General features: G+C 35.7%; 3 protein-coding genes and 3 long non-coding RNA genes across 8 annotated transcripts; 3 read left to right on the forward strand and 3 right to left on the reverse strand.

Annotated features, from left to right (window-relative positions):
* Positions 1–10,926: 10,926 nt before the first annotated feature.
* Positions 10,927–17,008, forward strand: LOC131653393 (probable leucine-rich repeat receptor-like serine/threonine-protein kinase At3g14840). 2 transcript variants are annotated; one of them, XM_058923527.1, is made up of 19 exons: positions 10,930–11,488; positions 11,589–11,763; positions 13,158–13,229; positions 13,352–13,423; positions 13,578–13,649; positions 13,765–13,836; positions 13,966–14,037; positions 14,127–14,198; positions 14,300–14,371; positions 14,465–14,539; positions 14,637–14,708; positions 14,808–14,879; positions 14,978–15,037; positions 15,204–15,266; positions 15,349–15,384; positions 15,532–15,569; positions 15,750–16,129; positions 16,258–16,459; positions 16,548–17,008. In XM_058923527.1, exons 1-19 carry the CDS (start codon positions 11,395–11,397, stop codon positions 16,625–16,627), a joined length of 1,851 nt encoding a protein of 616 aa, XP_058779510.1. In that variant the 5' UTR covers positions 10,930–11,394; the 3' UTR covers positions 16,628–17,008. The 2 variants fall into 2 exon arrangements, with proteins under 2 accessions (XP_058779511.1, XP_058779510.1); XM_058923528.1 differs by lacking the exon at positions 15,349–15,384 and having other exon boundaries at positions 10,927–11,488.
* A 17,117-nt stretch (positions 17,009–34,125) lies between these two features.
* Positions 34,126–43,403, forward strand: LOC131653392 (probable LRR receptor-like serine/threonine-protein kinase At1g53430). The gene is made up of 24 exons (XM_058923526.1): positions 34,126–34,455; positions 37,272–37,446; positions 37,579–37,650; positions 37,761–37,829; positions 38,081–38,152; positions 38,235–38,306; positions 38,558–38,629; positions 38,723–38,794; positions 38,890–38,961; positions 39,048–39,122; positions 39,215–39,286; positions 39,367–39,438; positions 39,537–39,602; positions 39,745–39,804; positions 39,889–39,927; positions 40,016–40,062; positions 40,186–40,556; positions 41,086–41,281; positions 41,384–41,521; positions 41,623–41,735; positions 41,831–42,041; positions 42,127–42,364; positions 42,545–42,695; positions 42,790–43,403. Exons 1-24 carry the CDS (start codon positions 34,353–34,355, stop codon positions 43,180–43,182), a joined length of 3,021 nt encoding a protein of 1,006 aa, XP_058779509.1. The 5' UTR covers positions 34,126–34,352; the 3' UTR covers positions 43,183–43,403.
* Positions 43,404–50,663: 7,260 nt separating this feature from the next.
* On the forward strand, positions 50,664–54,637 carry LOC131653395 (uncharacterized). Of its 2 annotated transcripts, none has more exons than XR_009299065.1 (2): positions 50,664–52,368; positions 54,343–54,637. It is a non-coding gene; the product is annotated as an uncharacterized LOC131653395 (long non-coding RNA). The 2 variants fall into 2 exon arrangements; XR_009299064.1 differs by having other exon boundaries at positions 50,664–51,430.
* Positions 54,638–56,408: 1,771 nt separating this feature from the next.
* On the reverse strand, positions 56,409–57,277 carry LOC131653394 (uncharacterized). Its single transcript, XR_009299063.1, has 2 exons — positions 57,139–57,277; positions 56,409–57,038 (listed from the first exon to the last, which is right to left on the reverse strand). It is a non-coding gene; the product is annotated as an uncharacterized LOC131653394 (long non-coding RNA).
* A 13,525-nt stretch (positions 57,278–70,802) lies between these two features.
* On the reverse strand, positions 70,803–76,027 carry LOC131650967 (uncharacterized). Its single transcript, XM_058920664.1, has 4 exons — positions 74,837–76,027; positions 73,927–74,743; positions 71,912–73,836; positions 70,803–71,132 (listed from the first exon to the last, which is right to left on the reverse strand). Exons 1-4 carry the CDS (start codon positions 76,025–76,027, stop codon positions 70,803–70,805), a joined length of 4,263 nt encoding a protein of 1,420 aa, XP_058776647.1.
* A 66,630-nt stretch (positions 76,028–142,657) lies between these two features.
* Positions 142,658–143,321, reverse strand: LOC131647759 (uncharacterized). Its single transcript, XR_009297937.1, has 2 exons — positions 143,115–143,321; positions 142,658–143,012 (listed from the first exon to the last, which is right to left on the reverse strand). It is a non-coding gene; the product is annotated as an uncharacterized LOC131647759 (long non-coding RNA).
* Positions 143,322–144,179: the final 858 nt, after the last annotated feature.

Consider the following 144,179-nt stretch of genomic DNA (forward strand, 5'->3'; position numbering starts at 1 on the left):
TTAAAACTATATTAATTATTTTAAAACTAGTTTAATTAAAATAGTTAAATTAAAACTAGTTAAACTCATTTAAATTAAAACTAAATTAATTTAGTTTATAATAACGTTTTATTATAAACTAAGGCAACTAAATTAAACTTATATAATTTAGTTTATAATAACGTTTTATTATTATAAGCTAAGGCAACTAAATTAAACTTAGTTTATAATAACGTTTTATTATAAGCTAAACTAAATTAAACTTATTTAAAAGTTTTCAGTAACTATTATATTAGCTAAGGCAACTACATGCCAAAAACAAAGCTGCAGCTTAGTGGTAAGAGAGTTTAACTCAAAAAATTGGGTAAAGTTACCTCTTTTGTAAAATGCTTTGAAAACAACAAACATTTGTAGTATTTTAATAATTAATTTAATCTATTAAATTAGATGGAATCATGTGATTAGTTGGAGGTACACTACCCAACTTTTTGTGACGGGTAGAGAAGTTGTCCCCAATAATAATAAAAATTGCCACATGGAATTAAAATAAATAAATAATAATAAAAATACCACGTAGGTCAGCCACGTCATTAAAAATAATAATAATAATAAATAAAAAATTAATTAAAAAAAATGACCACGTCAATAATTTTGATGACTGGATTTCTTGAGGGGACAAAATAGGGGAATCTTCATATGTTAGGGGACGAATTACAACTTTTTTTTTGCAGGGGAATTTTTCAACTACACTCCATATGGCAGGGGGCAAAATAGGTATTAACCCTAATAATTCTGGATCCTTTGGATCATTGTACTTCATGCCTATTTTGGATTAATAAAGTATCTTTATTCCAAAAAAAAAATAATTATATATTTCTATTCTGATTCATATTTTAAAATTTAAAAATAATTTTAATTACAAAAAAAATCAAAATAATTCCAATTATTAAAATGTAGTTATATATAATTCCAATTCATGTTTCTACGGTTGATAATAATAATGAAATAGATCAAGTAATAATAATAATAATAATAATAATAATAATAATAATAATAATAATAATAATAATAATAAAATCATTTTTCATAATTAATTATGATAAAAAAAATCATTTTTCATTTAGTTAAAAAAATTAAAAGAAAATTTTGTCTTAATTTTATTTAGTGAATAAATTTTATATTTAATTTTATATAATTCAAAATTTACTTTTAATTTATATAAGTTAGTAAAATAATTTTTAACTTTAAAATTGTTTAGGAAAATTTGTTTATAAAATGATTTTTTATAACTATAAAATTATTTTTGAAAGTTAATTTATAAAATTATTTATCATAAGAAAAATAGAAAATAAATATATTTATTAATATTATTATTAATTTTTTATATAAAAATAAAATGTTAATTTAAATATTTATTAGGTTAATATTATTATTACATATTGATTATAATGATATATATTTAATAATATATTTTAATGAATACAATTAATTATACTATTAATTGTATTGATTCACCATGATTTTGATTTTTTAATAATTATTGAACTTTTCCGGAAATGCATATTCGAAACATTTTAAGACTAAAAATTGGAATATTTCGGATATGCATCTTCGAAGACACCCACTCTCCAAAAAAAAATGTGATTTCGGAAATACATCTCCGAAAAACACCTTTTTTTTGTGTTTTCGAAAGTACATTTCCGAAATCAACTTTTTTCAAAAAAAAATTATTTCGAAAATGCATTTCCAAAATAAAGGAACATTTTGGGGTTTTCAGCGCGGGTGACCAAGAAGATTAGGGGGTCCATAAAGAAATTCTCATAGAATAATAATTGAATGATATAATTGAAAAAATAGCAATCATACATTGAAGTGAAAATGACATTCATTTTGAAACAAAATTTTTATTTGTTAAAACGACACTAATTGTGAAACAGATGGAGTATATATGAAATTTTTTGAAATTATTTTATTTAGTTATTTGTAATGTAATTTTATTTTGGAAAAAAAATATTTAAAATAAACAAATTGATTTCTCTAAATAGATGGTGGTGGGGTGAGGATACTCAAATTTAACTCGAGCCCGTTTGGATGGGTTTGGGTTTTAATTTTTCATCCTTATTCGATATCAGAGCGGGAAATGGTGATTGTTTGGGGATTCAAGTTTGGGTTTCAGGAGGCAAAAACCGTCCCCGACACGCAGTATTGTCATGTATATTCATGATGCAACAGATAAAGGGTACGCAACAACCTTAACCTTCTTAGCAAGATCACATATGATATTCATATGGATAATCAAGACTCCTTCTCGAGTCCACATGAAATGTAGGTTGAGGTCTTGAAATCTTTCATAAAGTCCATCAACCTTCTTTGACGCATAGTTAGCTTTATTTAATCAAATAAGTTCTTCAGGCTCCTATGGCCACTGAACATCTCAAAGTGTATCCTATAAAGGTATTGTCGCCATACCTTTAATGTAAATATGATTGCATCTAATTCTAGATCATGCGTCAGGTAATTCTCTTCATGTGTCTTCAACTGTCGGGACATATAGGCTACCACCTAGCCATTCTACATTAAGATATACCCTAAACATTTCTTTGAGGCGTCACATAAAAATTCATATTTTAGCGTAGGATCTAGAATAATCAAGTCTGGAGCAGTGGTCAACTTCTTCATCAACTTTGAAAGCTTTTCTCATATTCGACATCCTATTGGAATTGAATCTCCTAATGAGTGAGTCGAGTCAAGGGTAGGGCTATTTAACGAAATATCATGATGAATCTCTAGTAATAACCTATTACGTTCAAGAAACTCCTCACACCAGAAGCATTCTTAGGTCTCTCACAATTCAACATCACTTCCACTTTTGAGGGATTGTCTGTTATTCCCCCTTGAGATATCACGTGCCCATGGAATTTCACTTTAGACATCCAAAACCCATACATGCTAAACTTTGCAAAGAGTTTCTTTTCTCCCAAAACCGAAAGTATAATCCTTGCATGTTCTACGTGCTCTCGTGGAGTTCAAAAGTAAATGAGGATGTCATCAATGAAAATCACCACATATTTGTCAAGGTACAACTGAAACACCTGGTTCATGTAATCCATGAAAACTGCGAGGGCATTACAAGGAAGTCGTAGTGTCTATATAGAGTCAGGAAGACAATCTTCGGTGGGTCTGAACTCTTCACTCAGATTTGGTGGAATCCCAAGCGTAAGTCAGTCTTCGAAAACATTGTGGTTCATTTTAATTGATCAAGGAGGTCATCAATTCGAGGTAACAAATACTTGTTCTTGATGGTGACTTTATTAAGTTGGTGATAGTCAATGCGCAACCTCATACCTTCATCCTTCTTATTCACTAATAACACTAGAGCACCTAATGGAGACACACTCGGTCGAATGAAGTGTTTCTCTAACAATTCTTTCAATTGATACTTAAATTCCTTAAATTACACCAGGGAAATTCTATACAGTGCAATGGAAACCGGCCATGTACGAAGGACCAAATCTATAGAAAATTCCACTTATCTTTTGGGTGGTAGAGAAGTGACATCTTTCGGGAACACATTTGTAAACTCTCTCACTATCGAGATAAAATGATATTTCTTTCCCTATATTTTCATCCATTGTAAGTATCATAAGGAAAACCTTATTTTATTCAAAGAGGCAATGGATCATATAGACAATGCCTTCTAGAAGCATAAAAATCACTTCACCCGTTGACGCTGCTTCTTTGGGTGTGAAAATGGTCTTCTCTTTACAACCAAAGTATATTGAATTGGCCGAGATTCAATCCATTCCCAATACTTATATATTTTTGAAAGGTAGACATATGAGATAAATAAAAAGGCCTGGTCGCTCACGATTATCGGACAATCATGAACTCTTATTGTTGCTGATGTGTTTGCAAATGATGTTGTTGTTGTCGATGGTACATCATTTGTGTCCTACAATCCTCATCATTTCCTACTCCTTGATTGACTCTACATTCTGAGCGCCCCTCTCGACTTTCAGCGTCCTCGTGGCGGCTCAGCCATAATCTTTCCTATTCTCACATATCCAATTAATTTCTACACTACTATATATTGTTATGGTTGTCATACCCTAATTTTACCCCTCTCCTTATGCATATTATCTGGCTATGCTTGAGCTTCATCTAAGGATAGAATGATAACCTCCAGGTCATGGCCATTTACCATTTTTTACCACAAGCAGACATCATTCATTTAGTCATTATTTCCCATATGCATTCATCATTCAAAACCAAAATTTGCATTAATGCTTTGAGACCAAAAAGAGAAATTCAATAGTTTGACTCATTCATATGGTATGTGTATTGTGTCATCTTTAGACATCTCTTGCATTCATAATTAGAGTTCCTTTGTTTTATTCTTGCACTAGAAGTTGTCCTTTTAGAATATTAGTAAAAGGTTAACTTTTGGCTTTAAAGTTTTTTTGTTCATTCATCATTGAAGGTAGAGGTTTATGATACATGATAAGGTATAAAACCATAGTTTGATCATTTGTTTCTCTTTAACTTCTTACTAATCGGTCGCCAATTAATATTCCAATCCCAAATAACCTAATTGCACTACTAATCTCCTTTCATCATGATTCTTATTGCATTCAACACTAACTCAATAACATTGCATTTTCACAAGTCCTTTCTTCGTTATCCTTACATGGAATTGCACTCATGTCATCATTTTTAAGTCGATTGGATTTAGTGTACCTCAATTTTTCCTTTTGAAATTCATCTAGTTACAAGTTCATGATTAGTCCCCTAGATTTTAGATCATATTGAATCAAAGTTAGTAGTTTATATTATCTTTCTACCAAAGTAAGCTTTAACTCATAAATTTTAACTTAAAAAAAAAAACAAAAGAAGTCCTCTTAAATCCAAATCCACGATTTATCACCAAATTTCATCCCATTAACCAAATCCATTCACCTTCAATTAATATTCAACAAAAATCTCAAAAATCCAATTAACCAAATTCACGATTTAATAACTAGAAAATAACGAACAATATAAGTTAACTTTCTTTCATAAAATTAACTAAATGGATCTCGTTTAACATAACATATGTGAGAGATGTTAATACATTTCCCTTGTATAACCGGCTCCCAGACTCGTTCTTGGTTGCAACGACCATTTTATTTTCTTTCGTGAATTTTATCGATATTTTTCCTTTCCTTTTGGAATACATAAAGTTCGATGGTGACTCTGTTGTATTTCGAGTGTTCCTTACGCTCAAGTATTTTTTGTGCCGAGACAATAAGATTTTATCTATTCCACCTCTATAGTATCCATTGTTGATCAAGAATCTGTTAATATTTCATACCAAGCTCTTGGAGCTTGCTTTAATCCATTAAGAGCTTTCTTCAACTTGTACACATGATTTAGAAATCAAGGATCAATGAATACCTTTGGTTGCTTTACATAGACTTCCTTATTAAGATACCCATTCAAGAATGTACTTTTAACATCCATTTGGTATAGTTTGAATTTAAACATGCATGAGACCCCTAGTAACAATCTAATATACTCAAGACAAGCAAGTGGAGCAAATGTCTCATCAAAGTCCACTACTTTTGTTTGTGTGTACCCTTGAGCATCAAAACGGTCCAAGTTTCTTGTTACATTATCACTTTCATCAAATTTGTTCTTGTAAATTCATTTGGTATCAATGACGTTCACATCTTTAGGTCTTGGGACTAATTTCTATACTTTGTTTCTTTTGAATTCACACAGTTTCTCTTGAATAGCATTTATCCATTATTAGTCAAGGATTCCTTGATATTCTAGGGTTTAATCTTGGGAATGAAACAAGAGTTAAAGAACATATCTCTAGATCTGGTGGTAACTCCTTCATTAAAATTTCCTATGATATTTTTAAAAGGGTGATCTTTCTGAATTCTAATAGATGGTCCCTTGTTGGTTTGAGAGTTTTCAACATTTAAGCTTCCAGATTTAATGTTAGACTCCTTGTGTGGGACATTTGTTGGGACATAAGTCCGTTGAGGAGATACATCATCTTCATCTTCAACTTATTTCTTATCTTCAGGAGTATCATCACTTATAATATTTATTGATTCCATAATTATCTTGGTATATTTTTTTATATACTTTGTAAGATCTACTATTGATTGAGTAATATAAGAATACTCCTACATCAATATTGGGATCCATCTTTCTTCTTTGTTCACGGTCGACCAAGACGTAACACCTACTACCAAACACATGAAAGTACTTGACATTGGGTTTTCTCCCTTTCCATAAATAATACTGAGTTGCTATTATTCCATATCTTATGGTCACATGATTGTAAATGTGACAGACTGTGTTCATGCCTTCCGCCCAAAAATAGTAAGGCATATTGGGGTATTAGAGATAGGAAAACAATTAGTGCTTGGGATGACAATTGGTTAAGGCATGAATACTGCTTGGAGAATTTAGAAGTTCAGATTCAAGATAATTTTAAGGGAGCCAAAGTGTGCGAGTTACTCCATGAGAGCGGTGATTGGAACATGCAAATTCTCCAAGAATGGCTACCTGAGCAGTGGTTGGATAGACTGCGGTCTTGTGTGCCCCCTCACATGGAGGATATTCCTGACGTTTTTTATTTTGCAGGTACAAGTTCTGGAAAATTCTCGATGAAAGCTATGGTCCATGAGGTTGAAGGCTTTAATTTTGAAACCGAAGATATGGATTTGAAGCTGATTTGGAAGGCAATGATTCCGGAGCGGTGTAAAACTTTCATGTGGCTTCTCAAACATGATAGAATTCTTACTGATCGTACCTGATCAGGAGAATCGTCAAGGCGGCAGAATCTGGCTTGAAGAGCAAGATGGGGGGGTACCTGCAAGGTCCTCCGATGCTAAAGTCAGTAGCTATCAGAGAATGAAGGTTTAGAGAGTGAAGAATGTGATACCTGACCCTCTAGTGAAAGAGGGTATTTATAGCCCCCAGCGCTGGGCCAAGGTTTCCTAATTGGGCCAAATCCAGTTGGAGGCTCACGTGCTAGGAAACTGCCAGAACACCCTTGTGCTAGGGCTGAGTTAGAAGGTGACCCACGTCCTGGATGAGCGTGGCGCAAGATTCGGAGGAGGTTGACCGGATCCTTCGCTGTAGCGTGACGCGCGGTCTTCGTGCTTGGGCAATCCGTAACGGCTAATAAGTAAATGGGCCCAAATGCTTTGGGCCTGCTCGGCTAGAAGGAAGAGCTGGGCCTGCTCGGCCCAGTCCAGAACACTTACTAACTTGAGTAAGAATAAGAAGGGTCTTGGCAATGCATGATGTAAGTTATGCAGGCACGTATGCGAAACAACCATGCATGCGATATATGTGACTGTAGTAAGTGTTCGTAAGTGTGGAAGAGCATAGTGTCCAGCGACATGATGGCAGAATTTTTTCTGCAAATCTCCAGTAGTGGATTAGTCTTAATCTCAAGTATTGTGGTGTTGGAAGTAAGGGGTGGAGGAATGTATGAGCCATAGCTTGTCATGAGTTATGGAACTGGCGGAATTTGGAAGAACATGATGCTGAGTATTCTAGACCGCATGAACTGCTGCTGCATATTTTGAAACAAAGAGAGGAATATGATAACGCACTAAGGCTTTGTCAAAACGTGAGAGGAGTAGAAAATGATGCTTCTTGTATGGGATGGAAGCCTCCTGTGCCGAGCATGTTTAAACTCAACACGGACGGCGCGAGCAAAGCGAATAATACGACAGGGTGTGGAGGAATTATTAGAGACTTTCAAGGGAGATGGAGAGGTGGCCTCTCAAAATTCTTGGGTAATTGCAGTGAACTTCTAGCTAAATTCTGGGGCATTTTGGAGGGTTTGAAATTTACTGATACTTTGGGCATTAAAAGGGTGGAACTTAATGTTGATTCCTTGATGGTGGTGAAAGCTTTAGAAGAGGGAAAGATTGGGAATATGGGAGTGTACATCCATTCTAAGGAAGGTGAAGGAAATCGTTGAAAAACATGAGGTTGTTATCGTGTCTCATGTTTATAGAGACTCGAATTGGTGTGCGGATAAGCTAGCTAAGCATGGGTGCACGACAAGGGATTTCGTTATGTATGAGGAGGCGCCTGACTTTATGCAACCGTTATTGGATGTAGATACTAACGGGATTATTATCCATATGACTGATATCTTGTAGTTTGTTTTTCTGTTTTCGGGCTTAGGCCCTCCCTAAGAGCAAAAAAATAAAATAAAATAAAATAATAGAACATGCATACAAATTACCAATAATAAATATCTTTCATTTTAAATTCTTTAACACTTGCAAAAAATTAAAATTGTAAAAACATAGGGTCTGTTTGAAATAGTTTTTGTTTTTAGTTTTTAAAAACTGAAAAGTAAAAATCAAAACACAATTTAGTCATTTCAGTTTTTTGCTTTTAAAAACTGAAAAATTGTGAAGAGTTTTTAAAAACACATTTGTAAAATATTATATTCAAACAAGTTTTTAGTTTTTAAATTTTCAAAAACTAAAATAGAGTTTTTAAAAAGCCTTTCAAACAGGCCCATAATCTCTCAATTAATTGATCACACTTCAACTAAATGCTACCAATGTCAAGCTTATATTTGATATTTTTTAACTTTCATTTTTTTTCTTCACTTATCAGTATTTCACTGACCATTTTATTTTATAATTTTTTTCTTTTCTACCTAATTATTTTATCTCCTCCTAATTATTTTAATAAATATTAAAATGTTTAATTGTAATATATGATTATCACTGACCATTTTATTTTATTATTTTTTCTTTTCTACCTAATTATTTTATCTCCTCCTAATTATTTTTAAAAATATTAAAATGTTTAATTGTAGTATATGATTATCGTATTAAATATTTATTTGTGTATGAATGTATACAATATTGACATTTAGTTTTTTTTTTACAATAAATTTAATAAGTTTTATTTATTTATTATTGCTAAAAAATATTAATTAATCTATTTTTCAAATTTATTAAAATTATGAAATTGAATAATACTTAGGCTTATCAAGCAATTGACAAATTTAAGGGGTAAAAATCAAGCAATTGATAAATTTGAGGGGTCAAAATTAAACAATAAAAATTTATGAGATCAAAATTAAACAATTAAAAAACATGGGACCAAAATCAAACAATTGCAATTTGGGGAAAAAAGTATAACAATTAAAAAACTTAAGGGATCAAAATTACATTTAAGAATAAGTAGTGTTTGACCTAACTTTTTATCTATTTTTCTTCTCCTTATAAGGAGATGGAGGGCCAAACACATTTTTTATAAAGCTCTTATGAAAAAAAGTAGCTTTATTTTCAAGGCAAAAAATTAAATAAAAGGAGCTTGTAAAAAAGGCGTTGAAACCAACTTTTTCAGAGCTTAAAACACGTGGCCGCGGTTCGAATCCCAACGAAAACATTTTCTTTAAAAAAATTGCGCTAGTGCAGCAAACGACAATTTTTCAATTTTTTCTACGGTTCATAACATCTAGAGTTATGTTTTATTTTATTTTTTTCTTCTTCTGTTTACATCATCATTTTGTAGATACTAGTTTTGTCCAACTTTTTATTCATTTTGTATATTATATCCTAATTTATTGTATAATGATTTTCAATAATAATATTATTAATTTCTTATACTATACACTATATTATAGATGTTAATACAACAATTAATCAATACGCATTTTATATTTATATATATATATATATACATATATATATATATATATATATATATATATACATATATATATATATATATATATATACATATATATATATATACATATATATATATATACATATATATATATATATATATATATATATATATATATACATATATATATATATATATATATACATATATATATATATACATATATATATATATATATATACATATATATATATATACATATATATATACATATATATATATATATATATATATATATATATATATATATATATATATAACTTTAATGAAAAAAATAAAATTAAAAATAACTCTAAAGTTTAAAAAATAATCATAACCAAACAACTTTAACTTAATTTTAAAAGCTCTTATTTTTAACTTTAACTTTAAAGTAGCTTTTAAGACTTAAAAAAGTCGGGCCAAACGAGCTCTTACTTAAACAACTATAACTTTTCATTTAATAGATCACTATAAAAAATATCTATTGTATTTTAATTAATAATATTTTTTATTTGAAATAAAAAATTTTTATTTTCAAATGTCAATATTTTTTTACATATTACTATCAACAAAATACCTATTTTATTTTAATTAACTGAAATATAAAATTTTTATTTTTAATTGTCAAAATTTTATTTTAGACACAAGTTCTTATTTTTCATATCTCAAAATTCTTTTTTCTCATTGTTCACTATCAATAAAATATATATTTTATTTTAGTTAACAAATATTTTTATTTGAGTTAACAAATATTTTCTCACAGACCACTATTAATAAAATACTTATTTTATTTTGTTTAACAATTAACTTTATTTGAGACACAAAATTTTTATTTTCAAATGTCAATATTTTTTTTCTCCATTTCACAAGCCGTCTTTTTCATTTTTGTATGATTATTTAACACAATTGAATTTATACTATTATTATTCGTTTTATAATTAAAAAACTTGTTTCAAATTTACATGTATATCTAATAAAATATATATCATTTTAAATAAACATACATGTGCGGACACACAAGTATTTTGTTAACAAGAATAGAAAAAATAATATTACTTGGAATAAAAAAAATTTGATTTTTAACTTTGAAACAAAGACACCATTTTTCAGTTTTGAAAAAAGAAAATGCGAACCGTTTTTAAAACTCTAAATTAATGGTTTATTTTCATAAACTTAAAAAAAAAAAAATCAAAAACCATTGTTTTTGAAAAGAAAATCAAACAGCTCCAATCCTCCAATTCTCTCTTTCCACTTCTCCATTCTCATTGAAAACGCAATCGATTGCAACTCCAACTTTGAGTTCTCCTTTTCGTAGTTAGCTCTAGAACAAAATAAAAATCGGACCAATGAAAGCTCCAACGACGAACCATGTACAGCAAACACGTCAACATGGCCGAACCACTATAAACCACCGAACCGCTGGTTCTACCCGGTTTCATAGGATATCTGGACCGGTCCCACCGGTTGAACCACGCAAAACGCTTCAATTTGTATGTTTTTGAAAAATGGTTATTTTTGTGCTGTTTACATGTTTGTTATAATGCGTGGCTGGGCCATACCACCTATTACTGAGATCGTTGACTCAATTTGTTTTTGTCTTTCGAGGATTCTACTTTATCAATTTGTATTCACTCTTATCTTAGTTTCTGAAATTCATCAATTATTCACATATCTCAACTTCACTTTTTCCTTGTTAACATTAACATGAACACTTTCTCTCAATTTCTCTTACTTTCACTCACATTCATTTGGTTCATATCTCTAACAGCTGCTGCTACTACTATCCACCCTGATGAAAGTATGATTTGTATTCATAGTATCATTGTTCCCTTTTATCATGTATTTTTTTGCTTATTTAGAAATTATGTATATTTAAGCTCTCTGAATTGTATATATAGAGAAAGCTCTTGAAGATATAGGTAAATCACTTGGTAAGAAGGATTGGAACTTTGATATTGATCCCTGCAGCAACAAACCTAATTGGGTTACGCCTCCTATACCCCATGTTTATGAGAATAATGTCACCTGTGATTGCTCTATTGGCGGTGATAACTTCTGCCATGTTATTTGGATGTAAGTCCCTTTGCTATCTATTTCGTTTTTAATCTTTAATTTTGTTTACAGTGGTAGTCAGGTATTCATATTGATACAGATTTAGGAATTGACATTGTTTATGTGTGTATACGTGAGTTTGATGGGTTACTTACTACCATGTAACAAAATAGTTAATTGGGTTAAATGGGAGTGGCCTTGTATGGCAATAGAGGTTGATGGATTAGACAAGAAAAAACTTGTAGGTTGGTGCTTTTAGTCAATGGCTCATCATATTGGGGATGGGGGAGAGTCTTGTTTTTGGGGTGATTGTTGAGTGGGTGGAGTCGAGCTTAAAATGAGGTTTGTTAGACTTTTTTTATTTATTTATGAGTAAAGATAATAGATTCGAGAGAGGTCGTTGATAGTAGGTGGGAGTGAGAGTTTAGATGGAGGTTGACTATGTTTCAGTGGAAAGAGGATTTGTCTTCTCAATTAATGGTAGAAATCGAGCCCGTTGGGGTCAGAGTAGGAGTTAGTGATAGAGTTGTGTGGAAGGAGGATAGTTTTGGAGGTGTACTCAATGAGATTGGTGTAATGAGAAGTTGATTGATGATGGCGCGTAATGAGGGAGAGGATGCTTTCAACATTTAAGTTTGACATAAACTAGCTCCACTCAAGGCCAAGGTATTTACTGGATCATTTGCTGCATCGTGGGATCATTGGAAGTAATGACATATTATGTATAGTTGGGTGCATTCATGCTGAGTCTGTGAGTTGTGTATTTTTTGAATGTCCAGTATTTTCAAAAGTTGCGTCATAAAATAACAAAGTGGTTGGGGACTGGGGTTGTCTGTGGTCTTTAAAAACTGTGGAAGCCGACATCTTTATTCTTTTTCTAGTTTAATTCACGGTGGGAGAGTCATGGAATTGAAATTCTGTACACTTTAGTTTGCATGCATTTGGTCATTTATAGAAAGCAAGAAATGTCAGCATTTTTCAAAGCAAAGAAATTTCAAAGGAGGCTATCATTAATCAATATAAAATTCTGTATTGGAATTGGCTTAAAACAAATCAAAGTGGTTATAGGCATTCCATTAGTCGGTGGGTTTCGATTCCTCTCGAGTGTTCAGGTATCATATGAATGAATGTTACTGTTGTCTGTTAAAATGGTATTAACAGGGACTATAATGTGTCCTTTGGGAATTGGTTTAGAGCTGCTTGTATTCTTCGGGTCTGCTATTATAGTTTGAGTCTGGAGCTGGTTTTGTGCAATGGTGGTTTTGGCTCCGCGTCACAATTACTTTCATCATGTTATTCAGCCGCGTGCTGCAACTTTTCCTCTCAAATCTATGAGCAAAGAGATACATTAGAATTTTTACTTTGTTTTGCTTATTATTTATGTTTAACTTTTTTATGGAAAAATGAACTCACAGAAGTTTAAAAGGGCAAAATCTCCAAGGTACTCTCTCACCGGAACTGAAGAGGTTGCGTCACCTCCAAATGATGTATGTAATTCCTAAAGTTCCTTCACATTCAAAATAACAATATTGTACTTGTTTTATATTTTCAGTCACTTGTATCTATTTATTATTTTGCATGACAAACTCTTTCTCTCCCCCTATTGCAGTGACCTTGCTCGCAATAACTTGAATGGTACAATTCCTAAAGAATGGGGCTCCTTGACGAATATTCGTAAAATGTACGATTTGTCTCTTCATTGATTGTTTGATATATTAGGAGATCTCAACAAATGGTCTTATTTTACATTCCTTATAGGACTTCACATTCATTTTCTTGTAGTAACTACGTGCAACAATAAGCTAATAAAAATATGTTTCATGATCATCATATAGGGGTCTCCTCTCAAATCGATTAACCGGTTCAATACCAGTGGAGATTGCTAACATATCTCATCTCCAAGAATTGTGAGTTTCTCATTACCCAACTTATCAGGGAAAAAAGCCATTTATAAGTACGTAAACATGTATGTGTTCAACTCAAAGAGTTTAGTAGACCTTAACTTTAACTTGAAATGGATAGGGAGTTATACAACAATCAATTTTCTGGAAATCTTCCTCCTGGACTTGGGCATCTAACCCAAATTCGAACATTGTAAGCATTTCATTTATATTCCCTTAATTGATGTTCCCCCTGAAATATGAAAGCTCAATGTTTAAAATCCACTTTGATTACCATTGCATTGAATCATAATTTACTGTTTTGTTTTACCCTTACTTACAGGCGACTTTCCTCTAACAATTTTACTGGAGAACTACCTGTGACATTCGCTAAGCTCACTACATTGACAGAATTGTAAGCTTCAAATTTTTGTAGTGGGTGTTTATTGATTACTAAATTCTTTTTCACAACACTTCAAATTATCATATCCTCTCTCAATGCAGCCGAATTGAGGACAACCAATTCTCTGGAAAGATACCCGATTATATTCAGAACTGGACAAGTATTAATAAGATGTACGCACTTAATTTTATTATAATATTTTCCTCAATCTTAGATGTTTTTGTATTGCTTGGCTTTTTAAAAGAATGATCAATGTTTACTTTACTTTTGAAAGACTGATTCAAGGAAGTGGATTAAGTGGGCCTATTCCTTCTGGAATTTCACGTTTGAGAAACTTAACAGACTTGTAAGTTGTATGTATGATAAAGCAAGGGTTGAAATTTAACTTTCATTTTAATTATGTTTATTTGCTTAGCTCTAATTTCAATATGATATTCAGGAGAATCAGTGATCTGAATGGATCTGAATATGCACCTTTGCCTCAACTTAGTAATCTGACACTGTTAAACAACCTGTGAGTTGATTCCTCTGCCTCTTTCAGAAATAGATAAGAAACACAGCAGCAAGAAAGACACTCATGATATATCTTTGTCTATCTTATTGTTTCACAGGATTCTGAGGAATTGCAACATCACTGGAACTCTACCTGAAAATCTCAAGACTATGAAATCTTTAAAAATCTTGTAATGCTTGCTTGCTATAATATGTTATAGGAATGTTTTTTCTAAGATAATTTTTCTCTGTATTTTTTTAACTCCTTTTCAATATGATATCTCTTTCAGAGACCTTAGCTTTAACAACTTAAGTGGAACAATTCCGAGGACTTATGCTGACATGAACAGTGTGAAATATATGTATGAAATTTTTCATATTTTCTTAAAGCAATTTGTTTTGGGGGTAAATATTAAGCTTTGTATAATAATTATAATATCTTGATATTCTTTCATGACAGATTTTTAACTGGAAATCTTTTGACTGGACCAGTGCCGGCTTGGAAAAAGAACGTTAGCGTGTGAGTTATCTTTCTAATACTACTTGTACTTTAAGTACAGACACATCTAAACAAAGGTGTGTCCGGTGTCCGAACGTGTCAGTGTCCGTCACCGACACATATGATTATGTTTCTGACTTTCACAATATTGTCATACTCTGAATAAAATTTTATGACTTATATATAGAGATCTTTCATACAATAACTTCAACATCAGCCAAGGGAATCAGATATGTCGAGATGAAAATGTGTAAGAATCCTTGCATTGTGTGCATTTGTTTGCAAACTTTAGAACCTTCCTGAGACACCATCTTCTATAATATATATCTCAGGAACTTGTTTTCGACCTCATGGGCACGCAATGGCACGTAAGTTTGGTATTATGAATACTAAAACATGCATGTATATACACAGCCTTTCCATTTCCCTCTTATGATGTGATGACGTGATGAATCTTATCTTATTTTACTATTCAATCATGCTAACTTATTCTATTTCTTCCATAATTTTCTCAGAGGAACAACTTCGTGTTTGAGCTTTCAGTGTCCCAAACGTAAGTTTCTTTATGGTGAATTTACGACAACAAAGATTCAACTAATGTTTTTCATTTTTTTCTTTCTTTTAAAAACTGATACAAGAGAGGGGACCGAAGTGAACCAAACTTATTAGCAAAAGCTTGTTCTAATATTCTTAAAGTACTTGTCTAATGAGTTTGTTCTAATATTCAACCCAGCCTCAAACTCACTCTATATAAATTGTGGCGGAAATCAAACACGAGTCAACGGAAAAAGTTATGACGGTGATTCAGATTCACCTGGACCAGCTAGATTTCATGCCAGTCCAACTGGAAACTGGGCATTTAGCACCACTGGTATATTCATTGAAAGTGGTGATCTTGGAGAAACTTATTCCCCACAAAACATCTCTAAACTTACTATGGAAGATGCTGAATTGTACACCAATGCACGTGTTTCTCCTATTTCTTTGACTTATTATGGATTTTGCCTGGCAAATGGAAGCTACACAGTAAATCTACATTTTGCTGAAATAATGATCCCAGACGATCAAACTTACGGAAGTAATGGAAGGCGTATATTTGATATATACCTTCAGGTACATGGTTTACCACTTTTCTTTCAATTGTCACCTAGTGTTTCATAAAAAAGAAATTATGACAGTTAAAATATTTGTATATTGTAATCATATCACAAAGCATAAATGGTGTGATTGATATGTTACAGGGAAATGCAGTGCAAAAGGACTTCAATATTGCCAAAGAAGCAGGAGGAGTTGGTAAGAAAATCATAAAACAGTTCAATGATGTTGTTGTTTCTAGTAATACTTTGGAGATCCGTTTGTATTGGGCTGGAAAAGGAACACAATCTCTCCCAAATAAATCAGTATACGGTCCTCTTATATCCGCTATATCAGTGGAATCATCTGGTGAGTTATACTTTGAACGCTCCTAATCTTATCTTGCTCCACGTTATTTTGATCTGATATTTAAAACTCTCGTTTAATCATCAAGCAGACTCTGCAGCTGGAATCATATCTGCAGGAGCTGTAGTTGGAATTGTGGTTGCAGCAACGATTATCATGTTATCATTCTAGTATTTATAAAATAACATAAAACGATGACGATCATGTTCATAGACATGAATATCAAAGGTGGTGTTTCGCATAGTATTGGCAAATGCCATTAACAAAAGTAGCATCCCTCAAAGGGGCATTACATACTGAAGCAGAAAATAAACAACATAGTTATAACGAAAGAGGGGTGCTATCTTTACACAAAAAATCCAACTTCTATGGTTTGCATGCTCTATTATCTGGTTTATATTTCTGTCTCGGTGCAGTCCGAAGATTGGAATCCGAAATAACATGTTATTTGATTTTTGGTTTGACTTGTTTATGTTTTTATGTTATGACATCTCTCTGATGTACTTATTTGATTGTGGAAAAAATGTCGAACAACAAAGAAAGATTGAGACATGGTAGAATGTCCCAACACACTTCTTTTATCGCTGAGGGATCATCTTTACAGGTTCATGTGTCTCTGACATTGTCTTTATGAATTCCCGTGTCCGTTGCTATCCTAGAAGCCCCTAATGTATGAGCACCACCTAGTTACAAATGTGGATGGTGATAGTGATGATGCAAAGGTTGCATACCACAAATCACGTGCATTGAGGTCATACCCATTGGTTTTGGCTGGAAATGTTCATTTTTGTGGACATAAGTATGACCTATGTCGATGTTAACTACCTCAAATATTTCATTGACTTGGACAGACTTCACGAGTATAACTAGGGGTTTCTTGTTTGGTGTACCTCTACTCCAAATAATCTAAGGATAGTATATGGAAGACTCAACAGTTTATTGGAAACAACTATCTATTTACGATAATGTTTTTGCACCTTTACTGGTATTAACATCATAATAGCTATACTACACTATTCTATTACTAATATTACATTTGAGCCATTTTCATCCATGAATCCACTAGTATTTTTCATGTCTCTTCGGTTGGGCATATGTATATGACTACTCTGAGGTTTTGCCACGTGTGTACTTGATCATCCTATTTAGAGGGAATCAGCGATTAATCTGTTCCAAGTTGCTCTTGACCGCATCGTGCCAGATGATATAACTTGATGTCGTACGCCGATCATCGTGAGACACGACCCTTGGAGGAGATAGCATTGTACTCTACATGACTAGCATATAGGTCTCGACTTATGTAGCTATATCTACATGAGTGAGTCCCACAATAGAAGTAGAGGAAGATCCCCCGTGGCCAACTCATCAGGAGATCTTAGAGGAGGAGAATGCAAGGACGGACCATGTTGTTGATATGTTACCGATATGCCATCACATTGTGGCTATTGGGAGAGATGCCATAGCTAGGATCGAATTGGAGGAAGAAACTCTTCATGTGGCCATCTTAGCAAAGGAGGAACATGAGCGTTAGATATGCACAGTAGTGAGGTTTTATTTATTGTATTTTGGCATTTTGTATTATGGTTTGTACTTGGATTGATGATGACATTTATGACCTTCATATATATATATATATATATATATATATATATATATATATATATATATATATATATATATATATATATATATATATATATATATATATATATATATATATATATATATATATATATATATATATATATATATATATATATATATATATATATATATATATATAATCTATTTTCATCTTATTATTGAATGAAAAATGCGTATCATTTAGTGTGATATTGATTTATAAATGACTTATAATAAAATTTAACTAAAAAAATGTCAAATTCCATCTAACTTATTGTCAAAGGGTGTAAAATATTATCATGGGTTTATTCCAGAGATTGAAATCAAAACCGTAATTTCAAGTAAACACAGAAAATACCCATGAAATGTTAATTCATAGATTGGAACCCGGAGCAAATTTTGTCAAATACGGGGTTCCCCAGTCATAAAGTGATTTTTTTTAGAATGGATGCGTCTGAATTTTGAAATCCTAAGTATACAAATGGCATTTTGGGGTTTCTATAGAATATGTGATTTACTATATTAGGTGTAGTCAACAACACCCATTTTAAATTGCTTTTAGATATACAATAACATTATAACACAATTCTATCTATATACACATCAGATTAACCTGTGAGGTTTTAACTTCCATCTATATATACGGGTGACTCAGAGTCACGCCCAAGTAATATACACATTCGCACTTGCATGATTTATGAACACACCGCATTGAAAAATTAAGAGAAATAATACTACAAGGTTGCGCCAATATACTAAAGTATCTTCACCCCATGAAAGAATTATGATAGATAAGCCAAAATTCTACATATTCCAAGAAAGGCACAGGCACAATACTGACAAGTGCCTTCATCTAAATGATGCGATTGAGGATTTAATTAAAATGGAGAGACTAGACAGATACGGAAAGTACAACGTAAGGAAGGATGATTATAAGGGATATAATGAGCCCCCTGAAAACCTAGAAGACAAAGTACGTTCCTCATGAAGAAAAAGGAGTGGCGAAGAAAGGCTAAAGTGCATAAGAAGATTAATGTGTCTATTCCCTCCAAGATTCATCTTCTCCCGGTTATGTCCCTCATCTCTGAACTTCTTTAGGGTGGTCCATCCATAAAGGTACTTTTGTCCGTCCTTTTCTTATTATATTTTTTGCTAACTGTCCTAGTGGATTCATTGTTGAATTGCATTTAAGGATCAGAATATCCTTCATTCCAATTTCTCAATTCCTCCCACCTCCGAGATTCCCCTGCAAGACAATTGTTGCGTGTTCCATAACACAAGAAACTTCTTCAGAACAAACCAATCTCTCTTTCTTTATTATCTCCTCTACAGGCTGTACTGTAGGGATGATGAATGGGGAAGGTGTTGTAAGAACAAGATTTGGTTATGTATCTGGCCTTATGTTTTAATGATAACATTACATGATATCTTTGAGAATAATTTAGTACACTAATAGTTTCTGTCTAATGTGTAGCTTTTGCTAACAGGCTCTCACTCTGAAGATAAGGCGTGTGACGTCATCAGGTTTTGGACTCAACACACTCTGACTCTGGAAGAAACCAGTAGTGTTTACAAATACCCAGTCAAGTTCCAAAATGCTTATATAATAACAGTTTTGATGAACTTTAGTGATATAACTTCTGATCGTGACTCTTGTGGAAGAGCTTCCGAAGACTTCTTTAGCTTAGTGACCCTGTTGTCCAAGTTCTGAAGATTCCGAAGACAAAGATTCTGAATACCAAGTGGTGAAGACTCTGAAGACAAGATTCTTGACGAACAAGTTATGAAGTCTCTGATGACTTCGGTTTTGGAGATTCAAGTTTTGGCCCTTCTAAGCTTGCTTCATCAACAACTATTAAAAGCCTCTGAAGATTAGAAGAAAACATCAAAATTGGTTTGAATGAGGAAATAATACGAGGTACATATGTTTCCACTACCCTGATAGGGTTTCGCATGGACTATACTGAGATATTATGCTATCGACCACTCCTTCACTAACTATTGTGAACAAAACAACTAGAATTAAGTATTCTTATTCTACCTTCAACGAAATTTTTTTGGCTATAAAAGGAAGAATTGGAAGATAAGAAGAATTCATGTGAACGAATCTCTAGTAAACTTATGCTAAAACGCTGCTTAATTCTCTCTGATATATTCTTTGTAAAGTTTTGTAAAAGCAAATGAACTTTTGTTCTTAAACTTGCAGCAAGTGAGCATTTGTTCATATACTTGTCACTAGCACTGTTGTGTTATTTGATTGTATTTAAACTTGTGTAATCTGCTTTCAAGAAACATCCTCGTAAACACAATTTATTGTATTTTAACTTGTAAGTTGATAGTTCCTTGAGAGACTAGGGCATAGTCATAATTTCTCAAGAATATATTGACGGGTACTCTTAGTGGTTTGCAACATTGACAGTTGGTATTTGTTGTGGTTCTATAAACAGTTCGATTATAGTGGATTAAGTCCTTGTTTGAGAAGGAAAAATCTGGATTAACTTCGTTAACAGTGAACCATGATAAAAATAATTGTGTAATTTATTTTTGTTCATGTGTTCTTGGATTTTGACTTGGGAAAAAATTTATTTTAAACCTTGAAACCCAATTCAAACCTCCTCTTTATTAGTTTCTCACACCTTTAATTGACATCAGAGCTCCGATTTTGGTATTGATTGTTTATCAAACCCTTAACCATGTCAAATAAAGATCTAGAATTTTCTGTGAAACACAATGGCCATTCCACCACCGCCGCCACTACTTATCAATGAAAGAGATCATTATAACGCCAAACCTCCAATATTTGATGGAGAAAGATTCAATTACTAGAAGGAAAAAATAGAAAGTTTCTTTCTTGGTCACAATGTTGATCTATGAGATATGGTAGTAGATGGCTACGAACATCCTATGGATGCTAGTGGAAACAAGATCGAAAGAAGAAGTATGAACGATCATCAAAAGAAAGAGTATAAGAAGCATCATGAAGCTAGAACCATTATGTTGATTGTGATTCCTTATACTGAGTATAAAAAGATAGAAAATAGAGACTCTGCTAAGTCTATATTTGATTCTTTGAGAATGACTCACGAGGGCAACACTCAAGTAAATGAGACTAATGCGCTTGCCTTGATTCAGAAATACGAAGCCTTCAATATGGAAGAAGATGAGATTATTAAGAACATGTTCTCAAGATTTCATACTCTTGTTGCATGACTAAAGGTTCTAAACAAAGGGTATTCGACTTTAGATCATGCAAAGAAGATTATCATAAGCTTGCCAACAAGATGATGACTAATGGTAACTGCACTTAAGCTTACCAAAGATCTGAATAACACTTCTCTTGAGGAACTTGTTAGTTCTTTAAGAAGTCATGAAATAATGCTGGAACAAGATGAACCTTAAAAGTGAGGAAAATTAGTTGCTTTAAAGTGTGCAAGAAAGTATGAAAAGACTAAAACTCTTCAAGCTAAAGAAGATAAAGAATAAGAAGGATATTTTAATGATAAAGAAGAAGAGTTGTCACTTTTTTCTAGAAGGTTCAACTAACTCTGGAAAAGGAAGCAAGGCAACAATTTTAGCGGAGCAAGAAGGACATATGGTCTCTTCGAGTATACTTCTGGACTAAAGAAGTCTGGTAGTAACACATATGTCACTTGCTACGAGTGTGTTGAAGCGGTAAAGCGACAAGTAAAAAGTAATAGGTATATTATTACTGGGTGATATAAGTTATATTGTATCGTCTCCACAGGGATTAGTGGGAGGGAAAAACCAATGTTCAACAGTTTCAATCCTTCTAAGTTTGGTTTTGGGTGCAGAAAATAAAATGCGGGAAAAGTAAACAAAAACAAATAAACAATCTATTGCAGCTCAAGAGAATTCATTCTAGAATCGTATTTCATTCAACCCGTCAAATACTTAAATATGAAGATCTATCGCACTACACCTACGATACACATCAAATTCACCAAGCATCGCTCAAGACGTACCACAACAGAGGTTATGTCTAACACAAAGTTGCGGACAACCATATCACTCACGTCAGCGATTTCCCAACCGAAACAAACAACACAAAGGCATTAAGCTCCGATATGTCACTTGCTACGAGTGTGTTGAAGCGATAAAGCGACAAGTAAAAAGTAATAGGTATATTATTACTGGGTGATATAAGTTATATTGTATCGTCTCCACAGAGATTAGTGGGAGGGAAAAACCAACGTTCAACAGTTTCAATCCTTCTAAGTTTGGTTTTGGGTGCAGAAAATAAAATGCAGGAAAAGTAAACAAAAGCAAATAAACAATCTATTGCAGCTCAAGAGAATTCATTCTAGAATCGTATTTCATTCAACCCGTCAAATACTTAAATATGAAGATCTATCGCACTACACCTACGATACACATCAAATTCACCAAGCATCGCTCAAGACGTACCACAACAGAGGTTATGTCTAACACAAAGTTACGGACAACCATATCACTCATGTCAGCAATCTCCCAACCGAAACAAACAACACAAAGGCATTAAGCTCCGATATGTCACTTGCTACGAGTGTATTGAAGCGGTAAAGCGACAAGTAAAAAGTAATAGGTATATTATTACTAGGTGATATAAGTTATATTGTATCGTCTCCACAGAGATTAATGGGAGGGAAAAACCAACGTTCAACAGTTTCAATCCTTCTAAGTTTGGTTTTGGGTGCAGAAAATAAAATGCGGGAAAAGTAAACAAAAGCAAATAAACAATCTATTGCAGCTCAAGAGAATTCATTCTAGAATCGTATTTCATGCAACCCGTCAAATACTTAAATATGAATATCTATCGCACTACACCTACGATACACATCAAATTCACCAAGCATCGCTCAAGACGTACCACAACAGAGGTTATGTCTAACACAAAGTTGCGGACAACCATATCACTCACGTCAACGATTTCCCAACCGAAACAAACAACACAAAGGCATTAAGCTCTGATACCCATAAAGATTATTAGCTCTAAATCTATGTCTAGAGTTTAAAAACTAATTGATATCATCCATAATCAAGATTTATGATGTCTATTTCTACAACAACACAAATCCGACGCATTTAAGCAAAAAGATCAAGAACAACATCAATAATAATTTGTAGGGTTAAATATACAAAACCCCCTGTAAGATAGGCAAAATTTGTTTTTTCCCCTTTAATTTTTTTCCAAACACCCCCTTGAAATATAAAAATACTATGTCTTTTGCCCCTTAAGTGTAAAGTTGACCCCCCCTGTAATATTTTTTTGTTTGATTTCTCTCCCCCCCCCCCCCCAAATTTGGTGTTTAAATTGCACGCTTAGGGGGGTCATCCAAACAAAAAAAATATTAGAGGGAGGAAACTAAAAAAAATATTACCAGGGGGTAAAGCGAATTTCGCCTATATTACAAGAGTGAAAAGTGGTATTAATCCTAATTTGTTAAGCAAATATATATACGATCCCAAGATCGAAAAATGTACATACAAGAAGAGAAAAATATACATACAACACCCACCATTGGAATGGGTCACAGGAAAGAAGGAAAACAAGCGGAAACTTCTCACGTTGTCGGAGCAATCAGAGACAACTCGCAAACAATCGACATGATGAGCCACCTAATGATGTTGCTTGAACCTCTAAACTACAAAGAATGGATCAGAGCTCAACTTTGTCCAAGAAGGGATGATAAAAAACCTAAAAAATTTGCTCTAAGCTATTTATACAAAATCTGAAAATGCAGAGCGCGCGATGCGCCCTCTTACTTATGTACCAAATCGCCATAGCGCGTGATGCATCCTCTAGACCACGCGACGCGCCCTGTGGAGTGCAAAAAAAAATTCTTTTGCTCATAGGACGCGTGACGTGCCCTGTGTGTGTGTGCGACGCGCCCACATCAAAACTTATTTTCATCCAAAAACGCCTGTTTGAAGCTGTGTCTTCGACACTTTATTGCCCATGCTCCAAATATGTAACAATACCTACAAAAAGACATTAAAACTATCAAACGATACGCCATTACATGAAAAACGTAACAATACATAAAATATACATATTTACACGCAAAGCGGAGAATTATTCAAATGATATTAAAAAAAATTATCGATAAGTGCCACAATTTACATACACAAAATAACGACATTTTGGCAGTTATCAGAGTGCAATGACCCAGGTCACTACAAGAACGAGTGTCATAACCTAAAAAAGGACAAGCCCAAGAAGAGAGCTTTCAAAGGCAAGAAGAAAAGGCTTATGGAAACTTGAGATGATTCTAACTTGTCAGAAGATGACTTTGAAGAAAAGCAAGCTAATGTGACGCTGATGGCCATCATTAGAGGATCTGATGAGAAGATCCAATCAAAGGCTGAATCAAAATCTGACTCATACATTTCTGACATATCTCGTTATGATTTAACTTATTTTTTATTTGAGGTTCTGGAAAAACATCAGGAACTTCAGATCAAATTCAAGGAACTGAGAAATGTCCATAAATCTATTTCTGAGTAGCATAGTAAGCTTAAGGAAGAATTCTCCATCTTGAATTAAGATTTTTTCTTAAGGATGAAAAATTTGCTCTTAAAAGTATGAGTTCTAATTTTTAGAAGGAAATTTCTTCAGAAGCTTATGAGAGTACTGACGATGTCATAAAGAAATATGACAAGTTTTCCCCAAAATTTATAGCTAGAAGCCTAGGGAGAAGAATTATGGTTTCAAATATTTATGGCGTTAGTAGAAACAGGACGAGAGACATTGGTTATGATTTAGATGAAGAATATGATTATGAAAAATAAGATAAGTCAAATGTGCTCCATTGTCATTTTGTTTCTGCTTGTTTTGTGCCTTAGGAAAAACCCCATCCTAATCCCAAGGCAAAACCAATAGCTACAACATGTCGTTTTAATTCTTGCACATATGTTTATTCTCTTCCTAAATCCAAATTTGTCAAAAACTCTAGGAATACTAACAAGAAAGGACCCATGAAGTTATGGGTACATAAGAAAAAGATAAACTATGTTGTAGATATTCTTAGCACCAAAGTTAAGACACCAATCACGGTACATGGACTATGGCTGCTCGTGACACATGACGGGAAGAAGGCATATGTTCCAAAGCCTGGAACTTAAGCCTGGAGACGTTGTAGGTTTCAGAGGTAATCAGAAAGGTAAAAACATAGGCTCTGAAACAACTGGTAATGGTTCTCTCCCCTATATTACTAATGTTTTTCTTGTTGATGGATTAATGCATAACTTATTGTCCATAAATCAATTAAGTGACAATGATTATGATATTAACTTTAATCAAAACTCCTGTAAAGCTGTTAGTCAGAAGGATGGCTTTATCCTATTCAATGGAAAGAGGAAGAAAAACATCTATAAGATTAGACTTTCTGATCTTAAAGAGAAAAATGTGAAATGTCTTATATCTTTTAATGATGAGCAATGGACGTGACATAAACGATTGTGCCATGTTAGAATGAGAAGGATTTATCAGCTGAACAAGCTTAATTTCGTCAGAGGCCTTCCTAATATGAAGTTCTCTTTAGAGGCTCTTTGTGAAGCATGTCAGAAAGGTAAGTTTTCAAAAACTTCTTTTAAAGCAAAAAATGTTGTTTCTACCTCTAGGCATTTGAAGCTTCTGCACTTTGATTTGTTTGGACCAGTGAAAACTGCTTCTATCAATGGTAAGAAGTATGAATTAGTCATTGTTGATGAATGCGGTAGATGAATTTGAGTTAAATTTCTAAAACACAAGGATGAGTCACATTCTGTGTTCACTACCTTCTGTACTCAAGTGAAAAATGAGAAGAACTTTAGAATTGTCAAAGTTAGAAGTGATGATGGTGGCGATTTCGAAAACAAACCGTTTGATAAGTTGTTTGATGAGAATATCATTTTCCGTGATTTCTCCTGCCCTAGAACTTCATAGAAAAATGGAGTTGTTGAGAGGAAGAATAGGACTCTATAAGAGATGGCTATAACCATGATAAATGAGACTAACATGGAAAATTACTTTTGGGCAGTGGCATTTAACACAACTTGTTATATTCAGAACAAAGTCTCTATCAGACCTATTCGGGGTAAGACTCCTTATGAATTGTGGAAGAATAATAAACCTAACATTTGATATTTTCATCCTTTCGGATGTAATTGTTTTATTTTGAACACTAAGAAGAATGTTAATAAGTTTGATTCTAAAGCACAGAAATGTATCTTGTTAGGATACTCTGAACGCTCAAAAGACTATAGAGTATATAACACTGAAACACGTATTGTTGAAGAATCAATTCATGTTAGATTCAATAATAAGCTTGACCCTGGAAAGTCAAAGCTAGTTAAAAAGTTTGCAGATCTGAAGATTACCTATTTAGGTTCTAAAGGTAATAAAGTTGTTGCAGAAAAGCAAAAGATAAATGACTCTGGAGATGCTCAACCAGAATCAGTTAAAGCTCATACTCCTCTTAAGAAGCACAAACAAAGATCTTCACATAGTGAGGAACTAATTATGGGTGACAGGACTGAACCAGTCAAAACTAGATCCTCCTTCAAATCTTTTGAAGAGACTCTTCTGGGTTTGGTGTCCCTCTTAGAACATACATCTGTAGACGAAGCGCTTTTGAACATAGAGTAGATTCTGGAAATGCAAGAAGAAATCAATTAATTCTCAATTAATGACGTGTGGGATCTTGTGCCCAGACTCAAGGAAATCATGTGATTGGAACCAAATGGGTCTTCAGAAACAAGCTCAACGAAAAAGGAGAAGTGGTAAGAAACAAGGCTCGACTGATTGCACAAGGCTATAGTTAGAGAAAATGGATTGGCTATACTAAAACCTTTTCACCAGTTTCCAGTTTAGAGTTTATTTGTCTCTTAATTTATTTTGCTATTAATCATAACATCACTTTGTATTAGATGGATATTAATAATGCATTTTTGAATGATTACATTGCAGAGGAAGTACATGTTCACCAACCTCCTGGTTTGGAAAATATTAAAAAAACCAGATTATGTTTTTAAACTCAAGAAATTATTGTATGGTCTGAAACAAGCTCTCAAAGCTTGGTATGAAAGATTACGCAATTTTCTTTTAGAAAATGATTTCACTAGAGGGAAGGTTGATACCACTTTGTTCTGTAAGTCCTTCAAAAATGACATTCTAGTAGTTCAAATATATGTTGATGATATTATATTTGGTTATGCTAATGCTAGTTTGTGCAAGAAATTCTCTAAGTCTACGCATGTAGAATTTAAGATGAGTCTGATGGGAGAACTCAAGTTCTTTTTGGGAATTCTTATCAATCAAGGCCCATAAGATACTTTCGTTCATCAGAGCAAGTACACCAAGGAACTTCTGAAGAAGTTTAACTTATCAGAGTGTAAGACGACAAAGACCCCTATGGACCCTACCTGTATTCGTGAGAAAGACAAGATAATCATAGTGTCTCAATTGATTGGCTGGTTTGAAATGTTTTGCCAATCGATTGACACATTTTTCCAATCGTTTAGATATTTTAATACATAGTTTGGATAACTTTTTAATCACCCATTTTTTGGCTAGAAAATCATTTTTAAAGATGTTTTAAGTGTGTGTGTGTCTGAGTTGTCTTAGTTCTCTTAAGCTACTACCTTACTTTTACGGTATTCAGTTCACTCAAACAGAGAAACAAACATGACATGGCGGATTTTCACACCTTTCTCCAAAAAACTTCAAGACTTTTGCTAGATAGTTTCTGATTGTACATGTACTTAGATCTTGAATTCTTTTGTTGATGAGTCATAAGGTACTTTGGTTATTCTATCATCAAGATTGAAAACTATTGCCATGCATTATCGTTATCAAAACTTCAAACGTGAGTCTTTATACCTTCAAGCACAAAAATCCACAAAAATAACCATCAAGAAAGTACATCTTTCAAACAATTCCTATGCTCATCATTCAAAATCAAAGATCTAGGACAACTCACACACCTATTGGGACTTGAAGGGGCATGGTCACATAAAAGGATTCACTTATGGCAAAGAAAACATGCACTATACCTCCTTTCAGAAACAAGACTCCTTTATGCCAAATCATGCAACACCCATCATCTAAAGGTACTCAACTTAGCAAATCAAAGGGCTACCCTATATTTGACCCAACTCCATAAAAATAGCTCATTTGGAAAATAAATATACTTAACAATTACAATACCAAACATAACACATGCAGCTAACAATTGAGTCAAGACATGCATACACCAACTGACTCTCATTATGCAGCTACCATCCGATCTATGTTCTTTAGTACATCAGGTTGCACATGCTCTTGGCATATATAGTTTCATACTCTCCTATACAGCTCAAAGCATTCCCCGATAGTGACTGGGCTACCAATCCTGATACAAGAAAGTCAGTCACATTTTTTTTTTCATTTACATGAGCAATTCTCTCAATTAATGGAAGTCAAAGAAGCAGGAAACCAGACAGCTCATCAGAAACTGAATATCTTGCCATGGTGTATGTGAAATTCAATGGATCACATACATGTTGCAAGACCTGCAACTGCTAACTAATTCACTTGCATTGCTAAACTGTGACAACTAGTCAACATGACACATTATGTGTTGATTCATCATGTTTGGTTCAAGATTCAAGTGTGAATCCATGTGTTATCTAATAAGATCAGGTCCAATAAATTGAGATCCTAAGAGAAACTAAGATTCCTAAAGTTACTATTAAATTTTCTAGTGAAATTGGGGAATTAACAATTAAACATGTTTTTAGATACTCAACTAAATTAAGATAACTTATTTCGTGGTGAAGGATTATAATTAAACGCGTTCATTGAAAAAGAGAATAATTATTATACACTGTCAGGGTAAAATATTTTATCCGATCATATGTATCACAATTATTGACAAGTAATATTTTATATATGATTAAAGAAAAATAAAAAATATACAAAAATTTAGTAGTTATGATTCACTGACAGTGTAAAACTTCTTTACACCGTCGGTGTATTTCAATTAAATTCTTAAAAAAAAATATTTTCTTGATATTCAATATTAAGACCGAATTTTGTGTATCATTGCAAATTATTTTTCATGATCAGTTTCTAGGTTTGCATAGATGGAATCTAAGAGTTTTACATGTATCATATAAGTAGTGATGGTTAAAATGGGTACTAATGGATTAGAGTTTTACAATTAGAAAGAAAAAGTTAATCATTGATTAATTTAGTACAACTAGAAGAAAACATTAAACAAATTGAACAAATAAGAGAGGGAGAAAATAGAAAAATAATTTTAATGTGATGAACTGAACATTTATAAGTGTGAGAACCCGCTTAAATATTTGGGGTAAATAAGTGATACATATATTTATGGGATTTTATTTAAAATTATTTGATGGAGGAGAGGTTAGACCTTTGATTAAAAAACAAAAGAGAGGTTAGACCTTTGATTAAAAAACAAAATCAGAACATGAAAATCAATACTAACCCCTTGATCAAAGAACCACCAGTGATTAATGTTGTTGCAAGAAGACCTGCTAACATAGGACCTATTTTATTTTTTGTCAACACACAAACAGATCCTATTCCAATTTCACGATAGGGAGAATAAAGAACGTTGACTAATTGCGTGGTGTCTTTATCGGCAATATTTCACGAATTACAAGGGGAATTCAAGCAAATGCACACGAACTAACACTCAAAGATTGGTCAATATTCCATATGATAAATTCCATAACATCAAAGAAACTCATAAAAAAAAAAAAATCAAAATAGGCTAAACTAGATTAGATTTAAGAAGGCCTTATTTTAGGAGTTAATTTGTCACTCCCTCACTTAATTTGGCCTCTGTCCATATTATATGTTTTTATCATTATATTTTTGTCTAAAGTTATTAATTTTTAACAAGTATGAATTTTTAGCGGAAATTTTAAAACTATATCAGAAATTTCGAATAAAAAATCATAGTTTTCATAACTTTTTACAAGAAATTTAGAAACTATACTGAAAATTTCGAAATTTCTGATAAAAACTTATGAAATTTTTAACAGCAATTTCGAAATATATGTGTTTTTACCAAAAATTTCAAATTTTTTGGTAAAAACTCATGAAATTTTTTACCAACAATTTTGAAATGGATGCGTTTTTATTGGAAATTTTAAAATTTCTGGGAAAAACACTTGTATTTTTTACAAAATTTTTTGAAATATATGTTTTCAAAATTTTTGAATGAACTATCGAAAATTTCGTTCGCACTTTTTAACTCAAATTTGTCCATGGACAGTTTGAGAATTATCAAAGTATAGGGGGGTGTGTGTGGGGGTTGTCAAGTTCTAGAAGGATCTCCGAGCTCTTGTTTTCTTTTTTCTTGAATCATTATCTTTTTTAGTTTATCATATCCTCCATGAGACAATCTATGTGGATAAATATTTCTTGCTCAATTCTCCTTTTTTTTGGCTCTTAGCAAGAATTCAAGAGTGTTGTGAGACTTGACAAACTCCTCCCAAACGACCTTACAAATCCATTTCTTTTTCAACATATCAAACTTTGGAATAATAAACACTTCATTCATTTACATAATAGATATGATTTTTTTATTCAAACACCACATGTATTAAGAAAGCGGAAAAATTACCGAATTATTACATGAAGGAACAGATTCCAACTGAGGAATGCTACCGATCCAGGTTTTGTTTCCATGGACTCTACCAACACCCACCATATGATGAGCATCAACATTGAAGTTTTTACCAATAAAACAGTCAATAACATTCTTAAAACTACCTAACAGATGCCTATAATCAACCACTAACGACTCAATATCCGCAATTATAGAAAAATCAGAAATGCAATCAACGACATTCAAAGCATTAGATTGAACCACCACATTGTCAAGATGAAGGGAAGAAATCATTTAGAGTGCCCATTTAATAGCCAAAGCCTCCGCCATGCACGGAGGAACATGTAACCTCTCCCACCTTCAAACAGTCACAAAAACGCCCTTAATATCCTCTTTTATCACACACCCCATCGCAACCATCCCTTCATCAAAGCAGCCAACGTCTACCTGAACCAATTTCAAACCAACACCTGATTTTTGCACTTGACTACCAACCAAACCGTTGCACTTTAATAGGACTTCAGGATTTGCAGAGTTAAAATCCCTAACCACTTCAGCCGCTTCAAAAGCTACATGAGAAGGATCAGAATGCTTGTTATTGAACACACAAATATTCCTAGCATGCCAGATTTTCCAAAGTGAGGAGCATTGAAGTTGGATAATCTGCATTTCCTTACCATTAAGAATTTCAGACAACCAATCGATAATGTCAAGATGTTGCGGAAGTGTGAATCCCAAAGGTGGGGAAAAATAGACTCTTCGAGCGAAATCGTACCCGCGGAAAAGGTGACGCGCATCTTCAACACAAGAATGACATAAAGGGCATGAACGATCAAGCATAATACCTTTCTTCTCCAAATTTCGTTGGGTTGGAAGAATGTTCTTTGCGAGCCTCCACACAAAATTATGCACTTTAGCTGATAACATAATCTTTCAAAGCTTTTTCCATAAATTGCCTAAGCTGTCATCCGAGGGACCAACTTTCTTAGACCTCCTCTCACTCCCCAATACATGATTTGCACTCTTGACAGAATAATTACCATCAACTTTGAAGTGCCAGATTATTTTATCCTCAGGAGTTCTTCTAGATAAAGGGATACTAACAATCTTTTCAACATCTTAAGGATCAAACAAAACAGAAAGAGCTTGTCTATCTCAACATCTAAGATCCTGGTCAATTAAAGAAGAAACTTTGAGGCTTTCCTCTGCATTCTCATTTTGAATGAGAGGTTTAAAACATGGACCAGAAGGGATCCATTTATCCTTCTAAACTTTCACCTTTGTACCATCTCCAATCCTCCATCTGGATCCTTTTGCCACAAAATCCTTTGCACTGAAAATACTTCTCCACGCGTAACTTAGGGAGAAACCCAGCTTGGCATTCACCACATCACTTTTTGGGAATTAATTTCCTTTAAAAACTTTCACAAAGAGAGAGTCCCTCCCTGCATAAGTCTCTAGCACTGCTTCCCCATAAGACTCAAATTAAAATCACTCATACCACGAAACCCCATACCCCTAGAACCTTTCGCCACTGACTTCCTGTCCCAACTCATCCAATGAACCTTCCTAGTGTCACTGTTGGATCCCCAACAGAACTTTGCCATCATTGATTCAATCTCATTGCATATTCCTTCTGATAATTTGAGATAACTCATAATATGTGTAGGAATCGCTTGAGCCACCGCTTTGATCAGAACTTCTTTTCCCTCTCTAGAGAGGAATTTTTCCTTCCATACTTTTAATTTCTTCCAAACACGCTCCACTTCAAGAGAAAACACTTCTTTCTTGGATCTTCAGAAGACAACCGGTAGACCCAGGTACTTAGAATGACTATCCACACCTTGGAAACCCAGTCTGTTGCTGACCATACTTCTCACCTCTTGACTAACATTCCATATAAACGATACTTCAGATTTATGAAAATTCACAACCTGACATGAGGCTTGCTGATACTTCTGGAGAAGTTAAAGAATGCGATCAACTTCATTCAAATTTTCTCTGACAAAGAGGAGGCTATCATTGGCGAAAAAAAGTTTTGATGAAGATGAAAATCACCTAATTTTTTTAAGAGAATGAAACGAGGAATGTTGATAGGTAAATGAAAAGTTAGATTATAGTTGTATGAAGTATTAATGGAAAAGAACTCATACGCCGGATATAGGGGATAACCGAGGGAAAAAATTAATTTAAAATAAAAAATTAGAAAAATACCATATTCTTGAAATCACATGCAAATGATATTCCTCCTTGGTTGGGCAAAGAAATTAAAGGATAATACAAATTTAAAAATAAAAAGTAAGGGTATTTGAAAATATTAGTTACATAATTCAAAATAAATAAATGAATAAAGGAAAAAGTGAAAGACGCAAACTCAGAAAATGTAACACTTGGTTCCTAAGTCAATTAAAAAATAGATTAAAAAAAACAAAAAAAAATGATAATAACAAAGATTTAAAGCGAGGTCCTTGGTAGATCTATTCTCTCGGATTTTCTCTAAATTGAGGAAATATATTGCATTTTTTTTATAAAAATAATCATCACACTCCCAGGACATATACCTCAGTTATTTGTCGGACGAGGTGGAAACTTTGTCATGTAATGTATTATTTACAATATTGAGTTCCGCACAGTTGCCAACAAATCTTTGATGAGACTGTTGGTTTTTCAATCTTCAACAATTGGTGAAATTCATTGAACTTCTCGGACAAGAGGGGAGACTTTTTGGTTCCATGGTAGATTCAAAATGATTTATGGGGGAGGACAATCGCGTAGTAACAGTAGTAACACCATTGACCTAGTGGTGTATACCGACGATGGGGTTGCTAAATGGAGTCTTGTGAGGCCATTGATCTTAGTATGAAAGAGTGGTGAAAATTATTGAAGTACATTCATAAACAACATCACGAATCCTTAACGACCCTAAAATTTCCGAGTTAAGGATTGGTTGGGTTAAGTTGCATGATGATTAGTCATCATTATATTGATAATGATGTATTTGTAAGATTCTTACACATATCAATTAGACTTTACAGTAAGATGATTAGGATTTTAGTGCTGAATATCCTAATGAAACATCTAACCCCTTGGAAAAGCTATGAACAGATTATGATATGATCTCAATTGTACCGTCTTTGGTTGATCATTGACCAAGTTTCAGTGTAAATAATTTTAAGGCACAATCTTAGTATGTACCACTTTTAGATCAATAATTTGGGATGACTTGGTCTATTAATGGATTGAGTTTCACCTAATTCAAAACCTTTTTTTTTTTAATTTAAATTTAAATTATATTTCTTTAACAAAATAGTTTTTATAAACTAAAAATATATAAAATTTAATTAAAAAATATCACAATTTTGTTGAATTTTATTTTGACTAGAATTTTTGTTGAATGTTATTAAGAGTTAATAGATTCTATGTTTGCACTTTCCATTTCATTTTCATAAAGCAAGACAAAGTAAAAACCATTACTACTTAAGCCCTCCAGCAAACAAACAAACAACTCCTTACCAAATCTTTTCTGCGTTTCGATTTGTTTAATCCTCTCTCAACTTTTCTCTCTGTCGTTTATCATTCCAATTCTAAAAAAGCCTCTTCTCAACACAACACAGAAAATATATTATTATTCCTTAAACGACATAGATCAAAGCGTGTTGTCTTCTCTAATGTCAAGCTTCAAACATGTATCCATGTTCTTCTTTTTGTTTCTGGCTTTCAATTGTTTCTCTTTGCTTGGATCCAACGCTAAAGTCCTACCACAAGATGAAGGTACTTTTCATTTCATTTTCTTAGTTTCAATTTTGTTTATGTTTTGGAAATTGGAACATTAGTTATTAATCAGTAACTTCCGAAACTGTTTTGTTTTGTTTTTCTGTTCGGAACTATGAGAATTGAAACCGACTTTGAATTTTACGGTGAAACCAACTTTAACGTTCTAGCCTTTTTTCTTTGTAACTTGTATAAAGTGTCTTCATGTTTTCATTTCCAGGATTTTGTTCATGATTGCTGCAATTAACTTGTTCAAAATCATTTCCTTTCAGTTTCTTTGAAAAAAAATTTGATTCTATAATGAGAAGAATTGAGTTTTGTATGTTTAATTGTTCTTAAATATACTTGATTTTATTTAAAAAGTGAATATATATTTTTATTTTGAAATTAATTCACTTCTTTTGGTATCAGTTTCATTGAATTCATTTACTACATTTGTTTTAGTAAAATAAATTCAATAAGAGTGATTTGAATTAAAAGTGAATATTGTTTTCTTTTTTCAGTGATAATTTATATTTGCATATTTTTGTAAATATAATTTTAATTTGAGAGTGTTTTGTTAATAGGTAATTGATTGATATCCTACTATGATGTGATGATAACCACGTCTATGATAGACATAGGTGGACCCTTAGTCTTGTCTTTTTTATATATTAGGTAAACAAAAAGATTAGTTTTATTAATAAGACTGTAGTTTAGCTGCATTAAGATTAGCCATTAGGATTAGGACCCCCCTTTCCATCCATTTGCTTAAATACAAGTTGTTTAGATAAAAATATATTTATATTTAATTAATTATAGAATTACTTTTTTATCAATGTTGAATTTATATAGGTTATACACTTATAGTAATCATTATACTAAACTAACATACAATAAATGACATTCAATAACAAGAAACAACAATAACATACAATAATGCCATTCAATAACAAAGAAACAACAATCAAATCTTATTTTATTAAATGGATTTAACATCGACAATCAAACTTTATTTCATTTATATTGGTTAAATAGATTATATTATAAAATGACGAGTGTTACCTACCTAAACTCTTTAAATGATCGATGTTTGGGACATAAAATCTTTTCAAAATTCCAGTCACGTTTAGTATTTTTTTTTTTTTGAATTTAGTGCGTGAATATTAAGTAAACGACCTATAGTTTGATCGATACGCTATGATATTATGTTAGAGTTTAGTTTAACTCATGTTTACAAAACCAACTCGTAAAATAAAAGATGACACTCTATATTAACATTAGAGGTTCTATGTCTTAACAATGTGTAACTTGAAATTTTTTCAATAAATTATGACATAATATTCTATTAAAAATATTTGTTTAAGAAATATTATTTTTGTTGTTCCATATGTTATTTTAAACCGTAGACGAATTAACGATATAGTTTCTACATAAGATTTAAGGAAGGCGTTCAATATACTTTAATTATGTGAAAAAGATAATATTATATATTTTTAATAATATATTTAGAAATAGTGGGTGAAGCTAACATGTTGAAAGTTAAGAGGTGGGGGACAAATCAAGTTGTGTACGTGATGTGCAGGCGATTGGTGTATTATTAATACGTGTGCATTGTATTAGTCAAATACTTTGTTCGCCTCAATTTTCTCTTTTAGGAACATTTACTTATTCCTATATGAGTTTCATGATGTTAATTTTACTTGGATTATTATCATTTTAAATTCAACAAAGATGTTGCTATAAAGGATGTATTTTAAATTATTATCTCTTTTAATGATTGTCGCATTTAAAAGATACTAATCACACATCAACATCCCACAACATTTAATTAATATGCTTAAAAATATAATTAATCTAAATCACAACCAAGAAGACAGATATTTGTCACCGTGATTGTTTTTAACTTTAACTCTAAATTAACAAGTTATTTTACTTAGTAGTTTATGATTTTTAATTCATATGACAGTCAATACAAATCTAACGAAGTATTATTAATAATTTAATAGGATTGAAACGCTGAGTTGATTTAGCGTGGTGAAAAAAATTGATTTTAAGTGAATTAATTATATAAAATTGATTTTGGATAAAAGTGAATTAAAGGTAAAGTGATTTATGTTTGAAAAAATTCTTACAAAAATGAGTTGAATAATAAATTCCAATGTAAAAATTACGTTTTATCAAAAACTATAAATCCTAGCTTTAAGTAAAATCAATTCTTGAAAACATAATCAATTTTGCTCGAAATCAACTAAACACGTCAAAATCAATTCTAATTCTAAACATCTAAAAAGATAGACTTATTCTTCGAGGAGCTTTCAGAATTAGAAAGTTGAAAAAAGGTGTACACATAATTCTTTTGCATGAAAAGTTCTATTTCTTCTTTTATTATTATGTCATTATTTTATTACCTGCCATGCATGACTTGCTGGTCACACCAACTAAAAAGTGACATAATAGTTTGAATGACAAATATGTAATTTATTTATTAAGTCTTTTGACCATGAGAGCTACAAATTATGGGCTAAGTTTTTGACAACCACAGTTTGCAAAAGCATGTGATGATTATTGAAATATGATAAATAGTTGGATTTAAATTTTTTAATGAATTTCAATAAAATATAAATTGTTTGAAAGAATCCAAACTCCAATTATGAATTAAAAAATAAATAAGTTATACTTTAATTACATTTCAGATTATTAAAGTAAAAACATTTAGAAAATAATAATACACACTTGTTTTTCTAATTTTGTAGACATCAATGTTTTTCTTTAATTTTAGAACAAAGATGAGACTAATGTAAGATAAATTTGATTTGATTTGTGTTGTATTGCAGTGAAATTGCTCCAAACAATATCAGACAAGTTAGAAAACTTAAATTGGAAGGTTACACAAGGTTCTTGCAATGATGATAATGGATTTGGTAACAAGAATATTTCAAAGGATATTTTAAGCAGTGTCACATGTGATTGTACTTTCAACTCTAGCACTGTCTGCCATGTCACAAACATGTAAGTTTCTAAAATCACTCCCTAAAAATTAAATTAAAGCTAGTAAAAAATATCAGAGTTTTGAAATTTTATTAATACTCACAAAAATATTTGCAATATTTTAAATTAAAATTCTATATTTTGTTATGGTAGCTTGCTCAAGGGTCTGAATATATCTGGAGTTATTCCAAATGAATTTGGAAATCTCACTCAACTCAAAGTACTGTAAGTGATTACATCATTTTTTCATTTTCTTCATTCATAAAAATAAGTCATTAGTTATTAGTATTATTTATTTTGCTAAAAAAAACTAACTGAATTTTTTTATTGAGCAGTGATCTCTCTAGGAATTACTTAAATGGTTCAATTCCAAAGAGTCTTGGAGTCCTCTCACTTGTGACATTGTAAGTTCACTTTAGACATTATATTTAAACACCTTAACCACATTTTTTCTATTTCTTTCAACTATATCCTCCGTAGCATCGTTATCTCTCTGAAAAAGTTGTGTCTGTGTCAGTGTTTGAAATTGGGACATATTTGTGATTAAATTTAATTTATTCATTTTTTCAATTTATTATTGATATCGACGTATCAATGTCGGTGTCATGTTTCCGGTGTCCATGCTTCATTGATTATATTTATATCTAATTTTCAGGGCATTTTTGGGAAATCAGCTTAGTGGTCCAATTCCCTCAGAACTTGGTAACATTGCAACACTACAAGAACTGTAAGTGTTTCAGAGAATAATTGGATGTCATATTGATTGCATTGAAATTGGAATAATCATGTTTATGATCCAATTTTTGCAGGACCTTAGAGGATAATCTACTTGAAGGACCTCTTCCTTCTAGCCTTGGAAATTTGAAACACTTGGAGGATTTGTGAGATTTGTTTCTTTTAGCCTTTTTATTTTATGTGTTTTCGTGTCCGTTCGACACGACACTGTCACTTGAGATTATGTTCAATTTATTGATTTTTTCAAATTATTACTGATGTCGGCGTGTCAGTGTCATGTCCATTGTTTTTTTTAAATAAGCGTGTCATGTCCATTGTCCGTGTCTGTGTGCGTGTCCGTGCTTCATATGGTTTTAAATTTCTAATTTTTTTCTGTATACTGCAAATGAATCTGCAGAAAGCTTTCTGCAAATAATTTTACAGGGAGGATACCAGAATCATATGGAAATCTGAAGAATCTCACTGATTTGTGAGTGGCATTATATGTTATGATATGATACGACTTTTCTCAGTTATTATTTTATGTATTTGCTAAATTCTGAAATTACTCAATATTCTGCAGTAGGCTAGACGGAAGCAGTTTATCTGGGAAAATTCCGAGTTTTATTGGAAACTGGACGAAACTTGAAAGATTGTGAGTATACTTTGGTTTATACGTGGACTTTTATTTGTTGAAGAATTAAATAAGGATATATCATGCTTAAGTCTGATTAAGATTTTGTTTTGTAGGGATTTGCAAGGCACGTCGATGGAAGGTCCAATTCCTCCTGCTATATCTCTCTTGAAAAGTTTGAAGGAATTGTGAGTACTTTCTCTGTCCTGGTTATGGAATGCAATGTTAACCAGATGAAGATTTTCTTTTGATTGATGAAATGTTTATATAACAGGAGAATATCTGATTTGAAGGGGAACACAACCATGGCATTTCCTGATCTGAAAAATTTGACACGCATGACGAAACTGTGAGTTGAAACCGTTCCTTCCATGCTTTATGTGAAGAACTTCATAACTCTTTTAGGATTTTAGTAACCGGTTTTTTGTTTCCGCAACTCAGGGAATTGAGAAATTGCTTAATCAGTGGTCCTATTTTAGACTCCATTGGTGAATTGGAAAATTTAAAAACTCTGTAAGTTGGATCAATGGTGTACTTTTAAGAATATGTTCTATAATTTCTTTATCATAATAAACCTCATCTTTTTCTTTCAGAGATTTGAGCTCCAATAGATTGACCGGTCCAATTCCAGATTCATTTGAGAACTTGGAAGCTATCAATTTCATGTAAGTGAACAAAAATGTTTTTCTTTTCTTTTATCAATTGTTGTTTGCTTTCGGTGAGACGGTGACTTAAACAAGGCACATATTAATGGTGGATGCAGGTTTCTGACCAACAACTCTCTAAATGGAACAACTCCCGGATGGATATTGACCAACAAACATAACTTGTCAGCACATTTTCTTGATATCTTTTACCCCTAGTTTCTTACCTTTTACTTGTTGAAATTTCGGTGTTACACAAGCACAATTAGTTTCGAGCGCACTCGTTGAGTTATGAAGTAATTAAAATATACATGCTTTATGTTTCAGTGATTTATCTTTCAACAATTTTTCCGAGTCTTCTGCAACTACTTGCCAGCCCTTGGACGTGTAAGCTTCATCTTTTTTTCTCAAGAATTTTACAATTATTTCGTGTATGTCTATACTAAGCAGCATAGTACTGTTGATGAACAGGAACTTAGCCTCGAGCGTCTCTTCTTCAGCAAACACTTCGTAAGTTCGTGTGATCATACTTATGTTCTAGTTTCAATTATGTATCATCTTTGGAATAATCTTCTGAATTTAACTTCTTATTTTTTAGACTGTCTTGTTTGAAGGCGAACCTACCTTGTTCGGGAAAATCTCAGTGTGAGTGTTAAGATATGTTAGATCAATCGCGTTTTCATTAACTACAATGATTCATAAATGAAATTGTGATAGCTTCTTTTTTAACATGTGATGAAAATTTTTTTTGTTAATATTTCTCTGCAGATCACTCATTGTATATAAATTGTGGAGGACCCGCAATAGAGGTTGATGACAAAGAATATGAAGCCGACGAACATTTACGTGGAATTTCGAACTTTGTTGAAAGTCCTGATGGAAAATGGGCTTATAGCAGCACAGGAGTATTTCTAGGAAATGAAAAAGCTGATTATGTGGCAACAAATGTTTTCTCTTTGGATATTAATGGCTCTGGATACTACCAAACAGCCCGCATTGCGCCGATATCTCTTAACTACTTTGGATTTTGTATGATGAAGGGAAACTATAATGTGAAACTTCATTTTGCTGAGATAATGTTTTCTAATGACCGGACATTTAGCAGCCTTGGAAGGCGCATATTCGATGTTTCAATTCAAGTAAGTAATGAATCCATAACTACTTCTTTCTTAGGCTCTGTTTAGTAAGTATCTTAATTGAGCACTTATAGCATAACCGTAACCATTTAAGTGCTTATGTATAATCTATTTATGCAACAAAAGATACCATAAAGTCAAACTATTCTCATGTATATATAAGCTATTTCATAAGCTATCTTCTATAAGCTATTTTCATGAGCTATCTTAGAGCTTATGGAATTTAGTTGAAAACTCTTTTCATAAGCTATTTTCTATAAGCTATTTTCATAAGCTATATTCAATAAACTATTTTCATAAGCTATCTTATAGAGCTCATGTAGTTTAGTTGTAAACAGCTTACGGACACGTCTTAAGCTGTTCCTATAAGCTCTTATAAACAGTTCTGCTTGTACCTTTGTCAGTACATAAACTCAAATAAACCAATCCCGATCGGCGCTTAGTTTTTACTTTGTACTAAAGTGTTGCTCATGTTTTGTATCTGGTTTCTAATTAATAAAAAGTTCTGAATTCCAAAACTATATAATGACAGGGTCATAAATATTTAAAAGACTTTAACATTATGGAAGAAGCCGGCGGAGTTGGCAAGGGAATTACTAAGGACTTTAATGTTGATGTTAATGAAAGCACCTTGCAAATCCACTTATCTTGGGCAGGAAAAGGAACTAATGCAATTCCTATGCGAGGTGTATATGGACCACTTATATCTGCTATCACCGTGACCCCAAGTAAGTACTAGTTTTCGTTTTGATTTCATAACCTTCTGTCAAATTTACCGATTAGACTACATTGTATTTCATATTCTTAAAAAAATTTATACTTTGCTTTAGACTTTAAAATTCCTTCGAATGGTTTGTCTGCTGGAGCAATTGCTGGAATTGTGATTGGATCATTGGCATTTGTTTTGCTGATACTCTTTGTCCTTTGGAAGATGGGTTACATTTTTCGGAAAGATCAAACAGACAAAGGTAAGATTTTAGTTCTAAATAAATAAAACATTTTCATGATTGAGCCATGGACCTCTTTATTTTCACTCTTGTTCCTGAGTAAAACACTTATCTTATTGCAGAACTCCTAGAATTGAAAACGGGCTATTTCAGTTTGAGACAAATTAAAGCTGCTACTAATAACTTTGATCTAGTAAATAAGATAGGTGAAGGAGGATTTGGGCCTGTTTACAAGGTAAATTTAGATAAACTATATATATGTATTCGGGAAATATAAAGCTTTGAATGATTATTCTCAACTATGATACTGAATGCATTGCATATTCACAGGGTATACTGTCAGATGGTGCTGTGATTGCGGTTAAACAGCTCTCGTCGAAATCAAAGCAAGGGAACCGTGAATTCGTAAACGAAATAGGCATGATATCTGCTTTGCAGCATCCCAATCTTGTGAAACTTTATGGATGTTGCATTGAAGGAAACCAATTGCTGCTTGTATATGAATACATGGAGAACAATAGTCTTGCTCGCGCTATTTTCGGTAAGGGCTTCATGTAACAGATTTTGGTTGTCTATATGTTTCTAATAAGTTGAAATCAAACTTTAAAAGACAATTTTTCTTCTAGGTAAGCCAGAACAAAAGTTGAACTTGGACTGGCGCACGAGGATGAAGATTTGTGTAGGGATAGCAAGAGGGTTAGCCTATCTTCATGAGGAATCAAGGCTGAAAATAGTACACAGAGATATTAAGGCAACTAATGTCTTACTCGATAAGCATCTGAATGCCAAGATCTCTGATTTCGGTTTAGCCAAGCTTGATGAAGAAGAAAACACTCATATCAGCACGCGAATAGCTGGGACAATGTTAGTATTATCCCATATTCAAAAGTTTTAAATCATAAAGACTTTACTTATCGTTCGTTGGTTTGCACGGATGTGTTTTTCTTACCGCTATAATCATTTACATAATAGTCTTATCTAGAAATTGTTTCACTTTGTTTTTTAACATTACTAACATAAAGCTACTAAATGTTCTCTTACCAGAGGCTACATGGCTCCTGAGTATGCTATGCGGGGTTACTTGACCGACAAAGCAGATGTATATAGTTTTGGAGTTGTAGCCTTAGAGATTGTAAGTGGAATGAGCAACACGAATTATAGGCCAAAAGAGGAATTTGTTTATCTTCTGGATTGGGTAAGCTACACCTGGTATTTCTTTTCCCTTGTTTCTAAATTTATAATTATGGTTTGGTTAAATTTCTAATTCTATATCTTGCATGTCATTTAAGGCTTATGTTCTCCAAGAACAAGGAAACCTTCTGGAATTGGTGGATCCAAGTCTCGGTTCAAAGTACTCATCAGAGGAGGCCATGAGAATGCTGCAATTGGCACTCCTTTGCACCAATCCATCTCCAACTCTTAGACCACCAATGTCATCTGTAGTAAGCATGCTTGAAGGAAACACTCCAATTCAAGCGCCGATCATCAAGCGAAGCGATAGTACAAGTGGTGCAAGATTTAAAGCCTTTGAGCTTCTATCACATGATAGCCAAACTAATGTTTCTTCAACATCCTTACAAGATAGTAGAGAGCTAAGAGGCAAATCAATGGATGGACCATGGGTTGATTCTTCCATATCTTATCCAAGTAAAGATTATTCTTCATCTGATAGGCTTATTTGAGATTTGATGATGTGTTATTTGTAAGATAGAGAGAGGGAGAGAGAGCAATGCATATATATTAATTCTTTTGTAAAGTATATCTGGACAACAATTTAGAGTGAGCATATTTGCTAAAATGTAGTGTTGGAATCAAACATGTGGTTTTGAAATGTATGGAAGATTTTCATTGGTTCTTCCTATATATTTGAAGGAATTTAATGTGTTAAACATACTTATTCAAAGTTTTAACTATGTGTATTTCTTAGGCATTGAATGATGTTGTCCATCCATACTGCTTATAGCAATGGCGGATTATGTTACATCATATACAAAGCAGTAGGATATATTTTAGAATTTTGTGGCCAATTCCTTTTGGGTAAGGGTTTTTGTAGAAAGAAATAAGTGTAGGATTTTTTAAAATAAGGCAAGGTAGATAATATTTACTACCTCCATTTCAATATGATAAAACTATAGAGGAGGATAGAAAAGTAGGGGTCTACAAAGTGTATAAAGGACGGGCTAGGACGTGTCGTATGTAATCCGAATCCGACTTTAATATTTGTTCAGACTAATTTTAGACCCTGAGTCCAATCTTAAACTTGATAAAATCTAATGACACGCGAGTCAAATAAGGAGTAAACAATAAAAAAACAAGACCGAATTGGTTTTAAGACAACTCACAGAAAAATACATTAACATTTTTTTTTATAAAATTGTTAAATTTTTATTTATTATTAGACAAAAATAACATAAATTTTTGTATCTACTAATCACTTACATGTTGGAAAGAAATTAATCACTATGCAATTTCAACGTATAATTGTAACTAACACTGTATTTTATGAATTAATCATCAAACCATTGACATGCAAAATCTCATTGTCTTAGAAACTAATGGATAGTAAAAAAAACATTATCTTGCAAATTAACCCTAATAAGCAGCGGCGGAGCTAGGAATTTTAGACAGTCTAGACAAAAGATTTACCCTACTAAAATTCACCTGTTTTAATTTTTACACCATATTTTTTATTAATTTTGCCCATAGTTTTGTCTAAAAATTGCCTATTAAGTTTAGAGGAGTACAAATAAGGTATATTTTAACACTGGTAGTATATACATATCAATTTTCGTTATTGGACCTTGACAATATTACAAGTCTATTAACCTTTATATTAAAACTAGTTAACCATGAGAGAGAAACAAGAGAGAGAGAGTGTGAGAGCCAAGATCTGACTTTTTTGGATGTTCTTTTCAAACCAAGCTAACATGGAGGAAGGGTGGATTCAAGTGAAGGAGAGGAACAACAGGAGGTTTGGAGGTAGTTCAAAATGGGACATACTCAAAAAGGAACATGGTGTAAAGAGGAAGATGTCCACAACAATTTTTATCACAGATTTTGGAGATAAGTGGAAGGCCAGAGATTTGTTCATGGAGTTCAAGGAAATAGGGATGATAGAGGAGATTGTTATACCTCCTAAGAGAGATTGGAGAGGTAACCGTTTTGGATTCGTTCGCTTTATCAACGCTGAGGATGAGAAAAATCTGGAGACTAAAATGGATAACATTTGGTTAGAAGGTGTCAAACTTAAAGCTAACATTTCCAAGATCAAAAGGAAAGAAGAACTTTTGTACCAAAGGAATAACAACAGAAAAAGTATTGACAATGGCATAGGTAGCAGACTTGATCATTCTAAGGAGAACAGGTCCTTTAACATTACGACTTCCGGGCCTTCTCGATCCTACGCGGAGGCAATCACAGGAAACATTCTGAAGAAACCTGAAGATAACAAAGAATCGAGTAAGACTTTTTACTACACTTCTTCTGAGACTGAATATAACAGGTTTAGCAAGGCCAAAATAGGAGTAGTGCACAATCCAGGACTTACCTATGGAGTAGCTCAGAGTCTTCTTGAAGAGGGGTTTTTCTCAATCACTGCGACGGCGTTGGGCCCAAATTTATGCCTTTTGGAGGAAGAAACTGAAGGTGTTTTGGAGACCTTGCTAGAGGAAGAATCTGAGTGGAGGAATATGTGGTTCAAAGAAATCAGAAATTGGAAGAAATCCGATGCGGAATGCGCGAGAGTGGCGTGGATCTCCATCTTCGGAATTCCTTGCTTTGTCAGAAACGAAAGCTTTATCAACCTCCTCCTGGCTGACATTGGGAGAGTGGTTAACCCTGAAATCATTAACAACAAACCTAACAGATTGGACAGTCTTAATATCATGATCTACACAGATTCAGTGGAATTAATCAGAAGCAGAGTCAAATCGTGCATTGATGGAATCTGGTTCAACTTACTGATCATTGAAGATGTTACTCTTCACCATGAGAAGAACGCTCCGTCGTCACAAGGAGGCAGCTTGAACTCAGACGAAGATACTTCATTCTCTTCCCCAGATTCTTCGGTCAAGGATGAGTTGTCGGTGTTTGCTGGTTCGCACAATGGTTCACCGTTGATCTTAACCAAGGACCGGCCACCGCGATCCGCCGCCGACGAAGCAGAGAGAGAGACGAGATCCAGCACGTCGCATCGGGAAACGAGAAAAAGTAATGAAATTGACGGTGACAGAAAATCAGAAACACAGAAAGGTGAAGGCGATAGATCAAGAAAAGGGGGATTTTTTTGTACAACCTTTAATGGTTCTGAACTTATAGCAGACAATCTTGATCCTCTTTTAGGGAAGATTTCTTCAGACCCTATTTCTATGAATTCTGGCAGCGAGGATACAGAGGTAGCGGTTACCAATTTTACGCCTTTGAGGAGAAAGAGAAATATAGGGATTTCTCAAGTGGGCCCAGCAGGATTAATAATAAATGATTTAAATGGTGATTTAAATGGTGATATTATAATTCATGATTTGGAGAACGTGGGGGCAAAGAGTGGGGGCCATTTGGAAAGTGTTTATTCAATTGAAACAGTCAAACCCCACCCTTTTGAACGCAAAGTTAATGCTGACGTGGACAAAAGTGGGCCCAATCAGGTTCCTCTTTTCAGTTATTCAAAGGTGGAAAAGGTCTCACCAACGCACACAAAAAGCACCCATGTGTCTTCTACTGAAATCTCTACTAATTCTAACAAAAAATATCTCTCTTTTCCATTGAAGAGTACGAATTTAATCAGGAAGAGGAAAGGAATCAGTAGTCGAAAATCCAAAATTTTGAGCTTTGATGATCAATGTCGAATTGTGAAGAATTCGAAACACTCTAGAAAAAAAATAAGGGAGGTGCTAGACTTAGGGGAGAAAGTTCTTGATTTTATTCATCCAATCCAGGGCGGGGCTCAACAAAGGAAGACAATTCAACAGGAACCAATACTTCATCTCAACAAACAGAAAAAAAATAATTTCCTTTCTTATGGAGTTCCTTTGTCTTGTGATTCCATCACAAGCACTGACATTAGAAACTGCAATAGAAGAGGAAATAACAGTACGAGCAATAATGCTTCAGAGGGCCTTTGGAACTCCATGTCTAAACTAGGAATCATCAATATATCAAATAATTTTGATCCAATCAAAAGCTTGAAGGAAATGGAGTTAAGGGATCATAAAGGTGTGCATGTGGAAAAGGGGACCCAAAATGGTGTGCACCCATGATTGTTCTTTCGTACAATATTCGTGGTGGTGGGAATCGGGCTAAGCGTAAGCGAGTCGGATTCCTAATTCAAAAGGGAGATGTTGATCTATGCTTCATTCAAGAAACAAAACTTAGTGGAATAGGTGTGGATGTGGTTAGAGAGTTGTGGGGAGGTGTGGATGTTGAATGGTCTTACTCGGATGCTATCGGAGCCTCCGGTGGAATATTAACTATGTGGAAGAAGAACTTCTTTTCTCTTATTTATAGCTTTAGGGGAGAAGGCTTTCTTGGTCTTTGTGTAGAGAAAGATGGAAAACTTATTTATTATGTCAATGTTTATGCTTCATGTGACAAAGTTGTTAGGAGAAAAACTTGGAAGAATCTTTGTGAGTTCAAGCATAATAACACTATTGGATCTTGGTGCATTGGGGGTGACTTCAACTCTATATCTACTATTGATGAAAGAATTGGTGTTACTATTAGTGATTATAGTAGGGATTCAAGATCTTTCAATGAATTCATAGAGGAAATGGAGTTGGTGGATCTTCCCACCATAGGTGGCAAGTTTACTTGGTTCAAAAGTAACGGGAAGGCGATGAGTAGACTTGATAGATTTTTATTATCGGAATGCTACATAGAAGATAGTAAGGTGGATGGTCAATTTATAGGAGAGAGAGATGTGTCGGATCATGCACCCATTTGGTTGAAAAACAATAGAAAGGATTGGGGACCAAAACCTTTCAAGTTTAACAACTTATGGCTAAAGCATGAGAAGTTTGATAATTTTGTTAAAGAGGAGTGGAATAAAATTGTAGTCAAAGGGAGAGGGGACTATTGCTTGGTGGAAAAATTGAAAATCCTTAAAAGTCGGATCTCTTGGTGGAATAAAACGGTTTATGGTTGGATTGACCTCAAGATTGACAAAGACGTGAGAGAGATGCATTCTTTAGATAACTTGTTTGTTCATTTTGCAGGTAATGTTCCGGAAGAGGTTGTTGAGAAAAGATTGAAATTGGTGGAGGACTTTTGGAGTAATCTTAACAAAAAAGAAGGGTTTCTTAGATTAAAGTCGAGGCAACTTTGGCTCACCGAGGGGGATGATAACACTCGCTTTTTTCATAATTCATTAAAAGATAGAAGAAGAAGGAACTCTTTATGCACCGTGGAGACTAGGGGGGGTAGAATGGAAGAGGTCAAGGATATCAAAGACTTTGTTTTCAAGCATTTTGAAGATTTTTTTAAAGAAGAGGTGTGTACTAGACCGGAACCACATGGGATTGATTTGAAAGTGTTATCTATAGGGGATTCATTGGATCTCGAAAAACCTTTTTCCGAGAACGAGATCAAGGATGCTATTTGGTCGTGTGACGGGAATAAAAGCCCGGGGCCGGACGGATTCTCCATGGAGTTTTTCAAAACTTTTTGGCATATCCTTAAAGAAGATTTGATGAAGCTTTGCAATGATTTTTTCTTAAAAGGCACACTTGTTAAAGCTATTTCTTCTTCTTTTCTTGCGCTAATTCCTAAAAAGAAGAACCCTCAAGAGTTGTCCGAATATCGCCCTATTTGTTTAGTGGGGAGTATCTACAAGATCCTTTCAAAGGTTTTGGCGGCAAGAATGAGGGGTGTTTTGAATTCTTTGATCTCTACCAATCAAACCGCCTTTGTTCCGGGTAGAAGTATGATGGATGGAGTTTTATTGGTTAATGAGATTCTTGATTGGGCTAAAAGAAAAAAGAGGGGGTGTCTATTACTTAAAGTGGACTTTGAAAAGGCTTATGACTCTATTTCTTGGAACTATCTTAGATGGATAATGAGAAGAATGGGGTTTGGGAATAGATGGATGAATTGGATGGAATCTTGCATCTTCACTAGTCACATGTCCGTTTTGGTGAATGGAAGTGCTACCAAAGAGTTTAAAGTTCATCGTGGTCTTCGTCAAGGTGATCCGATTTCGCCTTTTCTATTTGTTATAGCTATGGAAGGACTTAGTGCTCTCATGAGGAAATCGGTAGAGGTGGGGGATTTCCAACCTTTCAAAATAGGTGAACATGATTTTGTGGATATCCTTCAATTTGCGGACGACACCGTAATTTTAGGAGAACCTACAAGTAACAACCTTTGGAGCATGAAAGTGATTTTGAGAGGTTTTGAGCTTGTTTCCGGATTGAAAATTAATTTCCACAAAAGTAATATCTTTGGTACTAATATTGGAGATTGGTTACTTCATTCGGCCACTTCTTTCTTATCTTGTAAAAAAGGATCTTTTCCTTTTAAATTCCTTGGTATTTGGGTTGGAGAAAGAGCTAACAAGTCGAAGGTGTGGAAGGATGTGGTTAATAATATCAAGGCAAGATTGTCGAGGTGGAAGGGGCGAAACATTTCAATAGGTGGAAGGGTGACTCTTATTGGGTCGGAGCTTAACGCAATCCCAATTTTTACCCTTTCTTTTTATAAAGCTCCGAGCAAGATTATCAAAGAGATTAGAGGTCTTCTTAGTAATTTTTTGTGGAACGGGAATGCAAATAAAAAAGGTATTCATTGGGTGAAGTGGGAGAATGTTTGCAAACCTAAGGAGAAAGGTGGTCTAGGCATTAGAGATGTTGGTGATATGAATAGAGCTCTTCTTCTCAAATGGAAGTGGAGAATTTTGAAGGAGGATAATGCTATTTGGAGTAGATTTCTACTCTTGAGATACGGCAATCCGAAATTCAAAGTGCTTGCTTCGTGTGGGGATGTTCTAAATCCGGACGATTCTAGTTGGTGGAGAGATATCATTCTTAATGATTTCAATGAGGCGGATAGTGTAGAAGGATTTTCCGATTGGATTAATTGTGAGTGCAAGAATGGAAACAACATTCTTTTTTGGCATAGTTGTTGGTTGGGCGATCAAACTCTCCGTGAATCCTTTCCACATTTGTTCGATCTTTCAACCAACAAACTTTGCAAGGTGAGTGATATCATATCTTGGAATAGTGGTGCTTTTACTTGGAATTTTAACGACCTTTTCGATATCATCGGAATGACTACCTTGAATTTGTCTCCCCTTTTTCCTAACCATAATGGCACCGTCTCGGATTTGTGTACTCAATTGAGGGATTTAAAAGACTCATTGGAGAGCATCATTCCGATCATGTCGGACAACGATGTTTTTCATTGGAAATTAAATTCTTCCGGTGATTTCTCGGTTGCAAGTGTGAATAGCTTGGTTTCTAATGCCAAAGAGAACGCTTGGACAATCGACATTATCAAGTTGTTGGAAATTATGTGGAAGGCTAAGGCTCCGAAAAAGGTTCATATTTTTTCTTGGAGATTTTTTATTGACCGACTTCCTTTAAAAGATCTATTGCTTCATAGGGGGGTCTCTAATTTAACCTCTCCCGATTGTGTTCTTTGTTCTAATCATCCGGAAACTTCGCAACACCTTTTCTTTCGTTGTTCCGTTACGAAGGCGGTGTGGGACAAAGTTCATAATTGGTTGGGAGATGAAGTGGAGGTAAATTTGGAAGAGTTCAAGAGTTTTGGTTGCTTACAAGAAAAGGTGAAGACTCCCAACAATAGAATTAAATTAAATTCCATTTGGTTGGCAATTATTTGGTGTATTTGGTTGATGAGAAACGCTATTATCTTTGAGAACGCTACCTATAGCTTCGAAACGATAATCTCCAACATTTTGTTTTACTCTTGGAGATGGTTAGGTGGTAGTGAGTATACCTCTAGGACATCCTTTTATGATTGGTATAAATTACCTTTAAACTGTTTCAACTCTTTATAGAGTTTCTTTGTAAGGGTTGCACCCCTAGTGCGATATCTTATAAAATTGCTTATTAAAAAAAAAGTCTATTAACCTTTCTGCATTCAGTTATACTGGTTCTTAAATATATAGTTGGGCGATTGACTAAATCGGGTAACTAATGACTAATGTACATTTTCCATTTTTGGATCCAATATAATGAAAATCACTTTCCGTCACACTCTTTTTTGCTTCCTCTGCAATAATGAGTTCAACCTCACTTGAAAACAATGATCATCACCAAAACCAGAATAATGATACATCAAAAGTCACCCACAATTTTCAAAGACCCCTCTCAAGACCCAAGAAGAACGTATTTCCTCCATCCATGTGATAATCCCAGCGCCGTTTTGGTTGCAAATGCGCTCACCGACAACAATCATCATAATTGAAGCCGATGGATGAGACGAGCACTTTCCTCCAAGAACAAGAACAAGATCGCGTTCATCAATGGAACTCTTCAGAAACCCCTCTCTACGAATCCCAATTTTGATCTTTGGGAGAGATGCAACAACATGGTAATTTCATGGATCACTCGAACCCTTTCCCAACATATCTTTCACAGTACAATCTGCATCGAATCTACTTTTGATCTTTGGACAGATATTGAAGATTGATTCACTAAATGCAATTACTTTAGGGTTTCTGATCTTCTCAGTGACCTCCACTCAACTCAGCAAGGAGAACGATCTCTTTCAAGTTTCAACCTAGTTCATTGATATGAAGATTTTACGGGATGAATTAGAGGATCTTCGACCTACACGTACTTGTGCGCTCTCCAGCCCGGTCAAAAATTTTCAAGAACATAGTACATCATTTGCTTCCTCAAAGGGCTCAATGGAAACGACACCAACATTCGCACTCAAATTCTTCTTATGGATCATCTCTCCTCCATTTCCAAGGTATATTCCCTAGTATCTCAATAGGACCCTCCCCTAATTGAAAAATCCATTGACTCCATTGTTCTTGCTGTTAACACAAACAATTCCAAAAACCCTTATTATCCATCTAAGGACCGAGGAAGAGGATCCAAAACCCCTATGCTTTACACCCATTGCAGAAAAACTAACCATACCGTGGACCATTGTTATTTTAAACATGGTTACCGACCCATACCAACATATAAAACCCTAAACAAGCCAACCATATCATGCTAATTCCAGAAACCCCAACCCATCATCCAACACCAACACTGATAACCATAATTCGAGTGACAAAAACCTTGCCCTATCCAAAGAAGACTACCAATACCTAGTGAATCTTTTGGAGTCCTCAAGATCATAGTCTTTCAACAATAACAAGCATCACGATGAATCTAACACCCCCATTTATTTGTGACTTTCATGTGATTTTTTGATTATTGTGTTGTTGTAATTAAATTATTAGGAAGTTTGGGTGTGTGTTTGTGTGTCTTTGAGGTGGGAGAGTGGCGGCAGAGTTAGAGGTTGATAAAATTAATTTAATAATTAAAATAATAGTAGTTTATTTGATTTCTTTAATTAAAATGAGAAAATAGAGAATTAGGGCTAGATATATTTAATTAAAAGTGGAAAATAAGAGAAATAAAAGGGAGGAGTGAGAGAGGATTAATTGAGGGGAGAAATCACAATTTTAAATAGATTAATATCCTAACTATTTAAGGTTAAGCATAGTCTAGATTTCAGGGTATTTGTCGTGAAAAAATTGGATTAGAGAGGCAAGAGACTAGAGAAAGAGTTTAGAGAATAGAAGGCTAGAAGTGGAGAAAGAGACATCAATCAAACCGAGAAAATTATCAATTGCTGCTAGGAGAACCAAGTATAGGGGAGACCTGCTTCTCTAATGGGTATATGCATGACAGGTAGAATGAGAAGTCCTTAACCTCCAATAGAATTGTTGGGTTTTGAATGATTTTTTGAAATTGATGTTTGTTATGTTGATGTATGCTGTTTGTGATGATTATTTTCGTGTGCCAATTTGTGTATAAATTCTGTTTAGGGATTGTTAATGTTGGGAAGCCATTGATGAGTTTTGAAGGTTTTAGGTGTAATTATATAGTCATGAAATTCGTCGAGTAAATGTGTTAGATTGATGAATTGATACGTTATAATTGTTGCATAATATGTGGGACAATTATTTTAGACTGTTTTAATTTGTTGGGATAAAAAATCGGAGCTTCCATAGAGATCCTATGACAAAAAACCGTGTTTCTGCTTTCTGTTACAGGGTGACGACTGTCACCACCGTGATGACTAGAGTAACGAGCTGAGTGTGTAGGGGATGACGAGTTAGGTGACGACCATGTCGTCAAGCTGCCAAGAAGGGCGATGTTTTCCCGTTTATGTGTTTTGAGCTTCCGGTTCGACTTTTTGGGTCTGATTTCGCATGTAGACGACATTGACTATTGTTTGGGAGTAATTGATGAGAAAATATTTGTCATTGATGTTGTTAATTTGATAATTGCACAATTAATTGATGAATTATGTTGTATGTGTGATATGTGCATATTATAATCGTGGCTGAATTTTTGTGATGTTAAATTATTAAAATGTGTGCATATTATCTGTTGTGGTGATATTGTTGTTTATTGGTTACATGGAATGCATACTATTATGCTTTCTGGGTAATTATGTGGACGTACATAATTTTTGTTGTTTATGATTCGAAGGGGGTTTATAAATATGTTGTTGTTGTTGCATCAATTTATGTCATGCATCATTTATGTTGTTGTTGAAAGAGGCAGATTGCAAGTCTAGAAGGGTGGACTAGTAATTTGTCTTGAACTTAGAAGGGTGGGTTCGGGGTCTAGAAGAATGGACCCGGTTCGTATTAAGAACCTTCTTTGATTTGTACCACATGCATATGAGTTGAGTTGTTGTCATGAGTCACATTGCATAAATGAGTTGTATGCGTGATTGTGAATGTGTAGGGTGATGAGTTGAGTGTAAAATATGATTATGCGATTGATTTGGAATATGTATAGATGCTTGTATTCTACCTTGTAGCTTATACCATTTAATTTATTGAAGTGAATTCTCACCCTTTTTGTTTGTTCTGGTGTTTGTGCTCCTGTGGAGTACAAACGAGAAGGTAAATTAGTAGTTTCTTAGAAGCTCAAGGACGGCGTTAAGGTTGTAACAATGGGCAGACGAACGATTATGTTTTTTTGTTATTTACTTTGATTTTGATGTTGCGATAGTTAAACTTGTTATGTCATGCATTGCTTGAGTTAGAAGGCATTTTTCCATTACTAAGTTTTATTTTTAAAAGAAAGTATTATGAGACTTAATTGTTGGTTGAGCTATTTAATTTGAATAATTTCGCTACGATGAGTCTAAATAAAGGCGAGCATGTGATGATATGTGTTAAATTATTGCATGATGCTTGTTTACCCGTGTTACATAGTAGTTTTTTTTGTTGTGTCGAGTGACACCCTATGTGTGTTGTTAAGTTCGTGCATTTTACGTGTGGGGTTATTTGGGTGTTAAATTAAAGACACTAAAATCACATTGTTTCAAGAATCAATAAACCGGGTAATATCTTTCATTTACCTCACATTTGGGTTTTAGATTCTGGTGCTGGTGCTAGTGATCATGTTTGTCATCAGTTATGTTCCTTTAAAACTATATTCAAAATCAAACCTATTTCAGTTTGTTTTCCAAATGGTAACATTTTACTTGCGTATTACAGTGGCACCATTCAATTTTCAAACTCATTTACTATACATAATGTGCTATTCCTTCCCCAATTTCATTTAAATTTACTGTCTTTTTCTCAACTTACAAAATAATTAAATTGTCAACTTACCTCTGCTCCTGCCTTGTGTTACATTCAGGACTTGCTTACCCAAAGGACGATTGAACATGTTAATCTCTTCAACAATTCTCTATATCTTTCAACAGTCTCCAAAGGGTCATAACCTATCTGCATTACCTGCTCTACCTTATATAGATACAAGAGATACTACCTTTGATGAAACCCAGTTTATCAACAATACTGTAAGATTTATACCTTCACAAATTTTTGATAAGTGGCACTTCAGGTTAGGCCACCCACCCAACCTTTTCTATTTTACAACTATGTATTACATTTTCCTACATTTCTATTAATGAAAACATGGGTTGTGATCATTGTCACATGGAAAAACAAACTAAACTCCCTTGTCCCCATAGTGATACTACATCCCTTCAATGCTTTGATCTTTTACAAATGGACATATGGGTTTACAAATGGAAAAACAAACAAAATCCCCTTTTGAAAATGTTTTTCCTTATAAAAATTCCACATCTAAACTTGTTCGAGAATATTACTACTAATGATGATGATTATGCCTCATTTGATGATACTTTTTTTGCTTCCCACATACCTTCCCCATCCCTATTAATAATATTCCTGTAGCTACTCCTCCCACATCTGACACTGATTCCATTTATAGTCATGTGATCGAATCGACACCCCTTATAAAACAACCTTTAAGAAAATCCTCTCGAGTTTCTAAACCTCTTGCTTACTTACAAGATTTCCACTATTTAGAAGTAATCACTAATATTTCATATCCTTTATCTAACTAATCTCTTATAGAAATCTAGCTAGTTCTCATTTGTCTTATATTTCCGCTATCACTATTAATCAAGAGCCCTGTACCTATAAGTAGGCTGATTTCCCATTGACAGTCTGCTATGAGCAATGAGCTTCAAGCACTACAGATTAATAAAAAATGGATTATAACTGACCTACCTCCAGGTTAGAAACCCATTGAATGTAAGTGGGTATACAAGATTAAATACCACGCCCATGGGACTATAGAATGCTATAATGCTCGCCTAGTCGCCAAAGGTTATACTCAAGCCGAAGGTATTGATGTCTTTGACACTTATTATCTAGTTGCAAAATTAAGAACTATTAGATTGCATTTAGCCATAGCTTCTTCTCAAAACTGATATTTGCACCAACTTGACGTTCATAACACTTTTTTACATGGTAATATGGAAGAAGAAGTCTACAAGCTTTTACCTCCAGTACTTTCTTCTTCCAAACCAAACCAAGTGTGCAAATTAACCAAATCCATCTATGGCTTAAAACAATCTACTGAACAATGGTTCTCCAAATTAACCACTACCTTAAACAATAAGAAATACATTCAGTCTTCTTCCAATCCTTTTCTTTTCATCAAACATTCTTCACATTCTTTTACTGCCCTACTTGTTTATGTCTATGATCTTGTTGAATCCAATACAATGAAAACCACATTCACCTAAATTGTTGTAATATTAATTAACTATTTATAGCTATTACCAAAATAAAAGTGTATAGATTCAAAAGTATACTAGTAATTTTTAAAATAAAGAGTATAATTGTTAAAGTGCTCATGTTACTTATCATATTGGATATGGTGAAAAATAACATTAAAAAATAAATTTATTTTCAATTTCATTTAAGATGAGACTTAAGGAACTAAGTTGACTTTGGAAGACAAAAAAAAATGAAAAATAAAAAGTGTGTATCACAAACTATGCAGCGGGTTGTAAAACCGTCTCACAGTTGAAATAAGGGCGGGTGTAAAGTATGAAACTGCCGCAGTCGTTTTGTCTTTACGAGAATTTAGAGAATTCACAGGTTGAATAAAACGGTCATGAACTAAATTTTTTTCTGAACTTATGAAAATTATAAAATTTTCAAGACCGATCTAGGGAGGTCAACCATGTGATATGGCTCATCCTTCCTCCCCTCCACACATGATTATATGTAATGGTTGTACCTTAATTGTGCATTTAGTGCAAGAATAACAATTTTAACATAATTAAATTAATAGCTTTTTTCAATAGCTATGTAAATACATACTAATATTTATTCAGTTTATATCTATCAACAATGTTATGAAAAATATAGAAGAATAAATAATTCATTAACACAATCATATATTTTATTTATTTATTGAAGTATTATACATACGTTCTCCATTTATTCTATAAGAACATGAAGTAAAATAGTTGCTTAATGTAACAATAGACATTTGACCTGAAAGGTCAAAGAAACATAAATAAAACTATTAGGGAAATTATAAGAGTACAAATATTGACTTACAAATATAATTATATGATTGAAAATAAGAAAAATTACACGCACCCCCCTCTTCTGAGATTTATTAAAATGACATAAGCACCCTTTTTAATTTTAAAATATATACATATACTAATGAGAATTTTTAGTGATAAATAAAGTCGTAGGTTAAAGGCATCTATACTTACGATTTTTTATTATCACTAAAAACAAAAAAGAAATATTTTCGTATCATTTTAGTAGATTTCAAAGGAAATCGCTGCATATTTTAAAATTTGTGGGAGATGTTATTGCCAATTTAATAGATATCAATTGATGAGTGTAATTTCTCCTTAGAAATAACATATTTTTAATCCCAATCCTTATCTTCCTTATCAAAATGGCATTGACAAGAGAGATTAATGCACTTTGGAATATATTTAATGGGACACATATCTTTTGGACACTCAAGGCTCCAGAGGCAGGGAATACCTGCAATATTAATAAAAACAAAATAAATGTTACTAAAAGGTAATGTAATCTTCTATACAAAATAAATTAGACTTTAAAAATGATATGAAAAATTACTCACGTTCTTCAGCGCTAGCTAGAATTAAGAAAACAAACATGATCAAAGCATAAAATGAACTTAGGATTCGAGCCATATTTTTTTTCTTCTTAAGATTTAACAAATTGAAAATGATCAGATCACTTTATAAGAATAAAATAAAATGAAAACTTCAATGAAATAGTTTTTGCCTTTAGAAGTTGGAAGAAGCCGTTCTATTTAATTATTTTTCTCTTAACTTTTAGTTTATCGAAAAGGTGCAACACATTTACATAGAGATTAAAAATACCACAGGATAATTCTTTTTTATTGATAAAATTATTGAAACTCTCGTACATATTTTAACTAAGACTGCGCCCAACACTTGTATGTTAATTAGTAACTATATGTTGGGTAGAATGGAATTTCGAACTTAGAAGTGTTGAATCACTAGTAGAAAAATACCTGTTAGGTCGGTTAAATGTGTCTTGTTAAATCGGTTATGAGTCCGATCTAAAAATTGTCGACATAAATTTTTTTGACTTCTTAAATCAAATTTGCACTTGACTTAAGAAAATGTTATTAGGTCTATTAAACAGCGTCCGACTTAATAAATCTAAGCTGGTAGAAATCGCTATGCCATTAATACCCGACTTAAGAATTTCATTTCATAAATCAAATATATTTAACCAACCTAACATGTTGGATTATATTTTGAACTTTTTTTTACGCACATAATGTAACTCACTAACATTCGCAATTTTCGTCCAATAAATGCTTACCAACATAATATACCTTAGAATTTTTGATCGTACTGCCACCCCTTTGAAAAAAAATTCTGCAAATGCCACTCCCCCAAAATTATGTCCCAAAATGCCACCATTTTTTCAATTTTCAGAATTTTTGCAGGTTTTTTTTCCAGAACGCAGCAGGTGGCCGCCGTTTGAAACAGAGGCCTTATAAAGGGCTTCATGTGGTCGCCATTTCAAAGGGAGGCCACCTATTATTTTATTTTTTTTCGTTTTTTGTATTTTCTTTAATTTTAAATGTTTTTTAAATAATAGTTAATATAAATAATTATTAAATAATTATAATTTAATTATTTAGATTATTAAAAAAATAAAAAATTAAATTTGTCAATAAAAATTAATTTATTTTCATACATGAACTGTGTTGGTTATTGTGGTGTTTGGAAAGGGTAATTGGTTTGTTGCGATGGGGTGTACTGAGTTTGGTGTTGGGTCGGATTGTATGAGGATTGTTGTTGTTGTTTTTGTGTTTGGTAATTTTGGGATGGTTGGTCGTATATGTTGGACGAGGAGGGTTATGCGAATGGTGGGTTGTTGAATGTTTGTGGTTGGGTAGGTGGCATTTGGGAAGAGGAAGGTTGAGTGCGTGGATCAACAAGCCATTGATTTCCAGAAGCGTACGTATACGGTAATGATCTATACCAAGTCATATAGTCGTTAGTTGGCATAGAATGTGGGTCAACCGTAGGTCCAGTCAGGCAATATCTGGCCAAGTTTCTCCATTTTTGATGCTCATTGCGGTACAATTGAGTATACGGAGTTCTCCATGATTCTTTCATCGTTATTTCATGGTGTTCTTTTAGGCAACGTGGTTGGGGCGGTACTTCTTAATAGAACCCAAATTGCAACATCACCCTATCAGACTGATGCCATTCGACAATCCAAAAGCATATGATCGACACGGTTGTGTAATACGGTGAACTGACTTTTTATCGATCAAAATGTCGCGGTTAAGCATGAGTCGCCACCGACTTTTATTTTATCCAAACTAAATCAGAAAGGCAAAAAGAAACAAAAAAAAACCTTTTAAAGAAATCTAAGTTCGGGGGGTAATTTATGCAAAGGGAAGGTGTAAGGCACCCTTTGCATCCATGGTTTTCCATGGGCTCTTAATTGCTTTGCTTGCTCGTTTGTCTTTAGAAAAAGTAGATGAAAGAAACAAAAGTGGACTTTAGCTCGTAAATGAGCGTAGCCAGTTTTTGAAGAATTGTGAGAAAGAATATGAAAATTGAGCATTGCAAGGCAATTAGGGGCAATTACCTTAAACTCAGATGATAGGTCTCTTTTTAGCCTTTCAGAATGAAAGGGTCAATCCTTGCCATAAGAGGGCAGGAAGCCTTTCGTTTGGAGGTAGAAGGGTCGTCGAGTTATCGTTCGCCCAAAGACTGACCCATGCCATAGAGAGGCAGGTAGTCTAAGAGGAAGGATCAGAATAGCCTTTCGTAGGCAACCAGAAGATACCTCAGCCTTTTCCGTAGGCAACTTCCGAGGGTCGAGGTCATGTTAGTGTATCGAAGGCAGCATCATTAGGGACCATGACCTTTAATCGAAGCAACATGGCTGAGGTATCCTCGTATTCGAGGGACTGGCTATTCTGCAAAAAAATACACAAGGCAAAGGCAACGGGCAACAGGCAACAGGCAACAGGCAACAGAGAGGGTTGCCCAAAAGTGTGCGTGTGTGCACCAATCACGTGATTATATTCAAATATATTATCTGATAAATTTAGTGATTCTAAATTCAATTCATGGTTGTCACTCCCTATTTTACTAACCACGCAGATAATATAAGGCAAGAACAACAATAATATGGGGGAGGGGACAATGAAACCAGCGGATCCCTTAATAGGGTTTGACATAAGTAATAATTAAACAGAAAGAATAAAAGATTAGAGTTTAGGGTTACCGATAGTTGACGCTTTGGCATTTGGCAAACCCTGCAAGGCGGGAAAAATGGCAAGCAAAAAGTAGGGTGAGTGCATTATCGGTTCAGGGACAATTAAGGTTAACCCTAATAAAACAAAGGATAAAGAAATTAATAATAAGTTAAATAAGCAATACTTAGCTTTGCATTTGGATTTGACCGGACATGGTTGACAGTCGGAGGAAGCCTCGAGATTAGTCCTGAAAAGGCAAAAAGGCAGGGGGCTCGTGAGTGTAAAATAGTCCATTGACTTTCGAGGTTTTTAACCCTGTAAGGCAAATGAATATTTAAATGATAAAATAATAAAGAAGGGTTAAGAACTTAGCTTCGTTCTTATGACGCGGCGCGTGGTCGGAAGGTACTTGAAAAGACAATCCTGAAAAGGCACAGAAAAGAAATATATCAGTGTATAGCTTGATCTCCGTAAATCCTGATTAGGGTACGAGTTTAAATAAGAAAATAGGAATAACTGGAATTAATTATTGGTCTCGCGACCTAAATAACTTAATCGTGATAAAAAATAAAATCGAGTGTGAAATATATTTTTTAGGAATTTTTGTGAATTAAATAAATATGAATTTTTAAATGATTTTTAATAATTAAATCAAATTACGTGATTATTTTAAAAATAATATATATGTTGAATGCTATATAAAATAAATAAATAATGAATATTACTAAATAAGTATATGAGAAAAATAAATAAATAAATAAATAAATATATGAAGAAAGTAAATAAAATAAATAAATAAATATATTAAGTTTTATAAATGAAATAAATGATGTAAAAGAAAATAGGTAAATATATCATAAAAAGATATTATTAATATAAATAATATATAAGTATTATTATTATTATAAAAGGGTTTTTTAGAAGAAAATTAATTAAAAAAAACAAGTAAAAACAAATATATATAAATAAATATAAACAGGTTTATATAATAATAAATAAAAAAAATAAAAAATAAAAAATCTTAGCTTTTAATCCAGTGTTGCGCGCACGTGATAGTCCATGGTGGACCGGCGGATCTGGGCGCGTTGGATGAGCCTGGAGATTGCATGGATGGCAGAGATGACGAGGAACTATGGTAAGCGCGTGGGTCTTAATGCACGGGAACCCCAGGATGTTTCGCGCGCGTTTGGAACTCAAATGGGCCAGTGGCGTCGTGCCACGTCTTCGTCTCCCCCACGAGAACTCTGCAACTCACCCTTTTACAGCGCTTATTTCACAAGCGCTATAAAAACCTTGCTTTTTACACCTGCACGAAATAACGAATAGGGCCAAAACGCCATAGAAATTTGGCGCACCACTACCAATAGATTCGTCTGATGCTTGCGAATTTGGCTATATTATTGATTTGTCGAAATTTCACCTATTCTAAAAAACCCCAAATTGGAGCTTCGAGCCCTAACATGGCATCGTGTTCGTACCAGCATGGAATCATTCCAAACTTTCCAGAATCGATTATTAGGACATGCTAAACATGGATGCGCAATTAAATATGAATAATAATGCTTGTATGATGCAAACCGAGCCAAGTTTAGAATCGACAAACCGTGGCAAATAGGAGGTGATTCTGGGGTTGTTGAACGCGTACAATGATCCAGACACCTTTAATGATCTTCAGGGAACGTGTATGGATGATTAGAACACCTTGAATCGGCTTAAATTTCAGAATTGGATCTTGAGATTTTCTTGATTTTTTTCACTCGGGTTTGGGAGCTCTTGGAGGCAGAAATCGTGAACCCTTGTGCTATGGACCTGTTGTGCTCTTATAGGGGATGCTTTAGGGTTGATAAAACTGAAGAAAATCCAATTGAATCTTGAATTGCAAGTTTTGGAAATTTGATTGAGATATGCTTCCAAATCTTTCTAAAATTGTACCTTCTTGGGCTTCAAGCATTATGAACGAAATTGACTGATTGGTGGGAGAGATTTGATTCAATTCTTGACTTAAAATTAAAGCAAAATCAAATCTTGCATTATTTTTATATTTTATATAATTAGATCATGATTTTAATGAATTAAAACCATAAAATAATAAATAAAGAAGTAAAAATAACATGCTCCTGGTTCTAGCACGTGGATGGGCTTAAAATAAAGTTAGAATAAAAAGAATGCAAACCCATTTAGAAATATTTTGAGTTTTAGGCTTTTTTCCCTCTTGTACACTCTTGAAAATAGGTGAACTTGTACACCATGCCATTTCTTCATATCCCAATATTTTTTCAAGCTTGTAGACTTTTTGGAAACCTTAGAGAGTCCCCTAACCATTTTTTTTGGTCTCACATCAAAATAATTTTCCATGCTCTTTATATGACCTTTTGAAAAAAGTGTCCTTTTGTTGACTTTTGAAAATGACCTGTAATGTTTTGGTCCATATCTCTTAAATGATGCATTTTTAGACTTGGCATGTGAGACACAATTTTGTAGAGAATCAAATTTCCTTCAAAATGAGCTTTGGATGGAAAATTTCTGATGTTCCATGTGAGAGTTATGGCTGGTCAAAGTTCAGTTGACTTTTCCTATACAAAAACCCTAATTTAGAAACTTCTTGATTTGCTGATTTTTGATCTTTCCTTGATGAATCATGATCAATTCTTGATCACATGGTGAATGATACTTCAATATGAGAATCTTGACAAAAAATCAGAAGTTTTGACTTTACTTTGACCACAGTTGACTTTTCAGGTCAACTAGTCGACTGTTGATTTTCTGAACAGTTAAGTGACCATTCCCTTGAATTGAGACTCGATACTTGTCATAGAGGTCATGTGAGATATTTTGAGCCATATGGGATGTCTTGGAGCCACTGATTCATTGATTTTCTTTCTGAACGACAAAAACCCTAGTTCTCTGGTCTTTGCTTAGGAGAGATGTCTTTGAGCTTTATACCTAGATTTGAATTTGAATAGGAGAAATAGTAATGGGCAAATTTTGGGGTATGACAGGTTGCATTCCAAATTGTGTGGTCGTTATTATCCAGGGGCGGTAAGTTGATATATGGTCTCCATATAAACTGTTGCAGAGTAAAAATAAAATTTAATTAATAATAAAATTGAAGTGATTTAGGGTGTAAAAAAATATAGACAGATATTTTACGTTTCCATGGACCATGTGATCGATAAGATTACGGTATCCAAGGAGACAATGTCGAGGGGTATCCTTCATTTTTTTCTTTTTTGCAGCCCACCTCTGTAAGAATAAATTAAATGTAAGAATATATAATGCTAAAAAATTGTAATATAATAAGTAATAAAAAAAGATTGTTAAAAAAATATGAACCTCGCAGCGTACGAAAATGATGGTAGCTCCGAAGGGATGGGTGCCAAAAAAGCTAATCGAGTATATCCCCAAGCTTGCTGCAGTTCAACACACCCTCCCATTCCACCGACTTCAACGTTTACTGACTTACACATTTCCCTATAAAGATAGGCTAACACGGCTGATCCCCAGCTATATGTATTGCATGTATCCAAATCTTGTAGCAATGGCACCCACGTGAGATCCACATATTTACTACTTTTATCGGGCATTAAGGATAAGCCAATTAAAAGTAGATTAAAAATTCTAGTGTATGCAGTTAAGTGTCCCACAGTTGAATTTTCATTTACCGGATTATTAGCTAACAATGATTTAAGTCAAGATATTAGAACCATCCGACCTTTTAAAGCTGTACGTGGTGGTTGAACGCCCAAAACTTCTTCCCACATGTCCAAGTCTACTTCGGTAGGACCGGTTACAACATTACCATTGACACGTAGACCCAGTAACATACTCACATCTTCCAACGTTATGGTACACTCACCAGTTGGAAAATGAAATGTATGTGTCTCGGGTCTCCATCTTTCGAGTAAGGCTATTACGAAACTTGTGTCTATATGGATATGTGGTATCCTTGCTACGGTTGCAAAACCCGATCTCGCCAAATAAGGTTGAATAACATCAGGAGAATCTAATTTTTTATGGGTTCTTGTTCTAAACTGTTCAGGATGAGCAAGCTGTAAAAAAAATTATATAAATATATAAATATATAATATAAGTGATGAGAGTATAAAAAAAAAATATAAATATATAAATATATAAATATATAAATATAAATATATAAATATATAAAAAAATTAACTAAATATATAAATAGAAACATTAATATTGATATAAACATGAATCTAAATATATTTAAACAAGTACCGCAACATGTTCGGGTGTTCCCCTATGTTTATCACCAAATCAGAAGAAAGACATTTTATATGAAGAGAAAGAATTTCAAGGAAAGAGATAAGTGATGAGAGTGTTGAGATTGTGATGATGAAAATGAAATATGAACTACCTATTTATAGAAGAAATTGGTAGGTGGTTGTGAAGTTATAATATTTAATAGTATGGTTACATATTAATTGTACTTGGTTAGATCCATTAATTAGGATTTTTACACATTGATAAAATTTCTTCAACTGTTCTACGAAATTTTACATACAATTCCATAGGACCTATGTTGATGAAAAATAAAAAATTTGCAAACATATCACGTACGTCTTCATCAGTTTTGATCTTCATCTCTGAATATAACAACAACCCATTTGAATTCAAATAGGGTTTTCTGTAGAAAATTTCAATAATTTCTCGGTCAATTGCAGTGACTTGATGTATCTGAGACTTAATGTCAGAAAAATTGAACGACTCCATCAACCTCACTGATATAGGATCAAATAAAATATTACCGGAAACAATATCATTTGAACAGTTTGGAGCAATAATGTGCACTACTCCAATAAAGAGAGCCATATGGAGAACTATTGTGTAATAGGTTGAGTCATACCCCAAAATTTGCCCACATATATTTACGATGGCCACTTTATTACGAATAAAAGTGATGGGGCGTTTGGTAAGAGTGTAAGGTTTGCGAGTGCGAGCTCCCGAGTTCAAATCCCATTTACTAACATTTTTTTTCTCTTTTATTTGGTTGCTAAATCTAGTTTTAATTTTAATTTTTTCATTTATATTCAAAAATCAAAAAAATAAGTTTTTTTTAATAATTTAATTTTAATTTTCGTATTTATTAATTAAGCAATTTAAAAAATATTTATTTTTTACTTTTTGCCATTTTATGCACTTTTTAGTAAAAAAAAAATCCAAAATACAAAAATATTTGATTGATTTTATTTTAGGACAGTTTTTATCATAATAATTATAATTTGAAGATCAAATCAAATTTGATTTCAAATTTTAATTATTATTGATTTTATCTTATCTTAAGTTTAACCTAATTTTGTCTTATAAATACTAATCTTATTCTCTAACCTCGGGGACGAACAATTCCTACCCTTATTTTGCCAAACCACATTTTTTAATCACCGACCATAATTTCTTCACACCACAATCTAACATATTCAATCGAAAACAAGCTTTTACCATACAAAACATCAATAACCACTAAGCCATAACCTTTACAAATTCTTCACCAGTCTAATGAACTAAACTACAGAAAATTCAAACAACATGTTCAACAATTCAAACCAAAAGTTGAATCAAAAGAATTATACTAATGTTTCTTATTGTTTTTCTTTGCAGATGAAAAGAAGTGAAAATCTGAAACGAAATTGAAGCTGCAATTTCCGCCGACAACATCGACATCGTTCATCACCGCGAATCAACACACAAGATCCAAAAGCCGCTAGCTCCGACTCCGACGGGCTAATCGCTACGCGCATACAGACGCGTCCACCGCCCTTTGCCGGACGAACCACGCGCCACCACGGATCCACACGCCTCCGATACCGGCGAAATCTACGCCGTGAATCCTCAAGCTCCGAAGCCCCCTTCGTTGGAAAATCCGCGTGGAATCATTACAGCAACGGTACACCTTCTTTCTCTTTAAATCATATGCTAATTTGTCGATTATGGGTTGTGATTATCTTGTGGTCTTACATGATTGATTAGAAGAGGATAATGGGAGAATAGATCTGAAAGTTCTTTTAGCCATGGTGGTTCTCTTTCCTATGAGTAAAGAAGAGAATAATGTGGGGATGAAAAATGGTTTCTACGTTACTGTTGAGTGTGGTTATTGTTTTATTTTATTTTTGCTCTCAAAATTTGTGGACACTTGTCTTTGTTTTATTGGTTGCTAAAAAGGTTGGAACAAGTCAAATTGAAGTTTTTTTATGCATATTTTATTCTATAATTTTTAGAAGCATGCTGATATTTTGTTATTTTTAGATATTTAATATCATGTTTAAAGAATGGTTAATATGGGTTTAATTATTATTTTTTTACTCAATTTATTTGCTGTCAAAACTCTCCCGTTTTCTTTATATCTCTTCTAGATTTAATTTCTTTGGAACAAAGTATAAAAAGAAAAAACATTTATTCATATTTAGGATATCAAGTTATCATAAAAATCTAAAAAACATCTTCCCTTTATTTTCGTTAAGAGATATTTTGTTCGTTTTGATTAAATTAACTTTGTTAATATGTTGTTCTCCTTCATTGATTTAATTTAAATAGTAAAAAATGCACAAAATATGCAATGTCAATTACTCTTTTTTTTATATATAAAAATGTAAAAACTCCAAAAAAAAATTAATTTGGTCATTTTCTTTTAGAATTCCATATGCCTAATTCTAGTTCGTAATTACTATTTGTTAGTATTTATTCATTTATTCATACATCATTTTGTGGTATCTGTCACTAATATTTTCTTGTTTTTACGAGGTACTACCATCGTGAGCATTAGCTTGTGCATGCTTCAGAGTTCCCCCGACTACCAACCATGTCAGATCAAATCAAAATGCAAAAGCTAAGTACCCTTTTATTTATCTATTTTTAATTTCTTTATCTTTTATTTTTATTAGGGTTAACCCCAATTGACCACCGAACCGATAATGTACTCACTCTTCTGTTTATTCTTTCTTGTCAAATTTTCAGGGTTTGTCGACCCCCAAAGCTACGAGTATCGGTAACCCTAAACCCTAACCATGATATCTTTTGTATTTTATTATTACTTATGTCAAACCCTATTAGGGATCCGCTGGTTTCATTGTCCCCTCCCCCCATATTGCTATTGTTTTTTTGCCTTATATTATCTGCGTGTTAGTAATTTAGGGAGTGCAACTTTAAATTGAATTAGTCTCACTAATTATAAGATAATTTAATCGAAGTGATCACGTGATTGATGCACCCACGCACACTTTTGGGGTACCCTCTCTGTTGCCTTGTTGCCTGTTGCTTTGTTGCCTGTTGCCTGTTGCCTTGTGTTATTTTGCAGAATAGTCAGTCCCTCGAATACGAGGATACCTTAGCCAGTTGCCTCGATTTAGATCATGGTCCCTAATGATGTTGCATTCGATATACATGATCTCGACCCTCGAAAGTTGCCTACAAAAAAGGCTGAGGTATCTTCTGGTTGCCTACGAAAGGCTATTCTGATCTTTCCCCTTAGGCTACCTGCCTCTCTATGGCATGGGTCAGTCTTAGGGCGAATGATAACTCGATGACCCTTCAACCTCCAAATGAAAGGCTTCCTTCCCTCTTATGGCATGGATAGACCCTTTCACCCTGAAAGGCTAAAAGAAATTTTTCATCAACTATCAAGGTAATTTGCCCTTAATTGCATGTTCTGGTTTAAATTTTTTCCTAAACATTTTCAAGGCTACGCTCATTTACAAGCTAAAGTCCTTGTCTCTTCTTCTACATTTCTTTTCAAAACGAGAAAAGCAATTAAGAGCCCATGGAAAACCATGGATGCAAAGGGTGCCTTACACCTTCCCTTTGCATAATTACCCCCCGAACCCTATTTTATTTAAAAGGTTTTTCCTTTTCTTTTAGCCTTTCTGATTAAATTTGGATAAAATAAAAGTCGGTGGCGACTCTTGCTTACCGCGACATTTCGATTAAAGTCAGTTCACCGTATTACAGATTGCATGCAACATCTATGCATTTATACAGAATTGGATTAGACTTGGCATGCATGTGCACTCCGTTCAAAATGGCGGTCACACGCTTTAGGTGCCCTCCATTCAAAATGGCGGCCACACCCTTCACATGGCCTCCATTCAAAACAACGGCCTCAAGCTAAGGGAGAGACATGCAGAATTCCCACGTGTCTTGCATGCTTGGGTCACATGTAGTCTTCTATTTTTTTCCATTGTGTATATTAAGCTCAAACCAGTCTCATTTTGTGACACCGAAACAAAAATGTCTCCAAATAGTTTTAACATTCAAGTCCACTACAACAGATTAATTTTTCCCGACATCAATGTTGGGTTCGTATTTCAAAACACAGACTCACAAACCCTCAAAATCAACCCCAACGCCAATTTTTCTCATCTCAAAGAACGTATCCAAAATAAACTTCAAATGATCGTAACCGACATTTTTTATCGATATCCTTTTTTTAGTCCGGTTGACGGTAGCATGTCATATACAACCACGAAGATCGAAAATGACAACGATGTTCGGTCTATGTTTCAATGCCACACTACGTATAATTGTTCAGATGTTATTGAACTATATGCGTGTATTATGGAGGCACATCAAGAAACACAACCAATATATCACGCTGAGCCATCTCAAACCCAAAATTATATGAGTCAGGAGTCTATCATTCCAATGTCACCACCCCCTGTAACACAAAACGAGCCATTTCTCCCAAACGAAGAGGTTGGAGACGACAACGATGCTGAGGAAGTCAGGTACGTAAATTCTCAAAATCTTTTTCGTGGCGATAGTGGAGATTCGAGTGATGAAATGGATGTGGGGCAACAACAGGTTCTTATGGATCTGTATAATCCACCACTTCACATGAGAAATGTCAGCTTAGATGAGGAAGATGATGGTTCAATATTTGAAACACCACTGCCAATGCAAATTGAAGGTGGTTTGTTTGGAATGAAATTCGCAAGTAAAAAGGAGTGTGTGTTTGCTATTGCTTAGTACCACATCAAACACTCTCTTGATTATGATGTTTATAAGTCTGATTCTAAAAGATATATAGTCAAGTGTAAGAATGACGATTGCATGTTCAGATGTAGAGGTTCTTTGGGGAAAAAGTGGTACGTGGATGATCACAAAAGTAAGTGGACAACACACATGCACTTCGGTTGCAATTACTCAGGACCATCAGAAACTAAACTCAAACATCATCAGTGACAGCATCAAACGTCTCATCCAAGAGGATGCCTCGTTGAAGGTTAAACACATTATTGCTCATATTTGTGAGAAATTTAACTACACGATTTCTTACAAAAAAAGCATGGATTGCGAAGAACAAGGCAATAGCATCTACCTATGGTAATTGGGAGACTTCCTACAACGACCTTCCGCAGTGGTTATTGGTCATGAAACATTATTTGCCAGGTATCATAATCGATCTAGAGACCGTACCGGCATTATCAGATGACGGGACACAAATTGATGGTTGTAGAATTTTCCATCGTCTATTTTGGGCCTTCCAGCCATGTATCAAGGGTTTTGCTTACTGCAAACCCGTTGTTCAGGTTGATGGGACATGGCTATAGGGAAAATACAAGGGAACCCTGTTACTAGCTGTTGCCCAAGATGGAAACAGGAACATCTTTCCAATAGCTTTTGCATTGGTTGAGGGTGAGACGGGTGATGCATGGAGTTTTTTTCTAAGGAATCTAAGAATGCATGTTACGCCGCAACCCAACATCTGTCTAATATCAGACATATATGTGTCCATTAAAAGCACATATGATAACCCGGAAAATGGCTGGCAATACCCACCGTCTACGCTTGTCTATTGCATTAGACATATAGCCCAGAACTTCATGCGAGAGATCAGAGACAAAGAGCTTCGCAAAAAAGTCGTTAACATGGGTAATTCTCAATATCCAAGGGTTTATTTGTAATTGATAATGTTATTTAAAAATATTTTGTTTAACTAATATTCTTATTTTCACTTACAGGTTATGCATTAACTGAATCAACCTACAACTACTACAGGGGTGAAATACGTATGTCAAATATGGATGCATACAACTGGGTATAAAATATTCCAAGAGAAAAATGGTGCAAAGCTTTTGATGGAGGGCAACAGTGGGGTCACATGACTACCAACCTGACAGAGTCAATGAATTCAGTCTTGAAGGCCCCTCGTAATCTACCCGTTACAACATTGGTAAGATCTACATACTTTAGGATGGGTGAGTTATTTGGCAGAAGAGGGCATGAATGGACAAAAAATTGGGTTCTGGACAACGATACACCAAAAGTTGCCTGAAAGGTATTGAAGAGGAGGATGCCAAAGTAAGCAGTCATCACGTTAGGCAATTTGATCGTCTAAGGTTCTGCTTCTTGGTGGAGGAAACTATGAACCATAATGAGTGTCGACCTACTCGTCATTTCAACGTCGACCTTAAAAATTAAACTTGCGAGTGTGGAAAATTTCAAACATTTCATGTGCCTTGCTCCCATGTCATTGTAGCGTGCGCGAGCATACATCAGGACTATTCTGTGCATATAGCTGATGTCTTCAAGGTCGTTAACGTGTTTAAGGTCTACGAAGAAAGTTTCATAGGGGTGGGGACTGAGGCTGACTGGCCTCAATACGAAGGAGACACTCTTTGCCACAATGACGCCATGAGAAGACGAAAGAAAGGCCGCCCAAAGAGTACCCGCATACGAACAAAAATGGATGATTATGAGAAGGAAAAAAGAAGATGTGGTATTTGTCGCGAATTCAGACATTATCGCAAAACATGTCTAAACCGAGCTAGACCATCATCTTAGTTGTGTTTAAGTTTTTATGTTGATTTATTTTCATCACTGCCTTGTAGTTTCTTTCAACATCAATGACAACTCTAATTAGAATATTCAACTTCTACTAACATCATAATAACTTTTACAACAACATAACGATTTAAAATTAGATTACAACAACATAAACAAAACAGCAAAAGACATACTTCAAACACTGTTACATCATATCAGGACTCACTCAACATACAACATTTAAACTACTCAAGTATAACTGCTAGAACGAGTGGATCTTGAACGTCTCGATTAACTTCTCCACTGTATGTCCAAAACATTAGATCCACATCGACATCACTTTTCACACGATCCCAATAATAAATGTAGGTTCCTTCTGGGCTTGCATCCGTCAAGGTTATGTATGGACAATGATAATCTATTTGTTTAACTTTGCGGGTAGGACCGTCAAGTTGTTGAAACCCAATGTTGATGGCTTTAACAACTCTACTAAAATTCCAATGCGGGTTCAGACATACCCTGATGTGTTCGCCTTCCTCAAAAAACACTACAGCCCAAACAGACATGATTTGTAACTGTTGAAAGTAACCACAACACAAGAATTGATAATTCAACCCTCACATACATACCTCTATTTATAGAAGATCAGACCTCTTCTACCTATATTTTTGGAGGAAAAATATAGTACAATATTTTACTTTGGCGGAAAATATTATTAATAATTTTTTATTATTTTATAATATTTTTTAAATTTTATTGTTCTCTTATGTATCAAAATAAATTAATTTTTATTGACAAATTTAATTTTTTATTTTTTTTAATAATTTAAATAATTAAATTATAATTATTTATATTAACTATTATTTAAAAAACATTTAAAATTAAAGAAAATACAAAAAAAGAAAAAAAATAAAATAATAGGTGACCTTCCTTTGAAATGGCGGCCACATGAAGCCTTTTATAAGGCCTCCGTTTCAAACGGCGGCCACCTGCTGTGTTCTAAAAAAAAACCTGCAAAAATTTTAAAAAGTGGAAAAATGGTGGCATTTTGGAACATAATTTTGGGGGGTGACATTTGTAGAATTTTTTTTCAAAGGGGTGACAGTACGGTCAAAAATCCTATAACTTACCAACATTTGAAATTTCAAAAGTAAAAGTGATAAATTTTAACAGGTGATAGAAAGAAAACAAGACATGTAATGTGAATGGATTTGACTACCCCTTGTACTTTTTTTTTTTTAATCAAAAAGAGGGAACCAGGCCCTCCATCAAATATATTAAAAAGAAGAGAGAAGATACAGAGCAAGAGAGAAAAAAGAGGGGGGGACCAAACCAAAACCCCTTAATGAGTAACTCTATAAATTGGAAGACCGATGGAGTTTTTAGCAAACTCCATAAGAATTTCCCTATGAACAACATCCCACCAGGTAAAGCCTTGAACATGTAATCCTATGTTAGCAAGCCTATCCGCACAGTAGTTTCCTTCCCGATAAATATGAGTGACCAAAAAGTTAATGGATTTAGTGTGGTTGATAACATTCTCCCATCTGCTCCTGAAAGCCCAAGGCACCATATGAGGTTTGGAGAAAGCGAGAACAACAAGCGTGGAATCCGTTTCGAGCCAGAGGTTATTCCAATTTTTCTGTCTAGCAATCTCAATCGCCAAAATGGCTCCAAATAACTCTGCTAGAAAAGCATTACCTGGACCTAGAAATTTGGAAAAACTTCCCTTATGCATACCGGTATGATCTCTATAGATACCACCACAAGCCGCACGTTGTGGTTCTCCAGACGCCGCTCCATCAGTGTTACATTTAATCCAATGCAGAATAGGAGGATGCCAAAGGAATTCCTTGACCAAGAAAGCTTTAGGAGGGTTAACATTAATATTGAAACTTTTCAGGAATTGAAAATCCAAGATAGCATTTGAACCTTTTTTCTGAGTGGAATTTCCAGCAAACATAACATCTCTCTTAACCTCAAAAAGTAAGGTGTACCAGTTGCATTTTTTATCCTCGAACCGACATAAGTTGCGAGCTTTCCAAATCATGGATACCACACTAGAGACCGCCGCCATCCACACCACCTTGCTTTGCTCAGAAATTAGTTTGTTGTAAACGGACCAAATGTCTTCTATAGAATTGCACAATAACGATAAAGATTCTGACAAGAAATGCCAAAATCTGGCCGCAAACGAGCAATTGAAGAACAAATGCTCCACTGTTTCTCCCATAATACCACACAGATTGCAAAGAGAAGGTAGATAGAAACCCCTAACAGCCATGTTATCGTCTGTCGGCACTTTATTGTGAAGCAACCTCCATAATAGTAAGGAGTACGAGGATGGAATCAGCTTGTTCCAAATGCGTTTCCCCCAATCTATAACGCTGCTTTTGCTGGAGATGAAGTCGTAAGCTAGCTTCAAGGTTAGAATGCCGTCAGTTGCGGGTTTCCAAACCAGGAGGTCCACAGTTTGAACCACTGACAAATGAACTTGATCAAGAAGGGAAACCAGTTGAGGAAACATTACCTTAATATCAGTAGGCAGCCTCCACTTTCTATCATGAATATACACAACAACTTTGTCTTTGTAGAACGGATTTGAAACTCCGGAAGCGTTTAAAGAATCAAGCACCACCGAACCATTCCAATTGTCCGACCAGAAATTAATCTTCTCCCCATTTCCTATTAACCAGCAAGAATTCTCTTTAACCTCTTCCAAAGACGCTTTAAAGCTGCTCCACAAAGAAGAAAAAATGTGATACGAGATCTTTCGGCCATCCCGCAAAACTCTGGCCCTAAGCAAAATTGCCCACTGCTCCTTCGAATTAAAAAGATCCCAGCACTGCTTCAGATTGGCAGCGTTGTTTAAAGAAACCAGAGATCGAATTCCCAAACCTCCCTCTCCATACGGCCGACAGCATGTGTCCCAGGCTACCGTGACAGTTTTTCGCTTGTTTATCTCCCCACTCCAGATAAAATTCCTAGCCCATCTATTAATGCTCTTCAGAACCGAAATCGGCCAAGAATATATCACTAAGGTGTGGATCATCATGCTTTGCATAACAGATTTGACAAGCACTAATCTGCCAGCAATAGATAAAAGGCTAGCTCTCCATGCCGTAAGCTTGTTTCGAATTTTATCCGCAATGCCTTGAAAGTGGATCGGTTTTGGCCTTCCTCGAAAAATTGGAGCACCCAAATACGTGAAGGGACCCTGTCCCGTATTGAAACCCAAACGAGAGGCAATATGAAGATGTCTTTGATTTGTAATTGACCCTGCATAGATTATAGATTTAGAAGGATTTACATGTTGACCGGAAGTATTCGCATACCTTTGGAAAAGATTTGTCAAAGCCTCTATAGAACCTTTGTCTCCTTTGCAAAAAACCATGATGTCGTCCGCGAATAAAACATGCGAAGGCACATACGAATCCCTAGTAGCTTTAATAAGCTTCACCTTTTTTTTCTCCACAAGTTTAGAAATTCCCCTGCTAAGCACGTCTTCGGCTAAGCAAAAAAGAAGCGGCGATAACGGATCACCCTGACGCACTCCACTTTTACAATTAAAAAAACCTGCCTGCATACCATTAACCGAGACAGAAATGACCGCAGAATGAAGAATAGCAGAAATCCAGTTGCAGAATTTTTCCTCAAACCCAAACCTTTTGAGAACTTTTAGTAAGAAATCCCAATTTAGAGTATCGAATGCCTTAGATATGTCAACTTTAATGGCCAAGTTTCCGTTCTTGCTCCGGTTTGGAAGGAGATTGATAGCTTCGGAGGTGACGCAAATGCAGTCTTTAATCGTCCTTCCCTTGATGAAGGCCCTTTGTTCCTTAGAAATTAGAGAAGGCATTAACACTGCTAATCTGTCCGCCAGGATTTTGGTTATAATTTTGTGTTTGAAATTCGCCAGCGCAATAGGCCTGTACTGATCAATGGACAGCGCATTTGGAACTTTAGGAATCAACACCAAGGTGTTGGAGTTATAATTCGGAGTGATCCACCCTTCTTTAAAAAAATGCAGAACAACCCCTAAGACATCATCCTTAATTATGCTCCAGTATTTTTGATAAAAGAAACCGCTGAAACCATCCGGTCCCGGGGCGCTCTCGTTGTTCAAGCTCGATACGGCTGCAAAAACCTCCTCCATTGATGGCAGCCTGGTGAGATTAGTGTTTTGCTCAACTGTCATCATATTAGGAATTACTTCATTAATGAGACTATCATCCTGCAACACAGAAACATTGTTAAAAAGGTTAGTATAAAAGTGAACCACATGCTCCGCAATTTGTTTCCTATCCGTAATGATGTTCCCGTCCACTTTTAGACAAGCAATTTTCTTGGTGGTTTGCTTAATCTTGGCAACCCTGTGGAAATATTTCGTATTCCTATCCCCTTCCGCCGTCCATTTGACACGGGCTCTTTCCTTCCAAAAAATCTCTTCTCTTTGAAGAGCAAGATCTAGCTGAACCTGAGCATTTCTCTCCATAGCCTCCAGCGAATCCGAGGGGCCATCTTCCACTATCTTATCCTGAATTTGCTTGAGACTGTCTTCCGAATCCTTGACTTTGTCTTGGACATTACCAAAAGTGTGTTTATTCCAATCTTTGAGCCTTGATTTTAGAATTTGAAGCTTTCTTTGGAGAATGAACATAGGACATCCCACTACCCTAGTTTTCCAAGTCTCAGTAATAAGATCTTCGCAGCCTTGATGCGAGGCCCAAGTGCGCATAAATTTAAAAACAGAGGCCGGTTTGTCTTGACTGTGCAAAAACTCAAAAAGAATAGGATAGTGATCCGATTTGTTACGGGAAAGGGTTCTGCAGGAATTGCTACTCCAATGATCAATCCAACCTTGATTGCAGATTGTTCTATCTAGGCGCCTCTCAATGTGCATAACACCTTTTCGACCATTCTTCCATGTGAAAAAGGCACCAGAGGTAGGGAGATGAACCAGGGAGTTCCGGTTCGTCCAATTATTGAAATCATCAATCGGAGTTCTAGCCGGAGACCTAGAGCCGCTATGTTCATGAGCCCCCAATATGCAGTTGAAGTCCCCAATGAAAGCCCAGGGAAGGTTGAAATTATTTTGGAGTTGAGATAAGTTATGCCAAAGCAATCTACGATTCACAAGATTTGTAGAAGCATAAACAGCAGACACACCAAAAAACCTGTCCTGGATCTTCAGAGTAAAAGAGACCTGCTGGCAGTCGGCAGCAACCACTTGAGGTTCAAGAGATAAGAGGCAGCAGCACCAAAGATTAGGATCTAAGCCATCCCTATTGTTCACAGCAAACAGCTTAAGACCTAATCTTTGAAGCCATCTAAAAGGAAAATCTTTCACATCCATCCATGGTTCAGAGATGAAAACAAAGTCCGGTTTATTTACACGAATGAGTCTTTTTAGAGCTAGTTTTGTGGGAGAGTTAGCAATACCTCTCACATTCCAATAAAGGCACTTCATGGAAGAGTTCTAGCCGGTCCTGCTTGAGACCTTGAGGCATTTTTCGCTTTGTTTCTTGCTGCCTGTTTCTTTTTCAGAATTGAAACCGCATTAGTAAAAGCTCCATCTAAGTCTGCAGGGTCCTCCTCCAAGTCTGCAAGATCTGCCCAAGAGTTGTGAAGAACAGTGCTGTCGTTGAGTTGCGTTTCCACCACAACCGTTGATTCCACAAAACCTGAACTGGAATCATCCGGTGGCTGAGAGATGTAATTTAAAGGATTCGGCACTATAACTGGTTCCACTGGCGTCTCTTCTATTAAATGTTGAGTCTCCTTTTCCAGATTTTCGTTGCTTGTTGTTGCCTCGGGAGGTTTGTTGTTTTGTTTCTGAACATATGCGCCTTTCGTTCTAGGAGCTGGGGGAGCAGTCTGCTTCTGTAGAAATTTACAATCCTGTTTAGCGTGTCCCAACTTCTTGCAATGCTCACAAAAAGGTGGGATGTTCTCATATTCTATGTCTGCGAAAAACGCGAATCCTTTTCTTTCTACCAGCACATTGTGATTCAGAGGTTTTGTTAGATCCATATCAATCAGAACACGCACAAATTGCCCAAAGGTACGGTCAATTCGCGATTTGGATGACGCAGCATCGATGCAAATTGGCGTACCAACACAACTGGCTATTGCAAATACAATTCTTGGTCTCCAATATTCCTGTGATAAGCCGAAGAAACGAACCCAAACCTGCGCCGAAGTATTACTTTGGATTGCGGGATTGAAATCTCTTGTCCAGGCGAAAAGCTTCAAAGAGCCTGGATTTAGATTTAAGGTACCTGAGGCTCTAACTCTGTGCATATCTTCAATACTGGCAAAATTGAACTCGTAGTAACCCTTTCCCAATGACAGTACCCCCCAGTTTCTGATGTCTTTCCAAATAAGAGACAGTTTTTCCTTAAGCGCCGCCACTGTGAGCGGAGAAGAACCCTTTGGCCAAATGACTCTACCATGGAGGTTGTTTTTACATTCGGCAATACCTGCTTCATACTCATCTTCTGGAATTGTTATGGAGGGTTTGTCTCCTTTGATAACCGGATTAGGTAGTTGCGATAGCGGAATATCACAGACACCTTTAAGAGCTTGAGCGAAGGATTTTGGATTTTGAGATTTTGTTTCTGTAATAGAAGGAGGAATCTGCTGTTTTTGAATGGTAGTTGTTGTAGTAAATTCATTCCTGGTTTCTGGAAATAGATCTAACACGTCCATGGCTTCAGCGGCGGAGGAAGGCAAAGGGGGAGAAATTAGGTTTTGAAGCTGCCACCGCTCATTTCATTTTGGAGTACTCTTCGGTTTCAATATCAAAGAGAGAGAGAGTGATTGAAAATGCTGCAAATGAAATGCATTGATTTGATTCATTCAATGAAGAAAAAGAAAAAAAGAAAGATGACTACCCCTTGTACTTCGAAGAACCCAAAATGGGAAGTAAATGACACGTTGTATGGTGAAGTAAATTTAACTAATCAAAGTGAACTAGTGAAATAAATTTAACTATATACACGCTAACAATTTCTTTAAGGTTTTAATCTCTTACATGAACATTTTGACATAGTTCAGAAAGATAAGGAGTAAAAAATGAATTACATTCAAAAAAATTAAACATATACAAAATAGAAATGAAACTTAATGAAATGCTTGGATAGCAACAAAAATAAAAAGTACCTAAAATGTAGGATAGGACAATGAGATTCAGTCAAGCAACATGATGTGGAATGGAAATCCCGAAGTCAAAGCGTCATGTTTCCCATAATATTAGAGAATTGTTTTATTGACCCTTCTATGGGGTGACCCTCAGCTAAAAATCAAAAATACCTCTATTTCGAAAATACATTTTCGAAATAATTTTTTTTTTAAAATTTTTTCCAGAATTCGAAAATGCACTTTCAAAAACATTAAATAAGGAGTGTTTTCGAAGATGCATTTTCGAAAACACCAATTTTTAAGAATTTCGAAATATACTTTCGAAAAATGACATGGTAAAAAAAATCTAATCTTCTTCCCCCAATCTGTTTCCACCCATTATTTATTTTTACCAGTAATTGAAACGTAACCATCAATTGTAGTCTAAAAGTACCATTAATACCTAAAATTAAAATGAAATCGAGCAGAAAAAGAAAATTCCTTCCCCTAAGGAATTGATATCTTATTATGAATCACAAGGGGTGGGTTCACATGAAGCATCTTTGAAGGTTATTGCGGATTTGCAGAAAACTTTATTTGGAGTGATATTATCTGGTAGAGGTAAACAACATAGGGTTTTAAATGAAGCATCTTTGTTGGTTTTTTTTCAATTAATAGGGGATTCGGTCATGAGAAGCTAGGAGGAGTGGAAAACAGAACGTGGAAATAGATTGGGAAGAAGATTGGATTTTTTTTACTATGTCTTTTTTCGGAAGTATACTTCCGAAACCCCAAAAAACATGTGTTTTTGGAAATGAATCTATGAAAATACCCTCATTTAATATTTTCGGAATTTCATTTCCGAATTTTGAGAAAATTTTGAAAAAAAAATGACTTCGAAAATGCATTTCCGAAGTTTAGGAACATTTTAGAATTTTCTTCAGGGGTGACCAAGAAGGTAGGGGTAACTAAAGAAATTCTCTAATATTAAAGCAACTATGGTGTATGAATAAAATCCAATAGCATACATATACTATCCCTTGAATTTCAATCTGAAATTTGTAATGGTTACTGTTCAATCGAACATCTAAAGTTCACTATTAATGTCAGAAGAAGGATAAGCAAAAGATAACAAGAATAAATTAAAATTGAAGCTGAGAAAAAACAACAATTTTAATCTTACTTAATCTTTGGATATGGTCTTATCTAATTCCCTGGGCTGATCCAAAAATATTTTGTATCAGTAAACCAAGAATCTCCTACATTTTTTTACCATTCGAGGAAAACAATCAAAGAATATTATAACTAATATTATTGTGTAGTGGTAGAAATAAAGTTTACTCCAACATACTGAAATGAGGCTGTGAATATTGATAATGGTCTTTAGTTAGATTACGACGTGAAGATGGGTTGTGATATGCTTTAGCTTAATTCCTAAACTTTATCGTGAGATGAGTTCCAGTGCCATGATTGAATGATTGGAATGACTTGCTGGACTTGTACCATTGCTTGGTGAGGAAGAAAAATGTGCTTCTATATGGAAGCCAAAACCCATTAAGAAGCACTTAATGGGTACTATCATAGAGTTTAGTAACATTCAATATGACTTCATTAGATAGTCAAGTTCATCAAATCCTAACATTTAGGTTTACATTTTAAGCCGCTTAACCGTTTACGCTTGACTTCTCATTAGACATTAGTTGTCATCATTAAAAGTTAATGTCTTTGTTAAAATTATATTGCCCACAAAAAAAAAAATTCCAAGAGAGTGTAACTTGCTGTCATCTATCTAATCTTCTAAATACAAGCTTCACCTAACTTTGAGTACAGGTAAACCAAACAAGTAGTTCTCAGTTATACTCATGAATTTTCTTGAAGTCAGTGAAGTATTCAAGATAAACCACATAGAGATAATAAACACTTTTGTACACAAATATGGACGTGCCAACCAAATACATGAGATATGACCTCAATTCATATTTTTTATGATGTAAAACTTCTGCACCGTCGTCGTCGTCGTCGTCATCATCATCATCATCATCATTATTGGCTTGCACTATCACAACCAATTCGTTTCTATACACATCATCTAAAAAAGAAAATCTAGCATGACACCCTTTTGTGTCATCCATTTACTAGGAATCACCTGGGTTAGCTCCCAAATAGGTCACCATCATGTCTAGTGCGCCAGGTCTGGTGATTTATAATTGGTTTAATATTCTTCCTTCTAATCGAAATACGTAGTATATATGACACATCATCTAGTGTAATGGACATCTCACCACGTAGGAGATGAAAAAAAAATGATATTTCAGAGTGTCAGATCTCCTCAAAAGCATTCATCATACATTGGTTAATATCAGTATAACCAATCATGCCTAAGTCTTGCAACCTAGATAAATGCATGACCTCCTGAAACCATTGGTCTTCAAGTTGTTACAGCTTCACTATTTTCCTATGGTGGTTGATGCATTTTAATGGATCATGATACTAAATAAAATACATTGTCGTTAGAAATTTCAAATATTATAACATATATGTTTCAAAGAATTAATACAAATTTAATTTACCTCTCCAGGGCTCGTGTGCCTAGTAACATGGTTTGTATACAAAGACAATAGTGAAGTGTCATAGGGGCCTTATCCAAAAACATGAGGAACACCATCATGAATGGCAACATCAGCAACAAATGCATCAACATGGGATGATGGGGCTTTTAGGTTGCAACAGGTGACACATGCCTATGGGAAGACAAAGTCGCAAACACCTGAACTCTGGAAGTGAGCTTTTCCACATCAAATGAACTAGAACCAGCTAGTGATTGTGAGGGTCTAGCTCTTTTTCTACAAACAAATGCATGTTGGATCACTTTATCGGGCATCTATCAATCTTGAATGTTAGTTATTTCACCTATAAATAAACTAGATGACAGACATACAAATCAAACAATGCAGAAAATGCTAAATAAAATCAAACTTAGATGATAGACATGCAAAATCAAACAATGTAGACAAAATACAAAAGTGCACTTCTGTAACTCAGGAAAATTAAATTTAGACAAAATACAGAAACACACTTCTGAATTTTCTTGAAATACAAAAATGGTAGAAAATACAGAAATGCCTTATGCCCTATGCTCTAAATGTCAGCACATGCTTCAATAAACTACATATTTTGAGTGTAAATACAACCTAATGAAACTTAAACAACCTATTTAGTAATGCATACATCACGAATAAATAAAGGAAAGAAATGAAATAACTTACCAAATGTGAGAACTCGTAGAATTTAGATCGAATGGACTTAGGGTATTGATTTATAAAGCTCTTGGACTCAGTGCAATGTAGTAAAAGTAAGAGAAAGGTTGAAAATGGCGGATTTTGGATTTCTCACGCAAACCTTTTTTTATTTAGAGGAATTTAGCTAGAAATGAGGAATGGGAAGGTTTGACGCAATAATATCATTCAAAATGCGATCGAAGATATACTTTTGTAAAATTTATGGCTTAATGAGGGTGGCTCTTACGAAGTATTGTGGTATGAAATTATGGTGCTTTAAAAGTGCATCTTTATATTTGAGGAACATCTTTTTGTTTTTCACCAAGGTGCGTGAGGAGCACTAAGAATGCAATAAGAAATTCTTTACTTTAATTGCTTTTTTCTAAGAGGTCTTCAGCCTATTAGTTATTTGAAATTGTTTAAGAGAACTTTGACATACTACTACTTCGATCCAATGAGAAGTATAAATATTTTAGTTTATTATTGTTATCTCAATGATATGAATATTCAAGCTTATCAATTTACTTCTCTTACTTTTCCTTTTTTTTTCTTCTTATGGTTAATTCTAATTTGTGGTAGTTGTATAACCCATCATCATAAAATTTTACATCCGGATGTTGCTCAATCTGTATCAAACTTGATGAAACCAAAACTAGACGCCCAGAATTGAATAAGATATTTAAAGAAAAAATGCAAGGTGGTTAATGAATGTATGCAAGAAGGAACGCAAAATATTTTAGTTTAAATAAAGTCTCTATTTATTTTATCATAGTTAAATAGTAACTAACATACATAAAACCTCAAAAAATTTAAAACGACTATGTTAATAGATATACTATTATTTAATGGATACTCCTCCTAATACAAAAAGGTTGATACAAATTGAGAGAGGCTAAAAGAGCCTTGCACCAAACATAATGTTGTTTACAATCTCTTCTATTTCACAAATTTCTCCTCTAAAAAAATATTGTTTCTCTTAATCCAAATGCACAAATAAGATGCAAGCCAAATAACATGTTCCTTATTAATTGGCACTTCACCCTTGGGTCTAGAAAATCACTTGAGATGCGTTGGTCTCTCTCCCCGAATTGTTGCTTAACTGGAAAGACGTCTTCCTTTTTCTTCTGTCGCATACAGACCATCCTCTATGGGTAGGTAAAAGACGAGCTTGTTGTAATATATTTTGACAAAAATGTGAATGGGGGAGTGATTGACATGCTACAATTTAAATGTCATTATTTAATTATTATGGTGAAAACCACTATTTGATTAATGTGATTATATATAAAGTTTTGTTGGATAGTTTAGAGAAAAAGGATAGGAAGATTTAAAATTTAAAATTTATTTTATTTGAGAGTTTAAAAGAGAAGGAGGAAAGGGGAGGTGAGTATTTAAAAAAAAAAAAAAAGCGACAGTAAAAAATAATTAAGAAATTTTAAAAAGATGATTACGAGAGGTTTATTGTTTTTAGTAACACAAAATCACTTCTTTTTTTTATGTGGACGAAGTGGTCAATAACCACTAGACATTCCTAATTGAGAATATTAGGTGTTTGAATCTTAGTTATTGCCTCTAAATTATAAATATCGATTTATGTCAGATGAGTAAGAGTGACTTACACATCAATATCTTTTATTTCAATAAAACTAAAATTTAGAGTAGATGAACATATATTTATTTTAATTAAAATTAAATTAATAGATCTTTTCAGTAACTTTGGAAATCCATACTATTTCTAGTGGGTTTATCTCAATCAACAATATTATGTGAAATATATAAGAAGAAATAATTCATTTACACAATCATATATTTTATTGAAGTAGAATACATATGTTATCCATTTATTCTATAAAAGCATGAATTAAAATAGTTGCTTAATATGCAATCCACATTTGACATTGTCAATAAAATTGAGAGGTCAAAGAAACTTAAATAAAATTATTAGGGAAATTATAAGAGTACAAATATTATGACTTACAAATAAAATTATACGATTGGAAATTAACATACTTATTTTTCAAAATGACATCGACAAGTAAGATTAATGCACTTTGGAACATAATTAGTGGGACACATATCTTTTGGACACTCAAGGCTCCAAAGGCAGGGAATACCTACAATGTTAATAAAAACAAAATAAATGTTACTAAAATCTTCTATACAAAATAAATTAGACTTTAAAAATGGTATGAAAAATTACTCACGTTCTTCAGCGTTAACAAGAATTAAGAAAACAAACATGATCAAAGCATAAAATGAACTTAGGATTCGAGCCATATTTTTTTCTTCGTCTTTACATTTAATAATAAATTGAAAATTAACAGGTCACTTTATAGGAAAAACTAAAACTTCAATGAAATAGTTTTAGCTTTAGGCGTTTGGCAGGAGCCGTTCATAAAATAGTTATTATTGATAAAGGTGTTAAATCTATATGATTTTGTTGTGTGTATCGCTTTTGCTTACACTAAATCACAAAATTTTACTACAAATCTCAAATAAAAGTCTTGGTGATCATGAAAGATCATTCTTGTCTTTTATTAAAAGTTTAGTTTATTCAATTTTTATTAAAACTTTTCATGATAGACAATGAAACAATATATAAATGATGATAATAATAATAATAATAAATGATAAAATAACTTGGTTGTAGAAACAATGCATTGAAGAAGTTTCTTTTGAATACAAAATAATATATTAATTTTAACATATAAGAGTAAAGAATAACCCTACAACAAGGAGAAGAACAACAAAGGATCTAGGGAGTGCCATGAAAAAGAACACAACGGGTCAAACTACCAAAAGAATAAAAAAAAGCGACAACAACAAAATCGCAGCCAAGTAGCAACCACCAGAAAGAAAAGCTCTAGAAAGAACACCCACTCACGAAGCACCAATAAGTAGAAAACCTAGTTAGAACTCAAACCAGCAGACCCATCATCAAAAGAAAAAGAATAGCGAAACCACTAGCAAAATCAATACCATTGAACACCTCTGGAGTAGGTCCGAACTCTTGATATGCTATCGATCAAGACACAATATATGGTTATGAAGTCAATTAGAGAAGGTGTTTGAGCTCAACGAATACCTGCTTAAAAACCAATTTCAAGCCAAAAAGAACTTTTCTCTTCAATTTCTTTCACATTTGTTGAACCAAAAACAACTTATCATTACACACTGACCAAATGGTCCACAATACAACATGTCTAACCATAGCAAAGTCTCCCCTACTTTTAACCTTAGATAAAGATATAAAATACTTCAAAATAATTCTAAACTCCCCAGGAAGCACCACATGTAAACCCCACCACTTAAAGATCTTATACTACACCATGGAGGCTAAGCTACATGTAATAAATAAATGAGAGGCATACTCAAGTCCAACTAACACAACATACACGAAAGATCATCCAGACCAACGAATACCTTACGCTTGAACATATTCTCTCTAGAGGGAAACCTATCGTGTAAAAGTTTCCAAGAAAAGATCAACACTTTAGAGAGAGCCCAACTATTCCAAATGCGAGGAAGAGATGGGATATCCCTCACTAAGTTGGAATATGAGATGGAACTAATCTCAAATTAGACTAAGTAAGCATACACCACAAAAAAAAAAAAACCTTATCTATTATGCTTCCAAAACCACTTATATCTCTCATCATTAAATTGGATCTGACCGAAGATTGAAAAAAATCAGAGACCAAGGATTCTTCATGAACGAAGAATGATTTCCTCCACCTAAGATGTCGAGTTATCCTCTCATCTTCCCACTTTCATAATTCACCCACTTTACCATCTTGATCTTGAGAGATAGTAAAGAGTCTAGGAAACCTAACCTCAAGAGATATATCCTCAATCCATGGATTCTCCCTGTCATACCCCAAAATTTTCCCACAATTTTTTAGAATATCTTGGCCCAATTAATTTTCTTAGATAAACATAATCTTCAGAGGCCCAAGGTTACACAAGGATCAGGCATGCTCATACTTCTCCTAAGTGATAGGCCCACAATTAGGGTTTGGCTCTTTCTCAAAGGAATGAGACTTCCGACACCTCAAAGGGACTTCATGGTTCCTTAAATGTCTCAAAGGATCTCCATAGCAATTTTCAGGCTTTGATTCGCAAGATTTCTCGATCAATGGCTCAAAAAGTCAACAGTCGACTATGTTAGGTTAAAAGTCATATATGGTCAAATCACAGTCAAAACTCCTGATTTTTGGTCAACATCAACATTTTGAAGTCACATTCATCATTTGATCAAGGGTTGATCATGATTCATCAGGAAAAGGTCCAAAATCATCAAAAGAGAAAGTTTCTAAATTAGGTCTTTAAAGGAGAAAGTCAACCCAACCTTGATCAGCCATAACTCTCACATGGTTCATCAAAAATCGCCCAACCAAAGCCAATTCTCAAGGAAATTTCATTATCTACAACTTTGATGCTGGGTCCAAAGTCAAGAAATGCACCAGTTGAAAGATTCAAGCTAATACATTATAGGTCCTTTTGAAAGCCAACAAAAAAGACAGTTTTTCTCAAAGGATGGTAAATGAACATGGAAACATCAATGAAGATGAAACCAAAAGGATTATTTAGAGGACATCTTGACCTTTCTAAAAAGTCCAAGAACACTAAAAAAATATGGAAAATTGAGCGAGATACTAATTGCACAAGTTAAGCTTTTTTGAAGAGGTGCACAAAAGAAAATATTTGTCAAAACTAATTTTTTTTCCAAATGGGCCTATATTTTTATGATCTAAACTTGATTTTGACATCATATATGGCCCATAACTCCAATTGCACGCCCTCCTTTTATTATTTTCATTTATTTTGGAATTAAATCCATTTAAATTCAATTTAAATAAAATAAAATGCAAGGGAGGAAGTCATGACATGTTGGGCTTGTTTTCCATGAATCTTGAGGACCAAGGAAGCCCATAGAAGCTTCCAAATTCGTGCAAGAAGAAATTCCTATGATATAGAGCAATTTTGGAAAGATTTAATAGAATGTTCAAATCAAATATTTTTTTCAATGAATGCAATACATTTTATTCACTCTTGACCTAATATACTCCTCAATATATATTCTACAAGACAAGACACGAACCCTAACGAAAAACCTAGCCTCAGTAACACTATCCAAAAACTCCAAAGTTTCAAAGAGATTAGGGCCTGCAAAAACTCAAGCTGCAGTTGCTTTCGACCCCATCCAACGATCTGATTCTCCTTCCAAGTAGTGCAAGGGTAAGACTGGACCAAAGAGCACGTATTGATTCCCTCAAAACAACCATACCACCTTCATGAGTTTTATTCATATTTTATTTTTTGTATTTTCGCATATTGTGATGTTTGAATGTAATTTGATGCCACTAACATGTTCCTAGACTCATTTAGAACAACCTTGACGTACCATATAAGAGTTTTTGGATCGGAATCAAAAAACACCATTGTAGGGTGTCGCTACCGCGAAAATTAACAGAGTCGCCACTAACATATTTATCCTGAAAAGGAAAGGAATGCCAGCAAACCACAAAACAAAACAACGGTCTCACGACCAGAGAAAAAGGGTAAGGGAGTCGGTTACGCGAGGGGAAGGTATCAGCACCCCTCGCGCCCATCATACTCGATGGTATCCACGCATGTGTCTAAATCTATTGGTGTGTAACAATTCTACGCTAATCTGGACTAAAATGAATGCAGAATATAGGGAAAAGAAAGGATTATGCTCGCACGGGCCCTACCCCGCTGCCTACGTATCTGTTTTGCAGAATCAGAGCTACCGTAGCTCAGCTAACTAATTTCTGTTTGTTTTGTGTTTTTTAGGTGAACAAGTTACATTCGCACTCCGCTGCTCGACCTTTGGAGACTTATGCTTGGGAATGGAGCGGAAATAACAAGCTCTTAAGAAAAGAAAATCAAAGAGTGTGGTTTGTGTTTTAAAGAATGCATGAGGAAGACCTAAGCTAAGGGGGAAAGCTTGCTACCTAATGTTGTCATACAAAGGGTACAAGTCTAAGCTAAACTAAAAACCTACGAGGAAAGGGGAAGCACACAAGAATATCACACAAACAAGCTCCGCTCGTGAAGCAAACAAACCAACGGTACTGACCGAATGGTAGAAAAGCGGTCCCGCCATAGCCAAGGGGAGCAACTCAACCCAAGTCAACCAAGCATTAGACCTCGCGAAAATGATCGGGCCATAGACAAGAGGCCGGACCCCTCTCAGCAACTAAGCCGTCACGGATCGTAAAGGAAAACGGTGTGTGCGTACACCAAGCATCAACGTCGAGCGACGCGAGCTATAAGAAATGCGGGGGTCCGGCTGCATGAACCATTTTCCTGACATACTCGATAACAAGATCTTGTGCAGGTTCAGAAGCGAGCAACGCGTAGCGTGCGCATAATGAACGGACTCGATGAGACTAGGCGGGGGTTGATTGCTAACCCTTTCCGCATGCCTTCCATGAGGACTTAACGGAGTGCCATATAAGACTTATTACACCGTGACTCCCTGCCGCAAAGCACAAATGTAAACACACCAACAAAAACAGAGCCTATTTCGAGGGCTTGGCCAGATGCATGTCTAGGTCCTACTTCTCATGTTAGAGGATGATGCGAGAAAGCGGTAAAAGGGACAAGGAGACAATACTGAACAGATAGCAAATCCGCAATGAGCTAGCAAGCGTAAGCAGAGAAGTCCGAAATACTTCGCGTAAGCCATCATCAAGCAAAGCAAGTCAGAAAGCGTCGTCGTGAAAATAAGTCACAAGCGACATGTGGCACATGTCGAGCATAACCACATAAGCAACCTGCAGGAGAACACAAGCCAGACAATACATGAATATACATCTCAATGAATGAGAGATCAGATGAATCGCATTGGGAGTAAGTTCGTGTCTCACAAATAAAGTGGAACACGACACAAATCAATCGCACCGGAAGCGACTTCGTATCCCACAAATAAAGTGGAACACGAAGCAAGTCGAATCGCAATCGAAGGCTCTCTCGAAGTACCTCGCACATCTCAGCAAACAAATCAGTAATAACAAGGCAAACGCGCACCGCCATAGAAAATAATAGCAATTAAATTCTAAAATAAACTCTAACAAGATTAAATGGTTTTTCATGACATTGTCATCTAAAAATAATAGAACAAAACTATGTAACAAAACATTTAAATTCTAACAAGCAAAAGGAATCACATGTTTTCATTATCTAAAATCAATGCAAGGAATCTAATCAAACATAATATTTTTCATGGCATTTTATCAAAGAATTAAAACTAAACAATATAACAAAACATTTAATTCTAACTAAAAAATATTACATGTTTTTTTGATTCATTTTTATCAAGCAAAAAATCTAACAACAAAATATTAAACTTTTATGTTTTTATTACATGAAAGAAATAGGGAACAAAACTAATCAAAACAACTAATTCTAATGTGAATTAAAATGAAACAAAGGGGTTTAAAACTGAAAACAGTGGTGTAAATCAACACTTTGGGCGCGGGGCCCAGGAGTCAGGCCCAAAGCTCCTTTTTGTTCATTTCCAAACTGCACCAAAAATGAGAGTGGTGCGTGGGCATTCAGGGGGTACAGGCTAGAATTTTGTGAGCCCAAGGAGATTTGATCCAAAAACTATTCAGATTTTGCATTCCAATTAATCCTAAGTACCAGACTTATTCACATTGAAACCTAATTAAATCTCCATTAACAACAATTAATCCCTATCTTATATCTATTAATCAAGTGTAATTCACATTAACAATTCACTTAATCAAATCAAATAGAAAGAGGATTAGGGTTACTTTGGCTCGTGCTTATCAGATTATCTCCTTCCTCTCTTCACGTTAAAGCACATGACGGTGCCGTAAATCTCACCTTCTCCGGCGAGCACTTTGAACGCCGCCATGAATCGACACCATCTCCTCTCTCAATCTCGTCTTCCTCTCTCTCGATATCATCTTTCACAAGGCAACGACGGCAGCACTCTCCTTCTCCGATTCAACTTTCACGCAACCGGCGGCGAAGCTTCTCATCTTGTGACCTCACAGCGGCGATTACCTCTCACTTTCCGACGGTATTCTCATCTTGTGACCTCACAGCGGAGTTTTGTTACGTTTTCTTTGGAATTTGTTATCGGTGAATTGAAGTGTGGAGAAGCGATGAAGACAGTAGAGAAGAAGATTGAGAAAGAGCCAAAAGTTTGTTACGAATTCTGTTTTCTTATTTTTTCTCCTCATTTTTCTATTATCATTTTCTTTTTGTTATATTGTGAACCCGGTTTTCCTCTTTTCGGTGCAGGGCCCTTTATTGAAATCCGGTTTTGCTACTTAATAGTATTCGTGCCGGTTTTCAGGTGGATACCCTTTTGGCAAACTTGTTCAATTGCTTTGTAGGTGTGACTTGAAGGCGAAAGCTGCAAGCTGTTGGTTTATTTTGTGGACGGTTTTGTTAAAGTGTGGTGAAATAGGATAAGAACAATGGACTAGGAATATTCTTGTATATCCTTTGTAACCTTTGTTTTTCTAATGGATATGTATTGTGATTGTAATGGATGTTTGTATGGGGTAATGAACATTCGAATTCTCTTTTGTGTAATAATTTTTGTAACAAAATCTTCTCTTTTTGAATGATAATTGGGATTCCAACTAAAAGTTGAACCAACACTTCTTAGTTAACAAATTCCAAGAATTAATACACAAATGGTTAAGATCCTTGGTTCATTTAGTGAGCCTCCAACCCCTTCAAATTTTTAATGGCAAATCTTGAATTAATTTTTACTTCTCAAAATCCCACTTAATTTGCCATGGAAGTAACAAGCACATGCACATGATGAGAACCGAAAATTGAAAATTGTGTTTATCCAAATAAATGAACAAATTGATCCCTTATGCCTCCCTTGCACTTGTATTTCAAATCCCAACAACACCAATAATGCATTGAAGGAATCCTTGAAGAATAATTTTGACTTGAAGCACATAAGACGTCTCGACATGAAATTCAATGCATCTCAGTCGCATCAACAACCGTGGCCACCACATATGAGAAATTCATTATTATTTTTCTTAATTTTTGAGAGACGAAATAAACGTCTTTTGATAACTTATAGCACAAAGAAAGAGGGAAAATTTTGGGGTGCAACAGCTGCCCCTATTCAAACTTCTTGAACCTGGCGAGTGAGAAATGAAAGTTTCGAACCGTTGAGGTGGAAGGAGGTTGAATACCAGAATGAACTCGAAAATTTGCGCTCTTGATCAATAGAAGATTCCATCTTGCAATAAAAAAAAAGAATGTACCACCCTTCTCCTAATTCGAACATCAGGATAAGTGCCTGTAATGATTAGGCGAGCTGCTCTAGGAGGCATTTTGAAACTTGATAACTTTCCTGTAAAAAGAGACAAGTATGACATGATTTATGCATGATGCATGTATGAATGTTTTATGGAATAGTATTCCAAGAATGGAATCACTACACGCTTAGAGAATGTAATGCGAATGATGCATGATTCGGACGCTGCTTAGGAGAACATCGGATGAGCACTGTATTGCTGAAACAGTCCTGGAGAGAGTATGGAACTCTGCGGGGAGGACAAGATGAGTGACTAGGGGTCCCAACTGCGAGCTGGCTAAGATGGATCAGAAATCTGCTGGAGACGATCAACTCTAGACGTGAGCTCTGATTGGGGAATAAATCCTGCTTGGGGATATGAACATCCCAATTGACTGCTTGGGGAATACCCTTGCAACTTCATAGGAGAAGCAAATTCTCGACACTCTGGGGATGTGGAGATAAGGCAAGTCATGGAGACAACTCTGATGGGAAGTGACTAACTTGCTTGTGCAAGACGCATTCCGCTGGGGAAATCCATGAAGGACACAGATTCTGATGAGGATACATGTGAACCTCTACTGAGGAAAGATTCAGTGGGGAAGATGAATACTTCTGCATAACGATCTACTGAGGAGATGAGAGATCCGTTGGGGATAAGGAACTTAACATAAGAACCTTTTATTAAGGCAACTCCACTGGGGAATAAAATGACTCTCTTGGGGAAAACAGGTCAATCTGTTGGAGAGATAAGCGCTCTACTGGGGAAAATGAGGCATTCGGGCAAGGAACCTCATTAAGAGCTTGTTGAGGAATCATATACCATTCAATCATGATTCAACTGGGGAGAAGACATTCCACCGGGAATAAGGCTTCTAAAGCACAAAAATCTCGTTGAAATGTGCTTTGCCGAGGAGATGAGAATCTTGGAACAAAGAAAACCTCATCTAAATGCACTCAGTTGGAGAATGAGGATCAATCACTTGTCTAGATCCGCCACCGTGCTGATGTGATGCACTCAAAAGAATGTACCTGCGAGATATACATATGAAAATGCCCCAGGATATAGCATGACGTCCACGGGATTCCTCACATGGCAGAGGATGGTAATTGCTCACCCATAATGGGCAAATGTAAGAGAAAACAGATTATCAGACATATGGGCTTTGAAACTCTCCACACAGGCAATAGATTCAATGAGTTGACAGGAAAGCAGTGGTTAGAACACCAAACAATTATCGGCCGGAGCATCAAACAGGCAATGGTTTTTCAAGAGAATGCCACCAGGAAGTGGGCTTAAGGGGTCAAGCAACTGTTGACTTCAAAGGGACCAAATAGGCATTGGCTTTCATAGTGTTCTGCATATTCGTATTGATTGTAAAGATGCCAACACGTAATGGGCTTACAAACACATTGGGGTGTATATGACAACTATCTGCAACTGTTGGAAATCCACGACACGAGGGTCGAAAATGAAATCAAACTCACGACTCGAGGGTCGGAAAGGAAATAAACTCACGACACGAGGGTCGGAAAGGAGGTAAACTCACGACTCGAGGGTCGGAAAGGAGATAAACTCAAGACTCGAGGGTCGGAAAGGAGATAAACTCACGACGCGAGGGTCGGAAAAGAGGTAAACTCACGACGCGAGGGTCGGAAAGGAGATAAACTCACGACGCGAGGGTCGGAAAGGAAACAAACTCACGACGCGAGGGTCGGAAAGAAAACAAACTCACGACACAAGGGTCGGAAAGGAGGTAAACTCACGACTCGAGAGTCGGAAAGGAAACAAACTCACGACGCGAGGGTCGGAAAGGAGGTAAACTCACGACTCGAGGGTCGGAAAGGAGATAAACTCACGACTCGAGGGTCGGAAAGGAGATAAACTCACGACTCGAGGGTCGGAAAGGAATCAAACTCACGACACGAGGGTCGGAAAGGAATCAAACACACGACACGAGGGTCGGAAAGGAAGTAAACTCACGACTCGAGGGTCGGAAAGGAGGTAAACTCACGACTCGAGGCGTAAAGGAATCAAACTCACGACACGAGGGTCGGAAAGGAAATAAACTCACGACTCGAGGGTCGAAAACGAATCAAACTCGCGACACGAGGGTCGGAAAGGAATCAAACTCACGACGCGAGGGTCGGAAAGGAATCAAACTCACGACACAAGGGTCGGAAAGGAATAAAACTCACGACTCGAGGGTCGAAAAGGAGATAAACTCACGACACGAGGGTCGGAAATGCAAAGGAATCACAACACGAGGGTTGGAAACTCACGACTCGAGGGTCAGAAAGCAAAGGAATCACAACACGAGGGTTGGAAACTCACAACTCGAGGGTCGGAAAGCAAAGGAATTCGATGTCCACATAACATGACTCTAGTTGAGGGATATCGATAAGCAACGGTTGCAACATCTGGAAGAGATCTGAAAATCACACTGAAATGCGAAGATGCCACTGAAGATTGTACTTTCAGCTTCAGACCATTAGGATGACGACCCTGATAGTTCTCAAGTTCATAAGTTGTTTAGCTCACACCTGAACTTTAAACTGAACACCTCTTGACGAGGAAAAAAATGCCAATGCATATTGTCTTGCCCCAGCCTGTAGGGACTTTGAAGAAATTTGTCTTGTAAGGACCTTCTAATATTTGTTCATATCAAACTGACTTGCCCCAGTATCATGAACTTTGGAACCATGCCCTTGTCTGACTTGTGTTGTAGGTAGCTTCAGCTACGCTTTGGTGAATGCCCCTGATTGCTTTGCATTTTGAGAGATTTTTCGAATCTTGACCTGATTGCCTCAGATTGAGTGAAAACTTGCTCGACAAAGTAATCAAATGCTTTTGTGCCCCTGAGGGGATCAGACTTTGAAATATTACTGCCTCTGCTCAACGGAGTTCGGAAGACAACCTGTCCTTCAGGAGGATAAAACTGTTCATCTGAAGTTCATGATGGAAGCTTCCTTGATGTCAAGCACTTGTTCATATGCAAAGAATGTTTATTTTGAGAAATATAATTCTAATGCAAAGAGTATGTTTGTCTTGAAGTTTAAAGAAACTTTTTGAAAAGATGTCGTAACATCGTTTTTTTGTTAAAGAAAGATGGTGCGATACCAACTCAAGCGTTTAGCAAAACTCCTAGGAGTCAGCTTACCGTATTCTCATGTATAGTATGCTTTCGAATTAACCCATGCTTCAGTTAGGACTTTTCAGGGTTGTAACGTGGCCAGGTTCGCGGTTTTTAGAAAAAAAGATTTTTAGGCTCAAATGATTTGGTGCCCACCCCCTTCGTGATGTTCTCCATTTCTAAGTTCAGTTAACTTGACACGAGTATTCATCTTTCAAGAGGAGTCTGGAAATGATTGAGGAGTCAATGAGGTATTTTGGACACGGCAATCACTTCACCTTTCTTGATCCCCTGATTTAACATCACACGACTTTGTCCTTGATTAACAATTTCATTATTATTTCCTCTTTTTTCTTTTTTTCTTTCTCTTTTTTTTTTTCTTTTTTTTCTTTCTTCTTTTTCTTTCTTTCTTTTTTTCTTTCTCTTTTTTTCTTTTTTTTTCTTTTATTTTTTGACAAGTCGTGTGATCCCGCACTACCTCTGCTTTGTTTGAAGTGATTGTGACTGCCTGAATTCTTGGTAGATGAAGAATTACCATTGTGGTATCCTCATCGTTTAACCTTACGATATGAGGGATAACCACCGCGACTCTGATGTTGGTCTCAACCTCCGGAGGTGAGGAATAATTTTGATGTCTCAACCTCCTGAGGTGAGGGATAACCGTTGTGGTTTTGACGTTTCGTCCTCCTGATGCGAGGGATAACCATTGTTGTATCCTTAAGTGCACACTCCTGATGAATTTTGAATGCTCAACCAGGTTAACTGAACACTACCCGGCCCCTGGGTTAAAAATAAGGGTTTTTTTAATAGAAAAGAAACTCCTACTTCGAAGGCTCAGAGGGGTTAACGAAGGTTTCACTCCCTTATATCTCCAGTGTTTGGGAATTTGAAACAATGCATGTACATCATCAACAGGGTTCTACTCAAAAGCATACCATTTGAGGTTATTGGTATTATGTTCATCATTCCCCCTTCGGAGTTATCATGCTTTGTTAACAAGAGTTTAGTATCACAAAAAGCATATAAAAACATATAAGAGCAAAATCGAATGGATTTTTTTTTAAGACAAACATATCCAATACATTATGATTATAGTTCAAAAATAAACAAGTTTTACATACAAACAGTATTGAACAAAACAAGAAAGCTTAAACATGAACATGCATGATGATTTAGGAATTGCCAATGTTGAAGAGATCTTCTCCGTATTGACTTATTGCTTCAAAAGATCCAGTGAGATAGAGGAGAATTTCAATTCTGGCCTTCAGGTGCGAATGTGACAGCCTTTGAATCAATCAGGTCTTGAACCTTGTCTTTGAACGGATGACAATCCTCAATCCGATAACCAGGTGCCCCAGCATGGAGAACATACCAAGCATCAACATATGTTTCTGTAGAACACTTTAGATTACTTCACAGAAGAAGATTTCGGCAAAGTCATATAGAAGTTGCAAGTGTCCAACTTTTAGGGATTTGAGTCGTGCCAGTGGTGCACAAACTCAAGATACAAGGCATCTTGCTTATCCCTCGGTCGGGAGCCCTCAAAAAACAGCGACGGGATTTTGTGAATGCTTTAGGGATTTGAGTTGTCAATGTTGCAAACTCAAGAACACGGAGTCTTGCTTATCCCTCGGTCGGGAGCCCCAAATATAGATGCTAAAAGAGAAAACACTATCATGAATGGAGGAAACTTGTGTTACTATCGGCGAACAACAATAACCTCTGATGTTTGGCTATCAAAGTCATTACTTGGAACACATAATAGATATTATGAAGGAAACCTCTGGAAAGTACAAGTTGCAAGTGATTCACATGAGTTACTTCCTCGAGAAAGAACAAACAGTCTACTTGCAGCAGATGAAATGAGATTGACCAGTAGAAACCATTATGAATGAACTTAAACATCTCTTCATCAAGCAGTTATGGATTCCTTGTACCTCAACACCTTGTAAGGCTTGACATTATGATCAGGCGCCCCAGAATGGAAAATACCGAGTATAGTCACCGAAATCAGGAGAGCTATCTATGGTGAGAAACACCCAAAGCACGGATTTTAACCAGATGAAATTCCAACAAGCAGTGAAGAAACTGAACACTTGGTATTAGGATTACATTAGCTTGCTTCTTATACTCTTTCCGTCTCTGTTGACAAGAAAAGGTTGCTGAAAAGGAAACTCCATGAGGAGGAGGTGACTCTGGATATGAAACAGAACCTTGAGAATGAGAGGTGTCTTTGCAAAACACTTTGGATTACTGCTTGGCAGAAGATTCTGACGAAGTCACACGAAATTTGTAAGTGCTTTAGGGATTCGAGCAATGCAAATGGTGCAATGCTCAAGGTAGACAATGTCTTGCTTATCCCTCGTGCGGGAGCCCCAAGCAACTTCAAAGATTTCAAATCCTAACATCATGACCAGGTGCCCCAAAATAGAACTCACACCTAGCGTCATCCTCATCAAGCAGAGAATATGTAGACATCCACACAGTACGGAGCTTAACCAGTTGCAAATAAAGCAAGCTTGGAAGCAAATGAGCATAAGATAAGTCTTCAAAAATAACCCCGATTGAGCTTTCTTCTCGGTAAAATCCCCACAAAGTTATTCCATAACTAATCTCCGAGCACACAACAAGAACAAGTCAAGTCTCTGAGTCTGGTGAGAGTACAAAGTCTGAATAAGAGATCATCGATCCTGAACACCTGTTATGCATGAAATGTATGAGATGCATGATATGAATGCAATGCCATGTTCATCCAATTTCCAAGGAATTCTCGTGTTTTGATTTTTTAGATAACAAAAGATGGAAAAGCTCGGTACGAGACTTAAAGACACGATTCCTTGGAAATGGAAGGAACACGTATGCTAGTATGCTAGTTATTTTTTGTACATCATTTTTTCACAAGTAAATATGCGATGATGCAACATGGTGGAAACCACAATATTGGATATATTTGATGATACCGAGAAATCACACGACACAAGTTCAAAGGTTCGGTATAGTTTCGGACCACCACACAAACCACAAGTCACCAACGGAGCAAGTTACCATCAGAACCAGAACATAGTCACCAACACACTGGAATAGAACTCAAATTACCACTCAAACAAGAACCATAGTACCCCACGAACAGGAACCAATAGTACACTCGAACAAGATCAATGGTAACCCACGAACGAGAATAGCGGTAACCCATGAACAAGAACAGCGGTCACCAACAGTACCTGTACCTGTAAGATAATCATTGATTCCTGCCCCACTCACGGGTAAAATCTAGGCCAAGGTAAGGTCATGAAACGCAGTATTATGTCAGCCCGAAGGGAAGCATCATCATAGCGCGGATGCGGGTGACGATAATACCTCCGTTTGAAACCACTACTCTGCTCGTGGTCACATAATCCATCCTGAGACGTACACCTCAAGACAAACCATGCTCCCACTCTATCCTAGGGTTCATATGGTTCACACATAGCCTGGGTATTGGGCCTTTTACCTCTTGAAACATCCATCCAACAGACAAAGATCCAAACAGTCCAGAATATGATGCAGAAAAGTAAAAGCGCACATAGAATGCAATGCAAACAGGTAAATATGTAAAGCAATAAAAACACCCAATGATAAACACACAAGCGCTAGGATCAACTCGCTGAGTCCGGACTAGCAACAGGTCGAGACGTCCCCAGCAGAGTCGCCAGCTGTCGCTACCGCGAAAATTAACAGAGTTGCCAGTAACATATTTATCCTGAAAAGGAAAGGAGTGCTAGCAAACCACAAAACAAAACAACGGTCTCACGACCAGAGAAAAAGGGTAAGGGAGTCGGTTACGCGAGGGGAAGGTATCAGCACCCCTCGCGCCCATCGTACTCGATGGTATCCACGCATGTGTCTAAATCTATGGGTGTGTAACAAATCTACGCTAATCTGGACTAAAATGAATGCAGAATGTAGGGAAAAGAAAGGATTATGCTCGCACGGGCCCTACCCCGCTGCCTACGTATCTGTTTTGCAGAATCAGAGCTATCGTAGCTTGGCTAACTAATTTTTGTTTGTTTTGTGTTTTTTAGGTGAACAAGTTACATTCGCACTCCGCTGCTCGACCTTTGAAGACTTATGCTTGGGAATGGAGCGGAAATAAAAAGCTCTTAAGAAAAGAAAATCAAAGAGTGTGGTTTGTGTTTTAAAGAATGCATGAGGAAGACCTAAGCTAAGGGGGAAAGCTTGCTACCTAATGTTGTCAGACTAAGGGTACAAGTCTAAGCTAAACTAAAAACCTATGAGGAAAGGGGAAGCACACAAGAATATCACACAAACGAGCTCCGCTCGTGAAGCAAAGAAACCAACGGTACTGACCGAATGGTAGAAAAGCGGTCCCGCCATAGCCAAGGGGAGAAGCTCAACCCAAGTCAACCAAGCATTAGACCTCGCTAAAATGATCGGGCCATAGACAAGAGGCCGGACCCCTCTCAGCAACCAAGCCGTCACGGATCGTAAAGGAAAACGGTGCGTGCGTACACCGAGCATCAACGTCGAGCGACGCGAGCTATAAGAAAGGTGGGGGTCCGGCTGCATGAACCCTTTTCCTGGCATACTCGATAACAAGATCTTGTGAAGGTTCAGAAGCGAACAACGCGTAGCGTGCGCATAATGAACGGACTCGATGAGACTAGGCGGGGGTTGATTGCTAACCCTTTCTGCATGCCTTCCATGAGGACTTAACGGAGTGCCATATAAGACTTATTACACCGTGACTCCCTGCCGCAAAGCACAAATGTAAACACACCAACAAAAACAGAGCCTATTTCGAGGGCTTGGCCAGATGCATGTCTAGGTCCTACTTCTCATGTTAGAGGATGATGCGAGAAAGCAGTAAAAGGGACAAGGAGAAAATACTGAACGGATAGCAAATCCGCAATGAGCTAGCAAGCGTAAGCAGAGAAGTCCGAAATACTTCGCGTAAGCCATCATCAAGCAAAGCAAGTCAGAAAGCGTCGTCGTGAAAATAAGTCACAAGCGACATGTGGCACATGTCGAGCATAACCACATAAGCAACCTGCAGGAGAACACAAGCCAGACAATACAAGAATATACATCTCAATAAATGAGAGATCAGATGAATCGCATCGGGAGTAAGTTCGTGTCTCACAAATAAAGTGGAACACGACACAAATCAATCGCACCGGAAGCGACTTCGTATCCCACAAATAAAGTGGAACACGAAGCAAGTCGAATCGCAATCGAAGGCTCTCTCGAAGTACCTCGCACATCTCAGCAAACAAATCAGTAATAACAAGGCAAACGCGCACCGCCATAGAAAATAATAGCAATTAAATTCTAAAATAAACTCTAACAAGATTAAATGGTTTTTCATGACATTTTCATCTAAAAATAATAGAACAAAACTATGTAACAAAACATTTAAATTCTAACAAGCAAAAGGAATCACATGTTTTCATTATCTAAAATCAATGCAAGGAATCTAATCAAACATAATATTTTTCATGGCATTTTATCAAAGAATTAAAACTAAACAATATAACAAAACATTTAATTCTAACTAGAAAATATTACATGTTTTTTTGATTCATTTTTATCAAGCAAAAAATCTAACAACAAAATATTAGACTTTTATGTTTTTATTACATGAAAGAAATAGGGAACAAAACTAATCAAAACAACTGATTCTAATGTGAATTAAAATGAAACAAAGGGGTTTAAAACTGAAAACAGTGGTGTAAATCAACACTTTGGGCGCGGGGCCCAGGAGTCAGGCCCAAAGCTCCTTTTTGTTCATTTCCAAACTGCACCAAAAATGAGAGTGGTGCGTGGGCATTCAGGGGGTACAGGCTAGAATTTTGTGAGCCCAAGGAGATTTGATCCAAAAACTATTCAGATTTTGCATTCCAATTAATCCTAAGTACCAGACTTATTCACATTGAAACCTAATTAAATCTCCATTAACAACAATTAATCCCTATCTTATATCTATTAATCAAGTATAATTCACATTAACAATTCACTTAATCAAATCAAATAGAAAGAGGATTAGGGTTACTTTGGCTCATGCTTATCAGATTATCTCCTTCCTCTCTTCACGTTAAAGCACATGACGGTGCCGTAAATCTCACCTTCTCCGGCGAGCACTTTGAACGCCGCCGTGAATCGACACCATCTCCTCTCTCAATCTCGTCTTCCTCTCTCTCGACATCATCTTTCACAAGGCAACGACGGCAGCACTCTCCTTCTCCGATTCAACTTTCACACAACCGGCGGCGAAGCTTCTCATCTTGTGACCTCACAGCGGCGATTACCTCTCACTCTCCGACGATATTCTCACTCGATTTCATCATCTCCATTTCAATCTTTCTCGGTTCAGTCCTCCATCTCTCTCGATCTGTTCTCTTCTCTCACTCATTATCTCTCATCTCTCTCCGTTCTCATCGTGTTTCTTCTTCTTCTTTTTTGAATTTGTAACATTGCATTGTTGTTCGATTTGAAGTTGTAGTTGGCGTGAGATGACGATGTTCACAATTTGTTGCGAGTTTGTGGTGATGGCGCGTTGAAGGTAATGATGATTCAGTGCTGTTCTGTTGAAGCGTTGGTGATGTTAACGATGTTGAATTGTTGTTATTGCAGATGATGATTATTATTGTCGCAGCGAATCGAGAGCGAAAGCGTGAAGATGAGAAGCAAGTTAAAGCGTGATTATGAGGTTCATTGAAGATCTTTCTGTGAGACTTGACGAATGTAGCGATGAAGATTGGAGAATCGACTCTGCGAAGATGAAGAAGAAATTGAAGGTGCCGATGAGAAACTTTGATTCAGTTTTTGGTGAGTGATTTTCTAAATGATTGAGTGGAGATTATCGTGATGCTCCTTGTGTATTTTTCTGGTTTTTTGATTGAAGAAATGTGATGAATCTGTGTGAAGTTTCTGCAGGTTATTGATGATGTTGAAGAACAATGAAAATTGTGAAGATGAAGATTATGGAAGAAGATTCAGGATTCGATCGAGAGGTTCTCGGAGTTTTGTTACGTTTTCTTTGGAATTTGTTATCGGTGAATTGAAGTGTGGAGAAGCGATGAAGACAGTAGAGAAGAAGATTGAGAAAGAGCCAAAAGTTTGTTACGAATTCTGTTTTCTTATTTTTTCTCCTCATTTTTCTATTATCATTTTCTTTTTGTTATATTGTGAACCCGGTTTTCCTCTTTTCGGTGCAGGGCCCTTTATTGAAATCCGGTTTTGCTACTTAATAGTATTCGTGCCGGTTTTCAGGTGGATACCCTTTTGGCAAACTTGTTCAATTGCTTTGTAGGTGTGACTTGAAGGCGAAAGCTGCAAGCTGTTGGTTTATTTTGTGGACGGTTTTCTTAAAGTGTGGTGAAATAGGATAAGAACAATGGACTAGGAATATTCTTGTATATCCTTTGTAACCTTTGATTTTCTAATGGATATGTATTGTGATTGTAATGGATGTTTGTATGGGGTAATGAACATTCGAATTCTCTTTTGTGTAATAATTTTTGTAACAAAATCTTCTCTTTTTGAATGATAATTGGGATTCCAACTAAAAGTTGAACCAACACTTCTTAGTTAACAAATTCCAAGAATTCATACACAAATGGTTAATATCCTTGGTTCATTTAGTGAGCCTCCAACCCCTTCAAATTTTTAATGGCAAATCTTGAATTAATTTTTACTTCTCAAAATCCCACTTAATTTGCCATGGAAGTAACAAGCACATGCACATGATGAGAACCGAAAATTGAAAATTGTGTTTATCCAAATAAATGAACAAATTGATCCCTTATGCCTCCCTTGCACTTGTATTTCAAATCCCAACAACACCAATAATGCATTGAAGGAATCCTTGAAGAATAATTTTGACTTGAAGCACATAAGACGTCTCGACATGAAATTCAATGCATCTCAGTCGCATCAACAACCGTGGCCACCACATATGAGAAATTCATTATTATTTTTCTTAATTTTTGAGAGACGAAATAAACGTCTTTTGATAACTTATAGCACAAAGAAAGAGGGAAAATTTTGGGGTGCAACAGCTGCCCCTATTCAAACTTCTTGAACCTGGCGAGTGAGAAATGAAAGTTTCGAACCGTTGAGGTGGAAGGAGGTTGAATACCAGAATGAACTCGAAAATTTGCGCTCTTGATCAATAGAAGATTCCATCTTGCAATAAAAAAAAAGAATGTACCACCCTTCTCCTAATTCGAACATCAGGATAAGTGCCTGTAATGATTAGGTGAGCTGCTCTAGGAGGCATTTTGAAACTTGATAACTTTCCTGTAAAAAGAGACAAGTATGACATGATTTATGCATGATGCATGTATGAATGTTTTATGGAATAGTATTCCAAGAATGGAATCACTACACGCTTAGAGAATGTAATGCGAATGATGCATGATTCGGACGCTGCTTAGGAGAACATCGGATGAGCACTGTATTACTGAAACAGTCCTGGAGAGAGTATGGAACTCTGCGGGGAGGACAAGATGAGTGACTAGGGGTCCCAACTGCGAGCTGGCTAAGATGGATCAGAAATCTGCTGGAGACGATCAACTCTAGACGTGAGCTCTGATTGGGGAATAAATCCTGTTGGGGATATGAACATCCCAACTGACTGCTTGGGGAATACCCTCGCAACTTCATAGGAGAAGCAAATTCTCGACACTCTGGGGATGTGGAGATAAGGCAAGTCATGGAGACAACTCTGATGGGAAGTGACTAACTTGCTTGTGCAAGACGCATTCCGCTGGGGAAATCCATGAAGGACACAGATTCTGATGAGGATACATGTGAACCTCTACTGAGGAAAGATTCAGTGGGGAAGATGAATACTTCTGCATAACGATCCACTGAGGAGATGAGAGATCCGTTGGGGATAAGGAACTTAACATAAGAACCTTTTATTAAGGCAACTCCACTGGGGAATAAAATGACTCTCTTGGGGAAAACAGGTCAATCTGTTGGAGAGATAAGCGCTCTACTGGGGAAAATGAGGCATTCGGGCAAGGAACCTCATTAAGAGCTTGTTGAGGAATCATATACCATTCAATCATGATTCAACTGGGGAGAAGACATTCCACCGGGAATAAGGCTTCTAAAGCACAAAAATCTCGTTGAAATGTGCTTTGCCGAGGAGATGAGAATCTTGGAACAAAGAAAACCTCATCTAAATGCACTCAGTTGGAGAATGAGGATCAATCACTTGTCTAGATCCGCCAACGTGCTGATGTGATGCACTCAAAAGAATGTACCTGCGAGATATACATATGAAAATGCCCCAGGATATAGCATGACGTCCACGGGATTCCTCACATGGCAGAGGATGGTAATTGATCACCCATAATGGGCAAATGTAAGAGAAAACAAATTATCAGACATATGGGCTTTGAAACTCTCCACACAGGCAATAGATTCAATGAGTTGACAGGAAAGCAGTGGTTAGAACACCAAACAATTATCGGCCGGAGCATCAAACAGGCAATGGTTTTTCAAGAGAATGCCACCAGGAAGTGGGCTTAAGGGGTCAAGCAATTGTTGACTTCCAAGGGACCAAATAGGCATTGGCTTTCATAGTGTTCTGCATATTCGTATTGATTGTAAAGATGCCAACACGTAATGGGCTTACAAACACATTGGGGTGTATATGACAACTATCTGCAACTGTTGGAAATCCACGACACGAGGGTCGAAAATGAAATCAAACTCACGACTCTAGGGTCGGAAAGGAAATAAACTCACGACGCGAGGGTCGGAAAGGAGGTAAACTCACGACTCGAGGGTCGGAAAGGAGATAAACTCAAGACTCGAGGGTCGGAAAGGAGATAAACTCACGACGCGAGGGTCGGAAAAGAGGTAAACTCACGACGTGAGGGTCGGAAAGGAGATAAACTCACGACTCGAGGGTCGGAAAGGAGGTAAACTCACGACTCGAGGGTCGGAAAGGAGGTAAACTCACGTCGCGAGGGTCGGAAAGGAAACAAACTCACGACGCGAGGGTCGGAAAGAAAACAAACTCACGACACAAGGGTCGGAAAGGAGGTAAACTCACGACTCGAGGGTCGGAAAGGAAACAAACTCACGACGCGAGGGTCGGAAAGGAGGTAAACTCACGACTCGAGGGTCGAAAATGAAATCAAACTCACGTCTCGAGGGTCGGAAAGGAGATAAACTCACGACTCGAGGGTCGGAAAGGAGGTAAACTCACGACTCGAGGGTCGGAAAGGAGATAAACTCACGACTCGAGGGTCGGAAAGGAGATAAACTCACGACTCGAGGGTCGGAAAGGAATCAAACTCACGACACGAGGGTCGGAAAGGAATCAAACACACGACACGAGGGTCGGAAAGGAAGTAAACTCACGACTCGAGGGTCGGAAAGGAGGTAAACTCACGACTCGAGGGTCGTAAAGGAATCAAACTCACGACACGAGGGTCGGAAAGGAAATAAACTCACGACTCGAGGGTCGAAAACGAATCAAACTCGCGACACGAGGGTCGGAAAGGAATCAAACTCACGACGCGAGGGTCGGAAAGGAATCAAACTCACGACACGAGGGTCGGAAAGGAATAAAACTCACGACTCGAGGGTCGGAGAGGAGATAAACTCACGACACGAGGGTCGGAAATGCAAAGGAATCACAACACGAGGGTTGGAAACTCACGACTCGAGGGTCAGAAAGCAAAGGAATCACAACACGAGGGTTGGAAACTCACAACTCGAGGGTCGGAAAGCAAAGGAATTCGATGTCCACATAACATGACTCTAGTTGAGGGATATCGATAAGCAACGGTTGCAACATCTGGAAGAGATCTGAAAATCACACTGAAATGCGAAGATGCCACTGAAGATTGGACTTTCAGCTTCAGACCATTAGGATGACGACCCTGATAGTTCTCAAGTTCATAAGTTGTTTAGCTCACACCTGAACTTTAAACTGAACACCTCTTGACGAGGAAAAAAATGCCAATGCATATTGTCTTGCCCCAGCCTGTAGGGACTTTGAAGAAATTTGTCTTGTAAGGACCTTCTAATATTTGTTCATATCAAACTGACTTGCCCCAGTATCATGAACTTTGGAACCATGCCCTTGCCTGACTTGTGTTGTAGGTAGCTTCAGCTACGCTTTGGTGAATGCCCCTGATTGCTTTGCATTTTGAGAGATTTTTCGAATCTTGACCTGATTGCCTCAGATTGAGTGAAAACTTGCTCGACAAAGTAATCAAATGCTTTTGTGCCCCTGAGGGGATCAGACTTTGAAATATTACTGCCTCTGCTCAACGGAGTTCGGAAGACAACCTGTCCTTCAGGAGGATAAAACTGTTCATCTGAAGTTCATGATGGAAGCTTCCTTGATGTCAAGCACTTGTTCTTATGCAAAGAATGTTTATTTTGAGAAATATAATTCTAATGCAAAGAGTATGTTTGTCTTGAAGTTTAAAGAAACTTTTTGAAAAGATGTCGTAACATCGTTTTTTTGTTAAAGAAAGATGGTGCGATACCAACTCAAGCGTTTAGCAAAACTCCTAGGAGTCAGCATACCGTATTCTCATGTATAGTATGCTTTCGAATTAACCCATGCTTCAGTTAGGACTTTTCAGGGTTGTAACGTGGCCAGGTTCGCGGTTTTTAGAAAAAAAGATTTTTAGGCTCAAATGATTTGGTGCCCACCCCCTTCGTGATGTTCTCCATTTCTATGTTCAGTTAACTTGACACGAGCATTCATCTTTCAAGAGGATTCTGGAAATGATTGAGGAGTCAATGAGGTATTTTGGACACGGCAATCACTTCACCTTTCTTGATCCTCTGATTTAACATCACACGACTTTGTCCTTGATTAACAATTTCATTATTATTTCCTCTTTTTTCTTTTTTTCTTTCTCTTTTTTTTTTCTTTTTTTCTTTCTTCTTTTTCTTTCTTTCTTTTTTTCTTTCTTTCTTTTTTTCTTTTTTTTCTTTTTTTTTTGACAAGTCGTGTGATCCCGCACTACCTCTGCTTTGTTTGAAGTGATTGTGACTGCCTGAATTCTTGGTAGATGAAGAATTACCATTGTGGTATCCTCATCGTTTAACCTTACGATATGAGGGATAACCACCGCGACTCTGATGTTGGTCTCAACTTCCGGAGGTGAGGAATAATTTTGATGTCTCAACCTCCTGAGGTGAGGGATAACCGTTGTGGTTTTGACGTTTCGTCCTCCTGATGCGAGGGATAACCATTGTTGTATCCTTAAGTGCACACTCCTGATGAATTTTGAATGCTCAACCAGGTTAACTGAACACTACCCGGCCCCTGGGTTAAAAATAAGGGTTTTTTTAATAGAAAAGAAACTCCTACTTCGAAGGCTCAGAGGGGTTAACGAAGGTTTCACTCCCTTATATCTCCAGTGTTTGGGAATTTGAAACAATGCATGTACATCATCAACAGGGTTCTACTCAAAAGCATACCATTTGAGGTTATTGGTATTATGTTCATCATTCCCCCTTCGGAGTTATCATGCTTTGTTAACAAGAGTTTAGTATCACAAAAAGCATATAAAAACATATAAGAGCAAAATCGAATGGATTTTTTTTAAGACAAACATATCCAATACATTATGATTATAGTTCAAAAATAAACAAGTTTTACATACAAACAGTATTGAACAAAACAAGAAAGCTTAAACATGAACATGCATGATGATTTAGGAATTGCCAATGTTGAAGAGATCTTCTCCGTATTGACTTATTGCTTCAGAAGATCCAGTGAGATAGAGGAGAATTTCAATTCTGGCCTTCAGGTGCGAATGTGACAGCCTTTGAATTAATCAGGTCTTGAACCTTGTCTTTGAACGGATGACAATCCTCAATCCGATAACCAGGTGCCCCAGCATGGAGAACATACCAAGCATCAACATATGTTCCTGTAGAACACTTTAGATTACTTCACAGAAGAAGATTTCGGCAAAGTCATATAGAAGTTGCAAGTGTCCAACTTTTAGGGATTTGAGTCGTGCCAGTGGTGCACAAACTCAAGATACAAGGCATCTTGCTTATCCCTCGGTCGGGAGCCCTCAAAAAACAGCGACGGGATTTTGTGAGTGCTTTAGGGATTTGAGTTGTCAATGTTGCAAACTCAAGAACACGGAGTCTTGCTTATCCTTCGGTCGGGAGCCCCAAATATAGATGCTGAAAGAGAAAACACTATCATGAATGGAGGAAACTTGTGTTACTATCGGCGAACAACAATAACCTCTGATGTTTGGCTATCAAAGTCATTACTTGGAACACATAATAGATATTATGAAGGAAACCTCTGGAAAGTACAAGTTGCAAGTGATTCACATGAGTTACTTCCTCGAGAAAGAACAAACAGTCTACTTGCAGCAGATGAAATGAGATTGACCAGTAGAAACCATTATGAATGAACTTAAACATCTCTTCATCAAGCAGTTATGGATTCCTTGTACCTCAACACCTTGTAAGGCTTGACATTATGATCAGGCGCCCCAGAATGGAAAATACCGAGTATAGTCACCGAAATCAGGAGAGCTATCTATGGTAAGAAACACCCAAAGCACGGATTTTAACCAGATGAAATTCCAACAAGCAGTGAAGAAACTGAACACTTGGCATTAGGATTACATTAGCTTGCTTCTTATACTCTTTCCGTCTCTGTTGACAAGAAAAGGTTGCTGAAAAGGAAACTCCATGAGGAGGAGGTGACTCTGGATATGAAACAGAACCTTGAGAATGAGAGGTGTCCTTGCAAAACACTTTGGATTACTGCTTGGCAGAAGATTCTGACGAAGTCACACGAAATTTGTAAGTGCTTTAGGGATTCGAGCAATGCAAATGGTGCAATGCTCAAGATAAACAATGTCTTGCTTATCCCTCGTGCGGGAGCCCCAAGCAACTTCAAAGATTTCAAATTCTAACATCATGACCAGGTGCCCCAAAATAGAACTCACACCTAGCGTCATCCTCATCAAGCAGAGAATATGTAGACATCCACACAGTACGGAGCTTAACCAGTTGCAAATAAAGCAAGCTTGGAAGCAAATGAGCATAAGATAAGTCTTCAAAAATAACCCCGATTGAGCTTTCTTCTCGGTAAAATCCCCACAAAGTTATTCCATAACTAATCTCCGAGCACACAACAAGAACAAGTCAAGTCTCTGAGTCTGGTGAGAGTACAAAGTCTGAATAAGAGATCATCGATCCTGAACACCTGTTATGCATGAAATGTATGAGATGCATGATATGAATGCAATGCCATGTTCATCCAATTTCCAAGGAATTCTCGTGTTTTGATTTTTTAGATAACAAAAGATGGAAAAGCTCGGTACGAGACTTAAAGACACGATTCCTTGGAAATGGAAGGAACACGTATGCTAGTATGCTAGTTATTTTTTGTACATCATTTTTTCACAAGTAAATATGCGATGATGCAACATGGTGGAAACCACAATATTGGATATATTTGATGATACCGAGAAATCACACGACACAAGTTCAAAGGTTCGGTATAGTTTCGGACCACCACACAAACCACAAGTCACCAACGGAGCAAGTTACCATCAGAACCAGAACATAGTCACCAACACACTGGAATAGAACTCAAATTACCACTCAAACAAGAACCATAGTACCCCACGAACAGGAACCAATAGTACACTCGAACAAGATCAATGGTAACCCACGAACGAGAATAGCGGTAACCCATGAACAAGAACAGCGGTCACCAACAGTACCTGTACCTGTAAGATAATCATTGATTCCTGCCCCACTCACGGGTAAAATCTAGGCCAAGGTAAGGTCATGAAACGCAGTATTATGTCAGCCCGAAGGGAAGCATCATCACAGCGCGGATGCGGGTGACGATAATACCTCCGTTTGAAACCACTACTCTGCTCGTGGTCACATAATCCATCCTGAGACGTACACCTCAAGACAAACCATGCTCCCACTCTATCCTAGGGTTCATATGGTTCACACATAGCCTGGGTATTGGGCCTTTTACCTCTTGAAACACCCATCCAACAGACAGAGATCCAGACAGTCCAGAATATGATGCAGAAAAGTAAAAGCGCACATAGAATGCAATGCAAACAGGTAAATATGCAAAGCAATAAAAACACCCAATAATAAACACACAAGCGCTAGGATCAACTCGCTGAGTCCGGACTAGCAACAGGTCGAGACGTCCCCAGCAGAGTCGCCAGCTGTCGCTACCGCGAAAATTAACAGAGTCACCAGTAACATATTTATCCTGAAAAGGAAAGGAATGCTAGCAAACCACAAAACAAAACAACGGTCTCACGACCAGAGAAAAAGGGTAAGGGAGTCGGTTACGCGAGGGGAAGGTATCAGCACCCCTCGCGCCCATCGTACTCGATGGTATCCACGCATGTGTCTAAATCTATGGGTGTGTAACAAATCTACGCTAATCTGGACTAAAATGAATGCAGAATGTAGGGAAAAGAAAGGATTATGCTCGCACGGGCCCTACCCCGCTGCCTACGTATCTGTTTTGCAGAATCAGAGCTACCGTAGCTCGGCTAACTAATTTTTGTTTGTTTTGTGTTTTTTAGGTGAACAAGTTACATTCGCACTCCGCTGCTCGACCTTTGAAGACTTATGCTTGGGAATGGAGCGGAAATAAAAAGCTCTTAAGAAAAGAAAATCAAAGAGTGTGGTTTGTGTTTTAAAGAATGCATGAGGAAGACCTAAGCTAAGGGGGAAAGCTTGCTACCTAATGTTGTCAGACAAAGGGTACAAGTCTAAGCTAAACTAAAAACCTATGAGGAAAGGGGAAGCACACAAGAATATCACACGAACGAGCTCCGCTCGTGAAGCAAACAAACCAACGGTACTGACCGAATGGTAGAAAAGCGGTCCCGCCATAGCCAAGGGGAGAAGCTCAACCCAAGTCAACCAAGCATTAGACCTCGCGAAAATGATCGGGCCATAGACAAGAGGCCGGACCCCTCTCAGCAACTAAGCCGTCACGGATCGTAAAGGAAAACGGTGCGTGCGTACACCGAGCATCAACGTCGAGCGACGCGAGCTATAAGAAAGGTGGGGGTCCGGCTGCATGAACCCTTTTCCTGACATACTCGATAACAAGATCTTGTGAAGGTTCAGAAGCGAGCAACGCGTAGCGTGCGCATAATGAACGGACTCGATGAGACTAGGCGGGGGTTGATTGCTAACCCTTTCGCATGCCTTCCATGAGGACTTAACGGAGTGCCATATAAGACTTATTACACCGTGACTCCCTGCCGCAAAGCACAAATGTAAACACACCAACAAAAACAGAGCCTATTTCGAGGGCTTGGCCAGATGCATGTCTAGGTCCTACTTCTCATGTTAGAGGATGATGCGAGAAAGCGGTAAAAGGGACAAGGAGACAATACTGAACGGATAGCAAATCCGCAATGAGCTAGCAAGCGTAAGCAGAGAAGTCCGAAATACTTCGCGTAAGCCATCATCAAGCAAAGCAAGTCAGAAAGCGTCGTCGTGAAGATAATTCACAGGCGACATGTGGCACATGTCGAGCATAACCACATAAGCAACCTGCAGGAGAACACAAGCCAGACAATACAAGAATATACATCTCAATGAATGAGAGATCAGATGAATCGCATCGGGAGTAAGTTCGTGTCTCACAAATAAAGTGGAACACGACACAAATCAATCGCACCGGAAGCGACTTCGTGTCCCACAAATAAAGTGGAACACGAAGCAAGTCGAATCGCAATCGAAGGCTCTCTCGAAGTACCTCGCACATCTCAGCAAACAAATCAGTAATAACAAGGCAAACGTGCACCGCCATAGAAAATAATAGCAATTAAATTCTAAAATAAACTCTAACAAGATTAAATGGTTTTTCATGACATTTTCATCTAAAAATAATAGAACAAAACTATGTAACAAAACATTTAAATTCTAACAAGCAAAAGGAATCACATGTTTTCATTATCTAAAATCAATGCAAGGAATCTAATCAAACATAATATTTTTCATGGCATTTTATCAAAGAATTAAAACTAAACAATATAACAAAATATTTAATTCTAACTAGAAAATATTACATGTTTTTTTGATTCATTTTTATCAAGCAAAAAATCTAACAACAAAATATTAGACTTTTATGTTTTTATTACATGAAAGAAATAGGGAACAAAACTAATCAAAACAACTGATTCTAATGTGAATTAAAATGAAACAAAGGGGTTTAAAACTGAAAACAGTGGTGTAAATCAACACTTTGGGCGCGGGGCCCAGGAGTCAGGCCCAAAGCTCCTTTTTGTTCATTTCCAAACTGCACCAAAAATGAGAGTGGTGCGTGGGCATTCAGAGGGTACAGGCTAGAATTTTGTGAGCCCAAGGAGATTTGATCCAAAAACTATTCAGATTTTGCATTCCAATTAATCCTAAGTACCAGACTTATTCACATTGAAACCTAATTAAATCTCCATTAACAACAATTAATCCCTATCTTATATCTATTAATCAAGTGTAATTCACATTAACAATTCACTTAATCAAATCAAATAGAAAGAGGATTAGGGTTACTTTGGCTCGTGCTTATCAGATTATCTCCTTCCTCTCTTCACGTTAAAGCACATGACGGTGCCGTAAATCTCACCTTCTCCGGCGAGCACTTTGAACGCCGCCGTGAATCGACACCATCTCCTCTCTCAATCTCATCTTCCTCTCTCTCGACATCATCTTTCACAAGGCAACGACGGCGGCACTCTCCTTCTCCGATTCAACTTTCACACAACCGGCGGCGAAGCTTCTCATCTTGTGACCTCACAGCGGCGATTACCTCTCACTCTCCGACGGTATTCTCACTCGATTTCATCATCTCCATTTCAATCTTTCTCGGTTCAGTCCTCCATCTCTCCCGATCTGTTCTCTCCTCTCACTCATTATCTCTCACCTCTCTCCGTTCTCTTCGCGTTTCTTCTTCTTCTTTTCTGAATTTGTAACATTACATTGTTGTTCGATTTGAAGTTGTAGTTGGCATGAGATGACGATGTTCACAATTTGTTGCGAGTTTGTGGTGATGGCGCGTTGAAGGTAATGATGATTCAGTGCGGTTCTGTTGAAGCGTTGGTGATGTTAACGATGTTGAATTGTTGTTATTGCAGATGATGATTATTATTGTCGCAGCGAATCGAGAGCGAAAGCGTGAAGATGAGAAGCAAGTCAAAGCGTGATTATGAGGTTCATTGAAGATCTTTCTGAAGGATAGAAAAACACTTAGAAAGGGGGGGTTTGAATAAGTGTAGCTTTAAAAACTTGACAGATAAAAATAAATTGCACAGTTATTTTTATCCTGGTTCGTTGTTAACTAAACTACTCCAGTCCACCCCCGCAGAGATGATTTACCTCAACTGAGGATTTAATCCACTAATCGCACGGATTACAATGGTTCTCCACTTAGTCAGCAACTAAGTCTTCCAGAGTGTTCTGATCACACACTGATCACTCCAGGAACAACTGCTTAGATACCCTCTAAGACTTTTCTAGAGTATACTGATCCACACGATCACTCTAGTTACAACCTGCTTAGATAACCTCTAAGACTTCCTAGAGTATTCTGATCCACACGATCACTCTAGTTCCTTACAACTTAATGTAATCAATTCTAAGATTATTACAAATGCTTCTTAAAAGCGATAATCACAAACTGTGATATTTCTCTTAACGTTTAAGCTTAATCTCACTAATATATTACAACAGCAATGTAGTGAGCTTTGATGAAGATGAAGATTCTGAGCTTTGAATTTGAACAGCGTTTCAGCAAGTTTAATATGAGTTATTTTGGTGCAGAATCGTTAACCTTGCTTCTCATCAGAACTTCATATTTATAGGCGTTGGAGAAGATGACCGTTGAGTGCATTTAATGCTTTGCGTGTTCCGTACAGCATCGCATTTAATGTTATACGCTTTTGTCAACTACCTCGAGCCTTGTTCACGCTGTGTCTACTGACGTAGCCTTTAGTAGCTTTTAACGTTCCTTTTGTCAGTCAGCGTAGCTTGCCACTTGTACTTTCTTCTGATCTGATGTTTGTGAATACAACGTTTGAATATCATCAGAGTCAAACAGCTTGGTGCATAGCATCTTCTGATCTTCTGACCTTGAAGTGCTTCTGAGCGTGATACCATCAGAACTTCAGTGCTTCTGTTCTCTTGTTCTTCTGATGCTTCCATAGACCCATGTTCTGATTCTGCTTCGACCATCTTCTGATGTCTTGCCAGACCATGTTCTGATGTTGCATGCTGAACCCTTTGAGACAAAGCTTCTGAGCGCTGAATTATGCATACTCTTTATATATTTCCTGAAAAGGAAATTGCATTGGATTAGAGTACCATATTATCTTAAGAAAAATTCATATTATTGTTATCATCAAAACTAAGATAATTGATCAGAACAAATCTTGTTCTAACAATCTCCCCCTTTTTGATGATGACAAAAACATATATAAATGATATGAATTTGCGATCAGAAAGAACAGACGGCAAAAGACAAATTACACAGCTATATCATAAGCATATGAATATGTCTCCCCCTGAGATTAACAATCTCCCCCTGAGATAAATAATCTCCCCCTGAAATAAATACTCGAAGAACTTTAACAAAAGACTTCCCTGATTATTTCGGTAGAGACGATCATATAAGCTTCTGTCTTTAGAGAATTCATAGCTTCTGACTTCTGCTTCCATTGGACAGCTTCAGAACTAGAATTTCCTTAGATCCCTAGAACACTCACAGCTTCTGATTCCTGCTTCCATCTAGGACAGCTTCAGAACTTGAATTTCTTTGATCTTCTGAACATTCACAGCTTCTGATTTCTGCTTCCATTTAGGACATCTTCAGAACTTGAGTTTTCTGGATCTTTAGAACATTCACAGCTTCTGATTTCTGCTTCCTTCGGATAGCTTCAGAGCTTTGAATTTCTACCAACATCACTTCATGCTAGATTTGTATCAGAACATTGTTGAATGTACCAGAGCATCATCTGAGCATCTCTACATCCTGAAATGTTACAGAACAAAAACTAAACGACAAAAGTCAGCATGAACGAGTCAGAACATAAAATGTATTTTTGAACACATGATATATATCAGAGCCATATAGGCTAAAATAATGTATCAGAGCAAATCGAATTTTGTCAAAGCAAATAGACAGATATGGATTAAATTCTATTTTCAGTGCTTCTGATTTCTGAAGCTTGATAGCACTCAGCTTGCTTCAGTTTCCATGAGTTTATTCTTTTTACAGAATAACACTTCTTATGGTTTTGCTTCTGTGTTTGCTTTGAAGATTCTCTTCACTGCTTTATACCTGCAAAACACTTAAACCATATAGAACTTGCAGTTCTTGTTAGTAAATGTGTGGGAGCTTAACCCAGCAACTGATAGATTAATCAAATCATTTATCATTTATCTTCTCCCCCTTTTTGTCATAACATCAAAAAGAATATTTCAAAAGATTCAGATGAATAAAACGACAAATAAAATTACTGGAATGTAAAAAACAAAGAAACTTTTCATTGATTAATCAAAAGATATTACATGAGAAGATGTTTAACAAGCAGATGCAACAAGGAAAGAAAACTACAAAGACCAAAGCCTAAGACCCTAGCTAAGACAAAGTTTGTGCCAGCATGCCATGAAGGAGTGAAACGCCTCATTGACTGCTTCTTGGGCTTCCAAGCGAGGGGTCAGGGAGACTTGGTTCTGATGCAGATCTTCCACAATCTTTATCAGAGACAACATTCTCAGCAGGTGAAGATGAGGAGATTTCTTTGGAATGGGTTGAGGGAGAGGAAAGGTTAGATGAAGAGGAAGTTGAGTCTAGAAGGAAACAAGATGAGGAAGAAGATGGAGATGATGGAGGGCTTTCACCAGGGGGTTGAAACACACGTCTAGAATAGTTTCCAGATAACATTGCTTCGAATGGATTCACCTTGAGAGGGTCATAGGTGATCTTTATCTTTTTGGGTTTGGAAGGAGATGTTTCAACAGCTTTTCTCTTGTTGTTTTGATTATTTTCATGATTTCCTGGGCTTGATGAAGAGTTCATGATGGATTTGCAGATAATGAACAGCTAGGGTTTGGTATGAATGCAAAAAGATAGAGTGAATAGAGAAAATATGAGAGGGAAGGAGAAGCGTTTGAAGAGTATTTAAAAGAAAATAAAATGAAACGAATGATGAATAGCATTTAATGTTACGTGACATGAGGAGAGATAATAAAGACAAATGAGGTGACTAGCACAGTTACCTATGGTCGGCGTCCCTTCAACTGCACGCACGCTTATCCATGAATAGTAACGACAGGTTTACCATCCCGAGATAAAACGTTACAGCTGTTTTGCTTTAAAAGAGATTCTGAATCAACTTAGACAATGAAACGTTAGTAATAACCGAATCATAATTTCTACAAGATTTCAATCAGAACTTCTGATTTAAAAAAAATTCACATTCATTTCAGAAGATACTCATACGTAAGAACTTCTCATCTTCTCATTCTGGGCATAAATCCATACTGATGTTTTTCAGAATGAACTTAAACCTATCTTCAGCCAGGGGTTTTGTAAAGATATCAGCCCATTGATGGTCTGTATCCACAAAGTTTAAAGATATAACACCCTTCTGAACATAGTCCCTTATGAAATGATGTTTAATCTCAATATGTTTAGCCTTTGAATGAAGAATAGGATTCTTAGATAAACATATAGCAGAAGTATTATCACAGAATATAGGAATGTTACTCTCATATATCTGATAATCTTCTAACTGACTCTTCATCCAGAGCATCTGTGTACTACAACCAGCAGCAGCGACATATTCTGCTTCTGTTGTTGATAGAGCAATAGTTGCTTGCTTCTTGCTATACCAAGAGATCAAATGACTTCCAAGAAATTGGCAACTTCCTGAAGTACTTTTTCTTTCAATTCTGTCTCCAGCATAGTCAGCATCGCAGAATCCTACTAAGTTGTATTCTTTAGATTTTCTGTAAACTAAGCCAACATTAGTAGTACCTTTCAGATACCTTAGAATTCTCTTAACAACAGTTAAATGAGATTCTCTAGGATCTGATTGGAATCTAGCACACAAACAAACACTGAACAGAATGTCAGGTCTAGAAGCAGTCAAATATAGAAGAGATCCAATCATACCTCTGTATAACTTCTGATCTACCTTCTTACTTACCTCATCCTTACCTAGGATGCATGTTGGATGCATAGGAGTTTTGGCTTCTTTGCAGTCTAGAAGATTAAACTTCTTCAGAAGTTCCTTCACATACTTGGTTTGGTGAACATACGTTCCTTCTGATGTTTGATTTATTTGTATTCCAAGGAAATACTTGAGTTCTCCCATCATGCTCATTTCAAACTCAGCCTGCATAGACTCAGCAAACTCCTTTCCAAGTGTAGCATTAGATGTTCCAAAAATAATATCATCTACATATATTTGACAAATTAAAATATCCCTTTTAAAGGTTTTACAAAAGAGAGTAGTGTCCACTTTTCCTCTAGTGAAACCATTATCCAGAAGGAAAGAACTTAAGCGTTCATACCAAGCTCTGGGAGCCTGTTTCAATCCATACAATGATTTCTTTAGTTTAAAAACATGATTAGGAGACAGAGAGTCTTCAAAACCAGGAGGTTGATGGACATAAACTTCTTCATCTATATAACCATTTAAGAAGGCACTCTTAACATCCATCTGATAGAGAGTGATGTTATGTTGAGTGGCAAATGAAATTAATAGACAAATAGATTCTAACCTGGCCACTGGTGCAAAGGTTTCTGTATAGTCAATCCCTTCTTGCTGACTATAACCCTGAGCCACCAGTCTGGCTTTGTTCCTTACTACTTCACCTTTCTCACTGAGCTTGTTTCTGAAGACCCATTTTGTGCCTATTATATTGAATCCATCTGGTCTAGGAACAAGATCCCAAACATCATTCCTTGTAAACTGATTTAGTTCTTCTTGCATAGCAATTATCCAGTCTGGATCTTCTAGAGCATGATCAACAGAAGTTGGCTCGATCAAAGATACAAGACCTAATTGACAGTCTGCATTGTTCTTAAGGAATGCTCTTGTTCTGATTGGATCATCCTTCTTTCCAAGAATGACATCTTCTGAATGACCAGAGATGAGTCTGGATGATCTTCTGTCAGATGGTTCTTCAGAAATGCTTAGATTCTCCAGAGAAGCTGATACTTGATCTTCAGATTCTTTGCTTCTGAGAGGCTCTGCTTCTGATGCGTTGCTTCTTGGCTCAGCAACTTCTGATATATCAATATCCCAATCTGCAAAATTATCAAACTGCTTTGATTTTTCAGAACCAAGCTTATCATCAAACCTGATATTGATTGATTCTTCTACAATCAATGTTTCAGTATTGTATACTCTGTAGCCTTTTGAGCGTTCCGAATATCCAAGAAGGAAACATCAATGCTTTAGAGACAAACAAAACAGATGGTTCCAAGACTAATAAACTTTCTTTTCTGATTTCCTACGAACATAGTTTCTTCAACAGATTTAAGAACCAGAACTTGGAAGACAATCTTTCTTCCCTTCAAGTGTTGAGACCAACTTGAGTCCAGGAGACATGTCATGTTGACTTTTATCTTCTTTGTCGCCAAGAGAATCTGCAAAAGAAATAGTCTTTTTCTTTGGTACCCACATTTTCTTGGGTCCTTTCTTGTTAGATTTTCTCAAGTTCTGATTGAACTTGGGTTTAACATTGTAAGCAATAGGAGGAACAGCATGATAATTTTTAATGTGAGTTTCATGATATTTCCTAGGTTGTGTCACATGCCTTTTGGTGTGTGTTATGTGAAAACTTTGAGCATGTGAAGTGTGCCTAATATCATGGGAGTGGCCATACTTGAACTGATCATACAATGGCTTGTATGTGAGTTTCATTTCATCAACAGGTTCAAGTTTGTATGGGGTTTCACCCTCAAAACCAATGCCGACTCTTTTGTTTCCAGACACAGCATATATCATAGAAGCTAGCTGACTTCTGCCAATACTTCTAGATAAGAACTTCCTGAAACTTAAATCATATTCTTTCAGAATATGGTTTAGACTAGGAGTGAATTTTTCTGAATCAGAAGGAGATCCAACATTATTGGATAATTTTAAAAGTTTTTCTTTTAATTCAGAATTCTCCATCTCAAGCTTCTTTGTTTCAAATTCAAATAGCTTTTTCAGCTTTTTGTATTTGAGACTAATCTGAGACTTGAGTTCCAGAAGTTCAGTTAGATCGGAAACTAACTCATCTCTAGTAAGTTCAGAAAATACCTCTTCAGAATCTGATTCTGATGTAGATTCTGATCCGTCATCTTCTGTCGCCATCAGCGCACAGTTGGCCTGCTCATCTTCAGAGTCTGAATCAACTTCTGACTCATCCCAGGTTGCCATAAGACCTTTCTTCTTATGAAACTTCTTTTTGGGATTTTCCTTCTGAAGATTTGGACATTCATTCTTGAAGTGTCCAGGCTCATTGCATTCATAGCACATGACCTTCTTCTTGTCAAATCTTCTGTCATCAGAAGATTCTCCACGTTCAAATTTCTTTGAACTTCTGAAGCCTCTGAACTTCCTTTGCTTGGTCTTCCAGAGTTGATTTAGCCTTCTGGAGATCAGGGACAGTTCATCTTCTTCTTCAGATTCTGATTCTTCAGGATCTTCTTCTCTAGCCTGAAAAGCGTTAGTGCATTTCTTGATATTGGATTTTAATGCAATAGACTTACCTTTCTTTTGAGGCTCATTTGCGTCCAGCTCTATTTCATGGCTTCTCAAGGCACTGATAAGCTCTTCCAGAGAAACTTCATTCAGATTCTTTGCAATCTTGAATGCAGTCACCATAGGACCCCATCTTCTGGGTAAGCTTCTGATGATCTTCTTTACGTGATCAGCCTTGGTGTATCCCTTGTCAAGAACTCTCAATCCAGCAGTAAGAGTTTGAAATCTTGAAAACATCTTTTCAATGTCTTCATCATCCTCCATCTTGAAGGCTTCATACTTCTGGATTAAAGCTAGAGCTTTAGTCTCCTTGACTTGAGCATTTCCTTCATGAGTCATTTTCAAGGACTCATATATGTCATAGGCCGTTTCCCTGTTAGATATCTTCTCATACTCAGCATGAGAGATAGCATTCAGCAAAACAGTTCTGCATTTATGATGATTCCTGAAAAGCTTTTTCTGATCATCATTCATTTCTTGCCTTGTCAGCTTTACGCCTCTGGCATTTACTGGATGTTTGTAACCATCCATCAGAAGATCCCATAGATCACCATCTAGACCAAGAAAGTAACTTTCCAGTTTATCTTTCCAGTATTCAAAGTTTTCACCATCAAATACCGGCGGTCTAGTATAACCATTGTTACCGTTGTATTGCTCAGCAGAGCCAGATGTAGATGCAGGTGTAGACTTTTCACTTTCATCAACCATCTTTTACTGAAGCGTTTTTCTCTTCCTGAATCTTTTCTAAACACGGTTAAGTGCTTGCACCTTAGAACCGGCGCTCTGATGCCAATTGAAGGATAGAAAAACACTTAGAAAGGGGGGGTTTGAATAAGTGTAGCTTTAAAAACTTGACAGATAAAAATAAATTGCACAGTTATTTTTATCCTGGTTCGTTGTTAACTAAACTACTCCAGTCCACCCCCGCAGAGATGATTTACCTCAATTGAGGATTTAATCCACTAATTGCACGGATTACAATGGTTCTCCACTTAGTCAGCAACTAAGTCTTCCAGAGTCTTCTGATCACACACTGATCACTCCAGGAACAACTGCTTAGATACCCTCTAAGACTTTTCTAGAGTATACTGATCCACACGATCACTCTAGTTACAACCTGCTTAGATAACCTCTAAGACTTCCTAGAGTATTCTGATCCACACGATCACTCTAGTTCCTTACAACTTAATGTAATCAATTCTAAGAGTATTACAAATGCTTCTTAAAAGCGATAATCACAAACTGTGATATTTCTCTTAACGTTTAAGCTTAATCTCACTAATATATTACAACAGCAATGTAGTGAGCTTTGATGAAGATGAAGATTCTGAGCTTTGAATTTGAACAGCGTTTCAGCAAGTTTAATATGAGTTGTTTTGGTGCAGAATCGTTAACCTTGCTTCTCATCAGAACTTCATATTTATAGGCGTTGGAGAAGATGACCGTTGAGTGCATTTAATGCTTTGCGTGTTCCGTACAGCATCGCATTTAATGTTATACGCTTTTGTCAACTACCTCGAGCCTTGTTCACGCTGTGTCTACTGACGTAGCCTTTAGTAGCTTTTAACGTTCCTTTTGTCAGTCAGCGTAGCTTGCCACTTGTACTTTCTTCTGATCTGATGTTTGTGAATACAACGTTTGAATATCATCAGAGTCAAACAGCTTGGTGCATAGCATCTTCTGATCTTCTGACCTTGAAGTGCTTCTGAGCGTGATACCATCAGAACTTCAGTGCTTCTGTTCTCTTGTTCTTCTGATGCTTCCATAGACCCATGTTCTGATTCTGCTTCGACCATCTTCTGATGTCTTGCCAGACCATGTTCTGATGTTGCATGCTGAACCCTTTGAGACAAAGCTTCTGAGCGCTGAATTATGCATACTCTTTATATATTTCCTGAAAAGGAAATTGCATTGGATTAGAGTACCATATTATCTTAAGCAAAATTCATATTATTGTTATCATCAAAACTAAGATAATTGATCAGAACAAATCTTGTTCTAACACTTTCTGTGAGACTTGACGAATGTAGCGATGAAGATTGGAGAATCGACTCCGCGAAGATGAAGAAGAAATTGAAGGTGCCGATGAGAAACTTTGATTCAGTTTTTGGTGAGTGATTTTTTGAATGATTGAGTGGAGATTATCGTGATGCTCCTTGTGTATTTTTCTGGTTTTTTGATTGAAGAAATGTGATGAATCTATGTGAAGTTTCTGCAGGTTATTGATGATGTTGAAGAACAATGAAAATTGTGAAGATGAAGATTATGGAAGAAGATTCAGGATTCGATCGAGAGGTTCTCGGAGTTTTGTTACTTTTTTTTTGGAATTTGTTATCGGTGAATTGAAGTGTGGAGAAGCGATGAAGACAGTAGAGAAGAAGATTGAGAAAGAGCCAAAAGTTTGTTACGAATTCTGTTTTCTTATTTTTTCTCCTCATTTTTCTGTTATCAATTTCTTTTTGTTATATTGTGAACCCGGTTTTCCTCTTTTCGGTGCAGGGCCCTTTATTGAAATCTGGTTTTGCTGCTTAATAGTATTCGTGCCGGTTTTCAGGTGGATACCCTTTTGGCAAACTTGTTCAATTGCTTTGTAGGTGTGACTTGAAGGCGGAAGCTGCAAGCTGTTGGTTTATTTTGTGGACGGTTTTGTTAAAGTGTGGTGAAATAGGATAAGAACAATGGACTAGGAATATTCTTGTATATCCTTTGTAACCTTTGTAACCTTTGTTTTTCTAATGGATATGTATTGTGATTGTAATTGATGTTTGTATAGGGTAATGAACATTCGAATTCTCTTTTGTGTAATAATTTTTGTAACAAAATCTTCTCTTTTTGAATGATAATTGGGATTCCAACTAAAACTTGAACCAACACTTCTTAGTTAACAAATTCCAAGAATTCATACACAAATGGTTAAGATCCTTGGTTCATTTAGTGAGCCTCCAACCCCTTCAAATTTTTAATGGCAAATCTTGAATTAATTTTTACTTCTCAAAATCCCACTTAATTTGCCATGGAAGTAACAAGCACATGCACATGATGAGAACCGAAAATTGAAAATTGTGTTTATCCAAATAAATGAACAAATTGATCCCTTATGCCTCCCTTGCACTTGTATTTCAAATCCCAACAACACCAATAATGCATTGAAGGAATCCTTGAAGAATAATTTTGACTTGAAGCACATAAGACGTCTCGACATGAAATTCAATGCATCTCAGTCGCATCAACAACCGTGGCCACCACATATGAGAAATTCATTATTATTTTTCTTAATTTTTGAGAGACGAAATAAACGTCTTTTGATAACTTATAGCACAAAGAAAGAGGGCAAATTTTGGGGTGCAACATATGGCATGAGATATGTATGCTCTCGGATTCTTACTTCCACACGTTTTTAGCCCATGAAAATACCATATTTGGGATCAGAGGTTTCCATACATGTGATCTGGGCTTTCAGTTCGATCGTTCCTGTTGTTTTTTGTTGTTGTTGCGTTTGCAGGGTTAGCTACGAATTTATCGTGGCAAAACGTAGCAGGAACCAAGCAAATCCGTGGCCAAGAATTTAGAGAAGATGATGAATAGGAGTTTGGACGTTTGACCGTGCGTGCTTGAGCCTCATTGGCTAGTTAACAAAGCTTCTCTCTCTCTCTCTCTCTCTCTCTCTCTCTCCGCCTCTGATTCGCTAGTCAGCACTACCCTGGGCCCACTTTGACTAATTTATTTTGAATTTTCCATTTAACGATTATTTTTATATTTATTTGATGGTGTTTGTGTTACTGTCAGCGAATAGACACAGACCAATTGGTAGAGGAGAGAGGCATGTAACACATAAGGCGTGTGTTCGAATCCCCAGCGGTGCACAAGTTTATTTTTACCATTTACATGTTATCTCACTTTCAGATCCAACGCTACAAGCTAGCGCGTACGTACGGTACACCAATTCCCACCAGCCGTCCGATTGTTCCAGAGCCATATCCAACGACGTCGAAGGCGCCTCCTCATGATGGATCTGCAAGAGGCATCACACCTGATTCCAGCATCCTCTTTTGGTTTTATTCTCTTATTTTTTTATTTATTTATTTTATTTCTCTTTTAATTCCTTTATTAAATTATTAATCTATTAACCTTTAACCACTAAACTATTTCATTAATCTTAGGATTAGGGTAATATTAAAAATAAAATTAGGATTAGGTTTTCTTTTTCTTAATTAATTAATTAATCTATTTTGGTTTAATTAGGTTAACAAATTAGTTTAATTATCATAAAATCATAAAAAACAACAAAAAAATGTTTTTTTATTAGTTTAGATTTAGGTTAATTAGATTATTATATAATTAGGTTTAATTAAATTAATTTAGCTTAGAATTAGATTTAACTTAGAATTAGACTAATTATGCTTACACCTAAAAAATTTCGTAGAAACTTAATTTCTCGTAATTTTCTCCTGATTCTTCTTCTCTCTCTCAAATTCCAGTGAATGTCGCGTGTATGTTTAAATTATGTTATTTTAATTCTAGAACATGTATAGGTTGTCATTCTTTTTATGTAATAGTAATTAGATTTATTTTCCCGCACTTTACTTTCCGCACATCCCCCGACAGGTTTTTATTGTAACCCCCCTCCCTGAAGCCATGTAATAGCTCAGGTTTAACTTCCCTCACTTTATTTTCCTTCAAATCTTCAACTGCTAGATGTATTTTTAGGATTGTATAGCAAGAGATTTAAAATCAATCGCTAGCTAACTGTCTGTTGGCTGGAGATTTCGTTCGAGAAGAATATTCTCTGGAGAGGTAGAATTCGAAGGAAGATGGTTACTGATGACCATTTATGAGATTAAAATGGCTACTGATGGCCATGTTTTCGAGGATGTTGTTTAAGTTGGAGTAAAGATGGTTAGACTTGGAGCTGATTCGAAGAGGGATATCTTTAAAAGACTTAAACGTTTTTGCGGAAATACGTAAAGTACTGAGGCTGAACGTGTCTTCGTGGCATTCTCGATTCTGGTTGCGTTGCCACGTATTGAAAGAAGATTCAGGCGGGATGATTTGGATTTCGAAGTAGTTTATGTAACTGCACGAAGACAGATGGCATCCCTGGGATTCGTGTGGGCAACGTGATATTAGATTAGTGTAGGACCGTTAGGGTCGAAACTAGTATAAATAAGGGTTTTAATGTTAGGATTCCGTTTGTTCATTTTGTACAAATCACTCACAAATCACTCAAGTATCAAGTGTTTAGAGAACGAGTTCGCTGAGAAATGTACGTATGACACCAACATCAATTTAAATACATTTGTGTTTTTTCCTTTATTCAAGTATCTTTTCACCATTACCGCTTTCATTTACTTTCTGTTATTTATCTTCTTGCATTTCTTTCATTACATCTAGACTTTCCTTTCGAAACGCTTTACATTCTTGCATTTTACATTACTGCATGTTATATTCTCGTACTTTACTTTTCTGCAATTTACATGCTTTTACTTATATTTCTTCGAAAGTCATATTAATTCGTATGACCAGTATTGTTTCAAGTGAACATTCATAAGATCGATTCGCAGAATAAGTCTTTTCGAAGTCAGAACAGACAAACATGAATCGAATCTTTTCAAAAGACATTTGTTTGACTATGTCCTAGGATCAATCTAGTCGATCCTGCGAGTAACCAAAATATATTTTATAGTTTGGAGGACTAGCGGTTGTTTACCGGAAATCACCGTAAACACTGTCATACCCCAAATTTGCCCCACCTTTCATATGTTGCAGTGTCATTTTATATCAAATGAATAGAGTAGAACAATTGGCAAAACATATGTAAGGACTTGTGAGTGTAAGACCTCGAGTTCGAATCTCACTTTTCTATTTTTCGATTTCTTATTTATCCTTATTCTTATTCTTATTTCTTCCACTTTGCTTTTTAGATTTGTTATTATAAACACATTAGATTTTATATTCCCTTTAATTTATAATTTTTTACACCTAAAATGATTTAGTTATTAGAATTTTTATTTTTATCTCTTTTTGCTTAGAAAGTGTTGAATAAGAATTTTATTAGAAGTTTTATTTAGACTATTTTTATTAACACAAAATAAAAAAAATTAGAAGTCATTTTTTTAAGTATCAGTTTTTTTTAGTTTTCTTGCTTTGAGAATTATTAGTATGTTATTAATAAATAAAAAGAATAAAAAACAAGAAGCTTTTTAATTGGAAAAAAAAAGAAGAAAGAAACGTATATAGAATAGAATTTATTTTACGGAATGAATTTGATCCAAATAGAAATAAGGCTGAATTACTGTTGAATCAAGAAGTATCCTTTTTAGCTTTCAAGAGTTAATACCAGTATCACATCAAATGCAAACAAACCAAATCAGGAAAAATTGAATCTCCATGATATCAAATTACGGTTACAAATTTGAAATCCATAGTTGCACATAAACAAAATCCATCCAAAAAAACAGTCCAAATTCAGTCTTCCTAAAACCAGATCGAATCTTCTAAAATATGCACAAAATAACTCATCACAAAAATGGAATCATAGCATTCAATCTCCAAAAACCTAATAGTTCCAACTATAAATTGAGGAGAGTTTTTCAAGCCGGGGGAGGAGAAAAAAAAGAGAAACTAAGGAAAGAACTAAGTGATTATGACAGAATGCATCATTCTTGAAAACTCACTGTGTTGTTAAACTCCCCCACATTCAAAGCAAATACCAACCAAACTTTGTTTATAGAGAGAAGAGACAACACTTCCCATCGCAGTCAAAACCGTGCCAACGCCGAAAGTGTCTCCACCACATCGGATCTGTGTCGCAAAAAGAAAACTCCGACGAATTCCCAAACTCCGGCCTCCAACCGCACCTCGCTGTACTTGTCCGCCTCCGACGAAGCCTACTCCGGCCGCGGTGCTAGAACCACTCGCGATCTCTGCTGCAATCACTGTGAGAATTTTGTTTTCTTTTATTTTCTTGTTTTTCTTGTTGATGAATGTTTGTGGGTTCTTTTAAGAGATAGTGAAATATTGAAAGAGAAAGTCACGTGGAGAGAAAGAGTTTCTTTATGTTTCTTGAACATTCTTTTTAAAAAAATAAATATAAAAGGTGATGTCTTTGTAAAAGTTCAATTAAAACTCCCTGACATATAGTACTATTATTATTATTATTAAAGTTATAGTTAGTAGATATTATGTGAATTTCCAAAGTACTAGTGTTATGGTAATCTCAAAAAAGAGAAGAGTTTGTGAAAAAAAAAATTTAAATAACAAGGTTTAAAAAAAAAATTACCAAAAAAACAAGTTTTTCAAAAAATTTACCAAAGTGTCTAGGTTTTGAAGACCCCCTGGAGTATGCGCCAAATGAATTGGTGCATTAGTTTAAAAATTAGGAGTATGCGCCAAATGGTTTGGCGCAAATGTGAAATTTTATTTATTTATTTTTTTTACTTTTCAACATTTACGCCAAATGAATTGGCTAACTCAAAAAATTTTATACTAATGCGCCAAATGGTTTGGCGCATACTCTAGGGGGTCCTGCAAAACCTAGACATTTTGGTAAATTTTTTGAAAACCTTGTTTTTTATGTATTTTTTTTTATAAACATTGCTATTTAAATTTTTTCATCAGAGTTTGTTATTGAGAAAAATTCATTATACTGACATACATCAAAAATTTGACTCTCTAGATTTAATCGTGTATTAGAAAAATAAAAAAGAATATATGTTTATTTTATTTAAAAAAAAAAATATATAAGAAATACACTCTTTCTATTTAATCATAAAAAAATTAAAAAACATGTCTTTAACTCTTAAATTAAAACGTTGTAAATAAATTTAATTTACTAACTCTAAGTTTTTATCACTTTTATTTCCCTTTAACGGATAAACGATGGGTGAGTTTCAAATTCACCGCATCTTCGAATGGGTCGACTCTTTGATGTCATATAAATTAATTACTCAAAACAATTAAATATTAATAAAAATAAGATTTATTTTGCTAAAAGGTTTTAACCATCTTATTGGTTACGATGATTATCGTCTCTTCCCCTATCAATTCGTTATTATTTGTAATCGAAATCTATTGATTATGAGGGATAACGATAAAATTAATAATTTAAATTATTTAAAACACACTCATTTGCTATTATAATCGAATCTATCGATCAGAATGGTTAGCAATCCTTCATTCAATCCGTTAACTATGGTGATCAAACTTATTGATTATCGCAACTAACGGTGACATATTAAATCAGGGTTGTACGCCCAAATCCTAAAACACTCCCCCAAACTACGGATTTTCATCTCTTCAATACTGCGATTTTCAAAACAACTACGATAAGGTAATTCAAAATACTTTGCGAACTTCGCATTTCAAAAAACCACGATAGGTAACTCAAAATACCTTCAAACACCTTCATATCAAATCCTAAGGCGTACAATCCTGTCCCCGAACTACGTTGACTCTGATTCTCCCTAAGGAGATACGTAGGCACTTGGTAGAATAATCTTACAGTTCACCCTTTTCACTTCTTTAGCTATTAATCTTAATAATCTTAGCCATAAACCTCCGCCTCTCAATTCAAAACCTTAGGAAAGGGTTAAGGGTGCCTAACACCTTCCCTTAGCCTGATTAAAATAACTTACCCGGAATTCTCTAAAACTTCGTAGGGTTTCTTATTCGCCCTGGTAGAATAGGTGGCGACTCTAAATGAACCTTAAATTTTAGGGCAGGTTGCTACACTAACATTAACCCAAGATAAATAAATATTCGAATCTAACACACTCGCACTCACGCACCTTTAGGATTTCCCCTCTTACGTGGCCTTTCCGAAAATAATAGTGAAGTCCCTTGAAGCGTAGGGATACCTTAGCACATGTTGCCTACGATTTGAAATCATCATTGTCCCTTCGAAATAAAGATCATAGTCCCTTCGAGTTGCCTACGACGAAATGATCTCGTCCCTCTAGTTGCCTTCGGTAAATGATGATAGTCCCTTCGGATTGCTAAGGTATCTCTACTGGTTACCTTTATGACTATTCACATCTCATAGGACTTCCTACCCTCTTCATGGTATGGATAGCCCCTATGACGATTCGATGACCCGCACATCCAATGTATAGGACTACCTACCCTCAAATGGTATGGATAGTGCTATCGCCCAAGGAAAACTTTAAAGCATGGGAAAGACCTTTCGAACTTAGGGTAGGTAGCTTTTAAGTACTTGCTCACAAAAATTCAATTCAAATGCTTTTCACACCTCGTTTTCTAACGTCGTCTTTTTAGACATTTTCAAAATCAAACTGTTTTTCTAAACACACACTACTTTTTCAAACATTTCAAACAAACAAAGTGAACTAAGAAATTAAGAGCCCATGGATAACCATGGATGCAAAGGGTGCTTACACTTTCCCTTTTTATAACCTACCCCCGAACTCAATCTCTTTTCAAAGAAGGTCTTTTCTATTCTTTTATACCTTTCCTAATTGGATAAAATAAAAGTCGGTGGCGACTCTTGCTATCCGCGACATTTCTTTAAAGTCAGTTCACCGTATTTCACTCCCAAAAAGAGGTGTGAAGACCATGGCCAAACTTCTTAACTAGTCAAACCCTTAAACCAATTATGTGGATAATATTTTTTGGACCCAAGGAGGGAGATTCCTTTCCACCACGAGGAAATCAAGCGAAGACCCAAAACCTTACCCCCACGCAAGGAGCAACCCAAGGAAACATCATATCTGACAACAAGAATATGAAACCAAAGACTATAACCACTTGACAAGATCTTCTATCTCCATTTGGCTAAGAGAGCTACGTTAACCAGCCAAAGATCTCTCTCACCGAAACCCCTATTCTTCTTAGATTTAAAGATGTCAAACCATTTCACCTAGGAAATATTGGCCTCAAATTTCAAACCACTCAAAAGGAATCCCCTCTTAATCTTGTCCAACTTATACTAAAAAAATTGGGATATCTTTAAAAAATAAATGAAGAAAACAAGAAGATCATTTATAATAGAATTAAAAATAGTAACTCTCCCCATTGGCCGACATACTTGTGATTTCAAGAAAGAAGTCTTTTTCGCACCAAATTAACTAAAAAATTCCCAATTAGATTCCAATGAAAGGTTGGATTATAGTAGCAACCCTAGATATTTAACAGGGATGCACTCAATATTGCAATGAAGGAAAAATATCAGCTACCTCTAGAAAAGTGGGGTCAATATTAATTCCAACCAAACTACTTTTATGCAAAATAACTCCAAGACCTTATACTAGTTAAAAAATCCTTAAGATAACATTAATGACCCACAAATTCTCCACCAAGGGTACTGTAGTAAATAAGGTATCTTCGACATACTTGAGTTGTGGGATTTCAAAATTGAATGTACCAACTAAAAACCCGATGAGAAGAGATAGCTCAGTAGCCCTCCTAACTAAACCACTATGACCATCTGCCACACAGAGAAAGAGGAAATGAGCTATATGGTCTCCTTGATTCAACCCTTTTTGGATCTTAATCTTTTGCGTTGGGGAGCCTGGGATCAACATAACTAGGTTACAAAAGAACATACATGCTATAATCCAGAACCTCGACTTATAATTAAAGGAAAATCTAATAAACATCTATTCTAGAAAGCTCTAGCTAACCAATCATAAACTTTCTCAAATTCAACTTTAAAGATGAGGCATGCCTTCATAGAGCGTTTTGAAAAATTATCCGCCTCATTAAGAGCCATAACTCCATCAACCAATATTCTCCCTTTTAAGTAAGTCGATTGGTTAGGATAAATTAACTTACTAATAACGACGCCTAGTAAATTGGCTAGAACTTTGGATACTAACTTATAAAGAGATCCTACAAGAGAAATAGGGGGGAGAATCTCCCAATAAATATATGTTTTTAACCTTAGGAATAAAAGTCACAGAATAGGAGGAAAACATACAAGGTAGTGATGCAAAATTATGAACATTTTTCATCATCAAATTCTAAAGTCTTTTGACAAAAGAGAATCTAAACCCATCAAGATTAGAACTCTTGTTCCCATCACACTGAGACATAACTCCATCTATTTTCTATGGAGAAGAGGGAGGTTAAATTCAAATTATCTTTCAAGGAGATGGACCCAAAAGGCACTCTATGAAGTTAGCAACTTGAATTGCAACTCAAATGGTTAGACAACTAGTTTAATGAGCTTGAGGAACCAGGTTCAATTCTCTTTGTTGTGAAAAGGCTTAAATGCACTTTTCGTCCCTCTAAGTTAGCGAGTTTTTTATTTTCGTCCCTGTAAGTTATTTTTTTTGGTTTGAGTCCCTATATTTCACTTTCACGTTCGTTTTAGTCCCTAAAATCAAAATTCGCAAGAAATTTCACAAGAAAATCCATAGGTAACCATGCAGATTTTCCTGCGGATTTTGGTTTTAGGGACTAAACCTCAAGCAAAAAGTAAGATATAGGGACTCAAACAAAAAAAAACTTACAAAGACGAAAATAAAAAACTCGCTAACTTACAGGGACCAAAAGTATATTTAAGCCTTGTGAAAAATATATTTTGCACATATAATTCAATAATTTCTTCTATAATGAATTACTTAAAATTTCAATATAAAATAATAAATTTAAAATAATTAAACTGTTCTTTTAAAAAAATCATAAATGTTTTAGAATTTTTTATTATATTTTTAAATATAATAATATATATTATAATTAAATAATATTATAAAATTATTTTTTTTATGTTTTTAAATAGATAACATGACAAAATTATATGATATGGTGCCGTATAGGTAGAGCTGTCAAAATGGGCTCGACCCATAAGCCCTACAATTTAGCTCGGGTCGGGCCGCAAAATATCTTAAAAAAACACGACCCTGTCTTTTTGTGCCAGCCCACCGAGCCTATGTTTTTTATGGGCTGGGCTGTCCCATTAAAAAAAGATTTTGATAAATTTTGGAGAAAAAAGATTGAAATAAGATATGATTTTATAAATGTGTTTTCAAGTCATAAAGAAAAGTTAAAGAGGATCAAGATATATTTTCAAAATGATGTGATCAAGGAAATGGTTGTGAGATGTAGAGAAAATTTGATAATTATTGGTGATAATATTAAGTTACTTTATACTTTTACATGGATGATTTTTTGGTATTCGTGTATATTTATGGATAAATATTTTAAACATCACTTATATACGTTTATGATGATTTTCTACTTATGTTCACTACGCCAAATTTGGCTTTTAGCAGCACAGCTACGAAAGCGCTTTTAGGAAAAAGCGGTGTTATAGGGTTCGCTAAAAACAAAACAAAAAAACAAGGGAAAAAAGCGCTGGTATAGGTGATCCTACGAAAGCGCTTTTAAAAAGCGCTGCTATAGGCTACCTTAAGAAAGCGCTTTCTAAAAAGCGCTGGTATAGGCTGGTTACAAAGGCGCTTTTGAAAAGCGCTCTCGTAGCTAATTTAAAATTAAAATTTTTAAAACAAAATTAATTAACTAACAGAATAAAAAAAAATTATAAAAAGAAGAATAAATAGAAAAAGGGATTAGGGTTTGTGTTGGTCAAAACACGTTCTTTTCTTTTCCTCCTCAACACAAGAACGACACCCTTCATCTTCAACAAAACTGGTGGCTTCTCTCTTCCTCCGATCGTCTTCCTCTTCTTCTCCGATCAATCACCGGTGACTCAAACCCTTTTTCGATTCCATTCTCTTTCTCTGACGTGAATCTCCGTTCATCCTCTTCTTCTCTCCGATTCGAAGCTTTCTCCGATTTCGTGGAGATGATGATGTTATGATGAAGATCACATATCGGTTTTGGTGATGGTGACGCGATTCCAGAAGCAGATGATGATGGTTTTACAAGTTATAGCATGTTTGAAAAGAGAATCAAATCTTAAAACAACAATAAACAAGAAGAAAGTTTATCCAGTATACGAAATCGGAAACAGTGGTGGTTCCGTCAAGGTTCCGACGACGACGAGGAGACTCAAGTAATGGTATTTATCTTTCCTTTTCCTCTTCTACTTTTATTCTTCTACTCTGTGTGTGTTGTTGTTGCTGTGAATCGTTGAAAATGCAGGGGATGAAGCTCTATCAATTAGGGTGTGAGGATCTTTAGATGTTTTCATAAGGAATTCTGCATAGTTTCCTTAAGGTATTTTTTCCTGTCAATGAGTGTCAATTAGTGAGGATTTTGAATCCACTTTGAATATTATCTTTGTCTATTATTAGTTTTGATGATGTTGCAGAGTCTTTGAAATTGAATCCACTTTGAATATGGCTGAGGCTGCACAATCCAACACTGAGCTTACTGGTTAAAGCGATGAAGAGAAGAAAATGCAGCTTTCGATCTTGCTCACAAGGTGTTCGATAAAATGTTGCAAAGGAAATGTTGGAGATATTATCTGGCAGAGGATATACAATCTTATTATCTGATTGTTTTAGAGTGAGTAAATGGCTACTGGCTAGATAGTGACGAACTAAATTATTTTTCCGAGCTACAACACGGCAATCTAATCTCTAAATGCTTTTCTTCTATTCTGATTCATTTTGCTGCCCTCTCATTCTATCGAATGTTTAACACTTCTGCTGTAGTCTCTCTGTTGTGGGGGAATTTAGGACTATGCTCCAAGTGAGGAAAGTAATATAACAATGCAAGTAGATGGATCATGACCAGTGTTGTCAAATATCGGTCATGTTAGATATTGCTGGCAGTTTTTTGGCTTTCCTCCATAGCCAGATTTGTAAAGGATGGCAGTTTTCTGTATTTTCTTGTTAAGACAGATTTAAAATTAAGAATACATTTTGGCAAAATTTTGGTCCACCATATTTTTGTTTGAAAAGAAGTTCTTGCAAAAAACTAATTCTCTAAATTGTTGCAGGCATGCATAAAAAGGATCGATGGTGATGATTCCGGGCAGAAACACTGCACTGGACAATATTTTGATTATTGGTATTGTGTTGACAAATGCGTAAATATTGATGTTTAGTTTTATAAATAACCATTGAGCTACTTGATTTTCTTTTGTATTCCCTGATACATTATAATCTTGTAATGTAGGTTGCACCAAAGCTATTCACACAACTGAAGTAATAGGGGAGAATTTTTTGGTTTAATAAAGTTGTTCTGTTTTTGTCTTCATTCCCAAATAACTGCCCCTAAACATGCGATTTTGTAACCAAAACTCATGCCCTGTGTGGTTATTATTTTTCTTTTTGGGAGATTTTGATCCCATGGAGACCTTGGATGATAATCAATAATAATACAATTATGCCAATTTTTAACTTTGAGACTAGGTTGGTAACAATTTACTTCAATCACTCATAGCATATATATATATATATATATATATATATATATATATATATATATATATATATATATATATATATATATATATATATATATATATATATATATATATATATATATTTTTGTATTGTATTTTGTGTTTTGAGAATTTGATTGTAAACTTTGCTTCTAGAGCACTTATAAAATTAGTGATGTTTTATTTGTATTTTGATAATAAATATATGCAATACTAATTCATAAAATATTTCATATTAAATATATTTTTTTTAAAATTTTATTTGTTTAATATAATAAATGTATTTATCAAAATATTAGTGAGAATTTGAGATATGTCAAAATATTAAAAAAAAGCGCAACCTACGAAAGCGCTTCTGGAAAAAGAGCTGCTATAGGGGAGGCTACGAGAGCGCTTTTTCTGGAAAAAGCGCTCTTATAGGAGGGTCTACAAGAGCGCTTTTCTGGAAAAAGCGCTCTTATAGGGGGGTCTACCAGAACGCTTTCAAAAGCGCTTTTGTTACCTACGCCAGCGCTGGCTTTCACAGCGCTTTTAAAGCCCAAAATAAGCGCTTTCGTAGGCCTTCCATGTTGTAGTGGTTGTATTGCATTTATCGATTATATCCTTTTTATAAAATTAAAATTATAATATTGAAATACGGGCGGGGCTGGCCTATCGGGCTGCACGGGCCTTTGAAAAATAGGCCGGACTCATTTTATGTAGCTCATTTAGCAATTGGGCTGACTCGGGCCAACCCATTAAAACACCTTGGCCCATCGGGCCGAAGCGGACAAGACCGGGGCCGGGCCATTTGACTGCTCTACCCGTAGGTACTAACAAATCAATGTCACGTCATAAAATAAGGTGTCAGTTACTCAAATGTGAAGGGAAAAAATCATAAAATATTGAGTGGAGATTAATTTTTTTTTTAAAAAGAACTAAAATTTTAATAAAATAAAAAAAAGGGATCAAAGGAGAATTTAAATATATGTTTAAAATAAATTTATTGTGATAATTATTTGTTATAAATATACTTAGTATTTATTTTGGATATTATCATAAAATATACTTCAATTATATTTATTTATATTTAAAATAAATACTATCTAAACTATAAATATTTTTCTGAACTAACAGAAAAAAATTAAAAATAAAAATTTTGAAAAATAATATTAAGTTTAAAATAATTATAAGTATAAATTATTTACTCACCTTAATATTAAAAGTATTTTTATTATGAGTAAAGAAGTTGTGGTTTTGATTATTTTGAAACTAATATTATTTTTAAGAAGTTTTATTTTGAATTTTTTTTCTTTTACTTTTAAAAAATACGTATACTTTAAATAAAAAATACACTTCAAGTATATTTTTTGATAGTATCCTAAATAAATATTAAAGTATATTTATAACGAATAATAATCACAATAGTAGAGTGCAGTGGAGTAGTCTAATGATATTACATTGTGGCTCCTTTGTCATGGAAACCTCCAACTAAGAAAAGGTTAAGAAGATTTGAAATGATAACAGTTAGCATTTGCAGTATGTGTGGGTTAGAGGAGGAAAATGCTAATCATATTTTCTTTTCTTGTACCATGTCTCGAATTGTGTGGAAAGATGTCATGGACTGGCTGGGGGTGAGCCATAATCTGGGGCCTTGGGATGAAGAGATAGACTGGATTATAGCTAAAACAAAAGGAAAACGTTGGTGGGCAGCGATTATGAAGCTTGCAGTGAGTGAAGTAATACATGGCATAATCGCTTGCAGCGAGTGAAGTAATACATGGCATATGATTCTATAAATACGACATACTGTGTTAAAATAGTGTTTTAGTTAAATTACTTTTTCTAAGATTGGATTTTTTAACTATATGACATATTTTTATATAAAAAGCATTTTAATATACAAAATTTGTGTTTTTGATTATTTTGAAATTAATATTATTTTTCAGAAAAATTATTTTAATTTGCTTTTAGTTTTAAAAAATACTTATAATTTTAATAAAAATTAAAAACACGTCAGAAGTATATTTTTTGTTAAGAATCTCTTTTTATAAATTTTTTAAATAATTGATGTATTAAAAAATATTGAGTAAAGTATTCTTTATATAAAACTTTTAAATCTTAAATGTTTATTAAATTTGACTGTTAATGATAATAGTTCTCGTTTCTCACAAAAATACCAGTTTTCACCTGATACGCTTCTTCTATCTAGTGAAACAAATGTGTTTTTGCTAGTTTTGAAGTAATCTCGTACTATGAATGTAATCTTATACCATAATGAAATTTATTATTTTAAATAAAATATAGTCTAAGTGTGTTTGTTTGAGACACTTTCATAAATTGTAAGTGTTATGTATGTAATGAGTGAGATTGTTTTATGGTTTCATCTCTTTGTGCATAATGGGTATATTGTTGCCTTTTTTTTTTTTTTTTTTTTTTAAGCAAGGATAATATATAAAGAGAACTAAGGGTTCTCAAAGCCTTTTTACACAAGGATGGGCAAGAGCCACAAAAAAGAGAAAATTACAAATCTATTTGAATTACGAAAGATATAGCAAGGGCTCCTTGATAAATTCGTAAAAACTACAAATAGAATGTGTAATCTCCCCTATAAAGCTCCACTTCCAAACCAACGATTTAATACCCCATACCGTATTATTCACATTCCAAATCTCGTTTCTAAAACAAATATCATTCCTTGTTAGCCAAAGGGACCAAACCGTTGCTAATCAAACAACCCATATTTTTCCTCCTTTCACTTTCTTTTTTTTACAAAAAAGGGACCAATCCGAGAAACTAGAAAAACAATCAACGTCCAAATCTCCCACCTCCTTTCCAATCCAAACCGCCACCTCCCTTCACACTAACTCCACCGATTTACACCCAAAAAAAGCATGGTCTCTACTTTCCGAATTAGTTCCACAAAAACCACAAAGAGAATTATCCAAAGACAAAGCAATTTTTCTATGAACTAATTGATCCTTGGTTGGGAGCCTATTAATAAGAAGCCTTCAACCAAAAGCCTTAATTTTGAAAGGTACCTCCATCTTCCAAATCAAGGCTAAAACATTATCAAATCTATTAGGCGGACCGAAAGGAATAAAATTTTCCGCATAAAAATTATAACAAGATGCCACCGAAAAAGAACCATCCGCGGTTAAATCCCAACCAATTTCATCCTTCCTCTCAATATCTACCACAAACTCCTCCATGTAATTACGAAAAGAATCGAAAACCAAACTAAAAGAAGGTTCGGAAAGAAGAAGAGAATTAATTCCACAACCCCCCCCCCCCCACTTCTAACAACCATTAATCCAACCACCCATACCCGCCACCGAAACCATCTTCAAACTAGAGACCGAATATAACACCGGAAATTTGTCTTTCAAAGAAACCTCATCACACCATCTCGCCTCCCAAAACGGGGTTGAAAAACCATTACCAATCTTGAAACGACACAAGGACGCAATAGGGTCGTTATATTCTTCCTTCCCTACCGACATAAGATCCTTCCACCAAATGGAAAAAGAAGAAGACGAAGGAGATGGTAAAGAACTAGGAAACATACCTCCACCAAAACTCTTCATAGAGATGTCGCCATAACGAGCTTTCAAAATATTATACCACACCGAATTTCGGCCTTCTAGGATCCTCCACCTCCACTTATTGAGAAGAGCCACATTGAATGTCAAAATATTTTTAGTGCCGAGACCACCCTTGTCAAGAGGTAAACAAACGTCCTTCCAACTAACCCAATGAATCCTCCTTTTGTTGTCATCCATCACTCCTCCCCAAAGGAAATTACTTTGCATTCTAGTAAACTCCTTTGCCACACATACCGGCATTTTATAAAAAGACATGGTGAAAATGTAAAGAGAACCAAGAATGGATTTCAAAAGAGTGATCCTTCCTCCCAACGATAGGAACCAATTTTTCCAACCCGAAAGACGTTTCTTCATCTTCGCCAAGAGATGTGTCCAAGAAGAGAAACTCCTAGGATTACACCCAATGACAATCCCGAGAAACACAAATTTGCTTTCTTCCCCTCTACACGAAAGAACATAAGAAGCGGCATCAAGAAAATTATTAGTCAAATTAATACCAATCAATTTGCTCTGATGATAATTGATCCCCAAGCCCGAAGCCAACTCAAAAGCTTTTAAAACCACTTTGATAGCCCAAACTTGCCTCCACGAACCCTCCCCCACCAACAAAGTATCATCCGCGAATTGAAGAATATCCACCGGCCTACAACCATTAATACCCATCCCATTAAAAGCTCCAATTTCACTAGATTTCCTCACGAGACCCGCCAAACCTTCGGCCACGATAACAAAGAAAAAAGGCAATAGAGGATCTCCTTGTAGAAGGCCTTTCTCCACCTCAAACTCCTTTGTCGGACTCCCATTAACTAAAACCGACATACTACTATTAAAAATCAACAATTCCATCCATGTTTTCCACTTAGGACCAAACCCCATCCTATTAAGCATGTATCTTAGAAAATTCCAAGAAACATTATCATAGGCCTTTTCGAAATCCACTTTGAAGAATAAACAACTATGACCTTCTTTCTTCGCATAGTCCACCAACTCATTTGCCACCAACACCCCATCAAGAAGGTATCGATCCGGAACAAAAGCACTTTGACAAGTAGATATAATCGAGTGAAGGACACACTTCAACCTTCCCGCTAAAATCTTCGAGATAACTTTATACATACATCCCACTAGGCAAATAGGTCTATAATAATCCAAAGAGGTCGGATTTAGGGATTTCGGCACCAAAGTCAAAAAAGAGGAGATAATAGCTTTAGAGATTCTTCCTCCGGAGTAGAAATAATTAATGAAATTCATAAAGTCCTCCTTAAGAAAGTGCCAACACTTCTTTAGGAACAAGAAAGAATAACCGTCCGGGCCCGGACTCTTAGAACTACCACAACTCCAAATAGCTTCCTTAACCTCCTTTTCTTGGAAATGGCTTTCAAGAGAATCCCTTTCAACGGAGGAAATACTCTTGAAGTCCACCCCGTCTAACGCCAACCTATCCAAATCCTCCTCCTTAAATTTGTTAGAAAAATGATTGAAAACTTCTTCCCTAACCTCCTCCACCTTCTCCACCAAAACACCACTAGAGATTAGAGGACCTATATGATTTAACCGTGATTTTTTATACACTAGTATGATACCCCTGCCCCCTACTCTTCATTATCTTTTCTGTCACGTATTCACCATTTTTCATGGATTAGATTTTAAATTTTAAATTTTAGGGTGAAAACCAACAGTTGATTAATCTGATTATGTATTAAAAATAAATTTGGTTTTGTTTGTGAGTTTGATGGGAAAATGAGAGAAGGAGGGAATTTTAAAAATAAAGAAGACAAAATAAAATGAATTGAGAGATATAAAAGAATAAAGTTTTGAAAAACTTTATTTTTCATAGCATAAATTTCCTAACTTATAATTGAAAATTATGAAATTTTTAGACAGATTTAGAGGAAGGCAAACATGTGCTCCATTCCTTTGTTTGTTAGCCCTATTTGGAACAAGAAATTTTTTTTACTCACCTCCCTATGGGGGTCACCCCCAGCGAAAAACCAAAACTACCCCTGCTTCGGAGATGAATCTTCGAAGTTTTTTTTTTTTTTGATTTTTTGTTGACTTCGGAAATGCATCTCCGAAAACACCAGTTTTTTGGTGTTTTCGGAGATGCATTTCCTAAGTAAAAAAAATTCAAAATCCGTGCATATTTTCGGAAGTTCATTTCCGAAACTGTTGCTGCATATACAAATTTCCCTCCTTCACTATTTCATCATTTTTCTCAAAAACTTCTCAAACCCCTCTCTAAAACCCAATCAATCTCCATCCATTTTTCGCCCTAAAATCAAGTTTCAAACCGTTGATCACGTTAAAGGGAGCATAGAAAGCATCAATTTCAGGTAAACATCACTGATTCCATCCCCTATTTCACTACATTGATTGATAAATTTTATGCTGAAAACTGATATGGTTCGGAAGTTCATTTCCGAAATATATGTTACCTAATATATTTCGGAAATGAACTTCTGAAATATGCCCTGGCACTTAAAAAAAAACAGTTTTGGCCAATTTTGCTAATTTATTCATTTGTTAGGTATGGTGCATCCGAACAACATTGTGCAAGACGATTGAGTATTAGTTCCGGAAATTGTCAACGTTAATAACGATCCGGTTATTGACGTTACTCCTATGATCAATGCGGTCGATGTTCGGCAACATTTTACAAATGATCGGAGCTTCGATAGTCGCGAACAATTGATTGATTGGGTTCGGAAGGAAGCTAACAAACATGGATTTGGAATTGTTATTTTAAGGTCGGACAACGGAAATAGTAGGCGGAAAGCTTTCGTTGTTTTGAATTGCGAACGGGGTGGTAGTTATGTACAATCAAATCGGGTGCTAAAACACGAGGACACGGGATCGAGAAAGTGCGGGTGTCCGTTTAAGTTGCGTGCCACTCGGAGGGTTGATGATTTGTGGCGGTTAACCGTAATTTGTGGAATGCATAATCATGCCTTGGATGTCAAGTTACACGGGCATCCAATGGCGTGTCGTTTGTCCCGCGAAGAGAGGAATGTGATATCGGACCTAACGATAGTCAAAGTGGCGCCTCGCAACATACTTGCCGATTTGAAGCGTAAGAAACCGGATAGCGTTTCAAATATCAAGCAAATTTACAATGAACGGCACAATCTCAAGGTTTTGAATATGGGCCCTCGGTCGGAAATGCAACAACTTTTGAAACTACTAGGCGATAACAATTATGTTTCAAGCTTCCGAACCTCCGAGGACAAAGTTACGGTGCGTGATATTTTTTGGACTCATCCCAAAAGTATCAAATTATTCAACACATTTCCAACCGTTCTTGTCATGGATTCAACGTACAAGACAAACAAGTATAGGCTTCCTCTTCTAGAGATCGTCGGTGTGACCTCGACGGACAAGACTTATTCGGTGGGGTTTGCTTTTTTGGAGTGTGAAAAAGAAGACAACTTTACGTGGGCCTTGGGAATTTACAAGTCTTTGTTAGTTGATCAAGAGGTTATGCCAAACGTCATTGTCACCGATCGGGACAATGCTTTGATGAATGCGGTCGATACCGTCTTCCTGACATCTACCGCTTTACTTTGCCGGTATCACATAACTTGCAACGTGAGAAGCAAGTTGAAACCCGCGGTTGGGACAAAAGATAGGCCGGATGAAAATGGTAAAGTTGTCAAAGCCGGTGTTGTGGTTGATAGGATAGTGGCGGCATGGAGGGGAATTTTGGATGCATACTCCGAAGAGGATTATACCGAGAAATTGGTACACTTTAGGTCTTTGTGTGGTTCCATTAAGACTTTTTGTCATTACGTCGAATCCACCATTCTTGACAAAGTTAGAGAAAAAGTCGTGTGCGCTTGGACAAATCGGGTTAGACATCTTGGTTGCACCACGACTAACCGAGTTGAATCCGCACATGCGGTCTTCAAGAGGTGGTTGGGTGATAGTAAGGGAGATTTGTGTCTCGGATGGGACACCGTGAACCAAATGCTTGAAAATCAACACAATGAAATTAAAACATCGTTCGGTCGGAGCAAGACGGTTATGGAACACCGGTATAAGGGCCAAATTCTATTCTCCCAATTGATTTACAACATATCTCGAACGGGTTTGAATTTTTTGTTTCATGAAGCTAATCGGTCGGAGACCACGGGGATGGATAGTTCATTATGTGGGTGCACCATTAGAACTACATACGGCCTTCCTTGTGCTTGTATACTTGCAAAAAAGAAAAATTTGAATTCACCCATACGCATGGATGAGGTAACCGACCATTGGAAGAAACTTCGTTTTGATGATTTTGACCCGCCGAAAGAAAATGACTCCAAAATCACCATCTCCGACGAGTTGGAAGTGATAATGGAGAAGTTTGCTAAAGCGGACGACACAACAAAAATGCACATAAAAGAACAATTGCGAAAGATCGCATTTCCGGAGACCACCGATTTGAAACCGCCATCTCAACCGGTTAAAACGAAAGGTGCACCGAAAAAGTCCAAAATTACAGAAGATGACACGTCAACAAAACGATCTCCTTCCTATTTTGAACATGTGGATGCATCGTTCCCGGAAATTCATGAGACACCGAAGTCTAAGTGTAGTGGTAACAAAGGAGCCCGTATTTCGAAGCCACCTCGCACATCGCCGATCAAAAAATCACCAATTGTCTACATTGATGAGATGCCACTTTTTATGCACAAATATATCGATAACATCGTTGATGTTGGAGGCGACGACAATTGTGGATATCGGGCCGTTGCGGGTTTGCTCGGTAAAGGGGAAAATAATCACACTTTAGTCCGACGGGAACTCATTGCGGAGTTAACTTCGTATCGGGACATCTACGGCCGACTATTTGAAAATCAAGAAAACTTTGCAAAAATTCATGATGCACTTGTTCCATCACTTGCCGGTATCGCTCCGGTTTCGAAGTGGATGTCATTCCCCGAGATGGGTCATCTAATAGCAAGTGCATATGATATGGTGTGCGTCGATTTGACGAGGTTTGGACTAAGTGAGACTTTCTTTCCACTTCATAGTCGACCGCCGTTGGACGCGTCTGGCCGCATCATATGCATCGGGTATCTACGATCGCGACACTTCGTTCAAGTGTTTTTGAAACCGGGTTGTCCGATACCGGCTACTTCTTGTCAATGGACGACACATCGTTCAAATGAGGCGGAGACTTGGCCGGATCCGTTCGTTTCGAGGATGGCGGAGTTTGAAGAAATGATAAGCAAAGAGCGCGAGCAAAATAGAGAACGGTCGAAGAACGTGCCTATTTTGGACTTAGGATCCACCGATTGGTTCGGTGAGTTTTAGTTCGTTCCGGATCGTTTTTGTTTGTAACGATCATTTTTTGTATGTATTGTTGTTTATCATGTAAAATCGGACCGATTCAATACATATATAATATAAGTATGTTTCATGTCATCTTTGTCTAATTTATGTTTAAAGTCAATTCCATTTGTTCAATTTACACAACACACTAAGCAATCAACAAAATGTAAAATTTAAGTCTATTTCTGCATAATTCGGAAATGAACTTCTGAAATATACATGTCTGGAGCCTATTTTCGGAAGTTCATTTCCGAAATGTCCCCTGAGGCAGGATAAGATTTGTTGGGCCATCAATGCTCCAATAAGTCTATAAATACCACACACTCTTCTTCATCCTCTTCACACCACAAAACACAAATGACACAAACCTACCCCCACCTAGCATTCGTCTACTTTGAAACCGGCTACCCGATGCCGTTCCAATTTCGCTTCTCGCGCGACATGCCGTTTGCGGAGTTGATACCGTTGCTCAACACGCTTTTGCACTATCCCGAGAATCGAAAGGTTGTCAAGCTCGAGTACCGCTCGCCATCGCTTAACGACGAGGGAGGCATTAAGTTCACACCTTTTGAGATCAAGAACGACAAAGATTTAGCGGTTTTGTGGACAACGTTCGACCGATTTTCTTCGAAAGGCCCGATCGAGTTGGACGCGAAACTTCAAAGATCGGCGGACGACGTAATCAAAATGTTGACTCATCCCCACCTACCCGTGTTCAACAATATGTAACTTTAATTTTCAGTAATATTATCGTTGTAATCTTCACCCGATTAAATAAAGCGAATCGTTGTTGTTTTTCATTTTTATTCTGTCCAGACATAAATTCGGAGGTTCATTTCCGAATTCCATCATGGGGGATACGTTCGGAGATGAACTTCCGAAACACCACATTTTCTGAAAATGTAACTTTATTTCGGAGATGCATCTCCGAAATTAATATGTTATATTAAAAAAAACACATTTTCGGAGATACATTTCCGAAAACACATTTTTTTAAAAAAAGCACCTTTTCGAAAATGAACTTCCGAAACAAGAGGTAGTGTTGTAAATTCACCAGGGGTGAGCAAGAAGGTTAGGAGGTGGGTGAAGAAATTTTCTTAAAACAATAATAACAAATTTAACAAAAAATTGTTTTAAGTAAATTAAATTTATATCTTTTTCAATGATTCTATAAATAGATACTAATACTTATTCAGTTTATATCAATCAATATACTTATGAGAAATAAAGAAGAAGAATAAACAATTCAATTAGACAATCATATATTTTATTTATTTATTTAATGGAATAATATACATATGTTCTCCATTTATTCTATAAGAGCATGAAGTAAAATAGTTGTTTAGTACAACGTTTAACCTTGTCAACAAAATTGAAAGGTCAAACAAACATAAAAAAAAAATTATTAGGGAAATTATACAAATATTATGACTCACAAATAAAATTATAATATTGGAAATAACATATACTTATTATGAAACTTAGTCGTCAATCTCTAAATAGCATTGACAAAAAAGATTAATGCACTTTGGAGTAAGATGTGGAAGACACAAATCTCCTGGACAGTCATGGCTCAAAAGGCAGGGAATAGCTGCAATGTCTAATAAAAACAAAAATAAATGTTACTAAAAGGGGATGGAATCTTTTATATATAGAATATAATAAATTAAATTGTAAAAATTTATTAGGAAAAATTACTCACTATTGATGAATGCAACAAGAAATAAAAAAACAAACATGATCAAAGCAAATGAACTTAGGATTCGAGCCATATTTTCTTCTTCTTTACATGTAATAAATTGGATATTATCGGATCATTTTATAAGAAAATATTTTATGCTTTGTTGTTAACTTCAATCAAATAGTTTTAGCCTTTAGGAGTTGGAAGAATTGGTTCATTAAATTTTTATTATTGATAATGGTGTTAAATGTACATGAACTTCTTGTGTCTATCTCTATCACTTATTCAATCAATCGCTTAAATTTAATTAAAAAAAAATCAAATAAATTTTTTGATGATCACCAAACATCATTCTTATATATTTTTTTTAAAATTTATTTAATTTATTTATCTTTTAGTTTATCAAAAAGCTAGAAACACATTTAAACGTATAATAATTTTTATTGATATCACATATATATGAGTATATTTTACGATATTTATTTTAGCAAATATCAAGTTTTTATATGACAATCAAATCCTTACAATTAGAGAGGTACACTTATTGTTTAACACTAAAAAAACATGTAACATGCTCAATGAATGCTTGAACTTGTCACTAATGACTCATTTGATCAATATATCAACTGCATTCTCGGAAGTATGAGTCTTATAAGTAATATTTATTCATAAACAAACACCTCTCTGGTGTTGTGAAACATCGCATCAATATGTTTGGTCCTAACAAGATACATATATGATCGTTTGCTAAATATATGGCAGTATGACTACCAAATGTACTTAACTTCATTTTGCTCAACACTTAATTCTCTCGCCAATCATATAAGTTATACGACTTATTTGGCAGCTTCACCTGCCGTCATGTACTCTACTTCAGTTGTCGACATGTTCACTATGGATTGAACTAGTGATTTCTAGTAAATAGGTTGCTCGGCTAAAGTAAAGACATACTATGTTGTAGACCTTCTATCATCCATATTACTAACATAGTCTTAAACAACATATCATATGCAACAGATGATCACATTTTTCACTGCCAAGCACGATATTGTGACCTGTTGTATCCTCAAGTACCTGAAAATCCGT

Source organism: Vicia villosa, linkage group LG2, assembly GCF_029867415.1.
Source record: "Vicia villosa cultivar HV-30 ecotype Madison, WI linkage group LG2, Vvil1.0, whole genome shotgun sequence".
NCBI lineage: Eukaryota > Viridiplantae > Streptophyta > Magnoliopsida > Fabales > Fabaceae > Vicia > Vicia villosa.

What these genes read in the sequence shown, in the direction of transcription:
- LOC131653393 (XM_058923527.1), top strand. Translation starts at nt 11,395, where the DNA reads ATGAACACTTTCTCTCAATTTCTCTTACTTTCACTCACATTCATTTGG. An exon ending in TTGAGAAACTTAACAGACTT is followed by an intron (nt 14,372 to 14,464) that starts GTAAGTTGTATG and finishes TATGATATTCAG; the next exon opens with GAGAATCAGTGATCTGAATG. An exon ending in TCATGGGCACGCAATGGCAC is followed by an intron (nt 15,385 to 15,531) that starts GTAAGTTTGGTA and finishes TAATTTTCTCAG; the next exon opens with AGGAACAACTTCGTGTTTGA.
- LOC131653392 (XM_058923526.1), top strand. Translation starts at nt 34,353, where the DNA reads ATGTCAAGCTTCAAACATGTATCCATGTTCTTCTTTTTGTTTCTGGCT. An exon ending in GAAAGATCAAACAGACAAAG is followed by an intron (nt 41,522 to 41,622) that starts GTAAGATTTTAG and finishes ATCTTATTGCAG; the next exon opens with AACTCCTAGAATTGAAAACG. An exon ending in GATTTGGGCCTGTTTACAAG is followed by an intron (nt 41,736 to 41,830) that starts GTAAATTTAGAT and finishes GCATATTCACAG; the next exon opens with GGTATACTGTCAGATGGTGC.
- LOC131650967 (XM_058920664.1), bottom strand. Translation starts at nt 76,027, where the DNA reads ATGAAGTGCCTTTATTGGAATGTGAGAGGTATTGCTAACTCTCCCACA. An exon ending in AACAAATTGCGGAGCATGTG is followed by an intron (nt 74,744 to 74,836) that starts GTTCACTTTTAT and finishes ATGACAGTTGAG; the next exon opens with CAAAACACTAATCTCACCAG. An exon ending in TTTTTGCAAAGGAGACAAAG is followed by an intron (nt 73,837 to 73,926) that starts GTTCTATAGAGG and finishes TAATCTATGCAG; the next exon opens with GGTCAATTACAAATCAAAGA.